Source organism: Panthera onca (assembly GCF_046562875.1).
Source record: "Panthera onca isolate mPanOnc1 chromosome E1 unlocalized genomic scaffold, mPanOnc1 haplotype 2 h2.Chr16_ul_3, whole genome shotgun sequence".
NCBI lineage: Eukaryota > Metazoa > Chordata > Mammalia > Carnivora > Felidae > Panthera > Panthera onca.
The window spans coordinates 327,304-437,761 of NW_027675817.1; the positions used below are offsets into that span (position 1 = coordinate 327,304).

The window sequence follows — 110,458 nt, forward strand, 5'->3', positions numbered from 1 at the left end:
AAATATCTAACTCACTTTAAAAATGAGTTAATTGAATTGCACCAAGAAGCATAAAATACCTAGGAATAAATCTTTTTTTTTTTTAATTTATTTTTTTAATATATGAAATTTACTGTCAAATTGGTTTCCATACAACACCCAGTGCTCATCCCAAAAGGTGCCCTCCTCAATACCCATCACCCACCCTGCCCTCCCTCCCACCCCCCATCAACCCTCAGTTTGTTCTCAGTTTTTAACAGTCTCTTATGCTTTGGCTCTCTCCCACTCTTTTTTTTTTCCTTCCCCTCCCCCATGGGTTTCTGTTACGTTTCTCAGGATCCACATAAGAGTGAAACCATATGGTATCTGTCTTTCTCTGTATGGCTTCTTTCACTTAGCATCACACTCTCCAGTTCCATCCACGTTGCTACAAAAGGCCATATTTCATTTTTCCTCATTGTCACGTAGTATTCCATTGTGTATATAAACCACAATTTCTTTCTCCATTCATCAGTTGATGGACATTTAGGCTCTTTCCATAATTTGGCTATTGTTGAGAGTGCTGCTATCAACATTGGGGTACAAGTGCCCCTATGCATCATACCTAGGAATAAATCTAACCAAAGATGTAAAAGATCTGTATGCTGAAAACTATAGAAAGCTTATGAAGGTAATTGAAGAAGATATAAAGAAATGGAAAGACATTCCCTGCTCATGGATTGGAAGAATAAATATTGTCAAAATGTCAATACTACCCAAAGCTATCTACACATCCAATGCAATCCCAATCAAAATTGCACCAGCATTCTTCTCGAAACTAGAACAAGCAGTTCTAACATTCATATGGAACCACAAAAGGCCCTGAATAGCCAAAGTAATTTTGAAGAAGACCAAAGCAGGAGGCATCACAATCCCAGACTTTAACCTCTACTACAAAGCTGTAATCATCAAGACAGCATGGTATTGGCGCAAAGACAGACACATAGACCAATGGAATAGAATAGAAACCCCAGAAGCTAGACCCACAAACGTATGGCCAACTGATCTTTGACAAAGCAGGAAAGAACATCCAATGGAAAAAAGACAGTCTCTTTAACAAATGGTGCTGGGAGAACTGGACGGAAACATGTAGAAGAATGAAACAAGACCACTTTCTCACACCATTCACAAAAATAAACTCAAAATGGATAAAGGACCTGAATGTGAGACAGGAAACCATCAAAACCCTAGAGGAGAAAGCAGAAAAAGACCTCTCTGACCTCAGCCGTAGCAATCTCTTACTCGACACATCCCCAACGGCAAGGGAATTAAAAGCAAAAATGAACTACTGGGACCTTATGAAGATAAAAAGCTTCTGCACAGCACAGGAAACAACCAACAAAACTAAAAGGCAACCAACGGAATGGGAAAAGATATTTGCAAATGACATATTGGACAAAGGGCTAGTATCCAAAATCTATAAAGAGCTCACCAAACTCCACATCCGAAAAACAAGTAACCCAGTGAAGAAATGGGCAGAAAACATGAATAGACACTTCTCTAAAGAAGACATCCAGATGGCCAACAAGCACATGAAAAGATGCTCAACGTCGCTCCTTATCAGGGAATACAAATCAAAACCACACTCAGATATAACTTCATGCCAGTCAGAGTGGCCAAAATGAACAAATCAGGAGACTATAGATGCTGGAGAGGATGTGGAGAAACGGGAACCCTCTTGCACTGTTGGTGGGAATGCAAATTGGTGCAGCCACTCTGGAAAGCAGTGTGGAGGTTCCTCAGAAAATTAAAAATAGACCTACCCTATGACCCAGCATTAGCACTGCTAGGAATTTACCCAAGGGATACGGGAGTACTGATGCATAGGGGCACTTGTACCCCAATGTTTGTAGCAGCACTCTCAACAATAGCCAAATTATGGAAAGAGCCTAAATGTCCATCAACTGATGAATGGAGAAAGAAATTGTGGTTTATATACACAATGGAATACTACGTGACAATGAGAAAGAACGAAATATGGCCCTTTGTAGCAACGTGGATGGAACTGGAGAGTGTGATGCTAAGTGAAATAAGCCATACAGAGAAAGACAGATACCATATGTTTTCATTCTTATGTGGATCCTGAGAAACGTAACAGAAACCCATGGGGGAGGGGAAGGAAAAAAAAAAAAAAAAAAAGAGGTTAGAGTGGGAGAGAGCCAAAGCATAAGAGACTCTTAAAAACTGAGAACAAACTGAGGGTTGATGCGGGGTGGGAGGGAGAGGAGGGTGGGTGATGGGTATTGAGGAGGGCACCTTTTGGGATGAGCACTGGGTGTTGTATGGAAACCAATTTGACAAAAAATCATATATTGAAAAAAAAAAAGAGTTAATTGCCTAATGTTTTATGAACTTACCAAAACTCTTCTTTAACTCTTATTTTCAGTATTAAAAGTATCTTAGGGTCAAAAGTACATAGTTTTATTTCATAGTCTCTAAAGGTATACTTTATTTTCTTTGGTTTCAAATAATATCATTAATGGTTGGCAAATAATATTTTTGCATAGTGTTTGATGTTTTACCAAGCACTTTCACATAATTTATTTTTTAATAATTATTCTTTTTTTAAAAATATATATTTATATTGAGAGGGACAGAGACTATGAGCAGAGGAGGGACAGAGAGAGGGACACAGAATCCGAAGCAGTCTCCAGGCTCTGAGCTATCAGCACAGAGCCTGATGCAGAGCTTGAAATCACAAATTCACAAATCGTCGTGAGATCATAACCTCAGCCGAGGTTGGACGCTTAACCGACTGAGCCACCCAGACGCCCCTCACATAATTTATTTTTTAACTATTCTTTATGACTATCCTGTTAAGTAGAAATCTTACAATAAAGAAAGAGAAAAGTAAAGTTCGAGGAAATTGTACCTTACCTAAGACCCCACAGCAAGTGTTGGACTCCATGTGCAGCTATTTTTTTTTACTGTATTATAGGTTAATGGTTCGGTTTCAAAATTCATTTAATGCTATAACTTACAGATTAGTATTATCATGATCAGCACACATATATTGAACACAAAAATATGCATAAAGTAGGCCGTGAGAAATCTTAAAATCTAGATGAAAAGATAGGTCATTTACATAAAAATATAACTAGTATTCTGTAAGGGCAAATTAGTGATGCATATTATTTTAAGAGTTTAGGTGAAGATTAGATTCCTATGAAAAAAATGGAGGAACTGTGAAGGAAGGGTAGCATCTTGCTTGATAGGTAGAGGGAAAACCAGAAAACATTGACACCTAGAGATTTAAAAGGGAAGAAAAGATCAGAGGCGTAAGTAGGATTTGAAAGATAAGGAATGAGAGATAGTTGGTAGGTCTACATTGGAGGAGATATTAAATGTTTTGCTCAAAACAGGTCTCACTATAGTCTTTGGGCAAGAGAGTGTCAGGTACTAAGCTGTCTCTAAAAATTGATTTAACAGTGGATTGGACTAAGGAGCCACTAGAAGCAGGAAGATCGTTTATTTAATCCATTCAGTCAGCAAATGAGTGACACTATGCCGGTAACCAAGATAGGTAAATACTGGTCTCTGACCCCAGAGAATTCACTGAAGAAAGACAGATGAGCAAATAAATAACTACAAATTGTGCTAAATGTTAAGGAGAAAATGTACAAGGAGGAGGTAGAGCGTTAAGGTGCAGGGACTTAATTTAAATAGGATGGCCAGGGAAGCATGTTCTGACATGTGACATTTAGGCTGAAACCTACAGGATTAGAAGGAATCAGCTGCTGGAAGAGTTGGCAGAAGCGTCTTTCAGACAAGAGGAAGAAGCTGTGAATGGTTCTAGGGTAGGAAATAACACATATGTTTAAGAAACTGAAAGGCCTTTCTGGCTGAAGTCTAGTGAAAGCATAAGAGACTGTTAAAAACTGAGAACAAACTGAGGGTTGATGGGGGGTGGGAGGGAGGGGAGGGTGGGTGATGGGTATTGAGGAGGGCACCTTTTGGGATGAGCACTGGGTGTTGTATGCAAACCAATTTGACAATAAATTTCATATATTGAAAAAAAAATGTAAGGAATTTGAATCAAATTCAAAATATAATGGAAACCAATGAAGTGTTTTTATTTTATTTTTTTTTAATGTTTATTTTTGAGAGAGAGAGAGTGAGAAGGGGAGGGGCAGAGAGAGAGGAAGGCACAATCTGAACAGGCTCCAGGCTCTGAGCTGTCAGTACAGAGGCCAATGTGGGGCTCGAACTCGCGGACCACGAGATTATAACCTGAACCGAAGTCAGAGGCTTAACTGACTGAGCCACCCAGATGCCCCCAATGAAATGATTTTAAACAACAGAGTGATATGATCAATTTAGTCACTCCCATTGCAGTGTGGAGATTGGATTGAGAGAGGGAAAGTATTTAATGGTATTTAGAAAAATTTGGAAATAATACAGGCCTGGGGAGGTGAGGACCTGAATAGGGTCCTCAGTATGGACTAGTAAGGAAAAATGAATGAAAGAGATATGCTAAAAGGGGAAAAAACTGTGGTGTCTGGGTTTAGAGAGAAACAAATGAAAACAGAACCATGGGTTCCAACTTAGGTTAATGAAGGAATGAATCTAGTTGAAAGTATATTTATTTCAAGTTAGTAGCAATGATGGTACCTCAGAGACTATCCAGAGAAATAGGCACATGAGAAAAGCTGGAGATGCAATTTGGCCATGTAATTGCCTCATGGAGGTAACAGCTGGATAACAATCAGGAGAAATAAATCTCAGAGATGATATAGAGAAGAAAAAGCAATGACCAAGACCTTCTAGCCTAGATTCTTAATCTGTTTAGTCAATTTCATTACTTTGATTGTTTTATCAATCTTTGAGTTAATGCTAATCCCCTTAAGGTAAAATGAGAAAGATTGTGGTAGGTAAAATGTGAAAGATTTTACCATTTTATGGATAGATGTCGCATATCATACATAAGTCACTTCTCTTTAATTGATAAATGTAATATAATTCCTGAAGAGATGTTTTTGTGGGAAGGTGTTGGAGGAAATGATTGACAGCATGATCTTAAAGTTCTTCCAGAAGAATAAGAAGAGAATAAGGAGAAATAGGAGTTGGAAAGGATGTGGTGAAATGAATGGCTTTTTTTTTTTTTTTTTCACTACCTACGTATTTGTGTAAATTGGGCCAATTCTTCTGAAAGAAAATTCTAAGAGGGTTCATTATTAAGATTCCACTGAATTTTGGTTTAGGAAGATAGGATGCAGTGGAATACTATGTGGTCATTTAAAAATAATACTCCTAGAATAATATGCTGACAAGGGAAAATGTTGAAAATACATTGCTAAATGAAACGAAACTTGATATTAAAGAGTATTAAGACCAAACACCGTTAAAATGTAAATCATTAAGCACGTGGCACGGCGTGTACTAATTCTGTAATTGGAAGGAAGGAAGCTAATTAAGACGTGAGAGCAGGTAGTCAGCTACCCAAATTGTACAGAGGACAGTGAAGGCTAAGATTATTAGATCTGACAAAGAAGGGGATTGAGAGGTTATTTGCTGTTCTTTGTAATAGCAGAAGCATTGTGCTCTGCATCAGAATGTTTGACCTGTAGTCTAATGTTTTCTTCCTCATGATCTTGGACAAATCACTTCATCTAAATATAAAATACAGGTATATGTGCTGAACTATAGATAATAGTACATGTCCTATATATTTCATAAGATTTTTTTGTGGCTGTCAAAAGAACTAATATAGAAGTACCCCATAAGTTATAAAAAGTGTCAAATGTAAAGTAGTATTGTTCCAAGAGAGCTATGGGAGCTTAAAATAGGGATTGGGTGATGAAATAGGGGCAAGAAATACTAAATTACTCATTTGAGAAGCTCAGTAATACAGAATGGAGGGAAGTAGAATAGTAGGTAGGCATGACAATAGGATAGAGGAATGGAAACATTAAGGGAGCAGAGGAGAAAATACATTAAATAGTCAATAATCAAGTAACAATTAGTGAGTCTATTTGGTATGCATAGTAGAGATCGTAGAAGTATTATAGCACAAGGGTCTTGTGCTCACAAGGGAGATTATGGTGAGATTAGAGAAAAAAAGACATTTAGAAGATTGTATACTAGATCATGTGGCACCAGCCATAAGAGCTACAAGAATTTAAGTATAATGAGAAGAATACATCTTATATATACTGATATTATGCCATTATTATATATAATGGTATATCAGAACGAACTATGATAATCTGGGGAAGCCTAAAGGAGCAGATAGAGCTTGAACTGGTTGCTGGACTGGGGAGAGAATTTAGATGTATATTCTAGATGAGGAGACTAGCCTGCCCAAACAAAACATGTGAGAATGACTTAGATGTCTATGAGGAATAAAGTAGAAAGATGTGGGATAGATTTGGGAATGCACAAAATCTGAATGATAAAATACCTACTTTATAACATTGCAAATTATAATATGGCTGAGTTTGTCTTTCCCCAAATACATAATGGAATTACTAACTACCTTATAGCTATCATATTTTTAGGTGTCTATTTCTAGGCAGAAAAGTTTTACCTGAATACAAAGGCAGTGTCAGCAAATTTTGTACCTAGGAAGTACAGTCATCACAGTCAGAAGTTATAAATCCATATTCCAAAGTGCTAAATTCAGATTGATTATATACTATTAGAGAATAAATACGGGTTTTTCCTAGACAGAATACATAACTACTTAAAGTGATAGGAAGGATAGTTAACCTCTAAAAAAAAAGCTCTGTAGGATCTTTCACAGCATCAGAAATTACTATCATTAAGACATTCTCTTGTATTACCTATCTTAGGCCACTATTAAAGTATTGTTATTAAATAAGAAGGAAACTGACATGGAGGGGGAAGCAAAGCTCTCTCTTCTGTTAACAATTATTATTGTTAAATTATTAAAAAATTATTAAAAAATATTAAAATTTTTTAAATCAATTATTTAAAAAATTATTTAAAAAATAACAATTCTAGGTTGATGGGGGGTGGGAGGGAGGGGAGGGTGGGTGATGGGTATTGAAGAGGGCATCTTTTGGGATGAGCACTGGGTGTTGTATGGAAACCAATTTGACAATAAATTTCATATATTAAAAACAATAACAATTCTATCAGCAGATTAATTAGCTGTTACTTGTGTATACCAAGGTTCTCAGATCTAAGTACAAGAGAATCAGTATAAGACAAATTAAGTTTAATAAAGGAACGGGAAAGAGGTAGATTTGAGGTGGCAGTGACTAGGGGCAGCAGAGAGATCCCTGGACACATACCGAAAGGATGTAAGAAACTTGAGAGGCAAAGATAGATGGACAGAAGGAGACAGATAGCAAGGCTTAATTTCTACTACGAGTTTGCCCTATAAGTGATCTATTTTGTAGGTATAAAATGAGAGTTAGATGTGTATGTACCTCAAGAGAATATTTAAGGTGAATGCTTAAAAAAATGCTAGGTATCTATATTAGTTTTTTGAATCATAGTTTAAGCTAATTGTTTAGAATTTGCATCTAAACTGAAAGTATTTTCTCTTGATAGAGGTTAATGAACTTGCAAAGGCCTTAAACAAAGTCACCAATGAAAAAGTTGTTGTTGATGATATAAAACCTATACTGAAAGGCTTGGGGATTTATTTGCCAGAGGAAGAATTGCAGGAGATGCTTACATCCATTTCTCTTGATAGTAAGTATTTCTTTTCTGAGTCATTTATTACATATCACACTTGTGTTTACTTTCACTCATAAACCCACAGAGCTGATTGATTAGGAATCAAATGCAGTGAGTTCAACAACATTAGATTTTCCCTATTAGGCTTGGGTGAGAATTTGCTTTGGATTATTCTCATATTGAATTATCCTAGGGATGTTGGATATCCTAGGGATGTTGAATTATCCTAGGGATCCTGTCTTCATCCCATTGCTTTGCCTCCTGAGGTTTGAATCATACGTTTTTATTGGACAGGAGCTGTGCAGCTCTCTCAAGCCCCTGAAATGCAGGGCCAAGCCTTAGTGTGGTGACACACACTTACCAGTTTGGTTTCCCCACAGTCCTCAAAGGGCTACAGTGGTGTTTTTGGAATCCTGCCAGTGGGAGGTTTAACTTACATGCAAAGCAAAGGGGTACTTTTCTTCTTCTTCAGTTCCAAATACATGGCCAATAAAAAACAAAAGATGCACACTTCCTTTACTAATATATCTTTGCTTATAAGTATATATATAGTCTCCATTAGGTATTTCGGTTGGGGTTTGGTTTATGGTACTTGTAGGGAATATCTTCTTCCTTCGTAACATAGATAGTGGTAGTAGGACTTGTAATGCTGAAAAATTCAGAGAATGTCACATACCAAAAAACACTGGTCCCAAGTGGTTAAAATATATGTAAAATTCATAAAACACTCATTGGCTCTACAACAAAAAAGACTGCAAGAGTTATCATAATCATGTTCCTTTTTATAGTCTGAGGTGTGTTTAGCAGAATCAGAGTTAGAAAACAGGACTAACTTGGTTCTGAAGATTTGGTAAGCATGCATATCTTTTGAGCTCATCCCTTTGTATCTTTGGGTTAAAGACCATTCATTTCTTGATGTTTCATTTTCAGATGAGGGGAAAGTGAACTTAAAAGATTTCCTGACTCAGTTAATGAAAATGCCATATTTTACAAAAGTTCAAAGTAAGTGAGAATTTTTTAACAATAAAAATTTTGAGTGGAAACCTTTAGTTTTGATTATATGCATTTGTGCAGTTTTCTAATGCTGAAGCACATCATGTATATAACAAATGTACTCTGGATGATGAATCAGTAAGGGATCCTAGTCCTGACCTTTTCTTGACTTAAATTTTATGAACTTATAGTATTTTTCCATCACTCAAAAGGGATTAACTAAGTGTTAATAGCTGAATGAATAAGGAAACCATAAAAAGGATGAGATCATGCCATTGGAGACAACATAGATGGACCTAGAGGGTATTATGCTAAGTGGAATAAATCAGACAGAGAAAGATGAATGCCATATGATTCAAATTATAAGTGGAATCTAAAAAAAGCCAAACAGGGGCACCTAGCTGGCTTAGTTGGTGGAGCATGTGACTCTTGATCTCAAGCTTTTAAGTTCAAGACCCAAATTGGGGGGGCGCCTGGGTGGCTCAGTCGGTTAAGCGTCCGACTTCGGCTCAGGTCATGATCTCACGGTCCGTGGGTTCGAGCCCCGCGTCGGGCTCTGTGCTGACAGCTCAGAGCCTGGAGCCTGTTTCAGATTCTGTGTCTCCCTCTTTCTCTGACCCTCCCCTGTTCATGCTCTCTCTCTGTCTCAAAAATAAATAAATGTTAAAAAAAAAAAAAAAAAAGACCCAAATTGGGTGTAGAGTTCACTTAAAAATACAAAGAAGAATTATAAATAAATAAATAAATAAATAAATAAATAAATAAATAAAGCCAAACAAACAACAAATAAATAAATAAGCAAATAGCAGAATCAGACCTATAAATACAGAAACAACTTCGTGGTTGCCAGAAGGGAGGGTCTTGAGGGTTGGACAAAAAGGGTGAAGGTGAGAGGGAGATACAGGCCTCCAGTTATGAAATGAATAAGTCACAGGAATAAAAGGCACAGCATAAAGAATACAGTCAATGATATTGTAATAGTGATGTAATGGGACAGATGGTGGTTACCCTTGTGGTGAACAGAGCGTAACGTATAAACTTGTCAAATTACTAAGTTGTATACCTGGAACTAATGTAACATTGTGTGTCAGCTATACTAAAAAAAAAAAAAAAAAATCAATGTTACCTTTTCTTTTTTTATCCTATTATATGTTCATAAAAATGGGATTTTATCATGAGAAGATTAACTATTGAAACATGTAGGAATATGTTGAAACATACAAGCTTCCTCCATATTTTGTAAGAGGTATTCTTCTCATTATTCCACTGCCTTAGCCATGAGGCATTGAATGTAATCTGGTTTTAATGTGTTCATTTAATTGACATCTCCAACTGTGAGATATCTGTGATATCTGTGGAACTTCTGGGTCTCCTTGGAGCCTTTGTTCTTGAGATTAATTGAAATGGCTTCATTTCCTCTAAATTTTAATTCCCGAGATTGAAACTGAACAAAATTCAGAAGGCCTAATTTAGGTAGCTACAAAAATGAAATTATTCCCTAGATTGTAGGTGTTTAGGATGTAACCAAAATGGTATGTTTTTTCAACTGACAAAATATTTTGTCCTTAATCTCTGGTTTTCTGAATGGGATCTATAAAACTCTCCTAGGTATGTTGTTTATAAGCAAATCTCTTACAGGATTAATGTTTATGATATGATAGTGTTTATCATAATACATTTAAAATTTGTTTTCTTACTTGAACAATTGAACCATGATACTTTCAGAAATGAATGTTACCTTTTTTTTGGTATTGATAGCAGTGCTGATCCTTCCATTATTTGGGGGACTTTTTGTATGTATGTGTTGGATATATCCAAGTATCCATTGAATGAAAAAAATTAAGAATAGTCACATCAAACTATGGCTGGTTATCTAATTTTTGGCAAGAGAATTGCTAGAATTACTTTTATGCTTAGTTATCCTAGCTTTAATGGAATTCCCAGCCTCTGATATGCCAGAGATGAGTATAAGCGGATGTCCTGAGATTCCTTTATATGTAATCATTCCTCAATCTCAAATTAAATATTTACAATGCCCTGTTTAGCCTAGCGCCTAAACGTTCTATGAAATCAGATAGCCTGCACTTCACACTTGGCTTTACATTTAATAACTGTGTATGCTTAGACAGACTAGCCTCTCTAAGGCTAGGTTTCCTTATCTGTTAAATAAGGGAAATATTGGTAACAACCTCACAGAATCTTTGTATTAAAATGGGATGGTGGAGGGGTGCCTGGGTGGCTCAGTCAGTTAAGCATCCGACTTCAGCTCAGGTCATGATCTCGCGGTCTGTGGGTTCAAGCCCCGCCTAGGGCTCTGTGCTGACAGCTCAGGGCCTGGGGCCTGCTTTAGATTCTGCGTCTCCTTCTTTCTCAGCCCCTCCCCCACTCTCACTCTGTCTCTGTCTCTCTCAAAAGTAAATAAACATTCTAAAATTTTTTTTAAATGATAAAATGGGATGGTGTGTATAAAGCACTTTAGCATAGTGCTTAGCAAGCACTAAGCTGAATACTTAATAAGTGGTAGAAGTAGCAGTAGTAGTACTACTAGTAGTAATTATTGTCACTCAGGACCCACTGAATATTACATATTTTTTAACTTCGTATATTGCATATTTTTTTGAATATAGAAAAAGAAGGCCCCTTGAAAACTTTGGCCGCCATTAGGAAAAATGAGGTCACTCCTGATGATCTAGACTCCATGATGAAAAATATAGGAGTTCCATTATCCCAAGATGCGATTCAAAGATCCCTGAAGAATGTGGCTATCACGGGTGAGCATTTAACATTTCTAGGTATCCTTTATCTTAGCTGACATGCATGTGTTTGAACTTTTCAAGAATCCTTAAAGGGTTTATCCACTTCATGGATTATCCGAGCTCTTTTCTACCAACTACCCACTTGGGTTCTACTTATTTTAAGTAGCATCATACAGAGGAGGATCTATACGGTAGGAGGGTATGTGTCTGAATGATACGCATGAGTCTGTCTTTTTGATGGAATCTACAAAATATCAAACGTTTTTCAGTATAGCAATTACAGTTGCCAATCTCTGTTCATATTCCTTGTTCTCTGACATGCATTTTTTCTTTCAGAAGATGGGAAAGTGAATTTAGAAGGGTTCATTGGCAATTTAGTCAATTCAGGATTTTCATTTCTACCTGAAAGTAAGAATTTTCAGTTGAATGGAGATAGCTAATGATATGTAGGTTATAGATCTCTTGGGAAAACCCTAGCTAGATTTTGAGATGGTCTTAAACTGATTTACCACTGGCATAATTGTCTAGTATGTTTACTCCACACATGTCAAATGTGTATGTAGCACATGAGAACATGCCCTTTAGAGAGCTCTAGTTACCTCTTCTGCCTAGTCTGAGACCAGAGTCTTAACTGCAGTTATCTTTCCACTGAGGACCTTGTGAAGAAAAAAATCACATTAATTAAAATGACTAAACCAGCACTTAGAATTACACTGTTTGCAAGTTACTCTACTTTAACTCAAGTGTAATTGTGTGAGACATATTAAAATGATAAATAGTGGGTTCCTGATATTGATTTACAATAATTCTTCTTTAAGAAATGAGTGAAAATCTTTGTTACTGTTAGGAAAATTTTTCTTCAGGTTTGTTTTTTTTCTTTTGTTATTTCTTTTTTTTCTCTTTTTTTTTTTTTTTTAACGTTTATTTATTTTTGAGACAGAGAGAGACAGAGCATGAACGGGGGAGGATCAGAGAGAGAGGGAGACACAGAATCTGAAACAGGCTCCAGGCTCTGAGCGGTCAGCACAGAGCCCGATGCGGGGCTCGAGCTCACAGACCGCGAGATCATGACCTGAGCTGAAGTCAGCCGCTTAACCGACTGAGCCACCCAGGCGCCCCATCTTTTGTTATTTCAACGTTGTTTTCTTTGGTTATTTCTTTGTATGGGCTCCATGTTTTTGCCCCTAGTTTCTCTTTATACACTAATTCAAAGTTTAATTTTAGCACAATGTTTGTCAATTATAATGTTAAGGACCCTTTTCTTCTTTGGGTTTGCATAGTATTTCTGTAACCTTAGGCCTCTGAATTCTCTGATAAGCTGCCCTTTCTTGCCACGATGGTGCTGAAAAGGAAGGAATGATTTACATTTTGCACGTGTAAGTGAGAAGAATATCTCTGACACCAAGCCAAAATTATACACACCTTCAAACCACTTCATATCGTCCATTTTTAAGTGCCCTCTATGGTTGCAGAAATTCAAGGTTTACTTCTTTGACCATGTCCACCTACTTTTGGATAAGCACATATATGTAGCTTTGATAAGCAAAAAAATATTTATGAAGAGATGTTTTGTAGAGATGCCTGGGATCCAGACCTGAGCTGAGATCAAGAGTCGGATGCTTAATTGATTGAGCCACTCTGGCGTCCCTAGAAATGCCTTTTTTGAGACAACTTCCTAATAGTATATATCAACTGCTTTTGGGAACTGGTGTTAAAAATGGCCATATCAAGGGGCGCCTGGGTGGCGCAGTCGGTTGAGCGTCCGACTTCAGCCAGGTCACGATCTCGCGGTCCGTGAGTTCGAGCCCCACGTCAGGCTCTGGGCTGATGGCTCGGAGCCTGGAGCCTGTTTCCGATTCTGTGTCTCCCTCTCTCTCTGCCCCTCCCCCGTTCATGCTCTGTCTCACTCTGTCCCAAAAATAAATAAAAAACGTTGAAAAAAAAAAATTAAAAAAAAAATGGCCATATCAAGAGTGTCACTATATCTTCAGAAGATGTTGCCCATTAGATTATTTAGTGATGAAAAGTGTCTTGAAATTTAGATGATTGATTGATTTTTTAGAGAGAGACAGGGCAGGTGTGCTCACCAGCAGGGGAGGGGCTGAGGGAGAGGGAGAAAGAATCTTAAGTAGGCTCCATCGTGAAGCCTGATGTGGCTCTCCATCCCACAATTTACCATGAGATCCTGAGCTGAGCTGAAATCAAGAGCTGGATGCTTAACTGACTGAGACACCCAGGCACTCCTTGAAATTTAATATCAGAAAAAAAAAAAATCTCTCTTCCAAAGACCAGTGTGCTTCTTTGTGTAGGTAATAACCCGAGTTCCCCTTTATGCCTTAGCTTCCAAAAAGTTTCAGATCTAAACTTAATATTTAAGCACTATTAACCATGTTGGCCTTGTTTGTTATTTACTACCTTTTTCTCATGTGTTTTTGATGCTCACATTTCTAATTATGATTGTTATATTTTCTATTTCTCCATGAAATTTTGTCAGTTCTGTTATATACTTTTTAGACTCTCTAATTTTGCTCATCTGCATTTATGATTGTTATATCTTCCTGATGAATTGGCTGGCAGAGAATACTGAATGTATCATTTTGGAAGAGAAATCACTTTTTCCTCTGAGTACAAGCTGAAAATTGATTCCCCATTCTATGGCTACATGACTCCTTATTTACCACATTTTTTTAATGTTTATTTATTTTTTTGAGACAGAGAGAGACAGAGCATGAACGGGGGAGGGTCAGAGAGACAGGGAGACACAGAATCCGAAGCGTGCTCCAGGCTCTGAGCTGTCAGCACAGAGCCCGACACAGGGCTCGAACTTACAGACTGTGAGATCATGGCCTGAGCCGAAGTCGGACCCTCAACCGACTGAGCCACCCAGGTGCCCCTACCACAGTTTACATAGTGGCTCCTAACTGTTCCCTCAACATCAGCCAGTAACACTTCTTGTCTAATATCATATGGGCTGTACTGGGTTAAATGTTCCTGTGCTTATAGCCATATTCTCTTTAAAATGATCAAAAGAACATGTTTCTATTTCTTTTTTTTTTTTTTTTTTTTTTTTTAAATTTTTTTTTTTCAACGTTTTTTATTTTATTTTTGGGACAGAGAGAGACAGAGCATGAATGGGGGAGGGGCAGAGAGAGAGGGAGACACAGAATCGGAAACAGGCTCCAGGCTCCGAGCCATCAGCCCAGAGCCTGACGCGGGGCTCGAACTCACAGACCGCGAGATCGTGACCTGGCTGAAGTCGGACGCTTAACCGACTGCACCACCCAGGCGCCCCCATGTTTCTATTTCTGATAGAAGAACTGAAAGTGTGCATCTGAATACATGTCAAAAGACTCTTCTTTTCACACTGAAATGGAATATAGCGATGTGAAGATAATAGGAAGTATTTTTCTGAAATTGAAAATTATTAGCATTTCCCATTCTCGTAGCTTTTACCGCTTCTATTTTTCTCCTAGGAAGTAAGGTTGATGACAGCAACTTAGACACTTTTCTAGGAAACATGAAGATGGAGATGTCAGGTAAAGAATTTTGTAAGATTCTGAAGCACCTGTCAGTTGAAGGTGACATTTACATAGACATCGTTCACATGGTTCTATGTTGTGAGAAGTCTTTTTATTAATGTAAACTTCTTAGATATAAAATTCTTATAGAAAGAACCATAGAAAATGATAAAAAATAATAAAAAATTACCTTAAGTGTTATGCTTTAGGCTCTCTTCCTTGAGAATAAATTTTATGGTTTCCAAAAGTTCCATTTGGGAGGTGTGGAAGAAAGATGGAAATGTATTTGTTTTGTTAGTACTTTAGATCCAAACTTACGTTTCTAGGAATACTTTGGCAACCTTTCCTCTGTATCACTGATTCAAAAAGCATCATTAAGATCCCACAATATTCTTTTTATTATTTAAAAAAAATGTTAATGTTTTCTATTTTTGAGAGACAGAGAGACAGAGCATGAACAGGGAAGGAGCAGAAAGAGAGGGAGACACAGAATCCAAAGCAGGCTCCAGGCTCTGAGCTGTCAGCACCGAGCCCGACGAAGGGCTCGAACTTTGGGAGCGGGGTAGCACCCTAAACTGCCACCGTTACCATGTATACCCAGTCCAATCCACCAAGAAAGGCCTGGCACACAACATTCTGTTCTTTAAACTTTTTTTTTTCAATTTTTCCTCCTTTCTCCTTTTAAAATGCTATTCTGCACTTTGAAAACAGAATCAAGACATGATGAAGAATCAGCTTCTGAAGAAAAGGATTACTATAGAATAAATACAGCTGTATTACACTGCTATTAAATAGCTCAATGCAGGAAAAAATTTACAAGATACAAGTTTGTTTGTGTTTTTTACAATATTAAAAGGCAGGAGTTTCAACTTTATAAATCTAAGAACATTTTATGCATAGGGTAACGTGCATTACTGTTATTTAAGGAAACACTGACAAATCCTTTAACTTGCAAATCTGATTAAAAAATATCAAAATGTTGAAAGTTGTGGAACAACCTACCCATTAAGCAATTTATCTACTATTTTTATATGATTACAAAATGTGAGGGGCACCTGCGTGGCTCAGCCGGTTTAGTGTCTGACTTCAGCTCAGTTCATGACCTGGCGGTCGGTGAGTTTGAGCCCCGCTTCGGGCTCTGTGCTGACAGCTCAGAGCCTGGAGCCTGCTTCAGATTCTGTGTCTCCCTCTCTCTCTGCCCCTCCCCCTCTCACGCTCTGTCTCTCTGTCTCTCAAAAATGAATAAATGTTAAAAAAAATCAAAATGTGATAAAAAGCCCTTATCTTGCCTCCCCCCTTTTGGTGATATGATCATACCTGGGACAGTCATAAGATTGGCCAAGGAGGGTGATGAGCGAGCAATGGGAACCACAGCTAGGACCAGACAGGGCTCCACAGGCAAGGGGAGCATGAAAGAGGAAGGGCCTAACTGATATCGACAGGGAACTGGATGTGAAGGAAACAGGACTAAATGAATCAGTCTGTAAAAATAGAATTTTACAGGGAAGATGACTGCTCATGTCCTAGACCCCCTAGTTTGCAGAGAAGTGGGAATAGAGGTGAAGTAGTCCTAACATGGACTTTATAGACCAGGGCAGGTAATAAAAGCATTCTGAATGGAAATACTGGTGTGTGGGGTTATGTACCTGGTGGGGTGGAGCACAGAAAAGAATATGAAGGCATGGGCGGGGGTGGGGGGGAGAGAAATACAGTTGTAGTAAAAATCATGGGAAATTGTTGATTTCTTATGCTGTTTCACAGTTAAGAATTTCATGTGTTTGAACCTCATTATGATCTCTGTAATTTGTACCTCATTTTACAGCTGATGGAAGACTTGAACCTAATAAACTAATGAATAAAGCTGAAGCTGTTACAGGTAAGAAGTTGATATAAAACTGAGAGAGCGATGCTTTAAACTTTTTTTAATGTTTTATTGATTTGCGAGGGGGGGAGGGGCAGAGAGATGGGGAGACACAGAATCAGAAGCAGGCTCCAAGCTCTGAGCTGTTAGCACAGAGCCAGATGCAGGGCTCACACCCACGAACCATGAGATCATGACCTTAGCTGAAGTCAGACACTTAACCAACTGAGCCACCCAGGCGCACCTGAGATAGTAATGCTTTTAAAACATATTTTTGCAAGAGTATTCTCAGCAATATTTTTTAAAGTATTGAAGTATAGTTGACATACAACGTTATACTAGTTTCAGGTGTGCAATGTAGTGGTTCAATAATTATCTACTTAACTAACTGCTCACCATGGTAAATGTCGTTACCATCTGTCATCATGCAACGTTATTATGATATTACTGACTATATTCCCTATGCTGTACTTTTCATCTTTGTGACTCTGTTCACCTATTTCATGTATCCCCCCCACTCCCCTTTCCTCTGACAACCAACAGTTTGTTCTCTGTATTTATGAATCTATGGTTTAAGAAAGTGCAACTGGGGGGAGAAATAGAGATAAAGATCTCTCTCTCTCTCTCTCTCTCTCTCTCTCTCTCTCTCAAAAGAAGGTTCAAGTGTTCTTGCTGCCTGCTGCACACCCCCATCATCTCTACCCTCAACCCTTCTTTCTAATCAAACCCTGATAGGAGGTAAGATAGAAGAAAAACTCTAGATGTGTTGATGGGATGGGAGTGAGGGTATAGAAAAAACCAAGGAGACCTTTTGTCGTGCTTCCTATTTGGAACTCTGGGATGTCACCACCTCACTGAGTGTCCAGACAGGATGCCATTTTCACCAGAATAGATATTGCGGTATGGTGTTCTTAGGCAGAGGGAGGGCTGGAAACAGGCCACCGCTTTGCCCCCTTTGGCTTTGTGTGGTATGAAGGATATCCAGTTTTCCCACGTACTCCCAGTAAGCAATGTAGAAGGTTTCTCAGAGATGGGGGTCAGTGGGTCTGCCATGGGACACCAAGTCAAAGGGAGAGGTGATCCCTCCAGAGGCTATGGAGTAGACAGTATGGTCTGGGGACTAACAGAATACTTGACTGAGACACAGAGGACCTCATCACCAGTGAATGCTAGGGCTTAGCCAACCAAGTTAGTGAAGGAAGGACCAAAGAACCTTGACTTTGCTAAAAAACAAAACAACAATGACACAGACCACAACGACACAGACCACAAGTTTCTCAGGCCATCAGCTTCAGCAGGAGATGTCAGGACTCATGAAATGTGGATTTTGTTGAAGAGGCTATCGAGAATCCAGAGGGCAACCCAAGGTCTGGCCGCCCTCCTTCACGGGCAGCAGGACCCCCAAGCTTTCCCTGATACTACGAGGAGGCCTCTCAGAGCGGAAGTGCGGAAAGGTTTGAAAAACTGAGAATTTCCCAAAATAAACTAGGTCAACCAAAAAGGAACTTTTTATTTTAAACCGGAAGAAACTAGGTTAACTCTATTTTTTAAGTTTTTGTTTAAATTCCAGTTAGTTAACATACAGTGTGATACCAGTTTCAGATGTGAAACTGTTTCTCCTCCATCACCTGTTTCTCCTCCCCTCACCCACTCCCTTCAGGTAGTTAACGGACTTTTCCCCTCCTCTTCTTACCAAACAGGCTATGGGAAGAAGGAGGAAAGGGAGCTTCCTTGTGTCATTTTTTTTTTCCCTTTCAACCCTCTGGTTCACAGTAAAATGAAATGTTAGATTTTCAGGTTTGCTTTATAAAAAGTAGCTTTTGAAAATTAAAAAAAAAAAAACCCTCTTTCCTCTGAGTTATATAAATTCTATGGCTGAATAGAAAAGTTTTATGGAAGAAAAGGAATATGAAAAAGAAAAATACATGAGTACAATTTACGATGTCATACCTGTACCACATGTTTCAACATGGCAGGATGTCACTCACAGCTGCTTCAAGGGGAAAAGATTTTGACCTAGCTTTTATATTATTATGGAGATAGGTATTCGAGATGTATAAGCCAAATCAGAAAAGTGCTTCTTTATGAAACTTAAGCAGTTTCATGAATTCCATTTCTCTTTCTCTGTGATTTGAATTTTGCCTTGTCTTTAGCTAACAAGAAGCTGTATCATTATGAAATCTTACCTTTCCAAGGTGAGACTGATGATGAATCAACAAACCACTCGCAATGTATCACTTATTGTCTTATTTCCTAATCATGTGATAAAGAATCCTGATACTCTCCAACATATGGATTCAATATAATTGAAATTATTTTATCTTGGTAGGTTGTTTTCTTTGGGGCTTTTATATTGATCTTATTGATATGAATTTTAACAAATTTTCCAAGAGACAGAATTTATTATTGCAGGTTAATTGTGAAACGCAGAATAAGAATGTAATTATTCTGTGATTTTGGTTAGCACAGGCAATGATCTAGTTAGAGCTAAAAAAAAAAAAAAAAAAAAAAAGGAAGCCAATGCTACTTTGGCTTAGATGTAGTTATTAAAATGTATCACGTGGGGCGCCTGGGTGGCTCAGTTGGTTAGGTGACCGACTTCAGCTCAGGTCATGATCTCCCTGTTCGTGGGTTCGAGCCCCACGTTGGGCTCTGTGCTGAATGCTTGCCTGCTTCAGATTCTGTGTCTCCTTCGCTCTCTGCCCCTCCCCCACTTTGCTCTGTCTCGCTCTGTCTCTAAAAAATAAATAAATGTAAAAAAAAAAAATTAAAACAAAACGTATCAAACGTCTGCTACATACCTGACAGAGTTCTAGATCTTTTCATAAGTGTTATTTTATCTTCACAGAAGCTCTGAGAGATAGTCTCATCTTTGTTTCATACAACAGAAAACTAGGACTCAAAGTTAGGTTATTTACCTAAGTTCCAGTAGATAATATATAGTAGAGAACAATATTCAACCCTTGTGTTCTTACTCCAACCATGGTGATTTTCTCATTTCACTGGAACTGCCTATTTATTTTTCTTAAAAATTTTTAACATTTAGTTTCTTTTGAGAGACAGAGACAGAGCATGAGTGGGGGAGGGACAGAGAGAGAGAGAGAGAGAGAGACATACAGACAGACAGAATCTGAAGCAGGCTCCAGGCTCTGAGCCGTCAGCACAGAACTAGATGTGGGGCTTGAACCCAGGAACTGTGGGATCATGACCTGAGCTGAAGTCGGACACAACTGACGGAGCCACCCAGGCGCCCCCTGCCTGTTTCTATCATAAAAATTATACACTGGAAAGTAATTCTGTTCCTTTAGAAGTTTATGGGGTATATGGTTATTTTTCCAAAAAGGTTTAAGAGAAGTGAGCTTAATTCTAACCATATTGAAGCTCTGCCTTAAACTGAAACATGTTCCATGGATCTTGCATATTTCTGCCAAGTCTATAATGAATGGGTAAAATATATGGAACATTTCAGCATTAGTAGGCATTTTCATATTTTTTTCTCTTTCCCTAAGGAGAGACAGTAGCTGTCAGAGACCTGGACAAGATACTAGGGAACATGGGCTTTGAACTCACCAAAGAAGATTCTGGAGAGATGAAAAGAAAACTTCCACTTTATGGTGACTCATTTTAGATATAAAAAGTCTTTCAGGAAAATTTGGTCTCGAGGGTCTATGTAAGAGTTATTCTGAAACCAGATTAATTTTGTGATGTAAAATCTTAGGGAAAAATGTAGTTCTAGAACAAGAACTAATCCTGTCTTCCATTTTCTGAATGTATATAGAATACAAAGCACTTGACTAGACTGATTCCAAGACCATCTTTCACATCTGGGAATGTTGAGGAAGCACAGTTAAACGACGGAAAAGGAAATAAATGCAAGCCCACTGTGTACCCTTCTCACATTCCCCATCATTCCTCTCTTCTGACACAGCCCCATAATACTACTGAAAGTTCTCTCTGGGCACCAGTAACCTGCCATTTGCTAGTTGCATTAGACATTATTGACTTTTTATTGGAGCTTTCTACTGTCTTTTGTATCAGTGATAATTCTCACCTTCTTGAAATTATTCTCCTTTGGCTTCTGTGTTTTTTTCCTCCTAACCTGGATCTTCTCATTTTTTGATTTTCATTTTGCATACTCTACCTGGGTAATCTCATCACTGTCTTTTGTTCAACCTATCATCTACATGCTTATGACTGTAAATCTGTGTTTCTATACAGCTTCAAACTGGTGTATCCAAATGCCTGCTACACATTTCTACTTGGATATTCCGTGGGACGCTTCTTTTTCTCAACTGAACTGAATTTAGAATTTAGAACTGAATTCAGTATTTTCCTGTCCAGTCTCCTAGTCCTGTATTCTCAATCTCATTTGTGCTCTCCCTATCCATCTATTCACCTAAGCTAGATATATGGAATTCATTTTTGATTCCCCCAATTCCTGTCAACCACGATCTGGATTATCTGCCACCTAATTTTGTAAGTTTTACCTTTATATAAACCTAAATTTAAAAATTGCTGCACACAGATGGGTAGATGGATGGATATGTGACAAGCCAAGTATAGTAAAATGTTAAATAGTAGAATCAGATGGTGGGCATATGGGTGTTTATTGCACAGTTCCTTCAACTTTGCTATATGTTGACAAATTTTCATAATAAACCATTGGAAAAAATCCCATATGTAAATCCATCAGTTTCTCTCACTCCCTGCTACCACTGCCCTATTTTAGGTCCTTTCATTCCTGACTTCAGCTACTACAAGGGCTTCCACAAAATATTAGACATTAGAGTGATCCATATAAGATGCAAATCTGATGACATTCTGCACCAATTTAAAATCCTTTAATGGCTTTCAGTTTGGTACTTGGGAATGTCTCAAGTCCTTTTTATGGCAAACAAGTTCTTTCATTATCTGGGTTGGCCTTATCTGTCCAATCTAGTATTTTACCCTCACTAACATTGAACTTTTATTCCAAGCATACGTATATCATGCTTTTTGTCGCATCTTTGTTTTGCTTATACTTTCCCCGCTATTCAGAGAGTTTCCCCTTCCCCTTTGTTTGACCTACTCCTCACCATTGCTTATTAGAGTTGAGGGCACTTTTTCTAGTAAGTTCTTTAAATACCCAGGCTCCATTAGATGTCTCTTCTCTGTGTTTCCACAATAACTGCATACATTTTTCATTATAATTGCCACATTGTGTAAATGTATGCTTCTTTGCCTGTCTTGTCACTTTAATGTGACCTTAGAATAGAAAAGGGTATTCTGTATCTAGTACCTAGCAGAGTGTCTGGCCTATAAGTAAGCACCCTATAAATGTTGAGTGAGAGATGATAGAGTAAATGAGCGAAAAAGTGAATGATTCCTAAGGAAAACAAAAACTGCCTTTGGTCGGGCCACTAATACTTACTTCTAATACATTGTACATTGTAATCATTTGCAGCAATTCTGAGCAACAGGGAGAATCAGAGTATATTAGCAGTAAACCAGAGATGAAAATAGACTTTTCTTCACTAGAGACTCATACTTAAGAGTCATAGCATTACCAGAATCGAGGGCCTTTAGAGAATTAACTTGCATGGATGGTATTTTCTATCCTGTTTATAAGGACTAAAATAGCTGAGTAAAAGCATATTTTTCCATGGGCCAGACTTTATGGTTCAAGGGTCAAAGGCCAGCTTACTAAAATAGAATCAATGTCTTGGGGCACCTGGGTGGCTCAGTCGGTTAAGCATCCGACTTCAGCTCAGGTCATGATCTCACAGTCCGTGAGTTCAAGCCCTGCGTCAGGCTCTGTGCTGACAGCTCAGAACCTGGAGCCTGCTTCGGATTCTGTGTCTCCCTCTCTCTCTCTACCCCTCCCCTGCTCACACTCTGTCTCTCTCTGTCTCAAAGAAAAATAAATTAAGACATTAAAAAAATTTTAAAAAGTAACATAGAATCAATGTCATAAAACTAAGAATTAAGCAATTCAAGTGAGCCCAAATGGTGATGTGGAATAATGAAATTCAGCTTATTTCTGGTTTCTTATTTTATAATTTTTTAAAGAACCTGCTTTGTATCTCCATTATGTCTTATTTTTTAGCTGAAGGGAAGACTGATCTAAAAACATTGATAGATTCAGTACAAGTTATTACAGGTCAGTGAGAAATTACTATAAATATGAGATCCCAAGTCTACACTAAATTATATTTTTTCCTGTGATAAATATTTTACTGAAGTATGAAACACGTAATTACTACATTGTATAGTGTGTCCAGCTTAAGAATTATTACAAAGTGGACATACATATTTATCTATCACCTGGATGAAGAAATACATTATCAGTAATACAGAAGATCCACTGTACCACTTCACAGTCATGTCCTCTGGACTCTCTGGAGGTAACTGCATCCTGTATTCTAGGACCACAGATTAGTTTCACCCGCTTTTGGAATTTGTATAAATGCAGTCATCTGATCTGTGTTCCATGATGTCTGACTTCTTTCACGTAACATTGTATTACATCTTATTCTCTGAGATTTGTCCACATTGTTGCATGTAGCGGCAGTTTGTTAGTTTTCATTGCTGCATATTGTACAGTCTACCAAATTACAGTCAAGGAGATCTTTAGAGAATGTGCGGTAGTAGGTAAAATGATTTCTGACTAGCTCGTTGTACCTGAATTGCCGTGCGATATTCCACTGCATCAGTATACCACAAGATATGTATCCAGTCTACCGTCACAGGACATTTCTAGTTTGGAGCAGTTATGAAGAACATATTGCTATGAATATTCTTGTATATGCCTTTTGGTGAACATATGTGCACAATTCTAGGCCATCCACCTAGAAATGAAATTTCTTTGTTGTTAGATGGGATTGTGTGTACTTGATTAGATGTTGTCAATCCATTTTCTAAAGCAGTTGTACCATTTGACACATCAACCATTGCTTTACATCCTTGCTAATACTTGGTATTATCTCTCTTCTCCGTTGTAGCCATTCTGGTGAGCATGCTGTGGTATACCACTGTTATTTTTGGATTTCCCTAATGATTAATGATGTTGAGCATCCATGTTTACTGGTTATTTGGATACCTCTACGATAAAGCTCCTTTCATGTCTGTTGCCTATTTGCTTGGATGTCTGTGTTCTACATACTGAATTTTTAAAACATTTTTTATTTGTTTTTTAAATTCAAGTATATTTATCATAAGGTGTTATATTAGTTTCAGGTGTACATTCTAGGGACAGCTATACATTATTCAACAGCTCTATACATTACTCAGTCCTCATCAGCTAAGTGTACTCTTCAATCCTCATTACCTACTTCACTCATCCCCCAACCCACCCACCCATCTGCCTCCTGGTAACCATCGGTGTGTTCTCTGTACTTCAGAGTCTGTTCCTTAGTTTCTCTCACTCTTTTTTTTTCTCTTTGTTTGTTTTTTTCTTAAATTCCACATATGAGTGAAATCCTTTGATATTTGGCTTTCTCTGATTGACTTATTTCACTTAGCATTATAGTCTCTAGCTCCATCCATGTTGTTGCAAATGGCAAGATTTCATTCTTTTTATGGCTGAATAATATTCCATTACATATATATTCCATTATATATATATTCCATTATATATATTCCATTACATATATATTCCATTATATATATATTCCATTATATATATAGTCCATTATATATATATGTATATGTATATATATATACCATATATCCATTATATATATATATATATACACATATGTATGTGTATGTATGTGTATATATATATATGTATGTGTGTGTGTATGTGTACATATATATACACACACACACACACACACACACATACATATACACACACACACACACACACACACACACACACACACACACTACATCTTCTTTATCCATTCATCAGCTGATGGACACTTGGGCTGCTTCTATAGTATGGTTATTGTAAATAATGCTGCAATAAACATAGAGGTGCACATATCCTTCTGAATTAGTGTTTTTGTATTCTTTGGATAAATACCCAGTAATGTGATTACTGGATCATAGGATAGTCTATTTTTAGTTTTTTTGAGGACTCTCCATAATGTCTTCCACAGTGGCTGCACCACTTTGCATTCCCACCAACAGTGCACGAGAGTTCCTTTTTTTCCACATCCTCACCAACACTTGTTGTTTCTTGTGTTTTTGATTTTAGCTATCCTGACCGGTGTGAGGTGATATCTCATTGTAGTTTTGATTTGTGTATCCCTGATGATAGGTGATATTGAGCTTGTTTTCACATGTCTGTTGGTCATCTGTATGTCTTCTTTGGAGAAATGTCTGCTTGTGTCTTCTGCCCATTTTTTAATTGGTTTATTTGGGGTTTTGTTGATGTTGACTTGGTGTAAGTTCTTTATACATTTTGATACTAACTCTTTATCAGATACATCATTTGCAAATACCTTCTCCCATTCAATAGGTTGTCTTCTAATTTTGTTGATTATTTCCTTTGCTATGCAGAAGTTTTTATTTTGATGGCATCCCAATAGTTTATTTTTGCTTTTATTCCCCTTGCCTCAGGAGACATATCTAGAAAAAATGTTGCTACAGCCGATGTCAGAGAAATTACTGCCTGTGCTCTTTTCTAGATTTTTATAGTATTAAGTCTCCTATTTAGGTCTTTAATCCGTTTTAGTATACCTTGGTGTGGGGTGTAAAGTGGTCCAGTTTCATTCTGTTATATGTAGCTGTCCAGTTTTCCCGGCACCATTTGTTGAAGAGATTGTCTTTTTTTCCCATTGTATAATCTTTTGTCAAAGATTAATTGACCATATAATTGTGGATTATATGCCTAAATATGCTTTACATGCTTTCTACCCTTTTCTATTGATCTATATGTCTACTTTTATACCAGTACTATATTGTTTTGATTTGTACCGCTTTGTAGTATAACTTGAAATCTGGAATTGTGATACCACCTGCTTTGTTCTTCTTTTTCAAGATTGTTTTGGCTGTTTGGGGTTTCTGAGGTTCCGTATAAATTTTAGGACTCTTTGTTATAGTTGTTACTGGTATTTTGATAGAGAATTCATTAAATCTGTAGATTGCTTTGCATACTATGGACATTTTAACAATATTTGTTCTTCTACTTCATGAGCATGGAATATCTTTCCATTTGTTTATGTCATCTTCAAATGTTTTCATCAATATTTTATAGTTTTCAATGAGTGGGTCTTTCACCTCTGTGGTTGAATTTACTCCTAAATATTTTATTATTTTTAGTGCAATTGAAAATGGGATTGTTTTCTTAATTTCTCTTTCTGCTACTTCATTATTAACGTGTAGAAATGCAACAGATTTCTGTATATTGATTTTGTACCCTGTAACTTGGCTGATTTCATTTATCGGTTCTAGTAGCTTTTGGTGGCTTTTGTAGTTCTTTGTTCCTTTCTTCTCTTGCTTTCTTCCGTTGTGGTTTGATGGCCTTTAGTGATATGCTTCAATATCTTTTTCTTTTGTTTTTTGCATATCTATTACACGTTTTTTTATTTGTGGTTGCCATCAGGTTTATATATAATATCCTATGCGTATAGCAGCCTATATTAGGTACTGGTTGCTTAAGTTTGAACCCATTTTAAAAGCACTAAATTTCACCCCCCCACACACACACACATTTTATATGTATGATTTCATATTTTACTTCCTTTTATTTTGTGAATTCCTTGACTGATTTCTATAGCTATAATTGATTTTACTGCTTTTATGCTTTAGCTTCCATACTGGTTTTATAAGTGATTGATCTACCACTTTGGTTATGTTTGTATGCCCCCGTGAATTTTTTTCCTTTCCTAATTTGCTTGCTCCTGATTATGGCCTTTCCTTTCCAAAGAATTCCTCTTAACATTTCTTGTAAGACTGGTTTAATGGTGAGGAATGCCTTTTACTTTTGTTTGTCTATCTCTCCTTCTATTCTGAACGATAGCCTTGCTGGATAGAGTATTCTTGGTTGCAGGTTTTTTTCTTTCAGCACTTTGAATATATCATACCACTCCCTTCTGGACTGCAGAGTTTCTTCTGAAAAATCAGCGGATAGACTTAAGGAGTTTCCCTTGCATATAACTTTTTTCTCTTGCTGCTTTTAAAGTTCTCTCTTTACCACTATTTTTTGCCATTTTAATTATTATGTGTCTTGGTGTAGACTTCCTTGGGTTTATTTTGTTGGGGACTCAGAGTCTTCTGAATCTTGATTTGTCTCCTTCTCCACATTAGGGAATTTTTCAGCTATTATTTCTTCTAACAAATTTTTCTGGCTGCTTTTCTCTCTCTTCTCCTTCTGGGATCCCTATAATGCTAATGTTATTACATTTGATGGTGTCACTGAGTTCTCTCTTCTCATTTTATATTGTTCTTTTACTCTTTCCTTTTCAGCTTAGTTGCTTTCCATTACTGTTCTTTCAGTAATGATCTGTTCTTTTGCTTCCTCTAGTCCACTATTTATTCACTCTAGTGTGTTTTTAATTTTAGTTAATGAGTTCTTCATCTCTGGTTCTTTTTTTATATTTTCTAATATCTTTGTTGAATTTCTCACTATGATCCTCTACTCTTTTCTCACATCCAGTAAGTATGTTCATGACCATTACTTTGAATTCTCTATTGGGTATATTGCTTATCTCTGTTTCATTTAGCTCTTTTGCTGTGCTTTTGACCTGTTCTTTCATTTGGGACATAAGCCGCAGTTTCATTTTGTCTAACTCCCTGTGTCTGTTTCTATGTATTGGGAAAGTCAGCTATGTCCCTGATCTTGAAAAAAGTGGTCTTATGAAGAAGAGGCCCTGTAGTGTCCTGTTGTGTAATGTCCCCTGTTCACCAAAAACTAGCATTTCAGGTGTCTTCTCTGGGTGTTGCATGCCCTAGGGCTGTGATTGTTGAGTCATGTTTGCCATCAGTTGTCATCTGCAATGGCCTTCTTTGCCTGTTGTGGACAAGGTTTGGTCCCTGTGATGTTAAAGGGCCAGTCTGGGGCCACCTTGGGCTTGAGTTGGGTCAGACCAGATGCCTGGCCTCACCCCATTTGCCAGAACTGTGGTTGTACCAAACTTCAGGGTGCTCACTTTCTGCTGCCCGCTGTGAGATCATCGTTGGTGGGTAGAGCTGGCAGTCAGAGGTCTGTACCCATCCCAGAGCTGGGAATATAGTCAAACTGATGTGTGTGATTATATTCCCTCTCCCAGGGCAAGAGTCACTTGGGAGTGGTCCTGGACAGTGTTGGAGCTGCCTGCTGCTTACAAGATGAGAGGCATCTAGTGCTGCTTTGGATGGACTCCTGCCCAGTGGGGATGGTTGGAGGGGGCAGCCTGCAGGAGAATGCAGGAGTGGGTGAAGCGGTGTTAGCAAGCTACATGGCAAGTGTTCCAGCTGGTTCCTGCAGCTGTCTGGGTATCTGGATTAGGGTGGGGGTAGGGGAGAGAAATGGTGCCTGCCAGGTCTTTTATTCTTGGAGAAGTCTCCTAAAAATCCCTGCCCTTCCAGGAGAAGTTCTGAGATTAGTAAATAAATCTCCTTTCTCAATATCCCAGCCACTTTTCAAACTGCCACTTCTATGCTGTATCCCTGCAGGGCTGTTTGTTATGCTGTCTCTTTAAGGATGGAGACTGTTTCCTCTTGCCCTCCAGCTCTCCCAGAGCCAAGCCAAGTGATTTTTAAAATTCTAGGTGTTAAGCTCCAGTGATTGTAAAAGTTAAAAAAAAAAAAAAAAAAAAAAAGTTAAGCCCCTCTGTCTTTCAAAGACAAATATTACGGGGGTTTGTCTCTACAGTGCAGGTCACCCATGTCTGGGGTGCCTGGCAGGAGATCTCTTCCTCTCCCTTTTCCGTGCTTGTGGCATCCCTCACATTTGTGGTTGGTTTTCCTGGGGGTCTGGTTCTAACCACATCTCCATTATTCCTCCCATTCTTTTCATTGTGGCCTCTTCTCTTCAATTAACTGTGGAGGGTCTGTTCTGACCGTCTTCAGGTTGTTTTCTGGGTTGGTTACACTGATACGGGTGTATCGAGGGGTATCCATGAGACAAATGAGCTTAGGATCCTCCTACTTTGCCATCTTTCCCAGAAATTCATATTGCATTTTTCATTTATCTTTTACCTGTTTGTTTTTTTTAATGTACTCTAGATACAAGTCCCTTGCAGGTTATATAAATTATAAATATCTTACTGTATAGTTTAACTTTTCACTTATATTTTATCTTCTTTTTTTTTGATAGGGAAAAATGTTTTTTAATTACACACTCAATCCATTGGATGTATTTCAAAATACCCCCCAAAACACTTTTCTTCATTTATCAGTGAAAGAAGTTAGAAAGTAATGTCAAAAAAATAGCATATGGCAATCAAATTTCCCTGAAAGTCACAGTCACGTATAGAGTACATCCTAGAAAAGAGGAGGGGCCAGACAGGTTCTCCCTACTTTCAGGAATTTCATCAAGTACTGGACCTACTCATGGGTGGAGAGAAAAGGCAACTTTTAACTATGAGTATGTTATTAAATGAGGCGTTTACTATACTCCTTCCTAAGAGTACCAGGTGGGGGACAAGTGTTCTAAACTTGATCTAGGAAATGGAATGTGGAGTCAGTCCATCCTCTTCCCTCTAAGAGCTGTCCAGTGGCTAATGAATTTAAAAAACATGACTAAATAAAAACAAATGCCCCACATACTCTCTCCTCCCCCCCCCCCAATAAAGGTAAAAGAAAAAACCTGGATTTCCCAGATTATTCTCCAGAATAATAGTTGCTTTATATATTTGGTATAAGTGGGATGTTAAAGTCCTTTACTGTTAGTTCATTGCTATCAATTTCTTCCTTTACATATCTATTAATAGTTGCTTTATGTATTTGGCTGCTTTCATGTTGGGTACATAAATATTTGCAACTCGAGAGTGGATGGAGCCTGGGAGTAGCTTTAACAACCCAAATTCGTCGATTACAGAGTCATCACAAGCATGCCTTGCTTTTAAACAACAAAAAAAATATTTTTGAAACAACAAGATAAAAACCTAGTACTAATCACTTTCTGACAATACACAATTACTGAATTAACTAATATTGAGAAGGGGAAGGGAATCATACCTATGGGCCTTGTCTCACACAAGTGCATGTTTGTAGGTGCAAGGCACTTGTCATTATTGCAGAAATGAATTTTAATTTTTCATCTTTAGTTTAACATTGCTTTTAGTACAATGCTGACACCAGCAGTGCAGAAAGGACTCTGGAGAGTTGTTCATAGCAGCAGCTCTCCTTTGGTTCTGGAGGCTCCAGGCCAGCCAATATTGCCTGGTCACATACATTCTTTAGGCCTTTCTGTGAGTGCAGAACCCGCCACATATTTGACCACCTTCAGGTCATGGGCCAGCTTTTCACATCATTTCAGCAGTCTCTTTGTTCTTGGTTTCTCAATCGTAGAGGAGTCATCTTTAAGATCAATTTGGGTCCCAACAAGCAAGAAAGTCTTGGGACAGTGGTAAGTTATCTCAGGCACCCACATTTCCTTCACATTTTCGAGTGAGGAGGCAGAGATCACTGAATAACAGACTGGAATACATTTGTAGAAATGTATTCGTAAATACGTTGAAATACGTTTGTAGAATAACTTGGCAGTTGTAATCTGTCATAGTCCTCTTGCCCCGCAGTATCAGAAAGTCCAAGAGTGTATGGCCCCCTATCGATCATAATGGTGACTGCATAGTTGTCACCAAGAGTCGGTACATATTCAGAAATGTGTTTGTTGTGTAGGATATCAGGAGACACGTTTTACCAACAGCACCGTCACCCACAGCAACGCACTTAATTGTCTGCATTACTGAAACAATTTTGTATCCACTTTAAATATTTCAAATTCGGTGGTGATCTCAGCTTCTCCGCAGGGGCATTGGCAGTGCCGTGTGGTGTCTCCTCTTGTATTTTATCTTCTGATGAACAAAAGTTTCTCTTTGACACGTAGTTGAATTAGTCAACCTTTTTTCTTTTATAGTTAGAATGTTTGGGAGCCTGTTGAAGAAATCCTTCCATACACCGCGGTCATGAAAACGTCTCCTATTTAACTTCTGGGAGCTTTATTATTTTCCTTTCACATTTAGATCTATAATCCACTTAATTGATTTTTCTATATGATGTGGGATAAGGGTCCCTTTTTCTTCTAAATGGATATTCACCATTTATTGACAAGGTGATCCTTTCCCTACTTTAATGTAAGGCTAGCTTTTTCATAAATGAAAGATAATAAATGTGTTGCTATATCTGGACTTTTTATTCTTTTTGTTCTTTGTTCTATTTGCTGGTCCTTGCACCAGTATACCTACTATTTTAATGTAGATTTAATATGTCTTGATATCTGAAGCATAAATCCTCCCAATTTTATTTACTTCTTTAAACTCTTCTTGGCTATTCTTAGTAATGTCCTTTTTGTCATTAGAAATATTTATTCTTTGTGCTTTCTCTCTTTTTTTCCTTTGTCAGTCTTAGTGCAGGTATGTATCACTTTTGTTGGTCTTTCCAAAACCCAACATTTGGTTGTATTGATTTTATTTAAAGTTTGCTTTTCATTTCAGTAGTTTCTGCTTTTGTCCTTAGAACTTTTCTTCTCCTTTTGAGGGGTTTAATTTGCTGTTCTTTCCTAACTTTTTAAGATAGAACCTTGGGTTATTGATCTTTTCATCTTTTCTATTACATGCATTTAAGGCTGTGAATTTCCCTCAGCACGACCTTACCATATCCTACAAGTTTTAATATGTAATATTATTATTTTTACTCAATTCAAAATATTCTAACTTCCAGTATGGTTTATTTTTTTGACACATGATTTATTTAGAGAGGCATTCTTTAGTTTCCAAAGTTAGGGGAGTTTCCTAGTAGCTTTTGCTATTGATTTCTAGCTTAATTTCCATACCCTATGTTAAGTTATTTGTACCGATCATCTTTATTACTCTAATAATTTTTAAATTATATGAACCTTATTCAATTGTGAAATATTACTTTATAACCATTATTATGGGAGCATCTCTTTTACCAGTGTTAAAGAAACACTGTTCATTTTGTGTCTGTAACTGACTGCTTATTTTTTAGCAGGTATCATTATGCTTTATTTCTCTTTAATAATTGGAAATTATGCTATTTTTTAAAATGTCATCTTTCTCTACTTCTTTTGTTCTGCAGGAGGAGAAGTTGACCTCAGTGACCTGGAAAATGTCTTGCAAAATACGGGGATAGAGTCCTCACCAGAGCATTCGGAGCTAAAGAAATTACTTCCAATTAATGGTGGGCATTTCAAATATCAGAATAGTCTTCAAGAGAGTTAATATAGTCATCCAGGGAGTTGTTCAGCCATTGCAAGTATCAGGTAGAATCTTGAGGGAATTAGAATTATAGCCTAAAATTTTTTTATAATCCAAATCTCCATGTTTATTCTAGATCACTTAGAAGTTAGAGTTAAAAATACCCATAATTCTAAAGGTAATTATTTTTAATATTTAGGAATACATAAATTACCATTTAAAAATATGTCTAAATCAAGAGGCTCATCAATCATCAGTCTTGCCATTTGGACTAAGGAATATTGATAGTTATTTTTCCTTCCATTGAGATGCCTTGGGTTGGAGAGGAGGACGAGGAGAGATGTAGAACTATACTTACTAGTAGAGGGGGTAAAATGTGGACTCAGAAAAAATACAACATAAGGAAGTGTTTTTTCTTTGGCCTGGTAAATATTAATAATTGTCTCAGGTGCTAAAGAATTGATTTACCATATTAAGAATTTCGTTTACATTTTTTGTTTTATTATTTCTAGAAGATACTAGGTAAATTTTAGGAGCAAATTATTTTATGCTGTATATTTCTGAACTTGGATATTTGATATTGTTTTAGCATGTCTAGATGTTTTCTCTATGACCTAAATTATGTGTTTCTTGCAGCTACAGCTAGTAGAAGAATATATAAGACTAGTTTGCTGAATTGTGCAGATGTAAAAGGTGAGTGAGATTCAAATAAAGATGTCAGATTGAGACTCTTGTGTTTTGCTTTTTTTCTTATTAAATATTGCCCCCTGCCATTCTCATATATATTTCCACGATTAGTTTTAATACACACATATGTTCATACTGATTAAATAATTTTGTCTTGTTTTTAAAAGGTGTTCTAAATATTTAGGTTTACCTAGATTTTTGATGTGGAAATAATAAAATTTAGGCCCAGCTATAAAAATTTAAGATAGTATATCTTGAAATACAGTGACCAAACTGAATCTCCTTGTATAAATGTTTATATAAAAAAAACTATTATGTTTGCAGTTTTGCTGCTAAAATTAACCTGAGTGGTGTCTCAGCCTTATTCTGATGTATTGTGTTATGTAAGCTTATCTTCAGTGTAGGATATTTTGGGTATAAATGAATAGATAATTTTAGTCCATTAGTATTTCTCTTTAAAAATTTAAATGTCCTTAGCCTCTTTTTTTATGATGAAATTGATACCACCATACATTAGGAATTTATATTATATTTTGATTTTTATTTTAATGTCCTCATATCTTTCTCTTTTGTTGGGTTGCAAGATGATGACCATGACCTTGACTCTATTCTTGAAAACATGGCAATCAGACTTACAGCTGAGGAACTTAATGATGTACCAGTTGCTTCAGATGCTTCAGATGTACCAGTTGATGGTGAATGATTTAGATATCATTATGCCTTCATGAAAATTTGGGTTTTGCAGCTGACATTTTTTATAGGACTTATGTAGCTGAAATAAGAATTATTTTTTCTCTCAATATATTAATCTAAAGTTGATACTTATTCGTTTATTTAACAAACATTTACTGAGCACTATGTATCATGTATTCTGCTCAGTGCCAGAAATACAGTGACCACGAAATACAGACATAGTCCTTGACCCAAGGAACGTAATGTCTAGTGTATCACATTTCTTAGTATTCTAGTAGAGGCTGAGAATGTTGCTGGGGCCTCAGTCAGGTTAGTAGTTTTCACAGGAACAAGGGCTTTGGTTTCAGCCAATATGAATGACATTTTTGCTACTTCTATGTAGGTATGGATCATCATATCCTTGGACCAGACTTCACGATTCAAGGTCAGTATTGTATGTATTAAATAAAATATAAGGATTGAAGTGTGATGTATCACAAAGTAATCCCCACTTTAAATAAACCAAAAAAGAATATATTTAGCTGAGCACAATCCACTGAGGTCAAGCAATATCACCTAGAAACATTTTACTGAATACTGCCTCTTACCTGGAAAAATATTTTTTTTCACTTGATTCATATACTATTTAGTTATGTCTTTGCCATGGGTTTTATACCCTTCTGATAGGGTGAGGTTTTTTTTCCCCAAAAGATATTTTTATTAAATCATTCCTTAATTTTCAAGTACTACTGTGTACCAATGAAAAACTTGTAGTTAGTTTTTTATTTGCTTATTTTCTTTATGCTTTTAAGTTTCCCTGGGACATCTGGAAAAAATAATTAAGTGGGACTATCAACAATTGCCAGAGGTTATTTTTAGCTTCAGAAACTCACTTGTCGATGTCAGATAAAAGGCAGAATAGGAGCCACCGAAAAACTCTCTCCTCCATAAGAGCAATGAGCAAACTGGCAAAAATTGTCAAAATTAACATTTTCAGAACTGGAAATTAACCAAAGGTTTGCTGCAATCTGGGGAGGATTTAAGAGAAAAAAGACTGAATCTCAGTAAGAATAGTGAGCTTTGTGATATTTTAATTTGCCCTATTCCCATCCTCTGTCTCACAGCTCCATAATAGCCTTGAAAAATAACATTTTCTATTTGCAGTGAAAACTAGTAGCCTGGAAACCACTGGAGGGAGCAGAGGGGAACTGGAGCTCTTTCAAAGCCTTATTGCCAAAGAACTGTCATTATTTGGTCTGTTTGGTGGTTCCTTGGAGTGAGGCTTTATATCTGTCTCCCTTTATGTATGAATTGATAAATGAATAATCCATGAGTATGGAAAGATGAATCAACTGAAAAGAGCAGAAAAGAATAAGAAAAAATAATAATTGTTTGGAGTCATAAAGAACTAATAGCAATTACTGCAGTGGTAGAGTAATAATTAGTCAGCAGCCATACTGAAATGGACGCAGTGATTAGAAAGAAGAGGAGAAAGTATGTTAGTAAAAGACATGAGATGAGAATTATGGCCTTTACTTCTTTTACTCTTGGTACCTGCATGAGTCTTGTCCCTGCCAGAACAAAGATGAACACAGAGAGCATGAACTGTCCTGTAGAGTTTATGAACTAGTGTGGCATCATAAAATGTTTTTCCTAGACTCCGAGTCCATTTTGCAAATACAAATTGAACCCCAGAAAGCCTGAAATTAAAAATTAAAAATGGACTCAAATAAAATAGTGGAAATACTGGACTCTGCCTTAAGTTTTTTTACAGTATGGGTACTTTATGTTTTCATTCTAAAGCTCTATCATTTTCTGGATCCCAACTAAGTCTTTTTTTTTTTTTTTTTTTTTTAACAACTAATGGGAACTTTGATGTTGGTATCTTAATGGATGGAATGGGTGGAATAAAAGCCAAAACAGGTCATAGAATAACAACTAAGAGTAAGATGCTACTAGAAATCTAAGAACCAAATTATTTCCACTAAATTACAATATAATGCTCTTTCCACATCATGATTGCATGGACTTTTAAAATCTGTCTTACACATCTTATAAAAATGTTTATGTATAAATGCCTACAGTTAGATAATAGATTATCAGAACTTTTAGCAATAAAACTTCAGTGCTCTTTGTTGTTTCCCAAGTCATTATCTGAAATCTCTGCCAATAATTAGCATACCTTCTTTTATGGCGGAAAGCTAAATTCCAGTTTAACACAGTAAAAAGTGAAGGAAAGTTTTGGTAAAGTTAGAGGCGATCTCAAAGCAATAAAAGTGCTGATAAAACTATTTAGATCAGCAATCTGTATCATTCTAATGTACTGCAAAGTTTATACTCAAATCGCATGCTCTGTTGCCCTGCCTATCATTCAGAGATTATGCTAGAAATAACGAGAAACCTTCTCTGTAGGCCCAAAGGCCTATTTTTTTAGGCTGGGTCTCTTTTCATTCAGCAGTTAGCTGTAATGCTACAAAGGCAATTTTTTTTTTTTAATTGTGTGGAATCACGACATCATTCACAATAATACCAGAAGTCTCCCTTCTTTTGCTTTGAAGGAGAGGTTGAGGTCAATGACATGAAAAAAGTTCCAGGAAACATGGGGATAGAACTCAAAGATAAGAAACAGGGAGAGTTGGTGAACAATCTGCCAGTCGATGGTGAGAATTTCTCTAATAATTCTATTTCATATCTAAGTGAAAAAGATTGTCCAAAAAAATCTTTTACAAGGTAATGACTGTTTTCTCTTACGAAGAAATACCAACGGTGTCATCTCATTCTTAGTTGGGAATGAGGTGGCTTTAGTCAGAAATCCTGCGACCATGGTTGAGAAATCCTGGCTATTATTCTTGAATACACTGTGATTCTGAAATTTTAAAATGAGAAGAGGAAAAGGAAGGCATTGAAAAGTATGAAATGGAAATAAATGAGAAATTACAAAGAATAAATGGATGGGAGGGGTTCTGCCTGTTAGAGGGCCAGCAATAACTGCCTTAGGTGCCAATGAATGAAGAGTGGCCTTATTTTCTCCATTTCATATATTTTTAAAAATTATTGAGAGTATATTTGTACTGTATGGAAATGTAAAATCTGACTTTGTGAAATGATGGCTTCTCTGTTGCTTAATAACGAATTTTGGTGAGATTTTGATTTGTATGCTTCTTAAAGCTGATACATCTGTCAGGATAGGCTGATGGTTGGCACGGAGGCCTTTTTCATTAATTTATTCTAAACCAAAGGATAACTGACATATAACATTAGTTTCGTGTGTACAACATAGTGATTCAACAATTACACACATTATGAAACACCATGGGAAGTGTAGTTGCCTTCTGTGGTCATAGTTATTACATTATTGACTCTGTTCCCTATGCTATACTTTTCATCCCTCTGACTTATTTTCTTTATAACTAGAAGTTTGCACCTCTTAATCTTCTATTTCACCTAATCCCCCACCCACCTCTACTTTGGCAACCACCTGTTCTCTCTATTTATGAGTCTGTTGTTTGTTTGTTTTACTTTTTAGATTCCACAAGTAAGCAAAATCATACGATATTTGTATTTCTCTGTCTCACTTACTTCATTTATCATAATAGCCTCCAGGTCCATCCATGTTGTCATTAATGGCAAGATTTCATTCTTTTTTACGGCCGAGTAGTATTCCATTATGTGTATGTGCACCACATCTTCTTTATATCCATTCATCTGTTAATGGACACCTAGGTTGCTTCCCCATCTTGGCTATTGTAAGTAATGCTGCAGCAAACAAAATGGCATAGTATCTTGCCAAATTAGCGTTTCCATTTGTTTCTTGTAAATACCCAGAAGTGGAATTACTAGACCACATGGTACTTCTATTTTTAGTTTTTGGAGGAACCTCCCTACTATTTTCCAGAGTGGCTGCACCAATTTACATTCCCACCAATAGTGCACAAGGGCTCCCTTTTCTCCTCACCTTCACCAAGACTTATTATTTATCTTTTTGATACTACCCATTCTGATTGGTGTGAAGTGATATCTCATTGGGTTTTGATTTGCATTTTCCTGATGATTAGTGATACTGAGCATCTTTTCATGTGTCTGTGGGCCATCTACATGTCTTCTTTGGAAAAGTCTATTCATGTGCTCTGCCCATTTTTAAATTGGATTATTTGTCATTTTTCGGTGTTCAGTCGTATGAGTTCTTTGCATATTTTGGATTTTAACCCCTTACTGGATATATCATTTGCAAATATCTTCTCCCATTCAGTAGTTGCCTTTTTGTTTTGTTGATGGTTTCCTTTGCTGTGCAATGAAGGCCTTTAAAGATGAAAATATACATAAGATGTTAAATTTTGATACTTGCCACTTTTCAGATATTTTGATAAGATATTTATGCTTCTTTTAATCCGCCCGTGCTTTTGCAGACAATGTATGTTCTATCCTGGGGGATAGAGTTCCATAATTTATTGAAAAGTTTACAATTTGTGGCAAAGAAGAACATAAGTCTAGTCTGAAAAGTGATTATAATAAACAAAAAAATTAGTAATGGTTAAGGAAATTTACTCAGAAAAAGAAATTTTTCTCTGGGTATCATCAACAAAAAAATCATGCTTATTGGATGGAAGGATGAAATTTGTTATCCCCACTGGTGTATTTCACTGAGAAGCTCACCGATTACCTTTAAAGCTTTCTGCTCTATGGACTGACCAAAGGAAGATATTTTACTCTAACTCTATTATTGAACATATTTTAAATATTTGAACAATGTATTTAGCTATGTTTTTTGTGCTAGAACTTGTAACTGTATATTATACACGAATTAATAGTTTTGGTCACATTTAAGAGTGACTACATTTTGGTGTTATTTCTTTCAGTTTCCTAGGGGTGAGGATGATTGATATCAACAATCATGTTGATATAACAACAATCACTGTTCTGGAAAACATGAGGTTGAATCTTACAGAAAAGGAACCTAAAAATATGAGACAGAATCTACAAATTAATGCTGAGCATTTAATATAGCATTGAACCACTTGGGAAGTCTTGGGCGTATGAAGTGATGGAAAGACTCTCGAAAGCCACTAATTTGGCACTAAGAAGACATTTTAAAAACTCACAGAACACATCTCTAAATAGAAATGAATGCTATCCTAAAAACTTATATTAAGTTTATTATATCAACAACTTCTTTCACTGTGAATCATAAGTAATGCTGAGGTTTCCACAGGCCACAAAAGGCCAGAGAAGAGTCAGGGGGACAGGGAGCATGGAAATAAGATGAAAAAAAATCTTAAATTGGAAAATCAAATCTAGGTCTATACCGCAGACACTGAAGTGAAGGACTGGCAATTGTTCAGTGGAAGTGACCTGGGAGTTCAGGAAAATGAGAATGGCTCCTGTTCTTGTCTGCAGCAATGAGATCTGTGGTCTAATAGCCCTAAGGTGCTAAAATATACCTTAGCACCTTTTGCTGTCTCAAGTTGTCCCAAGATAAGGTGAAAGGAGACAGGTTCTGGTTTTACCCATCCTATTAAATTTTTCCAGATAATTAGAAAAGTCAAATGAGTCTTGGTACTACTATTTAAAATGTTAAATGATAATATGAAGACATAAATTACACTTTCTCTCTTTTTTCATATCATTAGCACGGGCTGATTAAGTTAATAATACACAGAAACGAATGCATTTTTAATATTGTGGAAACATTCCATTTTTCTTATTTCCCATCCCTATTGCTTTCCTAAGGTGGGAAGGTTAATGTGAGTAACTTGGACAGCATTCTGGGGGAAATGAGGATTAAGCCCCCAGGAAAGGAACAGAAAAAACTGACAGAAAACCTGCTACTTAATGGTGAGGATTTTAGAAATAACTGTGTCTTTGAAGGGAGTTAGCGCTTGTGAACATGCATACCAGAATTTCTAAAGCACTCAGAAGATATTTGCAGATCTTAAGGAGGGATTAATTCCTAATGTAAAAGTCCTATTTCTTCATTTTTATAAACTCCAGGGAGCAGAATGAAGTTCTGTTTGTAGTTCATTGTTTCATTTAACACTCTCTGAAAAAACTTCCTTTCTCCCATCATCCCTATATCCTCAAAATATTTAGATTTATATCTTCAGATCAATTTTCTCACTCAAATATTGTGTGTTATAAGTTTTATAGGACACTTCTTTCTTTTTAAAGTTTATTTTGAGAGACAGAGACAGAGAGAGTGGGGGAGGGTCAGAGAGCGAGGAGAGAGAGAGAATCCCAAGCAGGCTCTGCACTGTCAGCACAGAGCCCAACGCAGGACTGAATTCCACGAACCATGAGATCATGACCTGAGCTGAGATCAAGAGTCAGACACTTAACCAACCGAGCCACCCAGGTGCTGCGTAGGACATTTCTATGACTGTCCTTCAGACATCATAGATTTTGTCAGACACTGAATTCATAGTTTTCATTGTGGTATTTGACCAAAGCAGCTACATGGGGCTTTTAGAAATATGTTGGGGGAATATCTGGTTGTTACAAACTGTTGTCACCAAGTGATTGTAAAAGTGGATGCTCTTAGCATCATATTCCCTGAGCGTCAAGGATACTCAGTGCTGTGCAATTCATCGGGCTTTTCAACACAATGAAGAATTATTCCTCAGGAAGATGCCAGTGGCTCTTCCAGTAGCTGAGAAAACTCTGTTTTTATACTCTTTTACAATTGTGGTACTATCGTTATTACCCTAGTAATATAAGCTAAAACACCGAGAGACCTTTCCTCACCTCACTCTCACTTAACTAGTTGTATTACAAATGAGTACCACTCTTGCCTTTTATAAAACGTGAGCTTCTTTTGTCAGAGACCCTGCCTGATCCTTCATTGTAAATCTTTCTCCCCCGACCCAGCAAAGTATCTTTTACATATTCGCTATGTAATAAATATTTGATTAATGAATAGAATAAATGAAAGGAGTTTCTTCCCCAAATGAGAGCAACAAATAAAAAGAATGGCAATCCTAGCGAGTGATAGTACAATATTAACAGATGCCTCAAATATTTGCTGACTTTTGTACTTGAATAAACCCTTTGTAGTAATCTTATACCAACTGTTCTTTGGTACCGAGACGCTCTCCTGGTTATCCCACACAGAATCAATTGTCTTCTGACATTATAAGAAGTACTGCTATTTTGTTTGTATTTGGGAACTTGTATTCTGAGGGAAGCTTGTTTATTTATTTTGTATTTATTTATTTGGATAGAGAGAGACCGAGCATGCGGGGGAGGGGCAGAGAAAGAGGGAGGGAGAGAACCCCAAGCAGGTTCCACACTGTCAGCCCACAGCCTAACGTGGAGCTCGATCCCACAACCCTGAGATCATGACCTGAGCCAAAATCGAGTCAGATGCTTAAGTGACTGAGCTACCCACGTGCTCCGCTCAAGGAACCTTGTAACCTATTGCAGTCTCTTCAATTCTCAATGACATGGTAAAAAGGTGGTTTCATAGACAATACAGAGATAGAGACCGAAACTTCTCTTCTTATTTTCTTCCAATTACTTCTTTGTCATCTCCCCATTCTACCCCATGTCCTTCTAGTCTGAGTCACTGAATGTCCCTTTTTGGGTTATCATTTACTTTATTGGGACTAATTACAATTTCATTATAGTTAGTAGCTTTATCAAAGGACTTTGTGAATACCCAGAACACCCCAAAAGGAAACCCTATATCCTTTAGCTATCACCCTTTTATTCTCTCCCCACCACCCTACAAGCCCTAGGCAACTTACTAATCTATTTTCTGTCCCTATAGATTTACCTATTCTGGACATTTCATATAAGTGGGATAGTATGTAGTCTTTATGATTAGCTTCTTTCACTTAGTATGATGGTTTCAGGTTCATCTATATTGTAGCATGTATCAATATTCGATTCTTCCTTTTTTCCAATTTATTTATGGTGGTAAAAGGCACATAACATAAAGTTTATTACCTTAACCATTTTTAAGTGTCCAGTTCAGTGTTATTAAGCACCTTCACATTTTTTGTGCAATGACTACCACCATCCGTCTCCAGAATTCTTTTCATTTTGTAAAATTAAAACTCTGTATCCATTAGGGATGCCTGGGTGGCTTGGTCAGTTAGGCGTCCGACTTCGGCTCAGGTCATGATCTCACGGTCCGTGAGTTCGAGCCCCGCGTCGGGCTTTGTGCTGACAGCTCAGAGCCTGGAGCCTGTTTCAGATTCTGTGTCTCCCTCTCTCTCTGCCCCTCCCCTGTTCATGCTTTGTCTCTCTCTGTCTCAAAAATCAATAAACGTTAAAAAAAATTAAAAAAAAAAAAACCTCTATATCCATTAAACAAACACTTCCCATTCTCCCCTACCACGAGCCCCTGACAAGCACCATTCTACTTTCTGTCTGTATGGTTTTGACTAATCTAAATACTTTATATAAGTGGAATCATGCAGTGTCTATTTTCGTGACTAGTTTATTTTACTTACCCTAATGTCCTCATGTTTCATCCAGGTTGTAACATATGTCAAAATTTCCTTCCTTCTTAAGACTGAATAATATTCTACTATATGTATATATGTTCATTCATCCATCAGTGGATACTTGAGTTGGTTCCACATTTTAGTGATTGTGAATATGTTCTGTGAACATGGGTATACAATTTCATTCCTTTTTGTTGCCTAATAACACATTCTGTTGTATGTGTATATGTTTTGTTTATTCACTCATCCTTTGATGGGCATCTGGGTTCTTTCTGCCTTTTGGCTATAATGAGCATTTCCAAATGTATACAAAGTAGGAAGAATAATATAATGAATGATAAAGAATAAAGAATAATAGAATGAACCTAGATTCAACAGTTATGAAGATTCATCTCACTTGCTTCTTATTTATTTATTTATTTTTTAAATTTTAACGTTTATTCATTTTTGAGAGACAGACAGAGACAGAGCATGAGCGGGGAAGGGGCAGAGAGAAGCAGACACAGAATCCAAAGCAGGCTCCAGGCTCTGAGCTGTCAGCACAGAGCCTGACGTGGGGCTTGAATTCACAAACCGCGAGATCCTGACCTGAGCCGAAGTCCAATGCTCAACTGACTGAGCCACCCAGGCTCCCCTCTGATTTATTTTTTATATTTCTGACTGAAATATTTCAAAGCAAATTTTCATTTAGTCCTTATATACTTCAGTATACATCTTCTTAAAAGTATGGATTTTTTTACATGACTGCAATACCATTATACAGCTAATTTTTAAATTTCCCTTCTTTAAAATATTTTTTACAGTGAGCTTATTCAAATAAAGAACCAAACAAGCTTTACACACTGCATCTATTATGACACTTAAATCTCATGTACTCTACAGCTATTCCTCTACCTTCTTCGTCTTTTCTTTTTAGGCACTGATTTTTTTTTAAGAAACTGGGTTGCCAATTGTCTTGTAGCATTTCTATATACTAAAAAAAGAAAAATTTCCCATATACTAAATTTACCCGTTTTTGTCTGTTTTCTCATCTCTCTTGTTTCTCTGTTGTCCGTATTCCTCATAAACCAGGAGTCAGCTCTGATGGCTTAGTTATTTTCATCTTCAACATTTTTTCACAAGAATACTTCATAAGTAATACCGTTTATTTCACATTGCATTCCATCGGGAAATACAGATCTAGTTTATCTTTTTGAAAACGGCTCTACAGTTGTCCCAAATCATTTATTTAAAAGTCTGTCACCACATCCTTGAATTTGAGATGCCATCCTAACTATATACTTGATTTCCACGTGCACTTGTCTATTTTGAGAATTTCCATTCTGTTCTATTGGTCTGCTTATTCATGCTCTAAATTGTGTTGAGTATAACAGCTTTATAATCTTTTGCTATGAGTAGATCTAACCCCTCACTCCTCAGCCCTTGTACGCACACACACACACGCACACACACACGCTCCCTTGTCCACCCCGCCCAGTTCTGGCTGTTCTTTATAGAAACATCTTTTTTGTGTGACTTTTAGTAGGAGTGTATTTGTCTTGGTTTTTTTTCTTTCATTTTCCACTTGCTGTGTGACATATTTCCTGGTGAGAAGATTGATTTCTTAGGGTTTGAAAACCACTTATATTATGAGAGGACTTATCACATGTACGTGTTTACTGTTGTGCCAAGTTTAAATCCCAACATAGGGGCGCCTGGGTGGCTCAGTCGGTTGAGCGCCGACTTCGGCTCAGGTCACGATCTCGCGGTCCGTGAGTTCGAGCCCCGCATCGGGCCCCTGTGCTGACAGCTCAGAGCCCGGAGCCTGTTTCAATTCTGTGTCTCCCTCTCTCTGACCCTCCCCCATTCATGCTCTGTCTCTCTCTGTCTCAAAAATAAATAAACGTTAAAAAAAAAAAATTAAAAAAAATAAAAAAATAAAACCCAACATAATGAAGAAATATGAAAGCATATCATGCACCCTTATTTCTTGTTTTCTGTGGTATAGAAATACTGACTAGCCTTTCAACTTTAACATCGAAATCTTCCACATTCAATACAGATCCGCGTTATTGTGAGTCAAGATTTAACCACGTGGTGATGTACCCACTTGGCTGTAGCTCCGGCCTCCATGGGTGCAGACAATGCCATATGCACGGTGTGCACCAGTAAGAGTGCCCCGTAGACACCGTGAGCTGCCCACTAGGAAGCTCGGGAAAGACACACCACCTCTACTTGGCACTAAACCGAGGATTGTCCCAAAGGACTTTCCCACAGCCCTAGATTCACTAGTGGGTAGAGGATGAGTTCCACGTGGTTCAAGGTCCCCTTCATGTTCCCATACAGCTGTCTTGTTTCCTTCCTCCCTCCTTCCTCCTCTTTCCCCCTTCTTTTCATTTCTAAACATTTTTTTTTCTCTTTTTCGGCTATCCTGGGTCATTTTGTATTGTTTCCTATCTCCTGCAGATGCAGATACTTTTAGCTTGTTTTCCATTGCTTTACACATAGGAAGCACAATAGTTTTGTAATTTGTGCCTGATAACTTCTAAATCTAAAGTTTTTATGAGCATGTTGCTGCTGCCCGTTATTTCTGCTTATTGTCTCTCAGGTAACTTGTTTCGTTCTGTGTTTGGTTCTTTTGAGCGTGAGCTATTTTCCTTGGAAAATTATAGAAAGAAACCTTTGAGGCTAAGGATGGAAGCATGTTCCTAAGGAATACTTGCCTTTGCTGCTGCTGGGCACTTGGACAGAATCACCCACACTCCATGAGGTCATCAACATGACAGTTCAAATCCAGATGGAGCAAGTATCATTAGAACAGAAACAGTAACAGGGCTCTGCTTACCTCCCTAGGTTCCTACTTTTGATGAGACTTTGCACTAGTAACTTACTCTCTTATCAGCTCTTTAGTACTTTTGAGGAGATGCTTTTTACATTTTATCCAAGATTTCAGTTTCCAGAGGAAGGTTGGTCTGAATAACATCGTCCTCCACATAAATGGAAACAGAACTTGATTATAGATTTTTGTCGGGAGTTGAGGCATCTAATCTGGGAGTTCAGGAAAAAAAAAAAAAAAACCCTCATTGTCAGCCACAGTTTGATTTTACCATTTGCTGTGAAAGATTTGAAAATTGCTCATTCACCTGGAAGATTTCTATTCGAAGTCTAACATCCTTATTGACCCCCTTGATATATGTGAATAGACTATATTACATCTTGTTTTCCTCATGAGACTGATAATCATTAATGCACTGTGAGTAATGCGAGTGGTCACATTTTGGAATCAGTGAGTTTTCCCCATATTCTTTACTTTTTCACAAGGAGAGATTATTGATGTCGATAAAATGGATTCTCCTTTGCAAACTATGGGGATGAACCTTTCAGAAGAGGAAATTAATGATCTGACACGTGATCTACCAGCTGACGGTGAGTATTTAAGATATGTTTGAATTGGTTAGAATTGGTTAATCTGAGCTTCTATAAAAGAATCTCTGAAAACTCTACTTTGGCATTAAGAAGACGGAAAACATGAAAGATGACTCAGACTGAAAGTAAACATGTTTTGCCCCTTGACATTTTCAATAACTTCATTTCCACTTGGAGTATGGCCAAGGCCAAGGCCACTATTAGAACTGAACAAAATTAGAGAGAGACCCTGCTGTGGAGGGAAGGGAGTGGGGTGCATTAAATAGAAGAAGCTTTAACACAGAAAAAATTTTTAAAAATTATAGAGAAAAGAGAGCAGAGCCCAAAGTGGGAAATTATTTTTAATTTCTTTTAAGTAAGCTCTAGGCCCAGGGTGGAGCTCAGTTCACAACCTGAGATCAAGAGTTGCATGCTTTACCACCTGAGCCAGCCAGGTACCCCTAAGTGGGAGGTTATTAAAATAGCATTTCTGTCTTCGCCTCACCATTTTCAAGGACATGTAGAAAGCCAGAATAAGGGCGTTTGGGCGGTTCAGTCTGTTGAGCGTCCAACTCTTGATTTCGGCCCATGTCATGGTCCCAGGGATGTGGGATCGAGCCCTGCATCCAACTCTGTGCAGAGTGTGGCCTGCTTTGGACTGTCTCTCTCTCTCTCTCTCTCTCTCTCTCTCTCTGTCTCTCTCGTGCACACGCGCGCTCACTCTCTCTCTCTTAAAAGAAAAAAAAAAGCGTGATAAAGGAGGAATATGAAGTGTAGGACCTATTTCCTGCACCAAAGGAATAGGACCAAGTTTTCCAGATACCCTTGAGGGGAAAAGGAACAGTAACCACTCAGGCCTGAATGTGTGGAATGCCTGAATGCTCAGTGGCCCCCACCTATGCCTCTGCTTACATCCCCTCATTCTGAGCTGGATTCCATGGTTCAAGGACTGACTGTTCCCAAAGCTCTAATCTCCCTTGATGGGCTAGAGACAAAGTCTAAAGTTTAGTACATTCTGAATTGGGGCTAAAAGAATTCTCAAGCTAAATAAGCAAATGTTAAATATCAGCCTGAGAACGTTATAGTAGGGCTAAGAAGTATCTGTCTGGAACATTCCTTAACTATCATATAACCTTAGATGAATCAATACTTGCTCATCTTATTAAGGCGCATTTATTCACATCATTGTGTAAGATAAGCACTGTACCCTTAAAAATATTTTTGTTAATTCATTTAATTTATTCTCTAATTTTTACCACTAGTAGTATACAAGAAGGACCATGCAAGTGGTCTTCATTGTCTTGTTTTCTTTGCTTGCAATGGTGTATCCATGAATGAGACTAGATATGGAACAATCAGCTTTCATAATAGAAAACTATTTTTTGTCTATTTGAGATTATGGTGGAATTTTTTTTAATATTGCTAAAAAAAGCAGAATTATGGGTGGAAATATAGCTATTATTTGAAACTATCCTCTGGTATTGCCATTGATTTCTGTTCCTTATTTTAAAATAATAATTTCAGATCAACCAACATAATGAAAATCATTGTGAGATTAAAAAGTACACATGAAATAAAATGGACATGTGGAATGATTAATCCTTTTTTCTTTAAGTCAGAGTTAGAATTTTTTTGAAGTTAATTTATTTATTTTGAAAGACACGAAGAGAGCGTAAGCGGGGGCTGGGACAAAGAGGGGGGTGGACAGAGGATCCAAAGTGGGCTCTGTGCTGACAGCAGCAAGCCTGATGCAGGCTTGAACTCATGAACCGTGAGATTATGACCTGAACTGAAGTCAGATGCGTAACCGACCGAGCCACCCAGGCACCCCCAGAGTTAAAATTTTTAAGTTATTGCTTATTGGTGATCTGCTCATCTGAAGAGTTACCATCAGTATTGAGCTTAAAAAGAAGTTTTGTGAAAGATTAAGGCTCAAGCATAGAGCCCCAATTATATCATTTGGGACAGAAAGACCCCATTTAGGGCAAAGCTTTTCTCATACTGTGTCTGTCAGGACGGAGATATGAATTTACTGGAGAGGGCAAGATTCAGTTGAAGTAGGACCCAAGTTAAATAGCAAGTTTTACACCCAATAGGTGTTATCATCTTTGTTTCTGAGAATTTCCAGTGGCCCCATAAAACTGACATGTATCTTCATGCTTTCCTGACCTCACTAAATGGTTTTACTACAGAAATAACTTTTGGAGTATTCTGCCTCAAAAGATCCAGAAGAAAAACAAGGAAGATTCTCGTTAGCCTAGATTTAGCAACCAATGAATACATGTATATTTATCCTGCTCCCTGTTCTAATACTTGTTATTGTGTACATGTAAGTGTCACACAGCTTCTGCTAAGAGTCACTGCGTACTTCTAATACTTCAGTAAATATTTTTGAGTTATCCAGGACCTTCATTTGTAAATTTTCCACCGTATAGGGGTTTTTAGATATTGTATACTATAATTTATTACTTACAATCTAAAATCAGGAATTTTTCAAGTAACTTACCAACAGTGACAGTTTTTTAGGTCGTTTTTCTTTCTTGGCAAAATATAGATCTCAAAAATCATCTATTTGTGAGATATTTCTGTTCTTTAACATATTAATGTCTTTTTAAATATTAATTTGTATGAAATTCAATTGGGTGTCTACTATGAAAACTATGCACATCATTAGAGTTGGGAAGTTAAGCTCAAAATGAATATTGCCCTCAAGCAAATCATACGTCATGCAAATCAAGAGTAAACTGGTCTGCCTGGGTCAGTGAACATGAAAGGAAATAGTAATTAGAATCTCAGTAAAGAAAGAGATAATTTCAAAAGTCCAGTTGAAACAGTGGTGAATAAGATCCCAGTTTTAAATTTTGTTTTCCCTGGTGTGGCCCAAATCATCTTTGGTTTTCCAAAGTCTAAAGCTAAAAATAAAGTCTGATGAGAAAAGGTGACTTTTGAATCTCACACCTTTAGAGTTTTGCCATATGACAATGGATGAAAGCAGTTGTTAAAACAGGCACCTTTGTAACAAGTAGAATGATTATTTTCCATGTCCTTTTGTGCTCCTTGGGATAGGTGGGGGATAAAATTCAGTAGCCAATGAATGCCATTGTGCTTCCTGTTTTGCATTTCTCCGTGAATACCACTGTGTATTTGATTTCCATTTTCTTACAGTTCATGGGAAGGTTGAAATGAGAACGCATATGGATGGAATGAAACCTTTTACAGGTAAATAAGAGACTGTCACTTTTGTCCTGGAAAATATTTTGCTCACAGGGATGGATGATCAAAAACAGTTTGGGGAAGGGGGTCAAAATGCCACAAAGCTCTCTTACTATAAGTCACCTTTTTCTCAATTCTGCTTTCACTTGGTTGATGTACCAAACTTGGACTCTTTTCCAGAGTTCTAATCAGTTCTAATCAGTTCCAGAATCAACTGATTCTGGTAGTTCTTTCTCACTCATTTAGTGTTTCGGTGGAAGGATAGTTTCATGAAGCAACCCACTCACTGCTCAGCTGTTTTTGCCAATGTCGCTCAATCTTTCAATAAGAAATTACTTTTAAGTAGATCTAGAGGGTACAATGCTAAGTGAAATAAATCAGTCAGAAAAAGACAAATGCCGTTTGATTTCATTCATGTGGAATTTAAGAAACAAACGAATGGGGCGCCTGGGTGGCTCAGTCAATTAAGCATCCGACTTCGACTCAGGTCATGATCTCATGGTTCATGAGTTTGAGCCCCTCATTGGGCTCTGTGCTGACAGCTCTGAGCCTGGAGCTGCTTCAGCTTCTGTGTCTCCCTCTCTTTCTCTGCCCCTCCCCCACTCACGCTTTGTATTTCTCTCTTTCTACACAAATGAATAAACATTAAAAAAAAATTTAAAAAAACAAAACAAAACAAAACAGAAACACAAGCCAAAAAAAAAACTAGACTCTTAACTATAGAGACCACATTGTTGCCAGAAGGGAGGCGGTGAGGGGATGAGTGAAATAAGTTGATGGGATTAAGAGTTCATTTGTTATCATGAGCACCGATTAATGTCTAGAGTTGTGGAATCATTATATTGTGCATTGTACACTTATTCCAGTTACACTGTAAAGCTTTGACAGGATCAAATTATTGTCATTATGTAGAAAAAAGCCACATTATTCAGAGACAAGAATAAATACAATAAATGATAGCTGAATTTATATGTTTTCCATCTAGTATCTTAATTTGCTGGCCAATTGTAAAACAAATTTGTTCTCAGCAGGGCAGACTTGTTCCCAGAAATAAAAGACCTTCCTTTTGTAAACACTAAGGGGTTATGTTCTATTATGTGACTTCCCCATAATTCTGTGTAAACGTGTTTCCTTTTCCCCTTCCATTTCCTCAGATGGGGGGGAAGCATTATAATGAGAATGAATTTTTCACCATTTCATGGAATGATTATTCTCAGACATTAATGTTCTTGTATTTTCAAAGGAAAAATGTCAGTTCATGTCAGTGATCTGGAGAGAGTTCTGGGAAGCATGGGGATCGAGCTCACAGCTGAGGAGCTTAAAAAGCTGCAGGAAACTCTGCCAATGGATGGTGAGCTATACAGAAGCCACAAAGACTTTCCAGGGAACTTGGTTTTGTGGCCCGTGTGAACAATTTAAAATTTTTACCTGTCGAGGGCTTTCTGAAAAATCCTGAAATTGATTAGGAAAAGGCATTGTCATTTGGATTTAGTCTGCAGTTTACCAAACCCTTCAGCCATAGCTTTGCCATCTGAGTGTCAGGTAGTTGATCAGCCTATATCCTAAGGAAGAAAAGGAAGGAAACTGGAGGGGACTAGGAAAAGAAATAAAAGGGGAAGTCAACCGAAAAAGGAAAGATGTGTGATTGTTCCAACATAATAGTGTTTCCCTCAGCTGTCAGTCGCCTACTTGCCAGAAAATACATATATTTGTCACACTGAGACAGTTTTCTTTTCCATAACTTCTTTTTAAATTTAATACCGAGACAGAACACATTTCCCACTCAATTACAGTTGTTTTACTGAAGTTGTAAGTAAGTGAATGTTCATACCATTTCCCTTCTGACATGAATTGTTCCTTTTCCTCTAGCTGCTGGAAACGTATTTCAGAATGCAATGTTGGATGGGGTGAAATCCACTAAGGGTAGGTTAAAAGCCTGATAAGAAAGGCAGAGACATCTGAAATCTTCAAGGTTCACATTTATCATTTAGATGCGAGTCCTGTCTAGCTTCCTATGTATAGATTACTTAGTTACTTTCTTTTATTTTAAGTTTATTTATTTACTTTGAGAGAGAAAGATAGTAAGTGGGGGAGTGCAGAGAGAAAGAGAGAGAAGGGGAATCCCAAGCAGGCCCTGCACTGACAGTGCAGAGCCAGACGCAGGGCTTGAACTCACCATCCCTGAGATCATGACCTGAGCTGAAATCAAGAGTCAGATGCTTAACTGACTGAGCCACCTAGGCACCCCAGTTACTTAGTTACTTTCATCATCATAATATTTTATGCTATAATGTCTCAATACATCTTTCTAGGAATCCATACTCACAACCCAAAAAATCTAATCATACACAGCAAATTATGAAGAAAAGGATTACCAAATTTTTAGGGAGTTGTGTAAGGAAAACTTGTTATGAAGGAAGATCGAAGGCAAATCCATAGAAACAAAAAGTAGATTAGGGTTGCGGGGGGCTGGGTGGAGAGGGAAGTAGGGAGTGACTACTTAATATGTATGGGCTCTCCTTTGGGGATGATGAAAATGTTTTGGAACTAGAAGTGATATCTGTACAACATTGTGACTATGTACCAAATTCCACTAAAGTGTTCACTTTAAAATGATTAATTTTATCTAAAAAAGTGCTAAGATTCTGCTTGTTTTTAAGGTTACCTTATGATCTTCACTCTGTTTTAATATTAGCTAGTTAATAAATTAATGAGGTCCTATCATCAAAGCTCATTCCTATTCTCTCTAATATTGGTTATAATCAAATCATGTAGCCTATCCCTTCATGAGCTGTTTATAATACAGGCTTCTATTCAAGGTTTAAAGGAAGAATTACTAATTCTGATTTTTCTGTTGATTATTTAATGCTCTTAGACATGTTAAATGGGAGTTCATACAGAAAAGTAATAATCACATAAGTACATTTTCTCTTTTGTTTTTTATTGTAATAATGACAAAGTCTATATATTCAGATAACAATTCACATTCAAAAATATATTTCTAATATTTTAAACTCATTTTTTTTCATGTTTCATTCCTGTATGTTTCCTAAGGAGGCAAAGTCAAGGTGAATAACCTGGACACTGTCCTGGAAAACTTGGGAATCAAGCTCACACAAAAGGAACACGAAGATGTGACAGAAAATCTACCACTTACCGGTGCGTGTTTCACATACTACTGTATCTTACAGGAGACTTTCTGCACTTGTAGATGAGTGTGTCCATAATTAGTTTTACCTAGTATCGAAATGACATTTTTGCAAAGCTTAGAGAAGAAACTAGCCTTCTCTTCATTTCTATAAGCCCCATATCTTTAACCTCTTCTCTTTTGGATTCCAAGCATCACACACAGAACTATTATAACTACTTTCTGACCCAGTAATGAATTTACAAGAAGCAAAATGAATCTCATAGGCTATAGAATAGAAAGGAAGGAAGAAAAATATGACTAATTTCCCTATTATTAGTATCCCTCAAATAGTTGTGTCCTAAGCCCCATTAATCACTCTAACTTTTACAATTCCGTGTTACAATTTTCAGTGGACAGTATTATCCACACTCCTATTTCCAACTGTCATTATATGCTGAAAACTTCTAGATGTTTTTCTGCAGCCCAAATTCCTCCCCAAATATGGGTTGGGTAAAACCACATCCAGATTCCTGTTGGGTTGTATCTGCCAAATTCATTCTTGCTCAGCAAAGCCTCAGATCTTAAATTCACTATATTTAAAAATACCTACCAAAAACTATCTCCTAATTATACATTCCCTTTCTCAGCTGGTGGCACCATCATGTTCTCAGTAAAACAAATTTAAAAATTGACATTTTTCAGGGCACCTGGGTGGCTCAGTCGGTTAAGCCTCCAACTTTGGTTTAGGTCATGATCTCGCTGTCCATGAGTTCGAGTCCCGTGCTGGGCTCTGTGCTGACAGCTCAGAGCCTACAGCCTGCTTCAGATTCTGTGTGTGTGTCTCTCTCTGCCCCTCCCCCAATTGTTCGTTTTCTCTTTCTCTCTCTCTCTCTCTCTCTCTCTCTCTCAAAAAATAAATAAATATTTTTTAGAAAACCCGAATTGGTATTTTTCACTGCAACTTTTTCTTAGTGCCACATCTCATTGAATACCAAGTCCTACCAATTAGGAGTGCTGACTATTTCATACGTCTGTGATCTGACCCTTGCTTTCCTTTTGGCTTTATCTTATATTATTTCCTGCTTCCACATTGCCCTATAACACCTCAGTGTCTGAACCATAGTATTGGATATAGGCAGGGTTCAAGATTCTTATATAGTCGGCTCTCCACCCTGTTGCAAAGCAGTAGCTATAAATGGATGAATTTTAGCGGGAGCATCTCCTGATTTTATCATTTGCTGTACGTCAACCCAACTGCTCTATTACAGTATGTTTACTTGTCCGTCTCACCCCAGAAACTGACTTGTTCAGAAATTATATTAAATTTATTATTAAATATATTTTAATTTTTAGTGCCTCATATGGTGCCTGAAATTTAGTAGATAATTCATGAAATTTTCTTCAGTTAATATACAGATCTTCTTTGTTATTTAATGCTTGTACCATGGCATCTGATTTGATTATCCAATTGTCCTTTTCCACATACTCTCCAACTCCTAGAACAAAAATACTTAGGCATATTTCACCAGGCCAATTCTTGTCTATAAAATTAATCTCAAAGTTTACCTTTTCCAGAGCTCCCTGATCCCTGGAATTCACTTTATTTACTCTTCCTCTTAGTTTAAAATTCATCCTATTCACACATATATTATTATATACTCAGCATATTGTATAAAAAGTGAGTGTCTTTATGTCACTCTTCTTTGTTTATGAACTGTGATTTTCTTGTAAGTAGAAACCATACCTACATCATTTTATATTTAGAGGCAATAAATATTGAAGAATGAATGGAATGATGGAATAATTAGACTAAACAAATGAAAAACAGTGAAAAATACAAATAATTCAAAGTGACAGAAAGTCTTCAAGAGGAACGTCAAATATAGGCTGGCCTTCTAACACTTCATTTGAGCAGTACATAACCAAAGGGCTCCAAATCATTGGTATAAATGTTATCAAAGCAAAAAGACAATTGCCTAATCATCAGTCATGCAGTTTTCTGCTTTCCAAAGAAGGTTTGGCAGAAATTATACTCATTTTGAAACAACCAGCAACATCCTGGCCAATTTCATTGGTATACAAGGGAATACTTGTTCATACTTAGCACACGGGTGCAAACTTGGCCTTCTCTTGAAACCCCCCCTCAGAACCATCCTACTTCCAAGTTATTACCAATAAGGCATAATATTCTTCTAAAGTTTATTGCTTTTTTTATGACTCATGACCCTTTTTTAAAAAAAAAATAATTACTAGTGTTACACAAGGACTTCATGAAGCCTTAGGACATAGGAGAGCAAGTCTGCACATTCGACTCATCACGTAGAATTTTTATTAACCCATTAGCTTTCAGTGAACTGTTGAATCCCCTTTGTAACTAGTTATTATGTTACCACAAGTCCTTTCAGTTTGGAGACTCTCTGAAATATCTACCCATCTTTTAGGGTTAAAGAGAAATACATACGTATCTTTACACACAAGTGTATATAGTGTTAATCGAAGAAACAGGTCACCAATTTATGTGATCAAAAATCCCAAGACAGTTGTGATAGACAAAGAAACTAGAGAAAGACAAATTGGGAAAAGGTAAGAAGACAAGAAAGGTGGTCCCCAAAGACTCCTCTGACAAATGTGGCTGAACCAAAGCTGATAAATTGCTACACAGCCAAATAAGTCACTGGGACCTCTCACCCTGCCAGTAAGATGGAGAGCAGCCTTCAAATTCAAGAGGTTCATTCAAGACTCCATTTTGTCCAAGAGATAAAGACTCTCCCTCAACTAATGTGGAGTTAATTCTTTAAATCCAGGGTTTATATCCTTATAGTTGAGTCAGATAAAGCAGTGGAGCTAATGAACTTCGATCTCTTATTTCCCAATTTACCCTATTTTTTGTCTGTTTATATATGGCTCTCTGGCCTTATTACCTTATTTTGGCTTTCCTTGTAGCTAATGGGAAGGTTGAGCTCAGCACATTGATGGATGCAGTGGCCACTGTTACAGGTTAGTGAACAATTACTGTGACTCTAAGCTCCTAATTCGTACATTAAGTTATATTTTAATGCTCTATTCCAACTCTCCCTCACTACCTTTTTACTCTGCCATTTTACCATTTTATTGGGGAAGTGTTTCTACTTTAATTGTCTAAACTACGGGTTGGCAAACTCTGACCCTTGGGCCAAATCTGCTTCCGTTTGTGTAAACAATTTCATTGGAACACATCCAGCCCATTAGTTTGTGCATTATTTATGGCTGCTTTTACCATACAAAGGTGGAGCTGAGTAGTTGTGACAGAGATCATAAGTCCTACAAAACCTAGAATATTTCCTATTGTTTATAAACTTTTATAGAAAAGTTGGCTGACTCCTAGCCTAGAGTTTAACTTCAGAGTGATCTTACATCCTCGATTGTTATGGTTTACCACGGAGGGAGATTAATTTTAACGAATTATTTTTAATACCCTCTTTTACTCCAAGTAGTCCTTGTATATGTGATAAATTGTATGGAATTTTAACTTTTGATATTTACACTATATACTGAAGTGCAATGCTTGATAAAAAATTCTTTATCCTCTGAGGTTTCTTCCAAACAGTACTTCGATATGCATAATCTGAGTGTCATGAAGGGAAACTGACTTTCTGCAAACGTAGCCTCAAAGTACTAGCCCAGAGTGCGCAGGACAGAAAGGCTCATGGACCCAGTTAAAATGTTTGAGTCACACAGTATTACATCATTTAAAAACACACAGCAAAACAAAACAAAACAAAATAAAATAAAAACACACAGCAAAAATGGGGCAGAAATATGGAATACATTAACAAATTCAGGGTAGAGTGAATGGAAGGACTACACTACTTGAATCTAAGGTGTGTGATGTGCATAATAAGTTTTGTGTCTCTCTCTGTTCAGCAGCATTAGTTTTCCCTGCTGCTGATGTGGTTATAAGGACCAGAATTGAGATTCAAGCAGATGGACCACAGATGGAAAGTGCTCTAGCCTGTGACACAAACTCTTTCAGAAAGACTCAGGGTTAGGGGCACCTGGGTGGCTCAGTCAGTTGAGCATCTGACTCTTGACTTTGTATCAGGTCATGATCTCACAGTTCGTGAGATCAAGCCCCATGTCAGGCTCTGCACTGACAGCACAGAGCCTGCATTATGGGATATTCTCTCTCTCTCTCTCTCTCTCTCTCTCTCAATCTCTCTGCCCCTCTCCCCACTCTATCTCAAAGTAAATAAACTTAAAAAAAAAACAAAAACAAAAAAAGAAAGACACAAGGACAAGTACCTGTAGCTAATAGTTGTAGCTTGCCATTAAGGCCATCAAAGAGCCATAGGTTTTGTGTTCCTTGAGCAGAGGACACAGAAGACCTAAAAATGGTGTCACCAATGGATTGCCAAATTAGAGTCATTTGAACAAGTGTCATAAATATTTTCCACATCTTGAATATTTGGTGCCTCAAGCAATTTTAGAGTATCGCAAATATTTAACGCTTCTTATACATTTAGCCTAGCATATATTTAGTGAACAGGTTCTCCATGTGCATGTAATGCCTCGTGAGTATTAAATATTGCTCAGTTCTTTCATTCCCTTCTATCTCACTTACATACCCTTTACTTAACTACTTGTCTGTACTGCAAAACATCTTAAAAGATGTAGCCCGTGTTTTGTAAACTACAAACTTGAACTAATGTACTTACTTCACTTGTGTAATAGAATTAAATGTTCTCAAAGGCAAATGCACATTATGCTGAATTAACATATTAAGTAGTGAAGTAAAACCAGACACAACACTCATAATTAAGGTAATAACAGAGACACTGAATTTTAAATATCTGTGATATTTTAAATAACTTGGAATCCCCCAAGCCACTTATATCTTGCTTAAATTGCTTTACTCAAAAAAAATTGCTTTACTCCATAATTATAGATATTGAATTTTTTGAGTAAAGGGAACAATTCTGTTTCCATGATGTCTGATGGCGCAAAGGTCTCATGCTACTTTGTTCATAGCTGTTGCATGATCTGCTAAATAGATAAATGACTTCTTTTTTTCATATTTTGGAGATTTTAGGTCATATCCAAACTTTTCATCTACTTACATTTCTTTCTTTGAAGGAGGAGAAGTTAATGTCAGTGATATTCAAAGTATTCTGGAAAAAATGGGGATAGAGCTCACAGATAAGGAGTGCTCAAAACTAAAGAAATATCTGCCAGTCAATGGTGAGTATTTAAAAAAAACAATGTAGCCTTTAAGGAACTTAGACTTGTGTTTATGTTTTGAGAAGTTCTAGAATTATTTCCATTTGATAAGAACAGGATTTAGAAGGAATTATGCAGTTCCAGTTTAAGAAGTAACCCCAGCAGTGCCACTTTATTTATAGAATCATTGGCCCCTTCAGTCACTAACCTGGTATTAAGTCAAGGAAGTGTCTATTCTAACTTTTGATTCTAGTCAGAAGGCATCCTCAAGAATAAACAGGGACATACAGGAAAGTAAAAAGAGTGAGAAAATACCAGAAAGGGAAAATGGGGAAATTAAAGGGAGGCCTAGGGAATTAAGATGTGTGTGTTTCAGCATAGTAGAGTGCCCATAATAACTCCCTCAGAAGCCAGGGAGCCATATTGAAAATTTTTTCTACTTGTTAATTGTTTTCTTGGTTATTTACAATTAAATTAGGCCTTTTCTGGGGGTAAATTATGATGTCTGTCTTTCCTAAATGCCTAACTTAATCTCTCATGGGTGTGGTCTGATTTCTTTCTTTCTTACAGCTGTTGGAAAGGTGTACCAAAATAGGTTGATGGATGGTGTAAAAACCCTTAAAGGTGAGTGACAGGTATAGCAAAAAAGCAGATGAATCTGAATCTGAAAAGCAGATGAGAAGCCTTTACCACTGTGTGTGTATGTGTGTGTAAAACTACATTCATGTTTTTTCCAAAGATCTTTTCTGTATTTATTTTACGAAATGGCCTCCTGTACCATTCTTTTACCTTAAGATGGAAGCAAAAATCCACATAAAAGTAGAACTCTTGAATAACTTCACCCTTAAGGAAATGGTAAACTAGAAAAATGTCTAATCAGCACAAGTAGGTAAAAGGAAGTTTATGTGTATAGTCATGGATTCTAAGATCATGAAGAAATGTCTTCTTTGAAAATTCATGACTATGGACCTATGTTCATGTTGGTTCCAATTCATATCTGCACTCCCTGCATGGCCCAGGAACTCACAAAAATTTAACAAAAAGTGAGGCACCTGGGTGGCTCTGTCAGTTGAGTGTGTGACTTTGGCTCAGGTCATGATCTCATGGTTTGTGGGTTTGAGCCCCATGATACGCTCTGTGCTGAGAGTGCAGAGCCTGCTTTGGGTTCTCTGTCTCAGTCTCTCTCCGCACCTCCCCCACTCACATGCACGTGCGTTCTCTCTCTCTCTCAACAGAAATAAATATTAAAAGAAAATTTTTTTAAAGTTTGCACCAGCATTGTAGTAACTCTAGTATTCAAGAAATTCATCCTCACATCATGGTCAGAAGAATTTTCCCTATAAAACTTTTCTTAAAATGAACTTGAAACAGAAAATTACAAAAGATGAAAAAATTTTGCCAAAAGGGAATTAAAAGCAAAAATGAACGATTGGGACCTCATCAAGATAAAAGGCTTCTGCACTACAAAGGAAACAATCAACAAAACTAAAAGGCAACCGTCGGAATGGGAGAAGATATTTGCAAACGACATATTGGATAAAGGGCTAGTATCCGAAACCTATAAAGAACTCGCAAACTCCACACCTGAAAAACAAATAACCCCGTGAAGAAATGGGCAGAAGACACGAACAGGCACTTTTCCAAAGAAGACATCCAGATGGCCAACAGACACATGAAACGATGCTCAACATCCCTCATCATCAGGGAAATACAAATCAAAGCCACACTGAGATACCACCTCACGCTGAGTGGTCAGAGTGGCTAAAATGAACAAATCAGGTGATTATAGATGCTGGCCAGGATGTGAAGAAATGGGAACCCTCTTGCACTGTTGGTGGGAATGCAAACTGGTAGAGCTGCTCTGGAAAACAGTGTGGAGGTTCCTCAAAAAATTAAAAATAGATCTACCCTATGACCCAGCAATAGCACTGTTAGGAATTTACCCAAGGGATACAGGAGTGCTGATGCATTGGGGCACATGTACCCCAATGTTGATAGCAGTGCTTTCAACAATAGCCAAATTATGGAAAGAGCCTAACTGTCCATCAACTGATGAATGGATAAAGAAGATGTGGTTTATATATGCAATGGAATACTACATTGGCAATGAGAAAGAATGAAATCTGGCCTTTTGTAGCAACGTGGGTGGAACTGGAGGGTATTATGCTAAGTGAAATAAGTCAGGCAGAGAAAGACAGATACCATATGCTTTCACTCTTATGTGGATCCTGAGAAACTTAACAGAAGACCATGGGGGAGAGGAAGAGGAAAAAAAAAAAGTTAGAGAGGGAAGGAGGCAAACCAGAAGAGACTCTTAAAAACTGAGAACAAACTGAGGGTTGATGGGCGTTGGGGGAGAGGGGAAAGTGGGTGATGGGCATTGAGGAGGGCACTTGTTGGGATGAGCACCGGGTGTTGTATGGAAACAAATTTGACAATAAAGTATATTTAAAAAAAATTTGCCAATATATACGATAAAAAATGGAACCCCCAAAGACTTCATATGATACAAATATTTTAGATAGTCCATAAAATAAGTATGCTTTAAATGACTAAATTCACAAAAGGAAAATGGAAATACTCTTAAAAACTAGCACAGGAAAAAATGGATTTGAAAGGAGTCAAAATTTCTAGAAATGAAACGTCTAGCCTGAAAAATTTAAAAACATAATGGTTTTATTAGCAGATGTAAATGAAGAATTAATTGGATTACTGGAATAGAACTCTGAAAAAATTACCAAGATTCCAGCATAGAGACAAAAACGTTACAAACAGGAAGGAGGAGTAAGAGGCCTGAGGGTCAGAGTGAAAAATCTGCCAATTTATCCAACAGCATACAAAAGAGCTAACAGAGACAAAGAAAGAAAATGCTAATTTGAAGACCTAACAGTTGGTAATTTTTTGTGATTGTTCAAAGACATGGGTCCTAAAACACAGGGCACGTAATGAGTCCTAAAATGTTGCTTAAGAGGTCTCTGGTTAATCATATCGTAAGGAAGTCACAGAACACCAAAACAGAACAAAACAAAAAACCCTACGGGCAACCACAGTGCATTCTGACTACCTACAAATGAACAATTAGACTTATAGTGGACTACAATGAGATGCCACCTTACACCCCATAGGATGGCGATTTTATAAAAAGGGACAGAAGCGCCTGCATGGCTCAGTCAGTCAGTTAAGCATCCAACTTCAGCTCAGGTCATGATCTCACAGTTCGTGAGTTTGAGACCCACATCACGCTGTGCTTTGGATCCTCTATCCTTGCTCTGCCCCCCCCCACTACACCCCGCTCATGCTTTCTCCACTCCCCCCACTCAAAAATAAACATTTAAAAAAATAAAATTTTTCAAAAAGGAACAGAAAATAACAAGTGTTGGTGAGAATGTGGAGAAGTTGGAACACTTGTGCGCTGGTGGTGGAAGCGTGAAATGGTGCAGCCACTATGAAAACCAGTATGGCAGTTCCTCAAAAACTTAAAATTACTACATGATTCAGCAATTCCATTTCTGGGCATGTGTCTTAGTTCATTCAGGCTGCTATAATAAATTTCCAGGGACTGGATGGCTTATAAACAACAGAAGTTCATTTCTCACAGTTCTGGGGACTAGAGTCCAAGATCAGGATGCCAGCATGGGCCCTCCTTTGGGTTGTATTTGTACAGTGACTTCGCATTGTATCATTTCAAGGTGGGAGGGGCAAGGGATCTCTGCAGGTTATCCTTTATAAAGACACTAATCTCATTCATAAGGGCTCTGCCCTCATGACCTAATAACCTCCCAAAGGACCCATCTCTTTTTTTTTTTTTTTTAATTTTTTTTTTTTTTAACATTTATTTATTTTTGAGACAGAGAGAGACAGAGCATGAACGGGGGAGGGTCAGAGAGAGGGGGAGACACAGAATCGGAAGCAGGCTCCAGGCTCTGAGCTGTCAGCACAGAGCCCGACGCGGGGCTCGAACCCACAGACCGGGAGATCATGACCTGAGCCGAAGTCGGCCGCTTAACCGACTGAGCCACCCAGGCGCCCCTAGGACCCATCTCTTAATACCATCAATTTGAGAATTAGGCTTTCAATATATGAATGGCAGGGGGTAGGGGGGCACACAGACATTCAGACTTTTGTAGTGCGTATCCAAATTTGTATATCCAGCACTATTCAAAGAGCCAAGAGATGGGCTCAGTCTGTGTGTTCATCAACCTTAAAATGGAAAGAAATTGTGACACAGGCTACAACATGGTGAACATTGAAGACATTTTGCTAAGTGAAATAAGCCAATCACAAAAAGACAGATACTGTATGATTCTATTAACGTAAGATAACCTGGAGCAGTCAGATTCGTAGAGACAGAGGCTGGGTGTAGGGAGGAATGAGGAGTATTGTTTGAGGAGTACGGACTTTTAATTTGGGAAGGTAAAAGGTTCTGGGATGGATAGTGGGTGATGGTTCTAAAACAAGGTGAGTATATTCCATGCCACTGAACTCTATCCTGAAAAATGGTTAAAATGGTAAATGTATGTCATGCATATTCTACTATATATATATATTTCAGTCTCACAAAATGAGAGAAATTATTAGACATTTTTGGGAAAATTTATTCAGAGGAAAGAACCATGTAAACTGTTCAGCAAACAAAAATAATACTTTCCTACTGGCAGAAGCATATGAATTTTGTTTTCTGTATTTCTGTAAATCATCTTGAAGTTCTGCCACAGTCTTTAAAAGCTAATTATATGAATGGATTCCCACAATTACTCATTGGAGGAAATTCTAATTCCACCTTTATTACTGACACTCTTAGATACAACCGAATATACATTCGACCTTTTTCTTTAAGGTGAAACCAATATCTATAACACACAGTAATTCATAGCTATTGTCACATTCTAAGGTTATTCAATGTTGCTTACATTCTTCTCTTTCTTCCAAGGAGGGATTGTTGATGTTGCTAACCTAGACACTGCTTTGCAAAACATGGGAATGAATCTCACAGGAATGGAAAATAGCGATTTGATAAAGAACCTACCTGTTGATGGTGAGTAAGCATATAAATTTTTGCATCACTGAATATAACTTGAGTTGTGAGCTTCTATAAAATCATCTCTGAAGAAGTTTGTTTGCCAGTAAGAAGATATTTGTAAAAACTTAAAAATGAGCTCAGAAAGAAAATAAAGTAATATTCTTTCTTGTCATTTTATTAACATATTTCATCAATCTTTTTAATTCTGGATCCAAAGGAATGCTAAAAACATAGTTGTTTGATTAGGACTACAAAAAGTGAGGGAATAGATAAATAATTAGGGGTGAAAATAACATGAAAAACGGTCTAGAGGAGATACAGAAAAAAATAGGAAAATAAAAGAGAAAATGTGGGAGATTAAACATGAGAGGCACATTCCAAAGCCGTATGATAGCACTCATTCATTTTCTCAGAGCGGTCTGCAAACACTCAGGCTATAACATACGGAATTTTGCCTTTTTCTGAAGCTACATAATATCCCACTCCTATTTCAAATTCCATGATCTAAATAAAGGCCACATTCTCAGGCAGCTCCCTTGGAGAACTAGAAACACTGAAATACAATTGAAGCTGAATTAGGGCTGAAATGCAGTGGTTCAATGAAAATATTATGCTAAGTGAAAGAAGCCAGTCACAAAAGAGCGCGTATTGTATGATTCCATTTATAGGAAATGTCCAGAATAAGCAGATCTGTATGTACTACATATTAATGTTTCCATTTGGATTTTTAGAAATCTTTTCCTCATATAATATACTGACACTTAGTCCTGACACTTTCCCTGACACAGATAGATTAGTGATTGTCTAGGACTGCGGTTGGGGCTATAGATGGGAACTGCAAATTAATGGTATGAGGTTTCTTTTTTGATAATGAGGTTTCTTTTGTGGAATATGAAAATGTTCCAAAATTAGATTACAGTGATAGTTGCAGAATTCAGTCTATATCCTAAAACTGTTCACTTGTATACTTGAAATGGATGAATTTGTTTGGTATGCAAATTATATCTCAATAAATTGTTTAAAAATGAGTATTGGCCTGCTCTGTACTTTTAGAGCCAGAAGATAATAAAGAACAAAAATGACATGAAGCTTCTATTTACATATTTGTCATCTACAAATTAGACAAAAAATAATAATTTGTGCAAATGCAATGTCTTAGTTGTTTTTGGTCTAGTAAGGAAAAATGAATCTGAGATCCTATAGAATCCCAAATTTCTATCTTTGTAATATGCTTTCATGTTAATGTCTTTAAATATTGATTTAAAAATATACAGAATCTCTCCTTTTAAAATTATCTCAAGCCAATCACTGAAGTGATCATTAATTTACTCATAGGGAATAAAGGAGTAAGAAACTCTGTGTCAAAAAAAAAAAAAACAAAAAAGTCAGGAACTACTAAGTACCAGCCTATTACATAAGGAGATCAATTGTAAGAGCCAGATACAAACATTAATATGTAGCACACAAAAATTGTAAATTCTGTTCCTTGTGCATGATGTAAACAGTGGAGAGTTTCCCAACGTATAGGAGTCATGAAGCAGACTCTGTGGGAAACGGTGACTTAATTTTATATCTCATCCTTAACTACCAGAGGTTTAATTTTCTGTAGTTCAATGACTCAAAGCTCTAGTAATATTTTAGAACTTCTGGCTCAAGATGAATATAGGATAAAATATTAGAGTATACATATATTGCTTTCTTTTTTAAATTCCATATTGCTAATGAGTGCCGGTGTTATATTTGTATTTGATTTACATGGCTCTCTTAACAGATAATGGGAAGGTTAAAGTGAAAAAGTTAATGGATGCATTGAAAATGTTTTCTGGTGAGTGGCAAGTTACTATAAAATTGTACTATTTTTAAAATATCTCCTCGACTTCCCCAAACTGTTTATATGTCTTTATATTATGTCTCATTGAATACTTGTTTTCAGAATCTTATGCTGTATTTATTTGTACAACTTAAATTTTAAAAATACAATGAAAATTCTGTGTCTTGGTAAGAAATCTGGCCCAAATGTTTTTAATAAAGCAATAATATCACTTACCTCACTAATATTCAAATAATCCCATACCTTGATAGGCATATATGAAGAGAAAAATCACATAATTTAGGATCTCCCCAGAATTCTAAGTTCCCCTGCCAAAATTATAAATTTCCATGATTTCCATCATTCTAATTTGCTGGCCAATCTTAAAAGCAAATCTACCCTCTGCTGCATTAGATGCACACAGATCCATCACTAAGAGAGTATGCCTTTTAGGAGATTAAGGACCTGTGTTCTATTTGTGGCCTCCCTGTGATTCTGTGTAGTTGTATGTGTTTCCTTTTACTCGCTCGCTACTTCCGAGCTGAAGGTGATCATTTTTTCATTATCTGGAATCATTAGATTCCAAATTGTCACGCACTGATGTTCCTGTCTTTTGAAAGGAAAAAAGATTGATGCCAACGATCTGCTAAAGGTCCTGGGAGCCCTGGGGATCGAGCTCCCTGAAAAGGAACTAGTGAGGCTGAGACAGACGGTGCCTATCGACGGTGAGCCATATAAGTCTCAGAACAGCCTTTCCGGGGACATTGGTTTTGGGGGTCATTGTCAGCAGTTCTAAATTGTTGTCTCTTTGTTTCTCCTAAAAAGTACTGAAAATAATTTTTAAAACAAATTAAGTTTGCTGACGTACAGATTCAACCTGTCAACCCAGCTCTTTAACCATAACCATATTGCCATCAGAGTTGATGCAGGTTGTAATAACACTACCCAGTCACGCCCCTGAGAGGCCTGCATGATAGGAAGGAAACTGAGGGAAGTGAGACACAGGTTAAAAAAAAAAGGGGGGAGGGGACATAAAGAAGTAGTGATTTTTTTTTTTTTTCCTGCACAGTATAGTCTTCCCAGCAGTCTTCTTTGTTGCTGAACACTGGGTACATTTTTGTCACAATTTTTTTCCTAAAATAATTTTTATTTGATGAGGAGATAGAACAGATTTCCTAGGGAAAGAGTAAAAAAGATTGCTCCTAGAATTACCCAGTTGCCCAAAAACTGTGTGTCCATGTTCTTTTCCTTTGGATATAAATTATGGTTTTTCTTTTTTAATAGCTACTGGAAAGGTGTATAAGAACAGATTGTTGGATGGTGTGAAGTCTGTAAAAGGTATTTAAGAACCATGATTAGCAGAAAAGTCTGCTAAATGTCAACACAAATATCAACACAAACATCTTACCCCCAGGTTTTGAGTCATGTCTACATTCCTGTATTTAGATTTTTTTTATTTCATTATGTTAAGTACTTTTGCATAATCACCCATGGTATAGTATTGCAAGGGATCCATTCACTCTTGGAGAATATTTCTAAATAGCACCCCCAAAGAATCATTTGAAATCTAATTTATACAACACATAATATACAGAATATCATAGGCAGTTTTTCTGAGTGTTTGCCCAACAACAATACAAAGGATTTTGGAGTGATCTTTAATAATTTTATGGCACAAATCAAGTTATTTTATTTTTTATTTTTTTAATTTATTTTTTTATTTTATTTATTTTTAAGGCAAAGAGAGACAGAGCATGAGTGGGGATGGGGCAGAGAGAGAGAGGGAGACACAGAACTGGAAGCAGGCTCCAGGCTCTGAGCTGTGAGCACAGAGCCCGACGCGGGGCTCGAACTCACAAACTGTGAGATCATGACCTGAGCCGAAGTCGGACGCCCAACCAACTGAGCCACCCAGGCGCCCCTCAAGTTATTTTCTATAAAACATTCTTTCCTAAAGACCAGTTAACAACAATAGCAGCAACAGCAAATGTGGAAAAGAAGCATGGTATTGTGGCCAAAATGCTTTTTTACTTCCTCTTCCTGTAGGTCCTTAGAAAAAGAGACCAGAAGGGGAAGTAGGAAGGGAAAGAGGAAAAGGGTAGAAGGTTTGCTGCTATTTAATGAGAGAAGCCTCTTGCAGGTGGCAGTTGGCCTCCTGACATGCCAGATACTTGGAATAATTCCAGTCAGCAACATTCCTTGGAGAATTTTGTGGTGAATGTGTTATTCGTGACACTTCTCTTTGAGAGCATTGAGTCCATTTTTATAGTCTTTTCATCTTTAATATACTTTTTGTATATTGCAATAGCAGAACATTGATGATCTGAATCTTGAACTATCCCTCTCAGCTGATACCTTGGCTTTGTTTTGGGGACAGACCTGCACAGTATTCTCTCTGTATTCCCCATGGGGACAGTCCTATCATTGCTATTCTTTTGGCCCCTCTTTTAACAGATGAGTATTACTTAATACTACAAATAGTAACTTTAAACACATAATCACAGCCTGTCACCCAGTAATGCTTCAACCTCAGAATATTTTTTAAGTAGGCTAAATGCCCAATGTGGGGCCTGAACTCACGACGCCAAGATCAAGAGTCACACATTCTACTGACTAAGCCAGCCAGGCACCCCCAACCTCAGAACATTTTATCTAAGTTGTTCTTGACATCATTTTAGGTGATTTACTGAGTCAACCTTATATGCCTGTTCACTAATACAAATAAATTGTACCTTTTCCTTTGTTTTTTTTATCATACTAAAATGCATGTGAGAAAAAAAATTATATATAATCTTTGGAAATCACGTAATATTTTTTTTTATGATTACTTCCTGTTTGTTTCTTAGGAATGGTTAAAGCCAATAACCTAGACAATGTTCTGGAAAATCTGGGAATTGAACTCACTGAAAAGGAACGTGAAGCTCTGGCAGAAAATCTGCCACTTAGTGGTAAGCATTGTAGATAATAATGAGCCTTAGGAGTTTACATTTATGGGCTTGTGTAAGAGAATGTATATTAACTAGTGATATTTGGTATACCAAAAGAAATTAGAAGCATTTGCAAAGATAGGGATGAACAGTCTTCATTTAAGAACAGATCACGTATTATTTAGGGTAAACTACATTTTTATTTAAAAACAAACCTGAAATTATGTCCCGGTTAAATGCAGCAGAAGTTAAATTCTTTCCCCCGTGAAAGTCCAAGGCGAGAGTATCTTTGGGTAACGGACAGTGGCTCTTCTCCATTCAGCGATACAGGGATCCAGGTTCCTTGCCTGTTGGATTCCTTTTTAAGGCCTTGTCATCGTTTCTATCGAATAATGGAATGGAAAGGAGAGCATGAAGGAGAGAGAGTGCACACGTTATTTCCTTAGCCATCCCTTTGTGGAGAACCGGTCACGTGGCTGCACCTAAATAAATGTGAGGCGGAGGTGGGGCGGTAGAGATGTAGTATCTGTCTGGGCATCCACTTCCATTTATGATTCTACGCTCTGAGAGGAAATCAGAGTATCGGTAGGTAGTTGGCTGCTTTTTGTGTTTTGTTTTGTATTCATTGACAGTTGCCTCAAATATACATGCACCATGTGATTTGAAGCCCAGGAGGCCTTCCCTAAAAAGTCTCCGTGAGACTAGAACTGAAGAAGATAAAATAAAACTAAATCAAATCAAAATAAATCAATAAAGGAACACTGTTTCCTAGTCATCTTCATTGAGGTTAACAGTATATATTTCCAGGTAACAAGCCCAACACCAGATTGCAGCAGATAGTTTTGCTTTGTCCCCAGCTGAGGACTGTTAATGCCTAAAGGAGCCTGTAACCAACCACAACTTAGACAAGCCTTAAGTTCCGCAATGGGGAAACTGGCTCATTAATAGAAAAAAGGTGTAGTCGGGGCGCCTGGGTGGCGCAGTCGGTTAAGCGTCCGACTTCAGCCAGGTCACGATCTCACGGTCCGTGAGTTCGAGCCCCGCGTCGGGCTCTGGGCTGATGGCTCGGAGCCTGGAGACTGTTTCCGATTCTGTGTCTCCCTCTCTCTCTGTCCCTCCCCCGTTCATGCTCTGTCTCTCTCTGTCCCAAAAATAAAAAAATAAACGTTGAAAAAAAAAATTTAAAAAAAAAAAAAAAAGAAAAGAAAAAAGGTGTAGTCTTAGGCTTCTTTGCTTCTCTTGCACACGCTTGGCTTCTCTGTCACCTGCCCATTCCAGCTTCATGTTCTTCAAGTCGAATCACTTACCTTCTCATTATGCTTTAAAACATCACTCAGAAATGTTAGAAAGACCTAAGGAACAGGGGTTATGGTTTATGCAGTCAGCTATCCTCTTGAGGCTTTTGGTTTATAGATTTGTGAAATTGTAGGCCTTCCTTTATTTTGCTTTGAGGAATGGTGGTGTGCAACCAGTGAGGTTAGTTGGACAGAGCCGTGATCTCAAGAGTGCCATGCTTGGGGTTTAGTGCTCTGATTTGGCCATCAAGAGAGTCTTCATAATTTGCTTTTAAATTTTTTAATGTTTATTTATTTTGGAGACTGAGAGAGAGCGTGAGCAGGGGAGGGGCAGAGAGAGAGGGAGACCCAGAATCTGAAGTAGGCTCCAGGCTCCGAGCTGTCAGCACAGAGCCCGACGCGGGGCTCGAACCCACGGGTGGTGAGATCGTGACCTGAGCCGAAGTCGGCCGCCCAACCGACTGAGCTGCCCAAGTGCCACAAGAGAGTCTTCACAATTTTATCTTTGAATTTGTGTTTCCTAATTGAAGTCTGATGGGAAACTAGAGCATGGCTGGGGCTTGGCACCCTGGTTCAGGCATGTTACTGCCCCTGCCATTTAGTCCCCAGGATGTATTCTGGATCAACCACTCCACAGCCTCTGGTATGGCCAACCTCCCTTTCACCACCATGCCTGGCAACATCTGCATCCCCTGACCCCAGCAGGGACCTGGGCATGGTTGCAGGGAGGGCTGGCATTGGCAACCTGTACCTGAAGGCATCTTGTGACAAGACATGGCAGCAGCAGTCCCCACTCTGGGCTGGCAGGGTCAAGCCTGTTCCTCATCCCCTTCCAGGTATCTAGTGTGTCCCCATGTCAAGGCTGCATTACTCTTGGGAGTCGCCTGTCCATAGTGAGTTGAGGCAACCAGTGCATAGGAAAGTGAGACACGTGACTCAATTTTCAGATGTGTGGTTCTGGCGGCAGGAGGAAGGAAGGAAGTCTGCTGCTAGTGAGCCTCGTGCATGCTGAGTAATGGGACCACCCAGGGTGCCTGTGAGGTTCTGCACTCAACCCTAGAAGATGCCATGCCTGTGACAGTGCAACATTTACCAGCTGACTTATAAACAAAAACTAAAACAAAAACACCACCATGACAGTTTGGGAACAAGACTGTGGAAGAAAAAAAAAAAGCAAAGCTTTTTTTCCTGATTTTTGAACAAGGGGTCCCACGTTTTCATTTTGTACTTGGCCCAGTAAATAAAGTAGCTGGTCTTAGGGGGTTGATCAATCCTTCCTGATATTGGAACAATGCCATATTGCTATAACTCTCTAGCTTTAGCTAATGATTTCTTTTTTCCCAAACATAGAAAGGTAGAAACATTTACCCAAACTTTATGCATGTGCTGGTAACAAAAGATTGAGAACACATAACCAGCCATTCCAAGTTAATAGTTGAAATAACTAAAGAAAAGTATTAGTAAAAGATAGAACATGAAAAATGTTTTCAACATCAACCATGGGAAGAAGCTTGCGTTTGCATCAGAAGGGCTATCAGAGACCAAACAACATACTTAGCCTACTGTAACATTCCTGCAAGCATAAGACAGAGAAAGCTTTCTTGGGTTAACCCTCTATCTACCATAGAATGAATTCTTTGCAATCAATCCATTGCATAGAAGTTTTTGGCTGGTGAGATTAAATTGTGGGGAGAATCTCTATTTCTTAATTTAGCTCCTTTATCTTTTTATAATATTGCCAAATTATGATATTTCTTACAGCTAATGGGAAGACGGAGCTCAAAAAATTGATGGAAGCAGTGGAAACTATTACAGGTTAATTAGAAGTTTCTATAAATCTAATGTCTTTATTCTTTAGCTAATTTATATTTTTATATAGAACCATCATTTTCACATTCCCTTTTTTATTCTATTCTACCCATTTTTCTTCTATATTGATGAATATCTGCATACAGTTGCCCAGAATTACACATTAGAACATTTGCATTTTAGCACTAATTTTTCAGTGTGAATTTATAGTAGCAAATTTCTTAGTTTCTGGAATATTTGCCAAGAATAGTCACTATTCTTGATTTTGAAAGCCTAAATTTGAATTAGCATAGCTAATGATACAGCAAACTTTCACAGAGATAAAATTCCGTTATCGTTAAGAGATTAGGGGAGAGATGATATCCTTAGAAAATAAATGGATCTTATGCCTACAGTGTCCTAATTTGTATTATATAAACTGCATCAGTATGTCTATTACTTTACTAAGCGTAAGAGAGAAATTCTATTTCTACCCCCAATTAATGACAGTGGCGAACAGTTAACATATTGTGTGTGTTTGCTCATTCAGCTATTGTAGCTGAAGCTGCAAAGGGTCAACAGGTTTGGGGGGGGCTGTGGTTAGGCCCTTCTCTCTACTAATCTGTGACCATTTTGTTATGTTGAAGGGGGAGAGGTTGATGTCAGTGATGTAGGAGATGTTCTGGAAAACATGGGAGTAACTGTCACAGATAAGGAATGTGTAGAGCTCGTAAAAAACCTGCCAGTTAATGGTAAGCATTTAAAATATTAATATGGTCTTGAAGGAAGCACGCATTTCTTATTTTGTTTATGGGAACTTCTATATACTTTCTGATAGCATAGAAAAAATGCTTTCAAAAACTACTTAGTATGAATGATTTCACTCATGTAATTATGTATCTTCACATACTGATAGATAATATGTAGGTATATTCTAGGTTGTTAACATGAATCATCTAGGGACTTGTGGCTGCACCATAGACTCCGAAGGAAGAAATAGAAAAAGGCACTTAAAAAAAACAAAGACCGAAAAAGTACAGCCATTGTGATATGGTTCAATTTATACACTTATGTACGCAAATAATTTTTTTAAAAAAATGAATGGTACGTTTTCACCTTAAAAGGATGCTATCTAATGGTAGAACATCAGTAACTGTAAGCTGAGTGTATATGGGGATTCATTGTTTCTATTCTACTTTTGTATATATTTAAAATTCTTTACAATAAAAACATTTCAAGAGAAGATTTTTAAGAAGGAATTCCATTAATTTTTAGTTGGAAATCAGTTGCTGCTTTATTCACAACCTGCCATCAGGGCTAAGAAGTACCTTTTGTAGTTGTGGTTCTATAGATGGGGAATTGTAAAAGTTATACTGGGTACTAACTAGGTGAGAGAACAGAAAAGGACATTAGAGAGCTGAAAAGGAATTTTAAAAAAAAGCACTAAGATTACAAGATTAACATGCTTAAGTGTCAATAATTGAATAGAGTGGATACATTGGTGGCTATATCATTTTTAAAAATTTGAAAGTAAATTGGAAATTTTCTAGAGAAAATTACAAATCCTCCTTACATTAAATAATGACTTGCTGCCTTGGTGAATCTCCACATCACTTACTTGTGTATGACCTGATTTATGTTTCCACGTAGCTAAAGGAAAAGTCTACAAGAATAGGTTACTGGATGGTTTGAAGTCTCTTAATGGTAAGTGAGAAGCATAATACAAAGCCAGTTGATTCTAAGAGACACATTATACCATGTCCTAGATATCCAATTGTGAACTTCACTAACCTCCTTAAATACTGATATCATTCCTAGCTTCTGATATAGACCTGTGAGCAAATCATCTCCATATAGAAATTTAAATAATATTTTACATAAGAGAAAATAAAGTCTGTGTCAGAACAGTAAAATTAAAGGGAAAATATTTGGGGAATTTGGTTAGGCGTTGAGACAATCAATAAAATAAACAAAAATGAGCCCACTTATTAGTGAGAAGATAAAATAATGTTTTTCATTACTATGAATTATTAAATAGTAATGCAGGCCCTTTTAAAGCTTATGCTTTGTAAACCTGTCCCCATGATCCCACTAAAGAAAGAGGTTCTTTTTAAAGAGCTATTATCTATTATTATCTATTATTGACCCTCTTTGTACTATAGACACTTGATGTTCCTGCTGAAAATAACATTAGTATATGTCAACAATTTGATGTATTTGTTAAAACAAGTCAACTGTCATGCTATATATGAGCCTATTTAAGTTATTTAAATCCAAAAACTATACAGCATGCTAATTGACTATAATAAAATGCATTCTGGACAATTAGTTCAAGATTTCAGTTTTGTTTTTTTTTTTTCTGCAGACGGAAATTTCTAAGAACTAAAATCCCCCAAACAAAAATTTTAGAAAAAGATCCCTTGCCTGCAAAAGAAAAATATTTCTGACAGGGGACACCCTTTATATTTCCACCTACACTACAGCCATGTGGGCCCATAGGTTATTTAAATATAGAAACTGTATTTTTCTTTCCTTTGGCTATTTCTTGACCATTTTGCTTTTCTAAGGAGGGATTGTTAATGCCAATAAACTTGATTCAGTTTTGAAAACCATGGGATGGAAACTCACAGAAGATGAAATTAAGGATCTCAAATGCAACCTGCCCACTGATGGTGAGCATTGAAAATATTTTTAAGTTCTTTGGGAAAAATCTTACCATGATGATTAGATTCCCAGCTCATTGTTCTCTATGGATCTTGGTTATGGGATTGAAGAAGTTCTACCCTTTTCCATTATTCTTCTTCTCACATCTGAAGAAGGCATTGAAGAATAACCCCTTCTTGGGGGCTGGGGCAACTTTCTTAGTGTACTTCCTATTTGTAGAGGGCAGGAACCCCACTTTAAGTCATGAACAGAGTACCTTTTAGTTTAAGTTTTACACTAAAATAGGGTTGACTTTTTATCTGATTGATTACGACTTGCTTAATGTGCCAGTAGTTACATCTACAATTCTTTTTGAGATGTGCTTCTCATTAGATTTAATTGTAGACCCCTTGAGTTTTATCAGACTACCCTGAGGAGAAGCACAACCTAAGATGCTTGTTCCTGAATTATTTTTTCAAATTTGGAGGATTTACTAGGCACCATGTTAATCAAATCAGAGGTTTCAACAAAAGGAATGATGATCACACTCTTCATATTGTCTTTGCCAGAAGCCTTAGTTTTGAATGCCCTTGGTCACTAAAAGAAATTCCAGGTGTTATCTTCGATTTGTAGAAGATGAGAACTAGTTCATTTTTTGTGCCATGTCACACCCAGACTCTCTGGATTCTCTCTGTTCTCCTTTATCCTTGCTTGCTAGCCAGCCAGTTGTTTTCTGGGTTCATTTCTTTTTGTAGTAACTTGTCCGTTGCTGCCAATATCAACCAGATACTCTAGTAACACTGTATTTCCTAGCTTCTTCTTCTTTTTTTTAAAGTTTATTTATTTATTTTTGAGAGAAAGAGAGAGAGGGAGTGGAGGAGGGATGCAGAGAGGGGGAGAGAAAGAGAGAATCCCAAGCAGGCTTCAGCATGGAGCCCGATGTGGGGCTCGAACCCACAAACTGTGCGATCATGACCTGAGCCAAAACCAAGAATTGGAGGCTTACATGACTGAGTTACTCAGGCGCCCCACCCAGCTTCTTCTTTTAAAGTACAAGCATATTCAGTACATTATCTGCCTTCTAAGTTGTTGAAATTGATAAACTCACCAACACCATTGCAAGGCATGGGTTCATTCCAGGCTCCAGTAACAATTTCTTCACCAAACACTTCCAGGACCAGAGCCAATGCCACATAGTTTTGGTGTTTTTGCTACTACTTTTGTTGTTGCTAAGACAGCAACACACTTGTGGTTCCAGTTCCTTTTTTTTAAGTTTCTTTATTTTGAGAGAGACAGAGATGGCCTAAGCAGGGGAGGGGCAGAGTAAGAGGGAGAGAGAGAGAGACAGAGAAACCCAAGGAGGCTCCTCAGTGTCAGTGCAGAGCCCAGCATTGTGCTCGAACTCATGAACTGTGAGATCATGACCTGAGCTGAAACCAAGAGTCAGACGCTCAACCGACTGAGCCACCCAGGCGCCCTGTGGTTCCAGTTCCTATTATCAGCTAGCTATGCCGCAGTAGCAACAAACAACCCCCAAATCTCAGTGGCAACAGAGTTTTTTTGCATGACACTCAATATTAGATACTGCCCATAGGTTGGCTGTCCATCTGTTCTCTACTATAGGGCATAGGATGCAAGAACAGTCCCTGTCTGGACAGTGTCACTTTTGTAACAGGAAAAAGAGAGATGATGGAGCCATGTGATAGTTCTTAAAGTTTCTACTCAGAAGAGACTCAAATATTTCATTTGACAAAGCAAATTGCATGGTATCATTGGGAACAGAAATATAATCCTCCCATAAGACAGACTTGATACAGAGGGGAAGAGAATATTGGAACAAACAAGATATATTCTCTTAAAACAATGGTATCTGAAAATGCAAGGAAAAGCAATTTATACCCATTTTGATGCATTTTAAAATTGATTCCATAATTACAGAACATCTAGTCAATTTAATATATGGAGCCATCAAAAGAACCAGTCAGCTCTATTCTTATATACAAACATATGCATAGAATATCTCTAAAAAAGATACACAAAAAATGTCAATGTTTGTTCCTTAGAAGGAAGAGAATTCTGACAATGGAGATGTTTATAAAGGAGATATATTTTTCACTGTATTCTTATTGGTAACATTTGAGTTATGTAATTTATGCTTATGCTGCCTAGTAAGAATACATTGATTTAGAAACATATTATGCGAAAAGCATGATTCACAAAAGGAAAAAATTGATAAATTGTACTTCATTAAAATTAAAAGCTTTCACTCTGGAAAGCTGTGTGGAGATGGTGGAAGACAACCTACAGTCTGGGAGAAAATATTTGCAAATGATACATCTGACAAAGAAGCAGCATCTATGGCAAAACTCAGCAATATAGGGGCATCTGGTGGTTCAGTCAGTTGAGCGTCTGACTTTGGCTGAGCCTCGTCTTGGGCTCTATGCTGACAGCTCAGAGCCCGGAGCCTGCTTCAGATTCTGTGTCTTCCTCTCTCTCTGCCCCTCCCCCTCTCGTGCTCTGTCTTTCTCTCTCTCTCTCAAAAATAAATAAACATTAAAAGGGTTTTTTTTTTTGATTTGAGAAAACCTCAGCAATATAAAATACAGACAAACCAATAAGAAGATGGGGAAAATATATGAAACTATATGAATGAAAATACATTGCACCAAAGAGGATATACAGGTATCAGATAAACACATGAAGAGATGCTTGACGTCATTAGGTATTAAGGAAGTGCAATTTGAAACTGCAGTGAGATATCACTGCATACCTATCAGAATAGCTAAAATAAAAAATAATGACAACACCAAATGTTGATGAGGATGCTAGAGAAACCGGACCACTCATACTTGGTAGTGGGGATGTAGTGATACAATCACTATAGAAAAAGTACCAGTTTCTTACAAAACTAAGCATAGAGCTACCGTAGCAATTACACATTTGAAACTTATGTTCGCACAAAATCTGTACATGAACGTAAGAGCCAAAAACTGGAATCAGCCCAAGTCTCCTTCAACAGGTAAATGACTAAACAAACTTGTGGTACATACATATTATGGAATACTATTATTCATCAGTAAAAGTACACTATCTGATTCATGCAACATCTTGGACAAATTTCCAGATAATTATCCAGAGCTAAAAAAAGCCAACCTCAGAGCTTACATACTGTAAGATCTTTACATATCATTTTTGAAATAACAAAATTTTAGAAATGGAGGACAGATTAGAGCTTGCCTGGATTTAGAGATAGGGGATTGGTGGAGGCAGAAGGAGGTGGATGTGGTTATAATAGGGTCCTTGTGGGACTGGAACTGTTCAGTATCTTGACTGTGGCAGTGCATACATGAACCTACACAGGTAATAAAATTGTCTGGAATTTAATAATACAGAGACATACACATGAGTACAAGTAACACTAACGAAATCTAAATAACATCGGTGGATTGTCTCAATGCCAGTATTCTGTTTTTGGTATTATTCTATGGCTTTGTAAGTCTTATCATTAAGGGAAGCTGGGCAAAAATGTACAAGGCATCTCTCTCTATTTTTTTCTACTAACTTCATATGCATCTACAATTACCCAAATAAAATTTTCAAAAAAAATATTAAATTGGAAATAAAATCTGTTAGTCTATCAGTGTGATAACTGCCCCCCCCCCCCAATTGCTAATATAAAGGATTTGTCTTCAAAGTGCTTAATAATTTATCTTGTAATCCAAATGGAGGAAATAAATCTTTCTGGGTCTGTTAAAACATCAGGGAATATTGAATGAGAACACATTACCTGAGAAAATCACTGCTGAAACCCAAGTTTAAACATTTTTGAATAGCATGTACCAAACATAACCCCGTTGTCATGGCCTGATAGAAATAAGAAAGTTCTTCAAAGTCTTAGAGCTAAAAAGTAGACCCTGGACAGCAAATGGCTTTTGAATCTTATCCCTTGACTATTGTAGGTTTGATTTTTTATAGAAGGATTAAGTCATAGTTGTACTGTTGACGTTATATTTTTCATATTCAACTTCTTTACACTCATTCTCAAGAAGAGGGTAAAAGTAGAGAATATTGTTAGTACGGAAGTGTTGCTGGAATATTTTCCTCTCCTATTACTTGTGTGTTTCACTGTCTCTTCTTATTATTTGCATTTCTTCTTACAGTATATGGGAGAGCTACAATGAAAAAGTTGTGTAGTGGATTAAACGCTTTTACAGGTCAGTGGGAAGTTATATAAAACCAAGATCTGCAGACTTTATATAGTAGTATAGTTTTAAATCATATTTTTTACCATTCTATTGCTGGTTTGTAAATTGTAGCTTTCAACCTTTTCTAATGAAACATTTGCTCCTAATGTCCCCCAGTTTACCTTTATATATAGTAATTAAAAGCCTATAATTTACTAATAACTTCTGAACTTTCTGGAGTTTTTATACTAATAATACTCACTTCAACATTATTAATAGATTCCCAAGTCAGAGTATATCAAGCAACAGCAAAATAAAGCTTTTTTTTCCCATTCTTGGAACTGGAAAGAATTATGCTGAGTGAAATAAGTCAGAGGAGGACAGATATCATATGTTTTCACTCATATGTGGATCTTGAGAAATTGAACAGAAGATGATGGAGGGAGGGAAGGGAAGAAAATAGTTACAAACAGAGAGAGAGGGAGGCAAACCACAAGAGCCTCTTAAATACAGAGAGCAAACTAAGGGTGGATGGAGGGGTGGGGGAGAGGGGAAAATGGGTGATGGGCATTGAGGAGGGCACTTGTTGGGATGAGCACTGGGTGTTGTATGTAAGCCAATTTGACAATAGATTATATTCATTTAAAAAAGCTTATTTGTTGTCAGTATCAAGAGCAAATAACATATTTCAGAAAAAAAAATTTAAATATATAGTATTCTCTGGTAAGATGTATAAATGAATTGATGTTGATATTTCATTAATCAGACAGTTATTTAGGTAAAATCTATTCTCTTCTACTTTGACTTCTTGTCAGATTAAGAAATCATACTTTTCAGTATTTTTAAGCAAATTTGATATATGACCCTTCTCAATTCTGTATGGATGTATATATCTTATTATATCTTTGAACTTCCTCAAGTTAGGAAGAAACATGCTTAACAGTATTAAATTATTACTTGAAATAATTCTATAAAATTCTTGAATGATCACGTTTCATATTTTCAAAGGAAAAAACATTAATGTGCAACATCTATCAGATTTTGTGAGGAACATGGGTATTGAGCTAACAGATAAAGAACAAAAGAGGCTGCTAAAGAAGCTTCCAGTTGATGGTGAGCCATAAAGATACTTTAGTAGCTTTCTAGAATACTTAGCTTTATGATACCATGGGAGAAGTTTTAAAAGTTCTCTTTTAGGGGCGCCTGGGTGGCTCAGTCGGTTGAGCGTCCAACTCTCGATTTTGGCTCAGGTCATGATCTCACAGTTCGTGAGACTGAGCCCTGCTCCAGGCTCTGTGCTGGCAGCATGGAGCCTGCTTGAGATTCTTTCTCTCTTTCTCCCTAGCTCTCTCCGCCCATCTCCCACTCACTCTCTCTCTCTCTAAATATATAAACTTAATTTTTTTTATTTCTCTTTTAGCATTTAAAAATATATATATATATATTTAAAGTAATTAGAAAAGGCAGATTTTAAGTTATATCTATCAATCTATATATCTCTATCTCTCTATATAACCCAGGCCACCAGGGGCAAAATAAATGCTGTCATGCCATGCCCTCTAGCCAATGACAAAACTATAAGAAAAAAAATGAAGGAATGTGATTAGGGGAGAGAATTTTAGAAGAATTGGACAAGAGAAATCAAAGGATAAAGAAACCAGCATAGGGAGACTGTCAAGTGTTCTGTCAGGGGTTTAGAATGGCATAATTGTCACTATTGTATCCCGTCTCATTTTTTTGTTGTTATTAGAGGATGAATAAGAACATATTTACTCAGTAAATGAAAACCCTCCCTGAAATTCTGAAGTATATGTATTATGTTTCTGAGCATCTATATAATGCTTTGTCTGACATAGAGTGTGATTTGCATTGTAGCTTCTGGGAAGATCTATCAAAATAGATTGTTGGATGGTCTGAAGTCTTTCAAAGGTGAGTTAATGAGCAGTTTGAGATTTAACATTTTAATTTATATCATTAGAGCTTTACCCAAGCCATCCTTTTATGAGCTGATTTTTAAATGTAGTTTCTTTATTTTAAAAGAGGTATTTTGTGATGAGTTTTTTTAAATCTTTGTAGGTCCCACATTTTCTTGTATTTTTCATAACTTAATCTTGAAAGTGTAAATTGAATTCTAGGTAGATAAAACAAAACATGAAGAGAATGGTAGGTAGTCTGAAAATTAGTTAAGCAAAGAAAATAAAAATAGTTTCTATTGTTAGAAATATTGGACATTGTTTCCTGATAGAATCCAAATCATAAATTAATGTTCATTATAATTCCCCTAAAAAGAATGTGTTTTTAGTGTGAGATTCAGTTAAGACAAAAAAAAAAAATGTAGGCAAAGGTACCAACTTGTGCCTAGGATTTGTTTTGGTTTTGCTTTCCCTCCTAGTGCTTAGTCCAAAAGAAGAGAAGAACATAAAGAGAATGAAGAAATGACTTAAAAGCTCTGCCACTTGGTACCTATTGAGAGGAGTCACCTGTCAAAAGAAGAGTGCCTCTTCGCACTCCTAGGCCCTCCAGAAGAGTGGGAGCAGGATTATTTTTTAATTTAATGTGGAAGTTGTCCACCATGCTGCCCATTTGATAGCATCTTGCTATGTGTCTTTATCAACTAAATCGTCACCTTAACAATGAGACAATGATAGCCAGATACTTGTCGGCCTCCCTGTAGTTCTCTTTCCCTACCTATCTAGTTTTTCTAGTCTCTAGGCCTCCTGTTTTACAATTTTAATAATAAATTTTCCTTTCCATGCACTCTGAGCCTCAGCTCCTGCTTCAGCTTCAGAACATTTTTAACTAAATTTTTAACATTTTAACTAAAGCCCTCTGTAAACTACCATGCTAGGTAGTTTACAAGATAATTATCTATTCTTTTTAACTAATACAAATAGTTTTCTATCTTAAAATATTCACCAAAAACTCGGTGTTCATAAACTGTTTCACAGTATGGATAAACCAGGCATAAAGTAATTGTCAGGTTCCAGTGGAAAGCAGTACAAGTTTTTTGGCAACTGAGAGTTTTTTTTCAAAATCCTTCTCTACTGCAAATTCAATTAGTTGTCTTTAGCTTAAGTTGCAAAATCCCTTCATAAATTATTTCTTGTCCATAGTTTCATCAAGGTAAAGCTTAAGGCTCTTTAACACAATGTTAAAATAGAGTTTGGTACTCATGTTTCAAAGCAATATTAATAGTACTGAAAAGGATTCTATTTTTCCTTATTCCTAGTTTTTTCATATTAATAGTAAAAACATTTTCAATATAATAGTAACAGAGCACTGATAGATTTCTAGTATTTAATGTTCTTTCATATTTTAATATTTTTTGTCATTCTTTGTGTCTCTTTCCTAAGGAGGGAAGGTTGAAAGAAGTAAGGTCAATACTGTTCTAGAAAACATGGGAATCGTGCTCACAGGAGAGGAGCTTCAAAGTCTAACAGATAACCTACCAGTTAACGGTAAGCACTGTGGTTATTACTCTGTGTTTCTGCAGAGCTTTGCCTGTGAATGTGCATATGAGAATTTTTGAAATTAGGATTATTTGATGCTGAAAGGAAATGTATCTTAGAGTAGAACCCATTCTAAAGTAAAAAGAAATCCTGCCTCATTTTTAAAATGTAAAGTTATCAACATGTTTTCATATAGAAACCAGAGAAGCCAGAATGTTTATCTGAGGAATAGTCAGAATGTAGAATAAAACTTCTACGGATTAAATTTAAAAGTGATCATACGCTTGCTAACGCTTCATTTCTTAGTTCTTCCAATCTGAACCATTTGCTTTTTTGCTTTATGTGTTCTCCCTGAGTGATTTTATGAACCCCTACTTTTAACCATCTGTTTGAACCATCAGTTATATTCTTTCCAGTCTTCTCCCCAGTCTTCAAACTATTTTATTCTAAATCTTCTGAGACATTTCTATTTAGTCCACCCCAAATAGCTGTTCAAGGATAAAATTCGTAATCTAATATATTCCATATCTTTTTAAACTGATCATCCTTTTTTCTCCTTCACTGACCCTGCCAGAAATCTCTGTCCACTTAATTACTTGCTGCTGCCTATTTAAACTCCTAAATATTTTTAAAATCCATTCCTACTCTTTAGCCCTGTATCACTACCCTTATTTCTATTTCTTTTTATCTCTTCTTAGACTGCTAGATAACTCTCTCTCTCTCTGCCTATAATTTTGTTACTTTTAAATCCACTCTACACACAGTGGGCAGAATGATCCATTTCTATGAAACTAGTTGGGGTTTTTTTCTCCCCATCTTATCTTCCCCTCTTCTACTTTTCTGTACCTTCTTTCAAAACGTTGAAATAACTCAAGGCTCTGATGGGTTCTCTAAGTGATCTTACCTACTTTTTGAGCTCTGAATTCTATCTGTATGGTAATGAATCACTGATAGATATTCCTAACCTAAAACACTCCTTGGATCTCTATTTGGCTTATTTACTACCTATTTGCAATCTCCACTTGGATAGCTCAAATAACTTGTAACTTAACTTGTCTTAGTCTGAGCTCTTGATTTTTCTACTAAAACTCATTCCTTCCCAGTATCATTACAAGGCATCACCACTGGAGTTTGTCTTGTGATGTCTTTGTCTAGCTTTCATATTAAGGTAGCACTAGCCTCATAGAATGAATTGGTGTTTTTTCCCACTTCTGTTTTCTGAAATAATTTATGTAGGACTGATATTATTTCTTTAATTATTTGTAATAATTTACCAAAGAAGCCATCTGGACATAGTCCCTTCTCTCTGAGAAAATTTCCAATGCTTAATTTTCTTGTGTGTTACAACACTATTCAGATTTTCTGTTTCTTTTTTATTCCATTTTGGCAGCTTGTGTCCATTTTGGAATCTATTTCATGTAAGTTGTTTAATTTCTGGCATAAAGTTGTTCACAGTATTCCCTCTTTAGCCTTTAAATTACTGTTAAGTTCAATAGGTTAATCCTTTCTTTCATTACTAATTTTAGTCATCTGTGTCCTCTCTCTTTTTTTCTTGGCTAGTCAATTTTGATGATGTTTTCGAAGACTAAATGTTTGGTTGCATTGAGTTTCTCTGTCATTGTTCTCATATCCACTCTAATCTTCATTATTTTCTTCCTTCTGCTTGTCTTTGGTTTGGCTTGCTCTTACTTCCCTAGATGAAGATAAAGACTTAATTATGGATTTGAGATCTCTCTTCTTCTCTAACATAGTTATTTAAGGCTATAAATTTTACTTTAAGCGCCACCTTCACTGTGTCTCATGTATTTAATTTTTATTCAGATAAAAATACATTCTAATTTCTCTTGTAATTTCTTCTTTGACTCATGGATTACTTTGAAATGTGTTGTTTGATTTCAAAATATTTGAATTTCTCGGATTTCCTTTGGTTGTTCATTTCTAATTTAACTCTGTTGTGGTCAGCGAGCATACTTTGCATGATTTCAGTCCTTTGAATTTTGTTAACACTTGTTTTACGATTTAGCATACAAGACAATCAGACGCTCTTTGGAGTCTCCAAAAACTTCTAACAGCGTAAAGGGATTCTGTGACCAAAATATTTGTTTTAGAGCCTTTTTTTTTTTTTTTTTTTTTTGATAATTCTAACACTTGAGTCATCCAAGGATTGGCATGTGTTGATTGCCTTTTCACTTGATAATTGATCTCATTTTCCTAACTTTTTGTATGTTAAATAATTCTGAATTGTATCCTCAACTTTGTCAACTATTTTGTTGTGTAGACTCTGGGTCCTTTTAAAATTCATTGAACAATGCTGGTGGGTTTTGTTTTAGCAGGTAATCAACTCTGAGATTCAGAACACAAATTCCATCTCCCATTTCTCTGGATGGTTCCAGTCTCAGTTCATTCTACAAAGCTTTGTTTTACTGCTGTGGGTCTGTCTGCATGTGCCACTTGGGTTAGTCTGAGACTTGGGCCCTGGTTTAAATCTTAATTCAGTTCTCAAAGCCGTTGCAAGAATGCTTTCTTTGTATCTGTCTCATGCATGCACAACTCAAAAGTGAGCCCAAGACTTTTACAGATTCATACACAGAATTAGGGGATCCCTTTCTCCATTGTTCTCTCCTCTCTGGAATTACGCCATATTTTCCAACCTGAAGGGGCCTCTTTTCCAGGTTTCCCTGGTCAAAGAGATGGAGTTTTTATCAATCTTAGCTTCCTGCTCTGCCTCGCAGTTCTGTGATTGGGGCCCCACCCTCAGGACAAAGACATTAGGGAAAAGAGAAAACAAAAACAGAAGGCTCACTCCCCTTGCCAGTCACTTCTGCAAGTTTTGGTTCTCTTCTACAGTCTAGTGTTGTTGCTTTTTGTGTTTTCTTTAGACTTTTAGTCTAATCATCAGGAAAAATAGATTGTAGAGAGCTGATACGGCCATGGCAGAATCAGAATCAGCCTCATATTTCATTATTTAAAAAATATATATTCTTTAAAATTAAAAAAAATTAAAAAATATATATATGTAAATAATACTTTCACATTTTAGCATGTGAATCAGGATGCATCTTATAATTGTTACCAATCACATAGTAGAGTTATTACATTCTTGTCATTGAGTCTGCATTTGTGAATTTGGTTTTAGCCTGTCACTGTGGCACGTTACCACTTTAAGTTGTGTATTGTTGGTACCCCATGTGTTGAGTTTAATTGCTGTTTAAAAACTTCTCCAAAAAAATTGCGCTGTCATTAAGAATTGAAGGGAAAGTTGTGTCTACAGGAAAAGCATGGAAACAGTGGCAAAGTATAAATTTATGATTAGTGAAGAAAACATCTCACCATTGGAGGAAAGACCACAATTCTGTTTTTCAAAATTTTATTGCAAAGCTACAACAAAATGCTTTTTGGACCTAAGAAAGAAAGAAACCCACAAGTAGAAAATCTATACTACCTGTTGTTAATGATGCATACACAAAAGAATTGCCTATGATACACCATACAGTGTAAGTGAAGGCAAAAGAAACTGCCAAATCCCTCACAAAGGTAAAATAAAGTTCAAAGCAATGAGGATGGACATCAGACATCAACTTGTCAAAATTTCTTGTTAACTTTAATTGCACCAAAAAGAATGAAATGGGAATAAATTTAACCAAAGAGGGAAAAAAATCTGTGCTCTGAAAACTATAACACATTGGTGAAAGAATTTGAAGATGACACAACAAACAAATAGAAAGATATTCCATGCTTAGGGATTGGAAGAACAAATATTGTTAAAATGCCCATACTATCCAAAGCAACCTACAATTCAGTGCAATTTACCAAAAGCGCGTTCTACAAAACTAGAAAAAATAATCCTAAAATTTGTTTGGAACTGCAAAAGACCCCAAATAGCCAAAGTAATCTTGAGAAAGAAAAACAAAGTTGGAGATATCACAATTCCATATTTCAAGATCTACTTCAAAGCCATACTAATCAAAACAGTATGATGCTGGCATAAAAATAGACACATGGATCAAAGGAACAGAATAGAGAGCCCAGAAATAAACCCGTGATGACATGGTCAATTAATCTATGACAAAAGAGGCAAGAATATACAATAGAGAATAGACAGTTTCTTCAACAAATGGTATTGTTGGACCATTTGTCCGGAAAACTAGACAGCTACATATAAAATAATGAAACTGGACCACTCTTTAATACCATACACAAAAATAAATTCAAAATGTATTAAAAACCTAAATGTGAGACCTGAAACCATAAAAGTCCTAGAAGAGAACACAAGCAGTAATTTCTTTGATATCAGCTGTAGCAACATTTTTCTAGATATGTCTTCTAACACAAGGGAAACAAAAGCAAAAGTAAACTATTGGGACTACCTCAAAATAAAAGTCTTTTTGCACAGTGGTGGAAACTATCAACAAAACAAAAAGGCAACCTACTGAATGGGAGAAGATATTTGCAAATGATATATCCAATAAGGGGTTAATATCCAAAAAATATAAAGAACTTATACAACTCAACACCAAAAACAAAATCTGATTTTTAAAATGAGCATAGGATCTGAATAGACACTTTTCCAAAGAAGTCATACAGATGGCCAAAAGACACATGAAAAGATGCTCAGTATCGCTCATTATCAGAGAAGTGCAAATAAAAACCACAATGAGATATCAACTCAGACCTGTCAGACTGGCTAAAATCAAAACAATGAGAATAATAAGTGTTGGTGAGGATAACAATTGTTGGTGAGGATGTAGAGGAAAAGAACTCTTGTGCACTACTGATGGGAATGTAAATTGGTACAGCTACTATGGAAAACAGTATGGAGGTTCCTCAAGAAATTAAAACTAGAAATACCATATAATCCAATAATTCCACTACTGAGTATTTACCCAAAGAAAACAAAAATACTGATTCAAAAAGATAGATGCACTCTATGTTTATTGCAGCATTATTTATAATAGCCACAATATGGAAGCATCCTAAGTGCCTATCAATAGATGAATGGACAAAGAAGACACACACACTGGAATATTACTCAGCCATATTTGTCAAGAAAGATGAAATCTTGCCATTTGGGACAACACGGATGGACCTAGAGGGTATTATGCTAAGTGAAGTAAGTCAGAGAAAGACAAATATATCAATTCACTCACACGTAGAATCTAAAAAAAAGTCAATAAACGAACAAAAAAACAATCAGACCTGTAAATACAGAGAACAAACTGATTGCCAGAGAGGTGGGGATGTGAGTATTAGCAAAATGGATGCAGAGGAGTAGGAGATACAGGCTTCCAGTAATGGAATGAATAAGTCGTGGGAATAAAAGACACTGTATAAGGAATATAGCCAATGATATTGTAATAGCGTTGTATGGTGACAGATGGTAGCTAGACCTGTGGTGCTATGGCATCACGTGTAAAAACCTATCAGATGACTGCGTTGTACACCTAAAACCAATGTAGCCTTATGTGTCAACTACTCTCAAAAAACATTTTTAATTTCTTGTTAGCTTTAAATAAAAAACTCTAGTGGAGCCCTCATCTAAGAAATGCTGTGTCACCAGTGCTGTTGATAGCACACTGGACAATATTTTGGAGACAAAAGCAGACACCAGTGATTCTGAGTTGAAGAGCTGAATGGCAATTTAAAAGAATTAGATTCTAAATATGAAATTATAGTAATTGCAAGTTTATCTCGCATATTTTTATGTTTACATAAGCATGACATTTTAATTTTTTTTAATTTTTAATTTTTTTTAATGTTTCTTATTTATTTTTGAGAGAGAGAGAGAGACTACAAGGAGGGAAGGGGCAGAGAGAGAGGGAGACACAGAATCGGAAGCAGGCTCCAGGCTCTGAGCCGTCAGCATAGAGCCCGAGGTGGGGGGCTTGACCTCACAGACTGCGAGATCATGACCTGAGCCGAAGTCGGACGCTCAACCAACTGAGCCACCCAGGCGCCCCTGCATAAGAGTGATATTTTAAAAATCGGTTTAACTCTTGGGGCGCCTGGGTGGCTCAGCCGGTTAAGCGTCCGACTTCAGCTCAGGTCATGATCTCGCGGTCCGTGAGTTCGAGCCCCGCGTCGGGCTCTGGGCTGATGGCTCAGAGCCTGGAGCCTGCTTCCGATTCTGTGTCTCCCTCTCTCTCTCTCTGCCCCTGCCCCGTTCATGCTCTGTCTCTCTCTGTCTCAAAAATAAATAAAACGTTAAAAAAAAAAATTAAAAAAAAAATCGGTTTAACTCTAAACATTCAATGATATAAAATAAATATTCTAAATTATAAGGAAAAAAAAGCAAGTTAGCCGATTTCCAGGCCTAGATGATTTTCATATTCTTCTTACAGTTTGTAATCTATCTTTTACAATAGGACATATGTATATTTAAAATACTTTCCTTAAAGGCAACAACCTCTTTGACCTCAGCCACAGCAATTTCTTGCTCGACACCTCTCCAAAGGCAAGGAAATTAAAAGCAAAAATGAACTATTGGGACCTCATCAAGTTAAAAAGCTTCTGCACTACAAAGGAAACAATCAACAAAACTAAAAGGCAACCGATGGAACGGAACGGGAGAAGATATTTGCAAATGACACATCGGATAAAGGGCTAGTATCCAAAATCTATAAAGAACTTGCAAACTCCACACCTGAAAAACAAATAATCCAGTGAAGAAATGGGCAGAAGACATGAATAGACACTTTTCCAAAGAAGACATCCAGATGGCCAATGGACACATGAAACGATGCTCGATATCACTCATCATCAGGGAAATACAAATCAAAGCCACACTCACGCTGAGATACCATGTCACACCAAGTGATCAGAGTGGTCAGAGTGGCTAAAATGAACAAATCAGGTGATTATAGATGCTGGCCAGGATGTGAAGAAATGGGAACCCTCTTGCACTGTTGGTGGGAATGCAAACTGGTAGAGCCGCTCTGGAAAACAATGTGGAGGTTCCTCAGAAAACTAAAAATAGAACTATCCTCTGACCCAGCAATAGCACTGCTAGGAATTTACCCAAGGGATACAGGAGTGCTGATGCATAGGGGCTCATGTACCCCAATATTTATAGCAGCACTTTCAACAATAGCCAAATTATGGAAAGAGCCAAAATGTCCATCAACTGATGAATGGATAGAGCAAATATGGTTTATATATACAATGGAATACTACTTGGCAATGAGAAAGAATAAAATCATGCCATTTGCAGCAACGTGGATGGAACCAGAAGGTATTATGCTAAGTGAAATAAGTCAGAGAAAGACAGATACATGTTTTTACTCATGTGGATCTTGAGAAACTTAACAGAAGACCATGGGAGATGGGAAGGGGAAAAAAAAGAAATAGTTACAAACAGAGAGGGAGGGAGGCAAACCACAACAGATACTTAAATACAGAGAACAAACTGAGGGTTGATGGAGGGTGGGGGAGAGGGGAAAGAGGGTGATGGGCATTGAGGAGGGCACTTGTTGGGATGAGTATTGAGTGTTGTATGTAAGCCAATTTGACAGTATATTATATTAAAAATATATATAAATAAATAAAATACTTGGCTCGACAATAATAGATAATAATCTCCTAATTTAACTTGTTATTTATGGAAAAGGAAAATTACTATGTGGTGTATATGGGAAAATTTCAGGCAATTTGATCAGAGTCTTCCATAAAAGTACACTATCTCTGAATTTTGTTTACTCAGCATACCAGTTTTTCCAAACTCCGAAGTCCTTGAAAGTAGAAAGTGTACTTTAATTATCTTTGTACCCTTAAGACCTAGCATATTTCAAATATTAGATATGTAATTTGAGGGAAATGGTTCTTCTCTAACAACTTTGCACATCTCCACCTAGGCCACATAAATATATCTTGACCACAGTCTTACCAAAGTCTTTCTTGAAAGCGTCACAGTTCCTCCTGGAACAAGGGGAAGTAGACAGCCTTGTGAAGAGCTGCCACCAAGCAGTATCTCCATCTGTTTCCCTATCTACAGGAGACGGTCACAGGGTCATTTCTCATTCATCTCCCTAGTTTCAGTTGAACACAACTTTCCGCCTCCCTCCCTTAGGATACAGCTGCAGATTTCTGTATAAGTCTATAAAACTTGCTGCGTACCATTTGAGTGAGCTCCCCAGCAGCAGAACAACTCATCGTATGTCCCACCAGTCCACTGTCCAGCTGGTTCCGTGTTGTACTCTGGGACTAAAGTGGCAGAGATCCAACACCATGCTGATCTTACTTCTTGGGTATAAGTAATAAACTATCTTAATCCATTTGGGCTCATTGTCTCATTACCATCAAAATCTGTGGAAATGTGACGAGCCAACCTAGCAGTTTGAGTGGCAATCTTTGTGATCCTGTTAAATACCATACCTCTTCTTAGGAACTTCTTGACCACTTGTCAGTAACTAATGTATGATGACTAAGTAAATAAAAGTAGTGGAAAATAGAAAAAAAAAAGGGAAATTTGCCTATAATGAGATGAATGAAGTTTTTTAACAATTGCTTCAAAAATACACCGGTCATATGTCACTAGCCATTCCATGATTATCATAGTAATTGAAAAGGCTTTTTAAAAAAATTATATTGGGAATATATGAAAGATTACTTCATTTTTCCTTTTATTATACAATGATAGGTAGGCTTTATGGATATACCATAATTGAGCAGGGTCATAGAACATGGCCAACATCAATAATAGTTTCTTCCAGGTTTATAAAGTAGGGTGAATCTAAACAATTCAGGAGTATAAATTGCCTCTGAGTGGACTCTATCTTCTAGGGCAGGGTCAGCAATGTTTCTATAAAGGGCAAATAATAAATATTTCAGGCTTTGTGGATGATGTCATACTTCTCAATTATGTTGTTGTAGTACAAAAGCAGCTATAAACAATGTGTAAACAAATCAGTGTGGCTGTGTTCCAATAAAATTTTATTTATGGACACTAAAATTTTAAATTTGTGTAAGTTTTATGTGTCACAAATAATATCCTTTTGGGTTTTACAATCATTTGAAAATGTAAAAATGATTCTTAGCTCATGGGCCATATAAAAATAGGTGGTGAAAAAATAAAAAGATACGTGGCAGTGGGCTGGATTTGGCCAATGGACGATAGTTGGCTCACCTCTGACAGGGAATAGGGCACGTCTTCTATCATAGAATTTCTGAAGAAATGGATTTATAAGTTGAGGATTGACATAGAGCACAACGAAGAGAAGTCGACTTTCACAATATAAGGTTTTCATACTCTGTTTTTCTGAGTCTGCATCATTTTATTATTTTTATCTTTACCTTTTTTTTTATAGATAATGGGAAGGTTGATCTTGATAAATTGATGGATGGAGTGAAAACTCTTACAGGTGAGAAGTTAATATAATCTAAGAATATAAGTTTTACTCAAATTTATATTTCAAAGACTTTTATTTCTTTGCTTATTCTACCATTTTATCCTTCATTTGATAGATCGCTTTTTATCTAATTTCTTAGAGTTAGACTTTTAAATCTCTACATGTTAGTAATAAAATTTAAATTCTGGGGTGCCTGGGTGGCTCAGTTGGTTAACCAGCCGACTTTTGATTTTGCCTCGGGTCATGGTCTGAGGTTCATGAGATCAAGCACCACATGGGGCTCTGCCCTGAAAACATGGAGCCTGCTTGGGATTTCTGTCCCTCTCTTTATCTCTGCCCCTCCCTCACTCATTCTCTCTCTCTCTCTCTCTCTGTCTCTCTTTCTCTTTCAAAATAATAAATAAGAATAAATAATTTCAATTCTGTGTCTTGGTAGCAAATTCTTTTTTTTTTAATTTGACATTAATGTATGACACCTCTTCTATGTTGGGGAAAAATATTCTGTATTAAATCAGTGAATAGTAGAGTTAGGACGGAGAGGAAGATGGCGGTGTAGGAGGATGCTGGGCTCACCGTGTCCTGCTGATCACTTAGATTCCACCTACACCTGCCTAAATAACCCAGAAAACTGCCAGAAGACTAGCAGAATGGAGTCTCCGGAGCCAAGCGCAGACGAGAGGCCCACAGAAGAGGGTAGGAAGGGCAGAGAGGCGGTGCGTGCTACGGACTGGCGGGAGGGAGTCGGGGCGGAGGGGCAGCCCGCCGGCCACGCAGAGCCCCCCCCCCGAGTCTGGCTGGCAGAAGCGGAAGGGCCAGACGGAGTGTGTTCCGACAGCAAGCGGGACTTGACATCTGGAAGGTTATAAGCTAACAGCTCTGCTCAGAGAGTGGGAGGGCTGGAGGACAATGGGAGGGAGAGTTGCTGAGCCCCGGAACGACAGAGCTCAGTTTGGCAGGGAAGAAAGGCACTCGCCAGCGCCATCTCCCTCGCCCACCCCCCAGCCAAAATCCCAAAGGGAACCAGTTCCTGCCAGGGAACTTGCTTGCACCACGCAAACACCCAACGCTGTGCTTCTGCGGACCCACACCTCCGGCGGCGCACCTGACTCCCTCCAGCTGCCGCAGGGCCCCTCCCAAAGCGGATCACAGAAGGAGAAGCGAGCTAAGCCTGCCCCTCCCGCCCCCATGCACCTTGCCTATCTACCCCAGCTAATAAGCCAGATCCCCAGCACCACAAGCCAGGCAGTGTGCAAGTAGCCCAGACGGGCCACGCCACCCCACAGTGAATCCTGCCCCTAGGAGAGCGAAAGAGAAGGCACACACCAGTCTGACTGTGGGCTGGGGGCAGACATCAGGTCTGACTGCAGCCCCACCCGCCAACGCGAGTTATTCAAGACAGCACAGGGGAAGTGCCCTGCAGTTCCGCACCACTCCAGGAACTATCCAAAATGACCAAACGGAAGAATTCCCCTCAAAAGAATCTCCAGGAAATAACGACAGCTAACGAACTGATCAAAAAGGTTTAAACTGATCATTTAAACAATATAACAGAAAGTGAATTTACAATAATAGTCATAAAATTAATCGCTGGGCTTGAAAACAGTATAGAGTACAGCAGAGAATCTATTGCTACAGAGATCAAGGGACTAAGGAATAGTCAGGAGGAGCTAAAAAATGCGATAAATGAGCTGCAAAATAAAATGGAAATGACCATGCTTCAGATTGAAGAGGCAGAGAAGAGAATAGGTGAACTACAAGATAAAATTATGGAAAAAGAAGAAACTGAGAAAAAGATAAAAAAAATCCAGGAGTATGAGGGAAAAATTAGAGAACTAAGTGATGCACTAAAGAGAAATAATCTACGCATAATTGGTATTCCAGAGGAGGAAGAGAGAGGGAAAGGTGCTGAAGGTGTACTTGAATAAATCATAGCTGAGAACTTCCCTGATCTGGGGAAGGAAAAAGGCATAGAAATCCAAGAGGCACAGAAAACTCCCTTCAGACGTAACTTGAATCGATCTTCTGCATGACATATCATAGTGAAACTGGCAAAATACAAGAATAAAGAGAAAATTCTGAAAGCAGCGAGGGATAAACATGCTCTAACATATAGAGGGAGACCTATAAGACTCGTGATCGATCTCTCTTCTGAAACTTGGCAGGCCAGAAAGGAATGGCAGGATATCTTCAATGTGATGAACAGGAAAAATATGCAGCCGAGAATTCTTTATCCAGCAAGTCTGTCATTTAGAATAGAAGGAGAGATAAAGGTCTTCCCAAACAAACAAAAACTGAAGGAATTCGTCACCACTAAACCAGCCCTACAAGAGATCCTAAGGGGGATCCTGTGAGACAAAGTACCAGAGACATCGCTACAAGCATGAAACCTACAGACATCACAATGACTCTAAACCCATATCTTTCTATAATAACACTGAATGTAAATGGACTAAATGTGCCAACCAAAAGACATAGGGTATCAGAATGGATAAAAAAAACAAGACCCATCTATTTGCTGTCTACAAGAGACTCATTTTAGACCTGAGGACACCTTCAGATTGAGAGTGAGGGGATGGAGAACTATTTATCATGCTACTGGAAGCCAAAAGAAAGCTGGAGTAGCCATACTTATATCAGACAAACTAGACTGTAAATTAAAGGCTGTAACAAGAGATGAAGAAGGGCATGATATAATAATTACAGGGTCTATCCATCAGGAAGAGCTAACAATTATAAATGTCTATGCGCTGAATACAGGAGCCCCCAAATATATAAAACAAATACTCACAAACATAAGCAACCTTATTGATAAGAATGTGGTAATTGCAGGGGACTTTAACACTCCACTCACAGAAATGGATAGATCTTCTAGACACACGCACGGTCAATAAAGAAACAAGGGTCCTGAATGACACATTGGATCAGATGGACTTGACAGATATATTTAGAACTCTGCATCCCAAAGCAACAGAATATACTTTCTTCTCGAGTGCACATGGAACATTCTCCAAGATAGATCACACACTGGGTCACAAAACAGCCCTTCATAAGTTTACAAGAATTGAAATCATACCATGCATACTTTCAGACCACAATGCTATGAAGCTTGAAATCAGCCACAGGAAAAAGTCTGGAAAACCTCCAAAAGCATGCAGGTTAAAGAACACCCTACTAAAGAATGAATGGGTCAACCAGGCAATTAGAGAAGAAATTAAAAAATATATGGAAACAAACGAAAATGAAAATACAACAATCCAAACGCTTTGGGATGCAGCGAAGGCAGTCCTGAGAGGAAAATACATTGCAATCCAGGCCTATCTCAAGAAACAAGAAAAATCCCAAATACAAAATCTAACAGCACACCTAAAGGAAATAGAAGCAGAACAGCAAAGACAGCCTAAACCCAGCAGAAGAAGAGAAATAATTAAGATCAGAGCAGACAGTCGGTTAAGCGTCCGACTTCGGCTCAGGTCACGATCTTGCGGTCCGTGAGTTCGAGCCCCGCGTCAGGCTCTGGGCAGATGGCTCAGAGCCTGGAGCCTGTTTCCAATTCTGTGTCTCCCTCTCTCTCTGCCCCTCCCCCGTTCATGCTCTGTCTCTCTCTGTCTCAAAAATAAATGTTAAAAAAATTAAAAAAAAAAAAGATCAGAGCAGAAATAAACAATATAGAATCTAAAAAAAACTGTAGAGCAGATCAACGAAACCAAGAGTTGGTTTTTTGAAAAAATAAACAAAATTGATAAACCTCTAGCCAGGCTTCTCAAAAAGAAAAGGGAGAGGACCCAAATAGATAAAATCATGAATGAAAATGGAATTATTACAACCAATCCCTCAGAGATACAAGCAATTATCAGGGAATACTATGAAAAATTATATGCCAGCAAACTGGACAACCTGGAAGAAATGGACAAATTCCTAAACACCCACACGCTTCCAAAACTCATTCCCATTGTATACATACCCCATATATACCCTCATATCCCATTGTATATATACCCCACATTTTCTTTATGTATTCCTCCATCAATGGATGCTTAGGTTTTTTCCATGTCTTTGCTATTATAAATTATGCTATAATGGATGTGAAGATGCAGTTATCTCTTCAAGACATAGATTTTGTTTACTTTGGATATATACCCAAGTCATAATTTCTGGATCATATGTAGTTCCATTTTTAATTTTTTGAGGAACCTTCATACTCTTCACGTTGGCTGCACCAATTTACACCTTCACCAGCAGTGCACGAGGCTTCCCTTTCCCCCACATCCTTACCAGTACTTTCTATCTCTTGTCTTTTTGATGATAGCCATTCTAACAGGTGTGGGGTGATACCTCATTGTGGTTTTGATTTACATTTCCCTGATGATTAGTGAGGATAGGCCACCTTTTAATGGACCTGTTGGCCATTTGAATATCTTCTTTGGAAAAATGTCTTTTCAGATATTTCACCCATTTTTAAATTGTGTTATTTGGTTTCTTTGTTATTGAGGTATATGAGTTCCTTATATAGTTTGGATATTAACCTCTTATAAGATATATGGTTTGTAAATATTTTCTTCCATTACATAGGCTGTCTTTTCATTTTGTTGATTCTTTTTTTAGTTATTATTATTCTCAAGTTAGTTAACATACAGTGTAGTCTTACCTTCAAGAGTAGAACCCAGAGATTCATCTCTTACATATGACACCCAGTGCTCATCCTGAAAAGTGCCCTCCTTAGTGCCTGTCACCCATTTACCTCCCCTCCAAACCTCATCAACCTCAGTTTGTTCTCTGTGTTTAAGGGTCTCTTATGGTTATTTTGCCATGCAGAGAAGCTTTTCAGTTTGATGTAGCCCTACTTATTTGTTTATTTTTTATGTTGTTGCTTGTGCTTTATAGGAGTCACATCCAAAAAATCATTGCCAAGAGCAACATCAAAGAGCTTTTTTCTACGTTTCCCTTGAGAGTTTTATGTATGATTTCAGGCCTTACATTTAATTCTTTAATTCATTTTGAGTTGATTTTTTGTGAACAGTATAAGACAGTGGTCTAATCTCACTCTTTGTCATGTAAATATCCAATTTTCCTAACACCATTTAATGAAGACACTCTTTTCTCCATTGAGTATTCTAGGCTTGCTTGAATATTGTTGGCTTCTGTGTCAAATAGAAGTTGGCCATATATGTATGAGTTTGTATCTAAGCCCTTGATTCTCTTTCATTGGTCCAAGTGTGTGTTTTTATGCCAGTGCCATACTGTTTTGATTACTATAGCTTTATAATATAGTTTGAAGTAAAAAATTGTGATCGTCCAGCTTTACCCTTCTTTTGAGGATTGGTTTAGCTTTTGTGGTTCCAAATGAATTTTAGGATTATATTTTATGCATGTGTAAAAAATGCCATTGGAATCTTAAGAATTACATTGAATCTATAGATGGCATTGCCTTAGTGTGGACATTTTAATGTTAATAATTCTTCTAATCTATGAACACAGGATATCTTTCTATTTGTGTCTCTTCCAAATTTACTCCTAAGTACTTTATAGTTTGTGATGCTGTTGTAAGTGAGATTATTTTCTTCATTTCTTTTTCTGATAATTCATTGTTAGTATATAGAAACACCATTGATTTTTGTATGTTGATTTTGTATCCTCGATCTTTACTGAATTCATTCATTAAATTTAACAAGTTATTATTTTTTTTTTTTTTTTGGTTGAGTCTTTAGGATTTTCTATACTTAAAATAATGTCATCTGCAAATAGACACACTTTTACTTCCTTCTTTCTTTCTTTCTTTCTTTCTTTCTTTCTTTCTTTCTGATTCTGGTGACTTTTATTTCTTTTCTTGCCTAATTGTTCTAGCTAACACTTCTAGTACTATACTGAATAGGAGTGGTAAGAGTGAGCACTTGTCTTATTTCTGATTATAGAGGAAAAGCTTTCAACCTTTCACTGTTACAGTATGATGTTAAGTATTGAGTATTGTCATACATGGCCTTTATTATGTTGAGATTCTTTCCTTCTCTACCTAATTTAGTGACAGCTTTTATCATGAATGGATGTTGAATTTTGTCATATGCTTTTTCTGCATCAATTGAGATGATCATGTGATTTTTATCTTTCATTCTATTAATGCAGTATGTCACATTTATTGATTCGCACATGTTGAAATACCTTTGCATCCTAGGCATGAATCCCACTTAATCATGCTATATTATCCTTTTAATGTGCTATTGAATTGGTTTGCTAGAATTTTGTTGAGAATTTTTGCATTTATATTCATCAGGGACATTGGCCTATAGTTTTAATTTTTTTGTAGTATCTTTGTCTGGCTTTGGTATCAGGGTAAATGCTACCTTGTAAATGAGTTTGGCAGTGTTCCCTTCTCTTAAATTTTTTGGGAAGAATTTGAGAAGGATTGGTATTAATTCTTCATTAAATGGTAAAAATTCAGCAATAAAACCATTTGTCCTGGACTTTTGGGGAAGAAGATTTTGATTATTGACTCAATATCCTTACTTGTTTTTGGTCTCTTCAGATTTTCTGTTTCTTCATGATTCAATCTCAGTAAGTTGTATGTTTCTAGGAATAATTTATCCATTTCTTCTAGGTTGTCAATTTTGGGGTCTCTGCTCAGGCACCATTATAACCAGATCTGTAGGATGGACTATGCAACTTCCCAGGTGTTCTGGTTAGGCTTCTTGGTCAGATAAGGCTGGAAGCTATATTCATCCCTGGTCAGGACTTTGAATTTCCTTCCCAGCCCAGTCTCTATATCATAGGCTCCTTTGCTGATAAGTCTTATTGGCTGGGTACCTGAGTCAGGCAGGAGTATCCGTCAATATCCCTGGCCAGATAGTGCCACTAGCTCAGTTCTGCAGAGAGGCAGAGCCAATGAGTGGGCTCTTCACTCAGGCACTGCTGTAAGAGGGGCTGTAGGGTAATCTACACAGTCTCTGGGATGCTCTCAATAGGTTTTCTGGTCAGGCAGGACAGAGGACTATCTATACTCAGCAATAGGCAGGAGCCATGAATTTGCTTCCTCATCTGGATGGGGTGATAGAAGAGGCTCCAAGGTCAGAAAGGCTTATTGGCTCGGGACCCAACTCAAGCAGAATGGTTCCCTGGCCAGAGGGACCACCATCTTGGCTCTGCAGATGGGCAAAACCACTGTGTCAGATATCTACTCAGGCACTGCTGCTAGGAGAAACAATCTGCCAAGATCCACGTGCTGGTTAATGTAAGCCATGTTTCCCTTCTCCATCTCATTCTGATCTCAAATGGTTAAGACCCACGGATACCTCCCCCCCCTCCCCAATACCTATGGGACAGGACCCAGGTGGGCCTTCCAGGAAGCAACCCCCAACTCTGGAGGAGCTGGATGTCTACCTTGGGCTCTCTTTTTCCCACCAGAGAAACCATAGCTCTGGGAAGCCCTCTCAGTGCAGCACTATACTAGCCTGGGAGAGGGGCAGTGCAGCCAGAGCATAGCTGATTGTCTTACCCTTCTAATGTGGTCCTTCTCAGTCTCTGTGGTTCAGGGAGATTCATCAGCCTCACAACCATATCCTGGGATTTTCACAATGGTGTCTTGTCTGTGGATACTTGCAAGATGGTCTTTTTGTGAGGGGGACTGAAGTCAGGAAAAACTTATGTCACCGTCTTGATGACATCACTCTCTATATATTTCAATATAAATGTAATTTTGTAATAATAAAATTAATTATAATTTAAAGTTAAAGAAAATTAAAATAAAATGCAAATTGGTCCATATCATTCCTGAACTTATAACCACTCAATGATTCTATATAACCTAGTAGATAAAGGCTAAGCTTCTTAAAATTACTTACAAATCCCTTAATAATCTGAGTCCAACCTACCTCTCTTGTATGAACTTTCCTTTCCCAAATCCATACTTTATTCTTCTGCAGTGCTGAACCGACTATAGTTCTCCATGCACTGCATATGTATATGTTGTATATGTTGTACCCAGGTGTGGTTTTACTTTATATTTCTCAGCCCCTCTTCCATGTAGAAGACTCTTTCTATGCATTCCCCTTTCCTTTAGTTAAAATCTGATATTTTAACTTGTCCAGGCACTACATACTCTATGATGTATACATTTAACAGTCTAGTTTGAATTAGTGGTTCCTATATGAGCTATGGCACTCATGGCTCACAGCAGTACCTGAAGTGCTACCAGAGAGCTGATAAATACCAATGATCCAGAAACACTGGAAAAATAGATCAGCTTAAATCCTTGAAATTCACAGATTTAATATAAGTATGTATAAAATTATGATATTAATGGAATTTATGTGGAATTTTCCATCAACATATATCCTTTGTATATGTTTTTTGGAGCTCATGACATTGATTACATGTCTCAATTGTCCCTTCTCTTCATAGCTAATGGAAAAGTTGATCTGAATAAAGTGATGGATGGCGTGAAAGCTGTCACAGGTGATTGAGAAGTTAATGTAAACATAGGATCCTAATTTTTACAGTACTGTTTTTCTTCATGCCTTAATTGCTAGGCTAATTCTATCATTTTTACCTCCTATTTGTTTAAGGTTTTCATAGCCAGTAGCCCAGAAATTGGAGAATTTTCTGATGTATTCTTCACGAATACGCTTCATTTTCCTTATTTTAAGACAGCCAAAACGTACAATAAAGGGTGAAATGAATCTTTGGAAAAGACCCTGGTAATTACTTAAAGGAGAGGTGATACATTCTTCATGTCAATAGAATTATGAAGATAAGCCATCTGCAGCTTGAAAATTGACAAAAGAGATCTATAATACCCACTTTGTGTCATTGTCATTTTGAGTATGTTAGTCCAAGCCTCCCAAGAAGCAAAAGCCGGGGCAGGGTTAAACATGCCAGGACATTATTAGGGGAAATGCCTGCGTAAGAGAAAATAAGGAGGATGCCTGAAAGGCTGGGAGGCTGTCAGACTGCAGGGCAAATCTGGCACCAGGTGAAGGAAAGAGGAAGAAATGTTTGGGCGGAAGCATCCTAGATTGTCATGCAGTCTGAGGAGGGCCTGGCAAAAGTGCTTTCAAGAATCCTCTGGTTAGAATCACCATTCTGTATCTTCCAGGAACAGGGCTCCCCTAGTATCTTGGCTGCACTTGTGATTGGCCAGTGCCAATGATACATATGGCATTAGTGCAAAAAAACACAGGTTAATTTCAAAGCAGAAGGTGGGGCCCTTGGTTAATTATGTTCTTCATAGTTGGAACTCCTGTGGATACATTCTCATGACCGCCGTTGAGAGTGCCATCTCTCTCTCTCTTGTTTTTTTATTAAGTATAATTTATTGTCAAATTGGTTTCCATACAACACCCAGTGCTCATCCCAACAGGTGCCCTCCTTGATGCCCATCACCCACTTTCCCCTCTCCCCTACCCCCGATCACCCCTCAGTATTGTTCTCAGTATTTAAGAGTGAGAGTGCCATCTCTTATTAGCCTTTAGAAAGCTGGGGCACCTGGGTGGCTCAATCGGTTAAGCGTCTGACTTCAGCTCAGGTCACGATCTCATGGTCCGTGAGTTCAAGCCCTGCGTCGGGCTCTGGGCTGATGGCTCAGAGCCTGGAGCCTGCTTCTGATTCTGTGTCTCCCTCTCTCTCTGCCCCTCCCCCATTTATGCTCTGTCTCTCTCTGTCTCAAAAATAAATAAACTTATTTTAAAAAAAGGCAATTATGTTTCCATAAATGACATTATCTCCATGTATTTGGGCAGAGCTCAGTGATCATTACTTTCCCCAGCTCATAATCCTATTGTTTTAGCATCATAATTTAGTTTAATTATTTGCAATAATTTGATTGTACTTAAATTCCATGTATGTCATTGTTTTGATCTTTTTGTTAAGGAGAAAATGTTGATGTCAGTAGCGTTAAAGCTGTTCTGGGAAACATGGGGATCGAGCTCAAAGGTAAAGAATGCTTGGAGCTGGTGAAAACTCTTCCTTTTAAGGGTAAGCATTTTAAATATTGATGTATTCAAAGAGTGGTTTTTTTTAAGTTTATTTATTCATATTGAGAAGGTGAGAGCATGTGTGAGTTGGGGAGGAGCAGAGAGAGAGGGAGAGCGAGAGAATCCCAAGCAGGCTCCGCACTGTCAGCACGGAGCTGGACTCGGAGCTTGATCTCACAACCCGTGAGATATGACCTGAGCCAAAACCAAGAGTTGGATGCTTAATTAACTGCGCCACCCAGCTGTCCCCAAAAAGAAGTTTTAGATTTCTGCGTCTGCGAGAAGCTCTAAAATTACCTCCATTTCCTAAGTTCTAGGATATAGAAAATCCATTTCAAAAAAAAAAAAATGTTTTTTTAGAAAGTCCACTTATACCTGAAATGAATCCCTAGGTGGTTTTACTTTTAGATTAGGAAGCAGCATTTCCATTATGATGAGTCTTTTTATCAATAGGGAAAAACAAAAAAGGAAAAAACAAAGGTTAAACTGGGATTTGTGAAAGAAGAAAGGATTAATAATTGGAAGTGAATAAAGGCAGGATTGGGAAGAAGAACAGAGGTGTGCATGATGTGCTAAATTTCACCCAATTTTCTCTCAAATTTTATTAAAATAAGAGAAAACTCTCGAAAAGTCATTTTTCCTAATTTCTCTGTGATTTTCCACATTTCTCTGTGACTTAAATTCTGCCTTTTCTTACAGATGATGACAAGATCTTTCAAAACAGGTTGCTAGAAGTTGTGATGTCTCTAAAAGGTACGTGAGCGGCATAATGAGAGTGTAGACCAATATGGGATCCTTGCTTTTATACTGTTTCCAAGGTATTAGTGGTTGCTGCTATACTGATCGTATATACTGATTGCAAATTTATGCTCCCACTGAAGATCAAGCTTCACGGTAGCTGCTGATCTTTTACTTTATATCTAGGAAGAAAGCCTTCTACTTTCTCAAGATTCTTCCAAACTTTTCAAGAGAAAAAATACCAGATTTCAAGTTTGCATAGCAAAATGTGACAGACAAGAATTAGTACTGATTCAGGGAATTTAATCAGCTGCAGATAAATACTAAACTGGGAATTCAGTCATCAAAACCTATTGTTTAGAAGTAAAAAATGTTTGCCTCCAGAACTAGAATTCACTTAGCATTTATTCAATGATATTTAAAACTTTGTATTTTGTAGTCTGATCCCCAAGACAAATCTCACGAGAAGTGACCTTCGTTCTAATGTCATAGTTGACTTTCTCTATAGGCATAATAAGGTCCTTAGTCTCTTGTTCTAAAATTGCTGTGGTTTTTTTTTCTCCACATTTTAGAACAAGGATTATTAACCTTACTACTAAGGGGGGTCTGTGAATAGGCTTTAGAGAATATATGACCCCCCCTGAAATGATATGTAATCTTTGTGAACACTAGCATATAGCTCATGAAATTCACAACAGGGCATGTGTCTCTAAAAGGTTTATGAACCTCTTTTTTGAAGTTACATAATTTTCTTCATGGACTCTCTTTCCTTAGATGGGAAAGTCAATGTCAACGACTTGAACGCAATACTGGATAATATGGGAATCAAGCTCTCAGATAAGGAACTTGAGGCTCTGACTCAAAATCTCCCTGGTGATGGTGAGCAAGTTTCCAGATACCATAGTTCCATGTTGGGAGAGCTTGGACAATAAAGGTTGAGGGGAAAGGGCCCTTAGGAATGGTAATCTACACTGATAGTAAGAAGCTATAAATATGGGCAAAGCATGTAAAGAGCATATAAGCAGCCAGCTACCAAGTCACCGTGAAAACATTGCCCTTTGTATGAATGTCTTTTATGTTCTTTACCCATATTATGGTCACTAGAAGACAGTCTTCCACATTTTAAAAAGAAAAATGCAGGCCACTTAGATGACAGTACTTCTGAATTTCTTCCCATTACTAATGCATATAGCTTTGAAATAGTATAGAACTATAAGTAAAATTAATATTTTTGAAATGGCATGTTGTTATGTTTAGGCTTTTCTTTCTAGTATTAATGAAGCCAATGAAAACTGAATAAATTAATAGCCTAGAAAGATATTCTTCAGTAAATAGTTCTTAAGTAAGCATATATAAAGTACTTAAGATAATGCCTGGCACATAGTAAGTTAGGATTTATTATATTTACTCCAACATTGTCTTTCACAATATTTCATGAGTCTTTTATATCTCATTATGACTTTAATTTTCTTCTACAGTTGATAGGAGGACTTCTCCTAAAACACCGATGAAGGAACTGCAAACTTTTACAGGTAAATGAGAAGTTGATGTAAATCTAGGGTTTCAGTCCTTTATAATAGTTTTTTTCAGTGGTATTTCTGGTATCTTATAAATTCTGATGTTTTATTTTTAAATATATGAATCATGGATTGACATTAGGAAAGTTTCTACACTAGGATACAAGACTATATGTCAATTTTAAATCCTAAGTTTTCTGTTACTTGTGCAAGTAATATGCTTCGGGTCACAAATGTTTAAATGAAAAATATCTAGAAATGTATAGAAAATGGCATGGTGAAGCTTAGAAATGATCAAGATAATGTATTCCTGATATCATCAATAATTCTTACCAAAGCAAATGTTTTTGAAGAATAATTTATATAAGAATCTGCGTTATCTTAATTCACTCATCAGATTTTATTCTGAAAGTTGTTTTTTTCCAGCTTTAGGAAAAATGGTCTTCAATTTATAATAAATGTGGTATTTTATTACCATAAGATACCATAAGATACGCTCATAAAGATATGCTTTATTACCATAAGATATGCTCAAGGGTTCTGCAATTGAGAATATCTTCGCCTAACACCTCATCTTGAAATTAGGATATCATTAAACTTCATAGTACATATTTTACAACTTGATATAATACCAGAGTTCCGAAAGCTTATATGTCTATTGTTCCCTCTCTTAAAAGATGAGAAGGTTGATTCTAATAACCTGAAAATTTTCCTGGGAAGCCTGGGGATTGAGCTCACAGATCAGGAAAAAGAGAAGCTACTGAAAACACTGCCAATTGATGGTGAGATTGATAGAGGTGTCATGGAGGTCTTTTGTTGGTCTTTAGGTCTGTGCAAATATTTTCAACTTTGTTTCTATTTATTTTTCCCCAAAAGTATAAAAGAAAAAATATTAAATTGAGTTATAAGTATATAGCAACCTGTCACTGTCGCTTAGAATTTATATTGGAAGTTAAATAACCCTTTAGACAAGAGTTGACATTAACAGATAAACATATTGTTACCTATCAAGCTACTAATTTGTTCATATCATGAGAAGAGAAAAAAAAAGAAAGATTGGAGATCCATGAAAAAAAAATAAAGATGGGAAGCAGAAATTTAAAAGCAAAGGGAAGCTATACTCATGTTTGAGCAAGGAGACTTCCTCAGGTACTGGAATAAAGAGGTTTGTCACAAGGAGAGAGGTTTCTGTTTCCAACCTTCATTATATTAGATGAAATAAACTAAAAATTAGAGACAACTCTTCTTAAAATGTTATTTTTGAAATTGTTTATTTAAATTATTATTTATTTCACACCATTTTTGCGATTTCATGTTAATTTCCCCATTGCATGAATTATGGCTTTTCTTACAGCTGCTGGAAAGGTATATCACAACAGGTTGCTAAAGGGTGTGAAATCTCTCAATGGTGAGTAAGACCTAATTAAAAGTCATACTGTCTGACATTCCCCAACTTGACAATTTTATTCCAATTATGAATCCTGGCTCCTCACTTTGGTATCATTCCTTATTTATGATTCTTGCAGTCTACCCACATTTTAACTGATAACAGCGTATATTTTATCTTGTAGGAAGTTCCATATGGAACTTGCATTTTTTTTCAACTCTGTACACCCCTTCTCTATGCACGAAAAAATCACTTCACCTTAAACAAACAAACATAATAAATAAATAAATAGAAAGTTGATATGCATGCAGAATTTTGGCATAATACACTTTTTTTTCATGTTCCTACCTTCTATCTTTCCTAAGGGGGAAAGGTTCATGTAAATAACCTGGACAACACCCTTAAAAAATTGGGACTTGAGCTCACGGAAGAGGAACTTGCAAAGCTGTCAAAAAATCTACAAGTTGATGGTGAACACTACAGATGACCTCAGGCCGTTTTTTAATTTTTCCTTTATATCTGATATGTTTGAAAATAGATTTAATTGACAGATACATGTTAGAAAGCTTGGAGGAGAGCCCAATTTTATTTTTTTTACTGAAGTCTTTAATTTTAATTCCAATGTAGTTAACATAGAAAATTATATTATTTCAGGTATATAATATATTAACAATTCTATATATATGTGATAAGTATACTCTTTAGTCCCCATCACCTGTTTCACCCATTCCCGCACCCACCTCCCCTCTGGTAACTACCAGTTTGTTCTCTATAGTTAAGAGTCTACTTCTTGGTTTGTCTCTCTCTTCTTTTTTTTTTCTTTGTTTACTCATTTTGTTTCTTAAATTTCACATATGAGTGAAATCATATAGTATTTGTCTTTAACATTTCTCTTAGCATTATACTCTTTAGCTCCATCCATGTTGTTGCAAATGGCAAGATTCCATTCTTTTTTAAGGCTGAATAATACTCCATCATACACACACACACACACACACACACACACACACACACACACACACACATGTTCTACGTCTTTATCCATTCATCTATTGATGGACACTTGGAGGAGAGCCCAATTTTAAAGTCAGAATAAATCTTGGATCTTCATTACAATTAACCTAAAACAGCATCACCTCTCCGTAAATATACCAAAAACTGCAGAGGGTGCTGTCAGGACTCTAATAGTCTAAACAATAAGAAAGCAAAATAATAGGGATCTGAAAATCTATTTATAGAGAAGTCAACAAGCCATTCTTCTATCTATCCTCCTGTCTAATGAAATCTTCATTCGAAAACGTGTTCAAAGATTTTTATCATAGTGCATGAGACCTTCAAGCTCCATCTGCCTGTGTGGACATATCTTCTCTCATTTTTCTACTGTTCCAGCCATGTTGAGCTGCTTGTAGTTTTACCCACATAGCATGATGTCCCTGGACATTTTTCTCAACTTCTCCTCCATGTGAAGGCTCTTCCATCCTTCCATATTTCGTATCAACTGCTCTGATACATTAATGTAGTTCACACACATCTCCTGCAGGAAGCAATCTTAGAACATACCAAGCTGGATTAGTGGTCCCTTCCTCAGCTGTTTGTGGGTACATGAAGTAAAGTTACCAGAATACCTGGCCAACTCCAATAGTATCTTCAGCTATGGCTTATAATGGCATCCAAAATACTAGGAAGAGCACACTTTTCCTGACCCAGTTTCTAGTATACAAGAGACCTTTGTATTGATGGAGATCATCTTAACTCCCTGAGATCCAGGCATTTTCTAAATGGTCTCAGGTAAAATGAAGATGTAAGGAATTTTTAATGGAATTGTTTCCTTAAAATATATGTCTTAAATTTGTCTTCTGGGCTTCTGACATTATTTTCATTGTGCCTTTTCTTGTAGCTAATGGAATGGTTGGTCTGAAAGAGGTGATGGATGGAGTAAAAGCTACTACAGGTAAGAGAGAAATTATGAATCTAAAACATTTAGTATTTATAATAATTACATTTCATCATTATTCCTCAATTGCCATATTAGTTATGGCATTTATTTCTTGGTTCATTAAATTACTAGCAACTCATTTGTTTTCTGGTATATTTTTTATTTGTATATTTTGTTCTTCTCTTTTTTAGAATGGCCAAACTCTGTACTAGTGAAATAATATATGAAGTAAAATTTTGATAAAGACTACAGATAACTGACAAAAAATGAGACTAACAGATCTTACCTTATTTTATACATTTATTTGAATAAGTAATTTATAATATTCCAATTGAATAGCAGATACATAATGTAAATCTCACAGGGTTCAGAGTTGCCTTGCCATTGTCATTGTGACTGTGACTTCTTTTATTAGCACTTAGAGATCAAATTCTTTTTCTGTGAAAGTCATCGTCAGTATATTTGGAGAGGTCTCATTGGCCTATGCTCTTTATTCTGTACCGATTCAATCTATATAGCCATAGATTAATTTTCCCTGTTTGGAGTCATTAGATGATCCTTTAAATTCGTATATGTAATGATGTCTATTTTTTTAAGGAGGGGAGGTTGATGTCAAAGATGTGAAAGCTATTCTGAAAAACATGGGAATAGAGTTCACAGATAAGGAACGTTTGAAGCTGCTGAAAAATCTGCCTTTCAATGGTAGGCATTTATATACTGATGTGACCTTAAAGTGTTCTTTGAAGCTTTTAAAGATTTTTTAATTTAAATTCCAGTTAGTTAACATACAGTGTAATACTAGTTTCAGGTGTACAATTTGGTGATTCAACACATCCACACATCACCCTGTGCTCATCACAAGTGCCCTCCTTCATCCCCATCACCCGTGTCACCCTTCCCTCACCATCTTCCCCTCTGGTGACCATCAGTTTGTTCCCTATAGTTAGGAGTCTGTTTCTTGGTTTGCCTTTCTTTTTTACCCCGTGTTTGTTTTGTCCCCTCTTAAGCTTTTTTTTTTTTTTTTTTAGAAACTCAAACTATCCCCATTTGCTAAGATGCAACAGTAAATAAACAAGCAAATGCCAAACAAAATAATTTAAATGTTCACTTATTGTAGAGGGAAATTTCCATCTATGCAGTTTAACTCTCTGTTTTGGAATAATCATCCCCATGATGCTGACTCATGCCATCAAGGGGACTACATTTCTGAGGCTACCCTTACCTTTTTAGATACCTATAGGCAGTTGTGGGAAGCAACCAAGGGAAAGAAGTGGTGTTAGACCGGAAGGGGATAAAAGGTCAGAGGTGATATTTTCCAAAAAAGCTGTGCATGTTATAGAGTGCCTTGTATGCTAAATTTTAGATAGACTTACCATATTATAAACTTTCCCTAATTTTCTCTCAAACTTTATTTTAATGAGGGAAGTTTCTAGGGCAAATCATGAAAATCTCAGTTTTACTAGAGTTTTAGTGAATAGCCACATCATTTCTCTATGACCTTAATTGTGTTCTTTATTATAGATGATAACAAGGTCTTTAAAAACAGGTTGCTAGATGGTGTGAAGTCCCTTAAAGGTGAGTGAGAAACATAATAAGAATACAAATGAATATGAGATCTTCATTTTATACTGTTTCCAAGATATGAATTTGAATGCTGCCATCTGTCATATGTACTGATTGCAAATGTATGCTTTTTTGGACCTCAATCTTTATTTTAGCAGTTGAATCTGATGTTCTATCTTGGAAGTAAAGCACCACACTTTCTTGTCATATTCGAAATTTTCAGGAAGAGAAATATCAAATTTCATGTTTACATGGGAAAAAATATAAATGATTAGCAGTGATTCAGAGAACTTAATAAATAGAAAAAACTAAATTGGAAGTTCATTCATCAAAAGTCAACCTACTATTGTTTAGAACTACATAATGTTTGCCTCCAGTACCAGAATTCCCTAAGCATTCATTGAACATCATTTTTTTCAACCAGATTTTTTTTAATTCATTAAGAAAATTGAGGCTGGCAAGAGTGATAGCCCTCAGCTTTACATCTTCAATCCCTCCCTATTCAGGTATCTTTAAGCACACCCATGTTAGTATAAAGGATGAGTGAGAAGTCCCTCTTCCTCCTCAAAGCTTACCAGGATGCCCTTGACTCCACTGTCTCCCATATCTTTTAAGACCTTGCCCCACTGGCCATTTTCAACCTCTTCAGCCCATTTACATGTTCAACATACACCATCCTATAAAATAAGCAAACTAGAACTCTCCACACCCCTTTTTGGCCACAACTCAATCTCTTTCTTCCCTTTTTCATCCATTTCTTGAGAGACTTTTCTGTACTCTGAGCCCATATTTCTGTACCTAATTCTCAAACTAATTTCAGTATTAAATGCCATTTAAAACCTTGTGTTTCTGTAGGCTGGTCCCCAAGACAAGTCTCAAGGGAAGTAGCCATAGTTCTAAATTTGTAATTGACTGCTTAAAATATTTTGTCTCTGTGCTAAAATTGTTGAACATTAATTTATTTTTTTCACTTTAGAGCAAACATTTTCTGTTTGGTCCGAAGCAAATTTTGTGAATAATGATCTACTGCTTAAGAAATTCACAATGGGATATGTGTATCAAAAAAGTGTAAGAACTTCTCTTTTGAAGTCATTTAATATTCTTTATGGACTGTCACTTTTCTTAGGTGGGAAGGTCAATATGAACAACCTGGGCACTGTTCTGAACAACCTGGGGATAAAGCTTGCAGATACGGAACTTAAAGATCTGGCTGAAAACATGCATGTTGGTGGTAAGCATATTATCATATATACTAGTTAACCCTAGAGAGAGGTTAATTACAAGAAACTTGGGTGGGGGGGGGGGAATGCCCTTTTTCATAGGGAAAAGGGAAGGCCCAAGAGCAGTGTGAGACACCATATCAATGACTAAAACACAGAGAATGTCATTTGAGGTTATGAGTATCCAGTTAACAAAGTCAAAATTAAACCAGTTTTTTATATGTGTGATATGTATGACTTTTATGTTCTCTGTAAGTATCATGTTTAGTAGTTGAGTCTTTCCAGTTTTGAATACAAGAATGCAGATTCTTTAGACACATTCACTTCTAAGTAACTTCCCCTTACTAACACAAATAAATTTGAGATATTATAGGCCAAACCGCACCATTGCGATAGCGTGGTTTTCATGTTTAGAATTTTCTTGTTATTCATGCTTGTCTTAGAATAAAAGTTGAGTAGAATAATAATCTAAAAAGTGTGTTCAAAAATATTTGTTTAAATAAATATTAGCAATTATGATGGGGCCTGACACATAGTTAAGTGCAACTGTTATAGTTCTTCCCATGTTTTCCCACAAACTTTTGTATTATATCTAGAATGTAATATTTGAAGTCTATATAATATATGAGATCCATAATATATGGGATCTATAATATACTGCGATTTTATCTTCTCTTATAGTTGATGAGAAAATTCCTCTAGAAACACTGATGGAAAACATCACAGATTTTACAGGTGACTGAAAAGTTACTATAAAATTAGGATTCCAATTATCTACATTAAATTTTGGTTTTTGCTAATATTTCCTGGTACTTCATCACTGACTTGTAAATTCTGGCATTTCTCTATATTTATTAATGAAATATTTGCTTCTAGTGTTACATGTATTGATATAAAATTATCTGATTTTGCAATGAAATTACCATACGATTTCTTGCTTTCAAATTCTACAATCTCTGTTGTTTATGCCAATAATGTAATTCACTTCGCCAGTGTTTAATAACCACAGTATAGAATGGCACAGCAAATTAGAGAGTGAAGCCTAAAATTGATGGAAGTAATGAATTTATTGTATTTATCATATAATTCTTATTTTTTAAATTAAAATACTTTTTCAAAGAAAAATTCATATAAGCATCTATTTTTTTAATTAATAGATCAAATTTCAATCTGAAAGTAGTCTGTCCTGATTTTAGAAGACTCTCTTGTTCACATTAAGAAAATAAATTTGACCTATCATCTACATTGATTCTGTAGTTGAAAATGTTTGTTTGTTTTTATTACTGTAGTTTTCAGTCTGAAAACAAGGAGATGGTATTAATTATCCTAAAATAACTTTTTTCATTAGAAATAATTACTATTATCTGGAGGCGCCTGGGTGGCTCAGTCGGTTAATCGTCCGACTTCAGCTCAGGTCATGATCTCGCAGCTTGTGAGTTCAAGCCCCGCATCAGGCTCTGTGCTGACAGCTCAGGGCCTGGAGCCTGCTTCAGATTCTGTGTCTCCCTCTCTCTCTGCCCCTTGCCCACTTGCTCTCTCTCTCAAAAATAAGTGATAAAACATTTAAAAACTTTAAAAAAAAAGAAATGATTACCGCTATCTGAAATGAAGATGTATACCAAATTTCTTATTTTCAAAGGTGAGAAGATTGAATCTAGTGAGCTAAAAAATGTTCTGGGAAATCTCGGAATTGAGCTCACAGATAAGGAACTAGAGAAGCTGCTGAAAATCCTGCCAATTGATGGTGAGTCATACAAGTGTCTGTGGGAGCTTCCAGGGAAATTAGATTTTTACAGATCTGCATGAAAAGTTTCACTTCTTCTCAAACATGATGGAACATTTTTAAAAAACTAAAATGTAAGCTACATCTTAAAACAGTAAGTGTCGTTTAGAGTTTATTTTAGAAGCCAAGCAACTCCTCAGATGTAAGTTGCCATCAGAGCCAACAAATGTCTACTGTCACCCTTCGGGGCTTATACCATAAGAAGGAAAAAGAGAGGGATAAGCGGGCAATGGAAGAAATTAAAAATAAAAGAATTAAAAAGAAAGGAAAGAGATATTTGTACAGTACAGTAGGCCCACTCAAGGGGACCAGCTTATCATATTGAAAAAGCCTTCTCTTCCTTAATTTCACTGTTCTATAAAGATGAAAATTTTAGGTGAAACATTTTTTAAAAAATTTTTAATGTTTTTTTTTTTTGAGAGACACAGAGTGATAGAGCACGAGCAGGGGAGGGGCAGAGAGAGAGAGGGAGACACAGAATCCGAAGCAGGCTCCAGACTCTGAGTTGTCAGCACAGAGCCTGACGCGAGGCTCAAACTCACAAACTGCGAGATCACGACCTGAGCCGAAGTCAGACGCTTAGCCACCTGAGTCATCCAGGCACCCCATAAGTGAAATATTTATAATGGTACTACTGAGTTATCATCCACATATTGTACAAGTAACCCAATATAGCATACAATTAAGTGAATTCTGATGTATTCACCACATTCATCACAACAATCAATTTTAGAACATTTTTATTATCCCAGAAAGATATTCCATACCTATTAACAGTCACCTCCCAATTTCTCCATCTCCCTCAGCCCTGGGCAACCACTAATCTATTTTCTGTCTCCATCAGTTTCCCTATTCTGGATATTCCACATAAATAGAATCATATAATATGTGGTCCGTAGTGACTAGTTTCACTTAACATAATGTTTTCCAGGTTTATCTCTGTCCTGTTATGTATTAATACAGTTGATGCTTGAACAACACAGGGGTAAAGAGCGCTGACTCCCTGTGCAGTCAAAAATCTGTGTATAACTTTTGACTCTCCAAAAACTTAACTGCTAATTGCTTACTGATGACCAGAAGAAGCCTAAC

General features: G+C 37.1%; 1 protein-coding gene and 1 pseudogene across 1 annotated transcript; one reads left to right on the top strand and one right to left on the bottom strand.

Annotated features, from left to right (window-relative positions):
* Positions 1–29,984: 29,984 nt before the first annotated feature.
* Positions 29,985–30,638, bottom strand: LOC145715139 (cell division control protein 42 homolog pseudogene; annotated as a pseudogene).
* A 3,112-nt stretch (positions 30,639–33,750) lies between these two features.
* On the top strand, positions 33,751–109,392 carry LOC145715140 (uncharacterized). The gene is made up of 9 exons (XM_081794764.1): positions 33,751–33,772; positions 87,988–88,071; positions 89,225–89,278; positions 100,738–100,842; positions 105,401–105,505; positions 106,325–106,378; positions 107,493–107,597; positions 108,268–108,321; positions 109,226–109,392. The coding sequence occupies exons 1-9, from the start codon at positions 33,751–33,753 to the stop codon at positions 109,390–109,392; spliced, it is 750 nt and encodes a 249-aa protein (XP_081650890.1).
* Positions 109,393–110,458: the final 1,066 nt, after the last annotated feature.

Excerpts from the sequence above, each read along its gene's own strand:
- LOC145715140 (XM_081794764.1), top strand. The coding sequence starts at position 33,751 with ATGTTGCTGGGGCCTCAGTCAG. Across the intron at positions 88,072-89,224 it reads CAGCAGCAGAACAACTCATC|ATAATGGGAAGGTTGATCTT; the intron begins GTATGTCCCACC and ends TTTTTTTTATAG. Across the intron at positions 108,322-109,225 it reads AAACATCACAGATTTTACAG|GTGAGAAGATTGAATCTAGT; the intron begins GTGACTGAAAAG and ends TTATTTTCAAAG.